The sequence below is a fragment of the Rhinolophus sinicus genome, chromosome 16 (genome assembly GCF_057876585.1).
Source record: "Rhinolophus sinicus isolate RSI-liver-muscle chromosome 16, RSI-T2T, whole genome shotgun sequence".
NCBI lineage: Eukaryota > Metazoa > Chordata > Mammalia > Chiroptera > Rhinolophidae > Rhinolophus > Rhinolophus sinicus.
This window is the reverse complement of record NC_142516.1, coordinates 18692418-18835500: the sequence shown is the minus strand read 5'-3', so window position 1 is coordinate 18835500 and position 143083 is coordinate 18692418. Positions and strand designations below refer to the sequence as shown.

At 41.9% G+C, this 143083-nt stretch overlaps 6 protein-coding genes across 12 annotated transcripts; 3 read left to right on the top strand and 3 right to left on the bottom strand.

Moving 5' to 3' along the window:
* Window positions 1-14093: 14093 nt before the first annotated feature.
* On the top strand, window positions 14094-22571 carry SLC31A2 (solute carrier family 31 member 2). Its single transcript, XM_019754643.3, has 4 exons — window positions 14094-14230; window positions 18224-18290; window positions 20672-20861; window positions 21778-22571. Exons 1-4 carry the CDS (start codon window positions 14225-14227, stop codon window positions 21944-21946), a joined length of 432 nt encoding a protein of 143 aa, XP_019610202.1. The 5' UTR covers window positions 14094-14224; the 3' UTR covers window positions 21947-22571.
* A 2527-nt stretch (window positions 22572-25098) lies between these two features.
* On the bottom strand, window positions 25099-76890 carry FKBP15 (FKBP prolyl isomerase family member 15). Of its 2 annotated transcripts, XM_088792724.1 has the most exons (28): window positions 76693-76890; window positions 68950-69065; window positions 63964-64048; window positions 63447-63516; window positions 60036-60110; window positions 59601-59699; window positions 57378-57527; window positions 56164-56232; window positions 54315-54461; window positions 51294-51436; window positions 50746-50803; window positions 49271-49378; window positions 46678-46780; window positions 46096-46202; window positions 44421-44526; window positions 42898-43007; window positions 42487-42594; window positions 41938-42032; window positions 40748-40850; window positions 36960-37131; window positions 35186-35322; window positions 32930-33085; window positions 31950-32102; window positions 30841-30966; window positions 30148-30255; window positions 29203-29873; window positions 28277-28373; window positions 25099-25736 (listed from the first exon to the last, which is right to left on the bottom strand). In XM_088792724.1, exons 1-28 carry the CDS (start codon window positions 76743-76745, stop codon window positions 25659-25661), a joined length of 3603 nt encoding a protein of 1200 aa, XP_088648850.1. In that variant the 5' UTR covers window positions 76746-76890; the 3' UTR covers window positions 25099-25658. The 2 variants fall into 2 exon arrangements, with proteins under 2 accessions (XP_088648850.1, XP_088648849.1); XM_088792723.1 differs by lacking the exon at window positions 25099-25736 and having other exon boundaries at window positions 27935-28373.
* A 157-nt stretch (window positions 76891-77047) lies between these two features.
* Window positions 77048-105935, top strand: SLC31A1 (solute carrier family 31 member 1). Of its 3 annotated transcripts, none has more exons than XM_019754635.3 (5): window positions 77048-77187; window positions 101635-101797; window positions 102284-102356; window positions 103355-103523; window positions 104771-105187. In XM_019754635.3, the coding sequence occupies exons 2-5, from the start codon at window positions 101669-101671 to the stop codon at window positions 104970-104972; spliced, it is 573 nt and encodes a 190-aa protein (XP_019610194.3). In that variant the 5' UTR covers window positions 77048-77187; window positions 101635-101668; the 3' UTR covers window positions 104973-105187. The 3 variants fall into 3 exon arrangements, with proteins under 3 accessions (XP_019610194.3, XP_074186953.2, XP_088648851.1); XM_074330852.2 differs by having other exon boundaries at window positions 77097-77779; window positions 104771-105935; XM_088792725.1 differs by lacking the exon at window positions 77048-77187 and adding an exon at window positions 81371-81452 and having other exon boundaries at window positions 104771-105935.
* A 3497-nt stretch (window positions 105936-109432) lies between these two features.
* Window positions 109433-116700, bottom strand: CDC26 (cell division cycle 26). Of its 2 annotated transcripts, none has more exons than XM_019754639.3 (4): window positions 116560-116700; window positions 114781-114890; window positions 114178-114271; window positions 109433-109856 (listed from the first exon to the last, which is right to left on the bottom strand). In XM_019754639.3, the coding sequence occupies exons 2-4, from the start codon at window positions 114831-114833 to the stop codon at window positions 109680-109682; spliced, it is 324 nt and encodes a 107-aa protein (XP_019610198.1). In that variant the 5' UTR covers window positions 114834-114890; window positions 116560-116700; the 3' UTR covers window positions 109433-109679. The 2 variants fall into 2 exon arrangements, with proteins under 2 accessions (XP_019610198.1, XP_019610199.1); XM_019754640.3 differs by having other exon boundaries at window positions 114178-114299; window positions 116560-116579.
* Window positions 116701-116729: 29 nt separating this feature from the next.
* PRPF4 (pre-mRNA splicing tri-snRNP complex factor PRPF4) lies at window positions 116730-130690 on the top strand. Of its 2 annotated transcripts, none has more exons than XM_019754637.3 (14): window positions 116730-116920; window positions 117645-117822; window positions 119529-119715; window positions 121026-121113; window positions 121517-121596; window positions 121775-121868; window positions 122355-122449; window positions 123611-123669; window positions 124039-124162; window positions 125531-125620; window positions 128036-128158; window positions 128268-128375; window positions 128466-128584; window positions 129104-130690. In XM_019754637.3, exons 1-14 carry the CDS (start codon window positions 116894-116896, stop codon window positions 129295-129297), a joined length of 1566 nt encoding a protein of 521 aa, XP_019610196.1. In that variant the 5' UTR covers window positions 116730-116893; the 3' UTR covers window positions 129298-130690. The 2 variants fall into 2 exon arrangements, with proteins under 2 accessions (XP_019610196.1, XP_074186952.1); XM_074330851.2 differs by having other exon boundaries at window positions 116755-116920; window positions 117642-117822.
* Window positions 130691-132824: 2134 nt separating this feature from the next.
* RNF183 (ring finger protein 183) lies at window positions 132825-141233 on the bottom strand. Of its 2 annotated transcripts, none has more exons than XM_019754572.3 (2): window positions 139149-141233; window positions 132825-134528 (listed from the first exon to the last, which is right to left on the bottom strand). In XM_019754572.3, exon 2 carries the CDS (start codon window positions 134503-134505, stop codon window positions 133930-133932), a length of 576 nt encoding a protein of 191 aa, XP_019610131.1. In that variant the 5' UTR covers window positions 134506-134528; window positions 139149-141233; the 3' UTR covers window positions 132825-133929. The 2 variants fall into 2 exon arrangements, with proteins under 2 accessions (XP_019610131.1, XP_019610130.1); XM_019754571.3 differs by lacking the exon at window positions 139149-141233 and adding an exon at window positions 135432-135632.
* Window positions 141234-143083: the final 1850 nt, after the last annotated feature.

Below are 143083 nucleotides of genomic sequence, written 5' to 3'. Positions count from 1 at the left end.
GACTGGAGGGCATTCGGTTCCAGCTGGCCCCTTTACCCACCATCTGGCTCAGCTGAACCGCTGCAATGCCCCGGCTGCCCGCCCGCGGGGGGTATGAGAGACCACCTACGGCGCTCCAGGAAGTCTGTGCCTGGGCCAAGTTGCAGCTCTTTGTAATGGGTCTTCTGAGGGTGGAGTAAGGTGAGGCAAGGACAGGTAATAAGTTATCTTGTTCCTGTGTCTGAGACTTTTCTCAAGAGCTGATCAAAATGAATACCAGCTCCACCCAGTGGCCAATCCCCATTAAAACAGCATCACTTCTCTGTGGAGCTGCAATTGTCTAGGATGGTAGCCAGCAATCACACGTGACTTTTTTTTTTAATATATAGGACTTTATTGGGGAACAGTGTGTACTTCCAGGACTTTTTTTCCAAGTCAAGTTGTTGTCCTTTCAATCTTAGTTGTGGAGGGTGCCGTTCAGCTTCAAGTTGTCCTTTCAGTCTTAGTTGTGGAAGGCGCAGCTCAGCTCCAGGTCCAGTTGCCGTTGCTAGTTGCAGGGGGCACAGCCCACCATCCCTTGCGGGAGTCGAGGAGTTGAACTGGCAACATTGTGGTTGAGAGCCCACTGGCTCAAATGGGAACCGAACCGGCAGCCTTCAGAGTTAGGAGCACGGAGCTCCAACTGCCTGAGCCACCAGGCCAGCCCACACGTAACTATTAATCACCTGAAATGTAGCTAGGCAGGAATCAAACCCAGGCAGAGAATGAGGCCCAGGGAGCGATGCAGCATTCTCTTCTGCACACTGAGCACCTTGATGCTGACAGAAGAATTGACCTGGAATCCGCAAGCCGGGGCTGCAGTTCCAGCTCTTCCCTCCCTCTCTAGGTGTCCTCAGAGAAAGCACTAGCTTACTGGCATCAGCTTTCTCTTCTATCAAATGGAAAGTAGTTCACAAGATGATCTTAAGACCCTATCAGGTCAAAATATCCCATCATCTCTGTTGTTTCCCCTGCCCACTCCTGACCAAGAGAATAGGGAAGACTGTAAGGAGTGCCTGATTGCTTGCTTTTTACAAGTTCCCACCATTTCCCAGAGGCTCAGGGGTCCTTGAGGAGACAACAGAGACCCTCAGTCAGCATCTCAGCATAATTCCCTCTTCCCAGGATGCTGTCACAACAGCCTTGCGTGGAAGACTACACGGGTAGTAATGTTTCACCCCATTTTACAGGCGAGAAAACAGTTTCAGAGAGGATATATGCTTCAGCCAGAGTCAGACACGGATTCGCAGGATGTTATTGCTGGAAAAGATGTGGAAGTTTAAAGGAAGATCATCCCACTGTCATTTTACTGATAGGGAAACTGAGACCCAAGGCCATGTGACTAGGCAGAAGCCATGGCAGTGACAACAGTGGAACCATTAGGTTCCAAGACTCTTAGTCCTGTGTTCTTCCCTTTAAACTGTGCCTCAGTTTCCTCATCTGTAAAGTAAGGATAACGATAGTGCCCAACTCATAAGGGGGTTGTGAGCATTTATAGCTACTCAATAAGGAGCTATTCTCTAACGCTGCCTGCACTCACCTTTTATGTCTCTTTAAGATTTATCCATGACCTCTTTGGCTAGAACCATCCCAAATGGACTTTTCATAAAATATTCACCCTCTTGTCATCTGCAGTAGCAGCCTGAGAATGACTTGGGTGATAAAGATCAGTGAGGGCCAATGAGTTGAGGATACATTGTGTGGAGGGTGGGGAGGGGGCTGTGATTTGGAGAATGATGCTCCTGCAGGTGTAAAGAACCAGAGAGCCTGACGGTCCCCCATTGCAGAGATGAACACAGTGAAGAAGGACAGCAGGCCCAGCTGGCAAGTCACAAAGGGTTATTGTCCCTTGTATCGGACCTTGCCCAAAGTCCTCTGAAAGAAGGGCAGCTGAGTCCTCATGGCAAGAAGTGCCAGAGATCAGAGCACAAAACAAGCCCTGTATGTGTTCCCGCTTCTCTCCCGTGGTGCTATCTCACGTTGCACGGCACCTTACAGTTGGTCAAGGTGAAACTCAAGCAGATTTTATCTTAGTTTATCCTTACAGCATCCCTGTGCAGGAGGCAGAGAATGTTTGTCTTCTTTTCACAAGGCTTACATCTCCATCTGCAAGCTAGAAATTGAGATGCAGAGATGGTTGTGCACCTTTATGTAAGGTCACACAGCTAGGACACAGCTCAGCGAAGACTTAACTATGGTCTTCGAGACCCTGTTTAGTTCTGGCCAAGTCTTTACTCCAAAGGACTACACTGACCAAGTGATTTGAGAGTCTTGTACTGTTTTGCTCAAACCAGAAGGCCTCAGATGTGCTTTATACAGTTCTGTGTGAGGGTCATACTCTTTCTTTGTTCTCCCTTTTTCTGTGCCTACTCTGAGTCCTGAATCACTGCCTAGTGTGCTGGGATGGACCCCTCAACATACTCAAAGCGTTTGTGCTCCAGGAAATCCCCAGGCCCTACGATGATGACGTGCCATGTGAAGTGGTCACATTTCTGAAAAAAAAAAAAAATTTTTTTCTAACACTTACAAAGGACCTCTGGGTATCAAAGAAAATAGTCTGACACAGCAGTTCCACTACCCAAGAAAAATGAAAGTATATGTCCACAGAATCCTTTGTACATGAGAGTTCATTGTAGCTGGACATACCCAAATATATATCGACAGGAAACAATATATCCACACAATAGAACATTACTCAGAAATAAAAAGGAAAAATAAACTACAGACATGAACAAATCTCAGAGACATAAGATTTACCAAAAAGAGCCAGACACAAGAGTATATACTGTATGATTCTACTTAGACGATGTTCTAAAACAGGCGAAATAAACTATAGTGATAGAAAAACAGAACAACTGTTGTTGTAGAGGACGAGAAGGGTGATGGGGAAAATTGACTAGGAAGGGGTGATGGAAAAATGTATGTCTTGTTTGGGGTGATGGTTTTACAAGTATATACATTTGTCAAAACTCACCAAAGTGTACCTTATACTTCATTAAATGAGCAAATTAATAATAACTTATTAAATTAAACCTCCTATTTCGAAGTCAAAATTGAGGGAAGGGTAAAAGTCATTTTGGGAAAATGTATTTTCCCCATAACTTCACTCACACATTTTTTTCTGCATATATGGTTCCATAGGTAAATGATTTTCTATATCTCTCATATATCTATACATTATGCGGTCACTTTGGGAGGAATTTTCAGAAATGATCTTTGGCTTTTTGCTATTCCCTCCAACCAGCTTTGATTGAGTATCTACCATATGCCTGGAAATGTCTAGAAGTAGTGGATTGGAAATACAGAAGTAAAAAGGCATAGGCCTGTGCTGGAGGAGCCCACAATGGAAGGAAGTCAAGAACGGCTAAAGCAAGAATGAGAATAAAGTACCAAAAATTGTTCAAAAAAGTATCCATAAGACAGTGCAGTGTCCTAACTGTGGGTCAGGGAAACTGAACTCTGAAATGGGATTGACAGACTGAGAAGGGGAGGGCTTTCAATTGCAGGGAACCACTTCTTCCACTCAACCAATATATAATCCTCACTTATTGAGCACCTTGATATGCCCCCTAAGGAAGGCCATTTTGTTTACCCCTAAGGGGGGCCTCTGGAATCAGACTGTTTGGGGTCTGTCCTTTACCAGCTGCGTGCCCTGAGCAAACTACTTGGCCTCTCTTAAAAGATGAGGGTCATCATGGCAGCAGTTATTGTGCTGATTAGAAAAGATAATCCATGTGAAGGTGTTAGCATAGAATCAGGTGCAGAGTAAATGTGCGAAAATTGTTAGACACCATTATTGCTATTGCCATCCTTAATATATGCCAGAATTTGGGGCAACAGCACAGGCCTCCTGAGTCTCAGTCCTGGGGTGGGAGGGAGAGGGGTGTAGGTTGCAGGGGGGAACATCCATTACTATTTATCCCTCTGAAAGAGAAATACATGTGTTCATGTCTTTAAATTCTCTCCAACTCCAATCGTTTTCTGAGAACAGCTATCTCTCAGTGACTGCAGAAACAGGCCTGGTTCTTGTGCTCAATCCATTTTACAGAAGCATCTCTAGGTTGCTTTCTGGAATGTGACAACCCCATCTCGCTCTCTGCAAACCACTCAGAGGCCTGCAGAGACAATCTGTAGAGGACCCCTCCTCTATAGGGAAGAAGGACTTTCAAGAGCTTGTCTGAGAGTAGGAACCCAGACAGGCTGGCTCTGGGTCTAGGAAGACATGTTGTAATCAACCCTGGCTCCCCTTAGAAGCAGAGCCCGAAGCAGTTTTGCCAAGTAAGGGACTAAGGGCTGTGGACTGCCTGTTAATCCTGCAGCATTCATGTCCCAGACTTACCTCCTGGGGGCTTTCTCATGGCCGACAGTGAGCATCCACCGATCCCTCCTTTCCCTCTTCATCTGAAGTGCCATACTCACATAGACCTGTATGTACACACACACACACACACACACCATTCCAACATTTATTCCCAACACGCTCACACAAATTCAGACTTACCACTCACTCTGACTCCCAAGTATACAATCATAAACCCAACAAACACATGTGCTTAGTCACGCACACACTCATTCATACATACTCTGACATGTGCACACACTCACCGTACATATATCCACATTGTCATACACATGCAGGAGGCCCCTCATCCATGATGCTTGGCTGTGATCTCTCCCTGCCAACCACTTGCAATTTCTCAGAAAGGGATAACCGGGCAGGTTTGGGAGAAATGCCTTCTCCTCTGGGTACTCAGAGCAAAACGTCTCCCTGACCTCTAAACCTCCATGTGGTTTCTTGTCCTAGAATATCTGGGACCCAAACAGTTCAGGGTGTCAAATGAAGCATCAACTACTTCTCATCTGATTCTCTGGCTTTGCCCGAGTCACGATTGCGATGTGACATCCGTGGGCTAACTTCAACTATTCACTGCCAAATTGACACACATCCTTCATTCGGTTCAACTAAGTATTCTTTAATACTACTCACTTAAAAGACAAAACCTTATACATGGGGAATATCAACCACAAGTAAAAAAATAGAAACAGCACTGATTGTCCAGCCCCCACCCCACCCCAAGCCCTGATGAGTAGGGACAGAGTGGAGGTCTGTGCACCCTACCTCATCGGATGGAGGCTGCTCATGACATAAATGGGCTCCTCCTGAGCCACTAACTTGTTACCGGGGTCACGTTTTCCAAACAGCTGAAGGGATCGGACTGTGTCTCAAAGCTATTATCCGGAAGGGTGCATGTAATACTAACCACTGCTGCCTGGACTGTGGCCAGAGCTCAGACTCTTTATAAGGCCCCACACCCCTGCCCCCAACCAGAAAAACAACTTTTACATCAGAACAGAACAAGCTTCCGTCTCTCCCAAGGCACTTGTGTCAGAGCCAGGTGGTTTGCGTTTCATTGGCTCCCTTCCCCCTCAGACCCCAGCAGAGGAAAGAGTTTTACTGACAATTGGCTCAGCTATTGGTTGACCTTATAACATTGCCTGTCCGTAGTCCATCTGGTTCAAATGAGTACTTTATCGTACTTCTAGAGATAAGGTAAACAAATCAGAACATTTTCTTTTTCCCCACTTGGATTCTTCCTCCAGTATCACGTTATCATTTGATTTATAATATATTAGAAGCCAAAACATACATAGTAGATAAACAAGTGGATTTTAACAAGTTGCCTGTTTGGCTTGTTTTAAGGTTACCAGGGGAGAAAATCAGGTGATTTCTTACCAACAGGAGAGAAACCTGCAGCAGAGGAAAATTTCCATACACAAGCTGAAACCTGCTTTGCCTAGTCTTCCCTAAGATTAAGAAATAATGTACAGTCAGGGTCAGGCTGAGATTTTTAGGGACACATTCAGGATGCTGAAGGGGTGGGGTGGGGGTCAGTTCACACATCCTTTCCCTAAAAACTGGCAGTGCAGCATCAAGAGTCTTTATAAGCACTCACTTTTAAAAGACATTTGTGTTTGTACACTCATATTCAAAGCATCACTATTCATAATAGACAAAAGGTGGAAACAACCCAAGTATCCATCAACAGATGAATAAGTAAAATGAGGTATTTACATACAATGGAACATTATTCAACCTTAAAAAGGAAGGAAATTCTGATGTGTTACAACATGGATAGAACTTTAGAACATTATGCTCTGTGGAATAAGCCATTCACCAAAGCAAATGTTGTGATTCCATTTATATGATATACCTAGAGTTATCAAATTCATAGAAACAGAAAGTAGAATGGTGGCTGCCAGCTGAGGGAAGAGGGGAATGGAGAGTTGTTTAATAGATTGAGTTTCAGTTTTGCAAGTTGAAAAATTCTAGAGATTGGTTGCACAACAACATGAATGTAGTTAATACTTAAAAATGGTTAAGATGGCAAGTTTTATGTCATGTGTATTTTACCACAATTTTTTTAAAAAGCATTTGTGAATCTGCTGTCATCAGCTGAACTCTATTTTTCAGAAGTTTTTACTCTAAAATGTGGAACAGTCGGAGGGGCTGGCCTTCAGAGCTCAATGCAGTTTTGATGGGAACTCTTTAAAGCCCCCCAGTCTTCCTGCAGGAGGCACGTGTGCAGGGCCTGGCTGCTGGAGTGGACAACCTCACGACAGGTGTGCAAGAAGCTTGTCAAGAAGCTTGTCAAGACTTAAGTGCCCATGAAGTCAGGCAGGGAGCCTGTCCTAAGAGGTCTTAGAAGTGTCACCCTCCTCCACCTTGGCTTCCAGAATGAATGGGTCTACACAGAACTTTCTTCCCAGTGAGTCTCAAACAGACTATTCTTTTCTTTCTCAGCTGTCTGTAGTTCTATTGCTTGCTTTGGTTTGGCTAAAGGCCCTTCTAGACAAGAAAGTTGTACATGTTGGTGACCCCTATGACAGGCTGAATAATGGCCCTTCAAAATACCCAGGTCTGGGCCGGCCTAGTGGCTCAGGTGGTTGGAGCTCCATGCTCCTAACTCCAAAGGCTGCTGGTTCGATTCCTACATGGGCCAGTGGGCTCTCAACCACAAGGTTGCCAGTTCAATTCCTCGAGTCCCACAAGGGACGGTGGGCCGCGTCCCCTGCAACTAAGATTGAACACGGCACCTTGAGCTGAGCTGCCTCCCAGATGGCTCAGTTGGTTGGAGCACGGGCTCTCAGCCACAAGGTTGCCGGTTCGACTCCTGCAAGGGATGGTGGGCTGCGCCCCCTGCAACTAGCAACGGCAACCTGTCCTGGAACTGAGCTGCGCCCTCCACAACTAAGACTGAAAAAGACAACAACTTGAAGCTGAATGGCACCCTCCACAACTAAGATTGAAAGGACAACAACTTGACTTGGAAAAAAGTCCTGGAAGTACACACTGCTCCCCAATAAAGAACTGTTCCTCTTCCCCAATAAAATCTTTAAAAAAAAGAAACATCCAGGTCCTAGTTCCGGGAACCTGTGAATATTAATTTAAATGGTCCAGGAGACTTTTGCACATGTGATTAAGTTAAGGGTTTCGAGATAGGGAGCATATTCTGGATTATTTTAGTAGGCCCTAAATGTCATCACACATGTCTTTCAAAGAGAGAGGCAGGCAGAGACTCGACACAGAAGAGAGAAGGCCTTGTGAGATTGGAAGAGAGATTTGAAGATGCTACACTGAGGGCTTTGGTGATAAAGGAAGGTGCCTGAAAGCCAAGGAATGCAGCTGCAGAGGCTGGAAAGGGCAAGGAAGGGACTCTCCTCTAGAGATGCTAGGGGAAGGAGTAACACTTTGCTTTCATCCCAGTAAAACTGATTTCAGACTTCTAACTGTAAGAGAATAAATATGCCAGAACTGTAAGAGAATAAATATGTGTTGTTTTAACGCCACCACATTTGTAGTAATTTGTTATAGCAGTCGTAGGAAAATAATATACCCCCATGGCAGTCTGGCTGGCCCATGCTGGCCTTCATTCCAGCAGGCTCCAGAGGGGGATGGATGCAGGGTCTAGCGGCACTTAAGAGCACGCTGCATTCCTTTGGGCTCTCTACTGGAACATGGGGGGCAGACCTGGGGGAGGCAGCAGGGAGAAAGGGCAGTAGCATAGGTCCCTGACAACTAGGAAACAGGCTACAGGAACCCAAGGAGCTGCCTGCTGGGTGCTCAACAACCCAGGGTGAGAAGGGTCATGTTCAGGAGCAAAGAAAAGCCTTAGGGTCCTGGTGGTGGCAGAGCCAGTGCGGAGAGGTCTCAGGCGGGGAGGACCTTGGGCCTTGACCATCTTTCTTAGGAAGAACAGAGCCCAGAACCCAAACTCCCGGCCTCCGAAAGGGACAACGGCCCAGCGTTGGAGATAACATACAACTGCCTACATGTGACTCCTCCTAGCACATTTCCTGGGGTTGCCCTGAGGTCCCACACTGGGACAGGCCCCAACAGGGCCTAGGAACCCCATACCACAACTCTGACGTGGCTGCCACTGGTGAGCAACCCCTGAGTGCTCAGGCTAACCTCACTATCCTCAGGGGCCTTTCTAACTTCATTGCTCTTCTTCCCTGATCATTGGGACTCTTCCCCTCACTTCATTTTTTATCTTTTATTGACTGCCTCTCTGTGAGCTGCCTCACACAAGCCTTTGTGTGAGACCAGGACGTATAAATAAATAAACAAATGGCTAATTGAAAAACAACCACCAACAACACCTTCGGAAAAAGAAAATGTTAAGGACACACTCCACCCCTGGACTCACCTCACCTCCACCGATGAGCCCGACGGATGAAGAAGAAATCAGCTGGATTATAAGTGTTCTTGTTCTCTATCAATGCTTGACAGACTACCTCCAAACGAGCAGTCATTTTATTTCGCTCAAGATCTTGTGGGACAAGAATTTGGGAAGGACTTGGCTGGACAGTTCTTGCTTAGAGTCTCTCATTCGACTTCACTGAGATGTCCACTGAGGCTGCAGACAACTGAAGGCTCCATTGGACTGGACCTCAAGGATGGCTTGCCTCACCTGGCTAGCAGCTGATGCTGGCTGAGAGATCACTTGGGCTGCCAACTGGAACACTTACCCAGAGTCTCTCCATATGGCTTGGGCTTCCTCACAAAATGGTGGCCCCAGAGAATTCAGATTTTTTTATACTTGGCAGCTCGGAGTCCTGAAAGTGAGAGACCTAGGGAACAAAGTGGAGCCTTCATTGCCTTAAAAAAAAACAAAAACAAAAACAAAACAAAACAAAAAATGAAAAAAACAAACAAAAAAAACTTTATTGGGATACAATTCACTTACCACAAAATTCACCCTTTTAAACTATACAATTTTAGTATAGTCACAGACTTGTGCAACCATCACCACTATTTACTGTCTATCCTGGGGGGTATGTTCCAAGACCTCCAGTGGATGCCTGAAACCACAGATAGTACCAAACCCTATATATGTTTTTCTGATACATACTTGCCTTTGCACTTAAAGGAAGCACCTTACGGCTTCTCTTTGCTATATGTGAATTGCCAGCATCACTGCTCTTGTGCTTTGGGGCCATTATGGCTACTACGTGACTAATGGGTAGGGAGCATATACAGCATGGAGATGCTGGACAAAGGGATAAGTCATGTCCCAAGTGGGAAGGAGCAGGACAGAGCGAGATTACATCATGCTACACAGAACAGCATTCAATTTAGAATTGCTAATTTCTGGAACTTTCCACTTAATATTTTCAGACCACTGAAACCACAGATAAGGGGCGACTACTGTAATTTCAGAACACTTTCGTCACTCAAAAATAAATCTCATACCCATTCCTCCTTTCCTCCAGCCCCTGGCAACTAATGATCTATTTCCTATCTCCATAGTTTTGCGTATTCTGAACATTTCATATACCTGCAATCAAATAAAATGTGGCCTTTTGTGACTGGCTTCTTTCATTTAGCATAGCATTTTCAAGTTTCAAACATGTAGCATGTATCAGTACTTCATTCCTTTTTATTGCTAAATAATATTCCAATGTATGAATGGTGCTTGATTTTTTTAAAAACTGCGATAAAAAACACATGACATAAAATTTACCACCTGAACCATTTTTAAGTGCACGTTCAGAACTGTTAAGTACATCTACATTGTTGTGTAACCAATCTCCAGAACTCTTTCCATCTTGCAAAACTATATTTTATGACCCTCCTAGTCCCTAGTTGCAGGAATCCAGGGAGGTAACTAGAGCCTTTGCAAACAGAGGGAAAGTGGTATGGGGAATTGTCAAAGGGGACCCAGCTAGACCTTTACACAAGAGGACTCAGGTGGATCTAAACTCCCTAGGTGATCAGGGAAAGGTATTCACAGCCCAGAAAGTGAAAAGGAAGAGGGCTGAAGGGTAGGGTGCCCTCCTGGATATTGTCACCCACCTGCCTGTCCTCTGTTTAGGTTTTCCCAAGATCTCACAACTCAAGACCAGGGCTTCCTGAAGGAGCCCTCACATTTTTCTTTTTAATCTCCCTCTAAGTGGATTGTATGTTTATTTGTGTGATTGGTGGTCTCTTGCCCAGGGTCTGTGAGTGCAGGAGGCAGGGCCATGCTTGGGTTTGCTATCTTTGTCCCTCGCTGCAAGACCTCTTGGTGTCTCAGCTGCTCCTTCTCCACCCGAGGGCAAGGAGCCTCTGTCCAGTTTGCTTAGTGCCATCTGCTGCCACTGCCCCCACCCCCATCTGGGCCCCTTGCTCCAGGCCCCTCAGTTCTCACTTCCTCTTCCAGGCCATGGTATTTGGTTGAGGGGAGTGGGAGGGCAGCCCAGCTTTCCCTTATGCTTCCCCATAAATTATTTTCTCACTTCTCTCCCAAAACCCCTAAAACTTGCCACAATTCTCATGGAAAACAAAACCCACCCCATCTCAGAGATTGCTTCTGTTTCCGCCACTTCCTTCCTCTGAAGCAATGAAGCACAGAGCGTTTGACCGCTTGGCTTCATCCATACATTCAACAAATGGTTCTTCAAAGTCTGCTTTGTGGCATGAACTATTCTGGGGACTGGGCGTGCCTTTCTGAACAAAAACACAGAAATCCCCGTTGTCCTCGAGCTTCCATGTGAGTGGAAAGGAATAATGAATAACCAGATTAAATAGAGTGCTACAAGGTGATACATTCTATGGAAAACCAATAAAGCAGAGTAGGCAGAACAAGGGATACAAAGGGGGCTGAAGTTTTAAACAGAGTGGTCAGGGGAGACCTCACCAAGACAGTGACATTCAGAAAAGAAAAGGGGGAAATGCAGGGAGAAAAACATACATTAAAAACCCTTTGGTGGCTCTTCTTTGTCCCAAAATAAATTCCTGACTTTGAGCATGGCCTTTGGGTTGTTCGTTGCCTGGCTCCTGCTTTTTCCAGCCTCACCAGCACAAAGTCCAACACACACACACACACACACACACACACACACACACTCTGTCTCCACACTCTGACCAATCTGGAATGTGCACACTCTCCCTGTGCCACACACACAGCAGGTACACAATGTCACTCATAGCATTAATGTAAAATAATCGAGGTTTATGGAAGAACATGGGTAGTCAAGCTGAATGGAGCCACATGGGAAACATGCAGAAGTCCTAGCCATAAAGTCTTCAACTCCAACCTCAAGCTCAAGAATAATTGCAGATCATCCGTATGTGAAAGGACAGTTAGAGGTCATCCATTCCACCCCTCACTGTGGCCCAGTGAGGTATAGTGGCGTCTTGGAGTCACACAGCCTTATCTGTACATCAATTCCACGTGATCTGCAGGAATAATAGTTTGTGCATGTGATCTCTTCATGAGACCTCAAGTTCCTCTATTGAGCCTCAGAAGGAGAAATGACTGTTTGGATTTCCTCTCCACCAAATGACCATAAATGAACTGAGCACCCAAGTTAATGGGCCCCTTACCCATCTCTGTGACACCCAAAGCAACACCATCTTTCCGCCTGCAGATTCTGTCTGGGGGCTCTAGGTGTGTGCTGGAAGGACAAGGGCTGACTCTCTGTTGTTCCTGGACAGAAAGGAAGTCCACGGGCTGTCAAAATACAAAATTCAGAAAGAATCTCTTGCCATGGACCAAGGTTGGCCGGCCGTGGTGAGATCTTATGAGCTGGGATTCTGTGGTAGGTGTCCAGGTCACTCTGCCTGGGAGCTGGAGGAGGGCAATCTCTGGTAGATCAGAAAGAACAGGGAGGGCACTTTAGAACTTTAGGCCTAAGTGTTAAAACCATAACACACATCAGGAAATGAGAACTAAGTGTGAAGATCATCAGATGGGTCAATGCCAACAGAAACAGTCAAATGAATACAGCTGTGTTGCAAATCCTTTGACCAGAGATGATGGGGGTAGGTCGGGGTAGGTGGGGGACGCCGGGGAGCCTGCTTGTGTGAAGTTCATGTCTTCTTATTTCTATTTCCAAGTGAGGCCCAGAGAGTGAAAAAGTGTACCCAAATCACCAAACCTTTCCCAAGCTCTTGGGGCCAAGATGCTTCAAGAAACCCATAATCCTTCTTCCCATTGCTTCTTCCACAGCCTAGCATATTCCAGACAGTAGCGGCCTCCCTCCCAGACCTCCTCACAGTGCCCAGACCCCCTGTTCTTTCCCTGGAACTTCTCCAGTCCCTGACTTCCTTCTAACTCCCTGTCATGCGGGAGACCCTGCTCGCTGCGCCATTTGTCGTGCGGGGCGGCCTGCGGGGTCTCTGGTCCCGCTCCCCACATAAGAACGAAGGATACGGTGAGGCCAACAAGGAACACCCACGGAGCCATAGGTAGGGGAGCCATACCACCACGGTCTCACTGGAGGCTGGGCCCACCGGACGCCGACCTGCCGTCCGCTTTTCCGCCGACCGACCGACCGACGACTCTCTCTCTCTCTCTCTCTCTCTCTCTCTCTCTCTCTCTCTCTCTCTCTCTCTCTCTCTCTCTCTCTCTTCTCCTCTTCCGCTCTCTTCGGCTCTGCTCGGCTCCTCTGCAATCCTCGGCAGTCCTCTGTAGCCGCAGCAGTTATACCAGCGGCCAATTGGCTAACCGGCCACAGCCGTCGGCCAATCAGCCAGAGCCGACGGCCATTCACCACCCGAGAGCCAGTACCCCTTCACGTGAGGCCGAGAGCCTGTAAACTACTCTCTGGGGCTCTGTCCCCACACTCCTACTGTCCTTCAGATTGAGATTCTTAGAAGCTGTGTGACCCTGAGCAAGTGGCTTGACATTTTGCAGTCACTTTCCTCTCCTAGAACGAAAATATTTGCTGCTAATGATGACAGCGGCTACCATTTACTGAGCAAGCTCCCCCTGCCAGTTTCTGTGCTGAGAATTGAACACCTGTCTTCGTGTAAGCCTTACAAGACCCCATGACATAGATCCTGTTATTTTCATTTTACTGACCAGGAAACTGAAGCTCAGAAATGTGAAGCCATTTGCCTGAGGTCCCATAGCCAATACTTGCTGGCTTAGGATTTGAACTGAAGTCACCCTCCAGGCTCAAGGTCCACTAGTACTATCTCTGGTAAGGTTTCTCCGAAGGGGACTGGCAAAGGATTACTAAATATATTTAACAATTAAATACTATTACGAGTTCCTCATCTGGCAGAAAACAACCCCCTTTCTTTCCTCCCCCAAAAAGAGTGGATGGATGAAATGGACAGACAATACACAAAAATAGAAATACCAACAAAAAAAAAGTTTACCACCTTAGTAATCCAAAGAAATACAAATTGAAATAACAACTGTGCATTGCTTTTTGCTAATCAGAATGGAAAAGATTTTTTAAAAATAGTTATATTAAAAGCCTGGGGCATAATTTCTTTAATTTACTCTTAATTTGTAGCTATTATCGCCACAAGATGGACTTATGATTTTCAACTCAACATGGGTTAAGGTTGCATGGTTCATTACAAGGAGCAATAAACATTTTATGATAATTGTGAAGGCAAGTGCAAAACAGTAAGGGGCCAAACGGAATGTGGGAGGTAGTCGCACCTTGCTTGTCGCTCTAGCCCCGCGGCGCCGCTCTGCTGGGGACCTGGGGCTCCGTGGTGGGTGCGGGCCCGTGGGTTGGCCCCTGGCCGCGAGGAGTGGGGTGTGCCGTGGGGACCACAACTCCCAGGCGCCCGCGCGCCCGCCTCGCCCCGACCACGTGACCGCGCGGCCCGAGTCGTGATCCCGGCGGCTGTGGGACGGACTCGGAGCCCGGAGTCCCGAGCGAGCGGACCTGGGCCCGGCGCCCACCTGGGGCGCTCGCCATGGAGGTGAGTTAGGGCGCCGCCGAGAGCCACGGACGCAGGGTTGGCGGCTGGGGCGGGGCCCCTCGAGCAGCAGCTCTGGCTCCCCTCCCCGCGATGCCCTCGGGCTGATGAGAAGGTGCATTGGCAGCCTTGTCAACAGTGGAAACAGGCTTGCGGGGACGCGAGAGGCAGACCTGCGCCGGCTTTGGCTTTTTCCTTTTATTTGCCCCTCCTGCTGGGTGTCAGTCCGGCTTAACGAGCAGGTGTTGGGCGCGGTGGGTGAAGACAGGACCATCCGGGGGTCCTCTGCCCAGGGCACAGTGACTTGGGGAGATTCCGGGAAGGCGAAGGCTCGGTGCATTCAAGCCCGCGGCCGGCTGCTCACACACCGGGCACACCCCCCCGGGCGTGTTCCCTGTCTTGGCAAGTTCGCGGTGTGATTCTTTTTAAGGAAAAAAAAAAAAAAAGACCCAGCTACTTTCCCTACATTTGAGTCAGAAATCGCGTTTCAGATCAACTAAGAGTTCACCTGGGCTGAAGAGAATGAGCTTGCTAGACTCTTTTCTTTGGTCTTTGAATTAATCACCTTTTCTTCATCCCTTGAAGAGTGTCGTAGACTTGAAGATACAGGAAGGCAATACAGTTTATTTTGTCAAACGCCCTCCCCCACCTCCTGCCGCTCCTGTAAAAGGGGAAGTAAATGGGAAAGGCTTGTGAAAGGTTCCCCAGCCAGTCCCCAGCAGAATAGGGGCCTTAACCTTCCCCCCAAACTCTTTGGTTTATCAATGACGGAGCTTTTCTCCAAGTGTAAGTAACCCCAAAGGAGAAAAAAAGAAAACAAGTACCATGATCGCTCTCTTCATCACAACCCCTCCCTGCTGGGTGTGGGGCCCTGAATACCACACAGATAAAAGTTCAACTCAGCTGCTAGAGGCTGAGATTCATCCTAAATGGGAGACAAGATTAGAGCCCTGCCCCTTGGGTATCTGAGCACAGGGCCGTCTAATGAAACACTGCAGCCCCAAGTCAGTGTGTTTATTTGAATCTCTTTCTCCAGAGAAAAGGCAGGAGTAGGTGAGGCATTGCCCCTCCTGGGCTCCTCACTCCTCGCCAGACCCTCTGAGGTGGAACCAGACCCTCTGGGTGGGCACTTCCAGCTTGGAACATACTGGACTGTCGATCTTCCCCCGGCTGCCTCCTGCTCCTCGTGCTTCAGAGGACACCCTAGCCAGCGGCCTCCCTGGCTGGGTTAGGTGTCTCCGAGGGGTCTTCCCCAGCACCACCCATGAGGCTCCCCTGTGCATCCCTCTGGCTGACTCCATAAACCCTGTGTAATGACCTGTTCACTTCCCTCTCCCCTAATAGACCATTAGCTCCAGGAGGGCCAAGGACTTGTCTCACTCATCTCTGTGTCACTAGCATCTGCCCCCAGCACAACAAAAGTCTATGTTGGTTGGTTGAACTAATTTGACTGTTTTGTAGGTGTTCGGGTCTATAGCAAAAGCTGTTTGGGGCAGCTGAGATAGCTGGCCCAGGCCCAAGGCTGACAGAAGGAACCCAGCTAGGGAACCTCTCTGATTAATTAGCTATCGGGCACATTCCAGCCATGCCAACTGCTTGATCAGGTGAACTCAGACAAGGGGGAATGGTGCCCCAGCTCCCTCCACCCGCACTGCAGAGCCAGTGCCAGGGGTTTCTGCTGACCCCACTGCAGAGATAATGTTAAGGCTTCTGCTGAAGTTGAATGAGTGCAACTCCAGTATAAACGGAGTTTTGCAGGAATATTTGTACCTGTTTTTGTGTATCTTCTGTGCACATTTTGCCATGTCAACAATATTCCTTTTGAAATCTAAATAAAGGATATCACGGCATAGTAGGACTCAAAATGATTTTTAATTTCTTTTTGGTACTGTTCCAGCTTTTTACACTGAACAAGTACCACTTTCATATGACAGGGATAAAAAGCTAGTTTTATTTTAAAATTCTTCCACCTGATTTTTAAGAGACTGCCTAGGTTTCCATTTTTTTTCTTATGAGGTCTTGAACAAATCCCTTCCCCTCTTGGGACTCATTTTCCCCATCTAGAAATGAGAGGAGGGTAGAGAACGGCTGCAGTTGGACCAGATCAGTAGTATTTTTCACACTGCGTTTCAACAGAACTCGGCCCTTTATGTCCTTTACACCCAGAGTCCTGTGTTTTATATAGTGGGATTATAAGGAAGATTTTATTTGCCAGTGTTCCCTGGGGAAAAAGCTCTCTGAGAAAATAAATAAAATCGTTCTTAAAAGTTCTCATCACAAAAAAAAAATTTGTAACTGCGTGGGGTAATGGGTGTTAACTGGACTTACTGTGGTGATTACTTTGTGATACATACATACATTGAATCATTATGTATACCTGAAACTAATGTAATGTAGTATGTCAACCATGTCTCAATGTAAAAAACTCTGAGGATACTTGTAGCACTGACGTTTGCGGATTCTAAGACATTGGCCATTGTCTTAGAAGGCAAAGGCTTCCCAGCTGACCCCAAGTCAGCCAGGGTCTCTCTAGCTGGGTGAGCACTGACGGTGTTTGCTGAGCTGCTTCTGCTGGCTGAGGTCTTACCTGGTGAGGAGAGGAGGACCGCTCCTGCCCTGAGAGGGTGAGCTAACGGATTGATCCATCTGGCTTTAATTTTGCCAAACAGCCATTACGCCTGGTGTGGCCATGTAGAATCGCCGTCCAGGTCCCATCCTACCACAGGCAGCACACCCAGCTTGGCATCCAACTAGACCTGGGTTTGAATCCCAGCTCTGCCAACTTCACAGCTTTGCAGACTTCAGCAAATTACTTAACTTTTCTGAGCCTAGTTTCCCCATTTTTCTTCCTCTGAGATGGGCCTAATTGTCCCTGTCACACAGAAGACTTGTGAAATGAGATGATGTATGAAAAACCCTTGGTGCCATGTCGAACACAGGCACTCTATGAGAAGAGCGTTCAGACAAGCACTGCATGTTTATGGCATCTACATTCATTCTTTCTATGGGGCTGTGAGCTCATTGAGGGCAGAGACAGTAACCGTTGTCCATAATGCTGGGCACAGAACTGGTGAACAAGTGAACAGATGTGGAGTGCCCATTAAAGACAGCTGCTCTGGGCCGGCCCGGTAGCTCAGGTGGTTGGAGCTCCGTGCTCCTAACTCTGAAAGCTGCCAGTTCGATTCCCACATGGGCCAGTGGGCTCTCAACCACAAGGTTGCCAGTTCAATTCCTCGACTCCCGCATGGCACCTTGAGCTGAGCTGCCGCTGAGCTCCCAGATGGCTCAGTTGGTTGGAGCATGTCCTCTCAACCACAAGGTTGCCGGTTCGACTCCTGAAAGGGATGGTGGGCTGTGCCCCCTGCAACTAGCAACAGCAACTGAACCTGGAGCTGAGCTGCGCCCTCCACAACTAAGACTGAAAACAACAACTTGAAGCTGAATAGAACCCTCCACAACTGAGATTGAAATGACAGCAACTTGACTTGGAGAAAAGTCCTGGAAGTACACACTGTTCCCCAATAAAGTCCTATTCCCCTTCCCCAATTAAAAAAAAAAAAAAAGACAGCTGCTCCTGGGCCCCTCCAAGATACACACCACTGGAGCAGAGAGGCTGGGGGTCCCGGGCATAAGAAAAGGCAGTTGTTCCTTAGTGTAGTGCTTCCCCATCGGGTTTGGAGGGCATGGAGGGGACATCTCAGCATGACCTGAGAGTGCTGTGACTTGGTTGGCCCAATGAGGATGGGCACTCCAACACCTCGCTTCCACCTGGGACAGCTTAATTACAGCTCTGCTTCTGACCCACTGTGGGATATTGGGCAAGTCCCTGCCCTGTCTGGCTTCAGCTGGCCTTGATGACCACTAGCGGCCCTTCCAGCCCTTAAGTCCAGTGACCCCATTTTTCTGAGTCTTTAGAGGAGGCTGCGGGAGAGCATTAGGGACCACAGCTTCCACTGCCCTAAGCTCCCCTGTGATGCAGATTCCCTTCTCTTTCAGATGCATTTCTTCTTCTCAGATAAGGTGGTGCTTCTGTTTGATTTCTGGAGTGTCCACAGTCCTGCAGGTAAGAATTGGGAAGCTTTGTAGCTCCAGGCATTGGAGAACCTAGGTTCTTTTTATTGGTGTGCTTTGTGGGCATTTAAGTGAGCCCGACTCCTCTTGCGTAAACATTGAATAGGAACGCTGCATTTATGGTTCCATTTGCAACCACTGCCCTTCTGATTGTAAAGGCTTCCACTAGCTCATGGATCCTCACAAAGGCCCAGCGAGAGGCCGGGATGCAGCTTTCCCTCTATTACAGGGAAAGTAACTGAAGCCCACAGAGGGGAAGAGACTTGTCCAGGGTCACACAGCAAGTAAAGAGTAAGGGTCAGAGCCGAAACTAGATTAAGGCCTCCTAGCACCTCCCTCATCCATGGTTCACTGTCCAGCATCAGCTCAGAAGTCCAGAGCAGCTGCTGCAGCCTTGGACCTGAAATGAGACACCAATTTGAAAGAGAAGGGTATTCCTTTGACTTGAAAAAGGCAGTTTGGCACTAATTCATGATGGTGTTATGTTTCAACTTAAATAACTGCATCTTAAAAATAGACTGGGAACGACCCAGATGCCCATCATGGCAGGTGCTGATCAAATAAATTATGGTCGTCCCTACAGTAGGTTCCCATTCCAGTAATTATTGCAGAGTAAACCTAGTGGCTTAAAACAGCAGCAGCCATTTTATTGTTCTTCCTCACGGTTCTCAGTTGACTGGACTCAGCTCAGCAATCCTCAAAGTCTTACCTGCAAGTATAGTGAGTGGCCGGAACTGGAGTTATCCTGAAGACTTCCTCTCACGTCTACTGATTGGTGCTAGATGTTAGCTAGGACCTCAGCAGGGGGTGTTGGCTGGACACCTACCTGTGGTGTCTCCTATGGCCTGGGCTTCCTTGTGGCAGGATGGCTGGGTTCCAAGAGCAAGTGAGTGTTCCGGGAGAACAAAGGGGAAGTGCGTGGGAGTTTTAAGACCGCCATGGAAGTCACATAGCATCACTTCCCCTTTATTGACTGAGGCAGTCACTAAAGTCTTTTCAGGTTTAAGGGGAGGGAACATGGACCCACCACTTGATGGCAGGAGTGCTGACATTGTAGGAAGAGCATACAGGGTGGGATATAGTGAGGTGGCCATCTTTGGAAAATAAAAACTAGCACAGATGCTGTGAAGCCACAGAAATAAGGCAGATCTGTGTGAACTAAGGGGAACCCATTATGAACCCATGTACAGCTGGATGATGACATCAGATGCAGAAGGGTATGCATAGATAGGATGCTGTCATTCGGACACATAAAGGCTGAGCTATACATTGAGCACACCAAGAAGGCTATAAAGGGAATTGCTACCAGAGGCCGCTCTGGGGAGGGAACTGGGGTTTAGGAGACTGGGCTGGGAAGAAGATTTACTGTGTTTCCCCAAAAATAAGACCAGGTGTCATTTTAATTTTTGCTCCAAAAGACGCACTGAGGCGTATTTTCAGGGGATGTCTTATTTTTTCATGTACAACAATCTACATTTATTCAAATACAGTCATATCATCTTCAGGAACATCGTCATAATGTACCAAATGCGTCTGTCTGGCTGACAATCTTAACTGGGGCTTATTTTCGGGGTAGGTCTTATTTTCGGGGAAACACGGTACTTTTCACTGTATACCTTTGTGCACTGTTTGCATTTGTACCAAATGCATGCAATTACCTGTAATTTTATATTTTAAAAACCTGTCTCTTTTGAGATGATTTCTGCCTGGGAGCCCAATAAAATACTATAGTTGGGCCATTTAGTGTCCATCCACTCATAAAACAGAAGTAGCAATTAGCAGTTACTTTTACACAACAGCTCTAGTAAGCACTTAATATTTTCTGTAAAATAACTTACTGGTTTTTTCATTATAAAAGTAATACACAGTAGAAACTTTGGAAAATTAGGTGAGAAGAAAATAAAAACGTCCTGTATCTGAATTTGCTGAGATAATTATGATTCCTTTGCTGTATCTCCTTCCTTCCAGACTTTTCTGTGTACATACACGTAAACAGGACCTGGTGATACATGTTCTTCCCTTAACAATAAGTCATGACTGATTTGTGCCACCTGCAGGGGGAGCAGCTGGGGGCCATCGTATATGGCTTCTGGCTTTTCAAGGCAGTTACTCTTTGTGATCTCAAAGCCACACTCCAGTAGGCCAACCCTACCAAGAAAATGCTAGGAGGGGAAAGAGACAGTGAGAAAGTTCTAAGCCCCATGAAGATGGGGAAGAAGTAGCGAGAGAGAGAGAGAGCGAGAGATGGAGTGGATTCAGAGGGAGTGGGTGGAGATGCTCTTCTGCCACCTGTGCCAGGTCCCAGGGGAGTTGCTGGAAGGGGAGCGGTGCTTGCCTGGCCAAAGTCTCTGCAACTCAGTCTTCCTTTGACAGGCATGGCTCTTTCGGTGTTGGTGGTTCTCCTCCTGGCTGTGTTGTATGAAATCATCAAGTTTGGTAAAGCCAAGCTGCTCCACCAGGCTCTGGTGAGCATGCCCATTCCCACCAGGGAGCAGCTCATTGAGGAGACAGACCAGGATTCTTCAAGCTCAGAGTCACCCCCAGTCAGCAGCACCTGCCTCAGGTAACAGGCACCGGATGGGGGGAATGGGCAGAATACTCACATGCACCCGGAGAGGTCGGCTGGGCGGAAAGGGCATTAACCCCACTTCACAGAAAGGAACTCGAGGCCCAGGGAAGGACCAGGACTTACCAAAGTGAAGTGAACTAGAGCTCAGGTCTCCTGATGCCCAAGCCAGAGCACTTGGGAGGCTCAGATCTTCAGAATTCTGCTGCAGGCCTCAGGCCAGCAACACGGAGGTGCAGCCGGGCCTCCCCTAAGTCTCAGCAGACTTCCTTAGGTGACAAAGGCTTCCAAATCCAGGATGGGATCTGCAGCTGTCCTTACACAAATGCTAAGAATCGCTGTCAGCAATGTATCCAACTCGGTCGGGGAACAGCCTCTTTTTTTCCTTCCCATTTGGGGCCCCAATTCTGCCCTCTCTCCAACTCCCGCTGTGTGTAAAACGAGCCTGCCTGCTCCTTACACGGGTGTCTCAAATATTCACAACCATCCTGCAAGGGAGGTATTCATGTTTCTGTTTTACAGATGAGACATTTAAGTTCAGAGAAGACATTTGTGCTAAGACATAGTGAGAGAACTAGAAACTGATCTGTCACCAAAGCCCATGTTCTTCCCATTGTAATATTGCCTTTCTGATTTTTTATCCCTTATCAGACACAGATTACATGTCTCATTTTCCCTTTTTGCCTACATACCAGGAAGCTCAGAGCTAAATGTGGTGGTTATTCTAGGTTCCTTGTACAAGTTCCTCTCTCTTATCAGTGGTTTCTGATACATCTCTTTAAAAAGAAATCGCTCCTGGGTTAAGCATACAAATGATAAATAAGCTGGTTCTGAAACTCATCTGCTCTTCCTACTTCCTGACGCCAATGCCTAGCTCATTACCAGCATTAACTTGCCTCTCCTTTGTATCTAGGTGGTTTTTGTGTCACTTTGGCCAGTCTCTAATCCATGTCGCTCAGGTGGTCCTCGGCTACTTCGTGATGCTGGCTGTAATGTCGTATAACACCTGGATTTTCCTCGGTGTGGTCCTGGGCTCAGCTGTGGGCTACTACCTAGCCTACCCACTTCTCAGCATGGATTAGCCGGAGAGGGCTGTGTAGGCACTGAGGGCTGCAGAAAGCTGGGAACCCTTCCACACATTGTACTTCCAGCCCCAAGTCTTTTCTCTTCTGATGGCTGTTCCCCGCCTCCCTCCCAGCTCCTGGGAGCTTTCAGCTGAAGCCAGCACTTGATCCCTGGAGTTCAGAGGCCATTGCAGCTACCTCTCCTCAGAGAGACAGCCCAGGCCTAATCTTGTACCTTGGAAGGCTGCTGTGACCAGCAGGAGAATGGAGAGAACAGCACCTGGGAGGATTGTTGAGCCCATGACTTAATTGTGTGACTCAAAACATAAGAATTTCCAAAGATCTTCAGGATAGGGAGATGGGTTCTGGGTGAAGGGCACAGAACCTGGATACCCTTTGCTCTCCTGATTTGTGCCTTATTTAGAGGAGCATCTTCTATAGGACTTCCTGACCTCTCCTGTCTTTTGGGGGACACAGACCAAGCTGGCTTCTTTTTCTCACTTTTGCTGCCTTGGGAACATGTGAAGATTGTCCCTTCTATGGATCATGCTGACAAACTAAGATTTTTCATTTTTCCCCACTGAACTCCCGCTTGGCAATTTTGCACAATACAAAATTTTTAATGAAATGACTTCATTTTATTCATGACGGATGGCAGCATCTTCTGGGACCTGTTTCCCTTTCTTGGGGGGCAGGGGTAAGTGACAGGTTAAAGGCGAGAAGGACTGTTATCAAGGCTCTTCTGGATGGAGGGAGCCCCTCCCATCAGACCGCACTGACTGCAGGAGGAAGATCTGGGTGTCTGGGAGCTCGTCCTGGCCTTAACACCCCCTTTTATCCAGATCCTTCTTTTATGCAGAACAGAGAACTGCACTGAATGACATTCAATACGTAATGTTCTCTATTTATTACTTACTGCTCACCCATAACAAACATGATTCATTCACTAAAGTACTGAGTAAGCCACAGGGGGGTATTGATTGAAGATGCAATTAAGCCATTGTATAACAAACCAAATAAACCAATACACCAAAGCATTACATTTGTAGAGTTAGTTTCCCCGAAAATAAGACCTAGCCGGACAATCAGCTCTAATGCGTCTTTTGGAGCAAAAATTAATGTAAGACCCGGTCTTATGTAAGACGGGGTCTTATGTTATAGTAAAATAAGACCAGGTCTTATATTAATTTTTGCTCCAAAAAGACGCATTAGAACTTAATGTCCGGCTAGGTCTTATTTTCAGGGAAACACGGTAGATGTGACTCTCCAGATATTTGAACCTCTTCCCTTTACAGAAAAGGAAACGAGACCCAGGGAGAAAAAAGCACTGCTGTGTAATGTAATATCTATGCTCAAGTACCTCATGGACTAGATGAAAGATGGTCTTAAGCTCTGGAATTAAAGAAGAAATACATTTTAATAAATATATATTTTTAAACAGTGTGTGGCTATTCTCCTGTTTCTCCTCATTCAAGTAGCAAGCACACATAACCCTTATAACACCTGCAGGAGCTGAATGGGGCGAATGGAGCTGGTAGTGTAATGCTGGCTGTAGAGCTGTCTGAAGACTGAGTCTGTCCATCTGCTATGAAGAGGACAACTCTGTGGTCAGGGAAATCCGGCCCTGAAACACTGTGCCCACAGGCAGGCACTCTACAATACCAGCCTAATCAAAAGTCATTCTTTTGTTCATGTAACAAATATTGATTGGGTGCCATGAGAAAAATAACTGTCACACGGACTATAAATACTTGTGTTGGCACAATTATTAACACCTTCTCTCCCTGAGGGCAGAAGCAAAAATCTATGAAAACCACGTTTTAATTTACAATGAGGACCTGTACAGTAAGTGTAACAGTATGTGACAACACCTTCAGGATTGATCAGTACACTCTCCCCTTATGCAGGGAATTGGAAAGCTGCTGAATGTCACAAGAGGTGTAAGATTTCAAACATCCAGTGTACTCTTACTGATGGAGCCTCAAGCATCCATTTATATGCCCTGACCAGCTAAGGCTGCCTCCCCTGGGGCACCACTGAGATGAGCTTCTCTGGGGATGTCCTACCACCTCTTCAGTTTGATAGTCTCTTTACATATGTAATACATTTAAGGCTTTATATATGTAATACAGAGAGGGCTTAAAAAAAAAAAAATCTGTGCTCTAGAAACTGATGACATGGTTAGACTCAGCAGGCATTTCAGCATTTTTCGGAGCCATGTCACAAAAGGCTGGTATTTTCTCTACTTAATTTTTTAAAAATGTAATAAACATCTATATAGTGCTTATTATTTGCCAGGCAGTGTTCTAAGCACTGTACAATTTTAACTTACTTAATCCTCACAAGGCAGAAACTATTGCTGTCCTTGTCTTAGAGATGAAGACGCTGAGGTGCAGAGAAGTGAAGTCACCCTAACAGGTGCAAGAGCCAGGCAGCCCGGCTGCCTGTCTAAATGGGGGTAACTGTCTTCCGCAAGGGCTGCTGGAGATGAGACAGTCTGTGCAAAGTGCGTGACAACAGTGCCTACTTGTTAAACAACAAGTCTAGCCACTGGTAGCTGTGACCGCCTCCCAGGGCCACATAGAGGAGACAGGCTCAAAGGAGGACGTCAGGCCACATCAAGTGGAATTCAGGTTCCTGTCTTATCAACATTTTAAATCAGGAACAATTTTTATTAAAATTATTCTACTTTTTGAAGGCTGGTTACATGGTCTTTGGAAGATCTTGGAAGGTGTAAAATGACCACAGATATTTTCTCACTATTGTTATCTTCACTAGTCCTGGCCCTGAGTTCAGGCAGTTGCTCTCAAAGTGAAGAATCGCTTAGGTACCATGACAGATGAGAATGGAATGTAGCGACCCTCCCCACCTTCTCTGCATGGCTTCCTAGGGTGTAGGACCAAGACTGCAGGAGCAAGTGGACAACAGGCCTGGTCCTCAGACAAACACAATGCCCTAAGCCTTAATGCCGCTGGGATGAGCTGGAATAGCAGAGTGGGGACTTCCTTTGAATGCCGAAAGTTCCAGGGTTAGGTACCACAGGGAATATGTCACAATGATTTTATGCATGTTAACTGAGCCAGGGCTGTTACAACTCCTACCCGTAGACTCCCAGAGAGGAGCTCACACAGCGCTTAGAACCAAATTCAATGTCTCCCCAAAAGCTTGAGTCGTTTCATTACAGGTGTTTATTTTAGTTTTGTTAATTTCAAAGATTTAAGGCAGAGAAAAGATACATGTGTCAGGACTCAGGCAAGGCTGTTAACTGGGGTTCAGTCGGTGTAATCCACCCTCGGTTCTACCAGGGAGACCTCACCCCTGGTGACAGGTCCTGTTGCTGGGGCACAGGTGAGCATTGGGAAGCAGGTGGAGAAGGGATCCCCACATCAGTGTGAGAGTTAGTGAAGAGAATAAAAGGCATCAAAGAGGGCAGGACTTTTGTAGGTGACTGGCTAGCGGGGAACCTACCAGCCCTTCCTCCAAATGGGCTTCCGAGGCAGGGACAGGATCAGCTGTTGACAACCCCAGTGTTCTGAAGACAGGCCCACACTCCTCTTCACCCGGCCGGGTGGGGCTCAGAAGCGGGCTAGCTCAGACGGCTGAACTACTGTCCTAGAAATGCTCACCTTCGCCTCACCCTGTGGCTCACCTAGACCCAGGGCTGCCTGTGCAAAATCATGCTTAGGGAGAGGGGTCAGTAGAGACACCTTTGCATCAGTTTCCTGGGTCTTCATCCCAGCCAGTCAATGTCATCGTCATCGTCATCATCTCCAAAAAGGGGTGTTGGGGGCGGGCGTCCCTTCATGCTCTGACAAAACAGGAAAGAGTAGTCAGTCCTCAATTGTTCCCGCTCCAGATGGACTTCCCACCTGTGCAAGGTGAGTCAGGTAATGTGTGTTCTGGCTCCGGGCTGGAAAGGTGGTGGGTGGTTAGGGTTTCACTGCAAGGACTAACCCTGAGGCTGGTTAACCTAGGCGTCCAGATAAAGCTGAGACAAGAAGGCAGAGAAGAGAGGCAATCCTTCAACAGAGACAAGAAGACCAACTTTGTTTGGCTGATTTTGTCATTTATTTGTGAAACACACATATTGATTTGACAGGTTTCCTCTCATGCGGTAACATACATATTTCATGTGGGAAAAGAAGGGTTGAAGGGGAGAGCTGGGAGTAAGAGAAAGAAACAGAAGTAGAGCAGCCCTACGGGGAGAGAGGATGCAGGAGGATGAAGGGAGGTAGGGAAGAATACAGGCACGTTTGAAAACACATTGTTACTGCCTAAGGTGTCCTGTCTGGCTCTGAACACGGCCCCGTCTAAGAGAGGCAAATTTAGAGGTTTGGCCACATTCCCACATGAGAACCCCAAGAGATGAAGAAACACAGGGCCACAGCCTCCCAGACCCCTGGTCTCATGGGCCCCTCCTTCAACTTCCTCTGACCAGGGGGTAAGGGAGATTGACAGGCCACGGAAGACTGATGGGCCTCCTTTTCATGGCTGGAGCTCCTGGCCTTTTTCTTCTGGATTGGCAGGGAACAGGTCCCATGGGGGCAGCAGGGACTGACGCTAGAGACAGGCACACATTGAGTCTTCTCTGTCAAGGTACTTTCTGCCCTGGAGAGCTACCCTGGCCCAGGATCGGACTTCACAGGGCCGGCCAAAGGGAAGGCAGGGTGATGTGGTCAGAGGTCCCTGGGCTAACCCTACTCCCACGACCGACGAACAGGCTTTATACCTCTCCCTGGGTATCGATCAAGTGATTTCAAAGTGAGGCTCACTGCTTCTGTTTTGTTCTGGCTAAATTCTGGCTCTTTTACCAGTTATACCGTGTTTCCCCCAAAATAAGACCAGGTCTTATACCGTATTCCCCCGAAAATAAGACCGGATTTTATATTAATTTTTGTTCCAAAAGACGCATTAGGGCGCATTTTCAGGGGGTGTCTTATTTTTCATGTATAACAATCTATATTTATCCAAATATAGTCATGTCATCTTCTTTTGAAACATCGTCATAACATATTAAGTGGGTCCGTCCGGCTGACGATCTTAACTGGGGCTTATTTTCGGGGTGGGTCTTATTTTTGGGGAAACGTGGTATAACCTTGGACCAACTATATAAACTTGTACTTGTTACTTAATCTTCCTGCGCTTCAGTCCTCTTTTCAATAAAATGGGATAAAAGTGCCTACCCTACTGGGTTAGCAGAGGATTAAATGAGAATGCCTACGAAGTAGTTTTCAGAATACCCAAGAAATACAAGTTAACTGGATTGTATTAGTACTGATACCAATAATATACTGTTTATAGTATAGTTGGAAAAACAAAAAAATTGCAACTCTATTTAGGGCAGTCATTTGGAAACCTCAATTGGGGATTTTTGTTGTTTTTTTTTAAGTGCAGAATTTATATTCAGAATTCTCAAATGAAAAGTTAATTCTTGGGAAGAAGGGTTAATGAGAGGAACTAATACACTTCCCCCAGAGGAATGCTGGCAAGGGGAAGGGTTCTTGTACACAGGAGCCGGGGGAGAGAATTTACACCCATTCACCTCATATTTCTGTCCCTGGCATAGACTGAGTCTGAAGCTGATCTGTTCTCCACCAACATTCCACTCTAGTGAAATTCCCATCACAGCAGTCAAATGTCCCAGTGACAGCCAAGAATGCTTTAATTTAGCACAGTGGGGACAGCAGATGCAAGAATCAAGGCTCTGATCCAGGCTCTAACTCGCCCTCCTGGCCCTCACTCTGGGGCTTTGTAAAACGAGGCTATCCCATCAGTACTTAACCCATTTTCGGCACAGGGGTGAGGTGAGGACAAAACAAGGCAGCGAGTTGGAAAGCAGGCTGAGGGGGGCAGAAAATGCTCAACCCCTAAAGCTCTTAGTAGGAGCTTGAGGGTTTAGTCCTAGCTCTGCCATTAACTCACTCTGTGGCGTTAGGTAAATCATCCTTCTGAGCCTGAGTTGGTCTATGAATAAGGATGCCAGATAAGACAATCTTCCAAGTCCTTTTCAATTCTAAAATATAAATAATATCCCAGCCGATTTGAGGGAACCTGAGGCTTTAGCATTCTAATGTAGGACTCACCAGCCCACCTTTCTTCACTTCAAGTAAAAATCATTTCTGCGTGGACAGAGACTGTAGTCCTTTTCTAAGAATAAAGTGGTACCTGACCATCCCCACTACGCTTACAGAGCTGCTCCCCCCCAGCCCCAAGCCTGCTCCCACAGGGCCTTGCACACAGAGCCCAGGGTGTGGGCCACCAACAGACTCCATTTCTCTTCTCAGATCCAGCGGGGAGGGGCCCCCAGGTAGTGGCACGAGGACGTGGCAGTGCCTGAGATCTCCTTACCACCTCATCTTCATCCTCTTCGTCAGACTGCACTTTGGGCCTCGGAACTTTCAGAGTAGCCCCTTTAAACAGTTCATTCTCTTCATCCCCAAAGAAACTGAAAGAAAAATCAAGACAGAAAATGTTGTTCCTGCTCCAAACTACAGTGTCACAGGCTCCGGGGTGAGAATTCAGCTGGTGTGGGAACACCCTGGAATCCCTCCCATATCCACATTGGCCTCCTAACACTCCTGACTCCCTCCATAACCTAGAGCAAGAGAGATCTTTTAAAACTAATAAATCAGACCAAGTCACTCTTCTGCTTAAATCCCTTTAATAGTTTCTCACTGTACTTCCAAGTCCAAACTTCTAACAGTGACACAAAAGCTCGCATGACTTGGCCCCTACCTAGTTTCCCAACATCAGTGTAATACCCCCCTACTTCTAATTATTGTGCCTTCTTTTAGTTCCGTAATTGTATCATGTCCCCTCCAACCACAGGGCCTTTGCATGTGCTGCCTTCTGCAACCTCTTCCTCCCACTCTTGGCGTAAACGTCCCCTTTCCATCCTTCAGGTCTCAGTTTAAATGTTACCTTCTAGAATCCTTCCCTAATCACTCTATCTAAAGTAGAATAACTCTCCCTTTATTCTCTGTTATACACCGTTTCTTTTCTTTTTCTTTTTTAGTGCTTATCATAATTTTATAACACTTTAATAACATTCCCACTAGACTGTAAGCTCCTTACCTCAAGAACCAAATCTGCCTTGCCTATCACACTATCAGTGCCCACCACCGAGCCATTTATGTACTAGGTATCACTGAAGGAAGGAAGGAATGAGTCAGTCACTCAGTCAGTCTCTGAGGGATGAGTTGCCTGCCTTGGAAAAACCAGAGAACCTCCACATGCAGCCACCTGGTCCTGAAATTCTGCTCAAGGGGGCATACCTGGAACGCTGAGAACAGTGCGTGGGTCCAAGCACTGCTTCTGCAACTGTAGAGCCCGCCTCTGTGCTTGACAGCTCCTTGGAGGGAGCAGTGGAGGTAGTGACATCTTCGTCTTTCTTGAGCTCTGGAGGCTGAGGCTCTCCTCCTGGACTTTCAGACCCAAAAGCCAGTGGGTTCCCTTTCTCAGGGTCTGAAGTCAGGGACAGTCTAGTGGAGCTTTCTTGCTCCCCAACACAGGCATTTTCCAATGGGCTAGCAGCAAGCGTCTCCTCACACTCAGAGTCCACAGGTACAGGGCCCGGAGGCTTTGGGGGAACTGAAGTTGGGGGCTCCAGACCTCTTTGGGAGGGGATACAAGCCAGTTCGGGTGGGAGGGAATCACCTTCTATTTCTGACAGCGCCTCTGCTTCTGCGGGCTCCCCTTCCCTTGTCTGTATGTCATACTGGGGGGTGGGGAGGGCCTGAGGAGGCAATGGGTCAGCTTCCTGGACTACCTGCTCCAATGACATCGTAGGGGCCTCCTGCCTCTGCCTACTCAGAGGTGCTTCAGATGGTCCAGACCTAGCTGAGACTGACTGTTCCTGGGAAGGTCTCCGAGGTTGCTCTTCTTCCTCCTCTTCTTCACTGCTGCTCTCTCGCTCGTGTTGGTTTAATAGCTGAAGAGTCACCATCTGTTCAAAAGTCAAGGAGGAGGCGATGATCACTGAGAGGAAAACAGCAGGCACTCCGAGTTCCTCAGTCCTTATTAACCCCACTGTCATCTAATTTAAAGGACTTTGCTTCTTCCTCTCATAGGAGGCTGCCCGTATCTGTCCAGATAAAAGTCATGCCAGGTAGCCACACTACTGATGAACGGTACTGAATAATATTTTACTCATGACTCCTTAGAAGGTACTTAAGCAACAATATACACATTTCAACGAGACCACCAACCGCCGGCTGTACCTTGATGGTGTTCATAGTGGTCCCCAGAATGGTCCTGCCACTGTAAGAGGCATCCAGCTCAAACTCTCCTCGCAAGGACTGGAACACCTGGTTCATGATCTTCTTGACCTGCGTGAAGATGTAAGGAGAGTAAAACAGTATCCGAATGTATGCTGCTGAAATCAAGTGATTAAGGGATGCATGGCAATTCCAGGGAAGGGCGTGGAAGGCTAAAATGAAGCCCTCTTAGAAGTCTACAGCGAGACACAGCTGGTCATGAACTCACACTGAAGGCAGCTTCTCGCTATAGAGAGGACAATGTGAAATAATGAGCTGCACTTGACGGAAGGGCTAGCAAGGAGGGGTAAATTGGTATGTGTACCCAGGACTGCTGAAAGACTGTTTATTGCTGTCCCCCCTCCCACCATGACCACCAGTAGAGCTGCCCTGGGCTACCAGGCTGGCCGATGCTGAGCACACTCCCCTCTCCTCTCCTGGGATTTGGAGGCACTTCCCCTACCTGCCCAAACCTCAGGATAGGGCCTTCTGGGTTTGCCACCAAAGTGACCGGTTCCACAAAGGGTTAATTTTTACTTAAGGCAGACAGGTGGTGCATCGGTCAAGTCAGGAAAAAAGCTATCAATTCAACAAATTGGTCACACCCTTTTTGAATGCCTGATATGACATGGTTTGCTTTTTCAGTTACCAGCTCACCTTCTCTGATGGGTCAGTGGCAGCAGCTTCCACCCCAGACATCTGGGACTTGTTTTTCTCCAAGTCCTTGATGTGCTGTTCATTTTGCTCTGTCAGGGCTGTGACTTGAGCCTGGAGGGCCAAACACTGCAAAACCAACAGACTATGGCTGGGGGCTTGGGAACCTGGTCTATGACGTAAAAGTCAGGAGACCCAGTAGCAGGAGAACCATCCTAACCATCAAGGGGTAACCTCGTGTAGGTCTGCTGGTGTCCACACCCTCCGCCCCCGCCCCAGGCCTGTTGATTCAAAGCATCTATTTCCTCATCATTCAATCTCAACTCACAACTTCGCCTCCTCTTTCCCAGCAAGGTCATTTGCCTTGTTCCTAATCAGGTCAAGAATATAATGAGAAAATGGGGGTATAACTCTAGCCACAGACATGAACATTGGACACAATGTTGACAAACGCAAGCTATTCACCTCCACGAATGCCTTCACCATCTTTGAGTCACAGATTTTCAACTGGATCCTTTAAGGAGAGAAACCGACCTCCAGCTATGGGGACTCTCATACCATGACTCTAAGCCATGTCCTATCTCTCATTTTCTTGTCAGCTGATCCCACCACAGCCACGCTCTGTCCCATCTCAGTGCCTTTTCCCAGGGTATTCTGTTGCCTCTTCTTACCTAGCTACTTCTCCTTCTTGGCTCTGCTCCCCTAGGCACTTCCTCTTCTGGGCCTCACAGCACTTAATGCTCATCTTTGTTTCTCTCGGTCTCCCTTTCTTGACTGTGAGATTCTTAAGCGCAGAATTCTTTGCAAGCCCTTCCCCTAACAGTGTCTGGAACACAACTGGCACTCAATAAACACTTGCTTAATAAATGAAGGCTCAAATAATAATGGAAAACATGTTCCAAGAACACTAGTGCTGCTTTTTCCTCCCCCTAGGTCACTCGCCTGTCACCCCAAGTAAGTATGTGAAAGATTACTGTGGAGAGTTGAACAAGTGTGGTTGTTTTCAAGCTATTAACAACTTGTCGGTGCAAAAGAACCTGCAAGACTCAAACAACCTGCTTGCCTCAAGCTAACTGGGCTCCCTAAGCTCTCTGACCCAGGAGAACGCCCACCTTTTCCTGCAGCTGGAGCAGCTTCTGCTGGCTGGCATCTCGCTGTGCACACACCTCCTGATATTGTTGCAGGTGTTCATCCTTAGCAGAGGCCAACAGATGTTCACATTTTGCTTCCCACTGGGTCTGTAGCTCAGCCTGTACTAGAGACAGCTGCCAAGAAAAAGCAATCACCGTATCCTGGAGAGGGGAGTCCAGTAGCATCTAGCGTAGTCCATCTTTTATAAGGCGAAAAGAATAAGCTAACAGCCCGGCTTCACAGGGAAACAACTGTTTGAAAGACCTTGATTACTATGAAAGTAAATTTACTTTTTTAAGGTAGGTAGGAGCTGTTATTGGTTGTCAGGACTCTAAAACGTACTCCAACCACAGAGAGGTATGACTGACTAGACAGGTTCCTAGAGGGCAGGGCCGTAATGTAACCACACTTTTCAGAGTCCAGGCCCTGAACTTTATAGGTTCAGAAGAAGCTTATTTTTGTCAAAATTCTGAGGTGATCAAATTAGGCACCAATTCACTCTAAATAGATAAACAAATATGAACTTATGAACTTACAAGGAGAATGATTCCTGTCAAATGGACTACAGAACCAGCTGTGTCCTGCCACTATCCCTGGTTTCCTGTCTAATTACTTAAGTAAATCCCTTCTTTTCAAGGGTGATAATATGTCTGAAAGATAGTGTCTGGTGGTCAAGGACTTTGGCCTTATTATGTTGGGAATTTTTTAATAAAGACTTTTTTTTCAAATTTTACTTATATAGTTAAATTTTTACTAAGCTTTAAAAAAGGAAAGAAGATTTGTCATTTGACTCCTGGCTTTTCTGCATATATTTGGATTGCATTCTTCCATCTTTCTCCAAAGTGAGAGCATCAATTATGAGAAATGTTATCATAAGGGATAAGGAAGAAACTAGAAGATTTTCTGAGTCCTTCATGCCTTCGCCTTTCTTTTATTTCCAAAGTGTTCAATTTCCCATTACCTGCTCTGCAGCTGCTTGGTCTGTGGACACCCGAGCCTTTTTCAAAAGCTGTCGAAGTTTGTCTAATTCCTCCTGGTGTGACTTGCGAATTTCATCTATCTCCTCCTCAGCCTGGCAGCGCTCTTGAGCTGACTTCTTTTTCCTTTCTGTGAGGTTCTTAGGAACAAGAGAATCACCATCAGCTCTAGCTATTTGAGAATAAATGAAGAGGATGGTGGAGGTACTAAGTGACCCCACCGGATCCTTACTTTATTTCTGTAAACAATGCCATTTTTAAAATTTAATTTTCCCTATGTTTCACATTCTTGGCTACAGGGTGGGAAAAACTGTGATAAGATGGAAAACAAGAAGAGCTTTATCTACCACCCTATTAAGAGATGAGGAACATCTTAACAGTGGTGAGGGTACAGGGAAGTGGACACTTTCACACCCTGCTGGTAGGAAAATAAATGGGTATATTCTCTTTAGATGGCAACTGGCAGTCTGCGAAAAGACTTTCAAAATATGCATACTTGGAAATTCCACAAATTATAATTTATCTTAAGGATGCAATAAATCATGTTCATAAAGACTGTGTGTTACAAGGACGGTCATTATAGTGGTATCTATAACAATTAAAAACTGAAAACAGTCAAAAAATCAAAATGAATTGGGTTTAAAACAACAACAAAAAAACGATAAAAATCACAGAAAAAACTGAAAACACAAATAAGTATTAAATATATGAAAGTTTTACTACTAACAAAAATACAGATTAAAATAGCCAAGACATGGAAACAACCGAAATGCCCATTGGTAGACGACTGGATTAAGAAACTGTGGTACATTTATACAATGGAGTATTACACAGCCATAAAGAAAGAAATCTTACCATTTGCAACAATATGGATGGACCTAGAGAACATTATGTTAAGTGAAATAAGTCAGACAGAGAAAGACAAATACCATATGATCTCACTTATATGCGGAATCTAAAGAATAGAATAAGTGAATGAACTAATCAGAAACAGTTTCAGAAACATAGAGGAAAAACTGAGGGTTGCTAGATGGGGGTGGGGGATAAAGGGAAGGTGAGGGGATTAGAAAACAGTCAGTAACCACACGATTGCCACAGGGTTACGAAAGTTAATTTGGGGAATGTAATCAATAATGTTGTAAAGATTTTGTAGGGTATCCGATGGACACTTGTCTCATTAGGGAGACCACCTCAGGGATGATGTAGATGCCTGATCACTGCACTGTACACCTGAAGCTGAAGCTGAATAATAATGAATGTCAACTATAATTTTATATATACATATATATATATATACTTACAAGAAGCGGAGTACAGCTTTAGGAATAGAGACAGTGGAAATGTAATGGCTCTGTGTGATGTCAGAGGGATAGTGGATGGGGGAGGGGGGTTGACACACACAGTGTGAGGGATATAAATGATAAACGTCTAAGTATTACTTTGTTTTGTGCACCTGAAACTAATTAAAAAATAAGTAACTAAAAAAAATATAGATTAAAACAAGATAGCATATTTCACCTATCAGACTACAAAGACTAGAAAAACTGATATATGCAGAGTTAAAAAAAGCATGGAGAAATGGGCGTGCTCAAATAGTGCTAGAAGTATAAGCACACTCTTCTTTTGGATAATCTGGCAATCTTTATTTAAAAAATTTACATGTGTAGCATTTCCTCTAATCCAGACAATCCATTTTATGGGAATGCTCAAACAAATTCACAAAAATAGCTGCATAGTACAAGGATGTCCAAAGCAACAATGCTTGAAATAGTGAAAAAACAGAACATAAAACCCATCAATGGGCGATAGTTAAATTATGGTACAGTCTCATAGTGAACTACTAACGTAGTAGTTAAAAAGAATAAAAAAGTACTCATTGTTATTAGTATAATGTCCACGATATTTTTAAAAAGCATTAAACGTGATCCCATTATTGTTACAAAATGATATCAATGTAGCTATGTGTATGTGTGAGTGAGTGTGCAGGTATGTTTTATACACACAGAAAACAATCTGGAAGGATAACCATACATTGTTTACAGGTGGTTACCTCTAATGCATGAGATTAGAGAAAAGAAAAAGATAAATTTTATTTTTTATTTTATACTTTTCTGCCGTATTTGTATTTGTTACAATAAGCACATACTAGTGCATTCTTTAAAAGGACAATTAAAATGTTTATTAAACAGCGAATCCTGGCCACTTGGGTTCGACAGAGAAACTTCAGTTATAAAACTTACCTTTTCCAGAGACTCCTTCTCAGCTCGAAGGTCAGTCAGCTCTTCCTCCAGGGCTGTCACCTTGAGTTCCAGTTGCCTCCGGCTTTGCTTTTCACTTTTGAATTTGGACTGTGCTTGCTCAGAGGTCTCTTGGAGCTCTGGGATTTAACAGCAGAAGAGACTTGGCTGCAGAACCAGAGCTGCAGTGGACTATTCGGCATCCCAGAAGCTTCTTTAAAGTGACTTCCCAATTCTAACACAGAAGCATCTTCCTCTCCCTTCATTCAGCAGCACCAGCAATTGGTTCAAGCCATAAACTGACCCGCACCTTGCAACCCAGATTTAGCTCTGTATGTGTATGTCACTTTCCACACACACAGAATGGAAAAGTAAAGTTCCAGGCAGTCACAGCCCACCTGCAAAATGTATCACTCCCACAATTCCATTTCAGTCACCATCTCAACACAGTGGACAGATCTTTGTTTGGTATTGGTCCAGCCTTTTCTCATTGCCTGGGTAAGATGTTCTTAATTTTCTTGGTAGCTGAGACATTGTACCAAGACCTTGCTTTCAAAACAACCCTTCTCAAATAAAGCTATTTGGTGTGTTTTTTAAAAATATAATGCATCAAAATTTATTCTGTTTGGAAAACTTTTGAGACCCCATGGCACTCTTGAGGTAATTGTCATAGGGTACCATAAAAGCAGAAAAGAGGGTATCTTTATGACATTCAAATCTAAGAATGTCTCTCATGTGTGCCCAGATTATGCTCTAACAGAAAGGGGATTTATCTTCAAGGTATCACTTTACTAACTGACATTAGTGATTTTCAGCTATCAGACAAGTAAACGTTGTTTCTTCCCTACTCTGCTGTTGCTCCAGCTACATCCCACACACTGGTCCCCTCTGTGCCTTCCACATTTGTTTCTATACACTGAAGTGGATGAGTCAACATGCTGGTCCTCCCGAATCTTCTATTCAAGTCACCACGTCTTGAGTACCACCTTTGTGCCAGGCACTCAGCTGACACTAATTTGGAGGAAAGGATTTTACAAAGATGAGCAAGACACCATCCTTGTCCTCCAGGGGCTCGCATTCTAGAGGGGAAAACAGGTATATAAATAGTGCTGATCAAAAGCAACATGTGATAATGGTCATAATAATGTACTCAGAGATAAAGGATTTTAAAGAGGTCAAATGTTCTAGAAAAAAACAGGAAAGCTTCTGGAAGAAGCAGATTTTGGAAAGAATTGGAGGCAAACATTGGTGATGGTGGGCATACCACGTCCAGAGAACAGCATGGGTAAAAAGCAAGACAAAACCCATAGGACAGGCTGAAGAGCAGCAGCAGCAGGCTGGCTGGCGTGTCCAAAGCCAGGATGAGCACCATGGGATATAAGCCAGCCTGCAGGGGCCTTGAGTGCTGGCTGGAGCTGGAATCCATCCTCTATGAAAGAGGCAACCAGTACAGGAAGCACCTCTTCCACAGACCTCCTCTGTGTCATTAGTTAGAGGAACACATTAACTCTTCCAGGCCTCTGAGGCCAAGTGTTAAGTACCAAAGATACTGAAGGCAACACTTGCCCAAACAAAGTGGAATGGTGACCACTGATTAGCTAAATGAATAGTCAGTTCTTTTGTTGTCCTTCATGTCAGACAATCACGTGGATTTATACTGGTCCACCTTAATTTTTGGCTCAGTCCTTCATGAACTTCATGAGCATAATGCCAAATGTACTGGGAGGAAGGACATAGTTTATGGTCAAAGTCCCAGCCCTTTCCACCAAGGACAAACCTGAGAGCTCTGCCTGCAGTTTGGTGAGCTGGCCCCTGAGGACATCTGTCTCCTTTACACTTTCTGTCAGCTGTACCTGCAGTTCTGTTTCTTTCTTCTGGTGAGCAGTCATTTTCAGCTGTAGATGAGAGATCTGGGCAGTGGCTGCTGCTAACTCTTCCGTCACCTTGGCCTGAATGGTAACAAAGTATGACGTCACTTTAAACAAGGGTGTACTCTGCCTCTAAGTGATGAGCCAATCTCACATACTCTATGCTGACTGAACTGGTAGGAAATGAGCTAAACCCACCTTCAACCTACATTAAACCAAAATCAAGCCTTCAAAATGTGCCAAGTCTGTGACTCAGAAATTCCCTTGCAGAAATTTGTCCTTAGGAAATACGCAAGATTACAAAAATTTTGCTACAACGATGTCTAGTGCAGCATTGTTTATAGTTGCAAAAGAATGAAAAAAATAAAATGCTAAAAAATGGGCTTGATTAAGCAAATTATACTACCTATCCTGTATGCAACTATTAAGAATGGTGTTATGAAAGGGTACTTAGTGGCATGGGATACAGTCACAACCTGTTGTTAAATGTTACCAATCTGATACATGAGAAATGGTATTCCTGCCATTTTCTAACTTTTCTAAGATAAACGTATTTTTTTAAATAAAAAAAGATATTTTAAAATTTAAACTGAGTGTCTTCAATGGCAATCAATTTCTAAGTTTACAATTTTTCTCCAGTAGTACTGTACTACTAGTAGTACTATAACGTAAATATCAGTCCCAGGAGAGTTACTGCTTCCGGGGTTCTTGGAAGAAAAGAGCTAATAAGGAAGGAGACACTGCAACATTTCTGACTTCTCAATGTATTTTGAATGGCACTCAGTACTAGCCAAACAGGAGCAAAATATTTTCAAGTATTTTGATGAAACCAAAATGACTACCCTGGAAAACCCTCTAATGATGTTCTGTGTGTTAAGGGTGATGATGAACATGATTAAAAGGAGGTCAATAAAAAGGAATGGTAAACAAACGACAAAAATACCATATTAATTTCACCTGAACTGATGTGCGCCTATAAAAATTAGGAGCAATCAGGATAAGAAAGGCAGTAAGTGGTTGCTGTGCTGGTGACTAGACTTGATGTTTGGACAGCAGCACATTTATGGGTTGGACCACCTCTCCTGCACTAGCATACTGCTACTGCCATTACTTCTCTTACACTGCTATACTTTACATGCGTTTTTCCAGCTGTCTACTTTCTTATTATCACTCGTCCTCCTTATGTCTGTGGCTCAAGAGTTCACTAACATTAGAAAGAGGACCGCTTGCACAAACCCTGCAGCAGCTAAGACGACGGGAGGGGAGGCAGTGGGAAGGATGGTCACTCTCTCACCAAAGGACAAGCAGAGTGGACGCTCACTAAAAAGCTCTTTTTATCTCAGGACCTTATACAGAAAGGCCTACTGGAAGCACAAAAAGTAATACTCTCACCCAAACACACACACACCTGCACAGAGAAATAGTGAGGGGGTGAATACTGCATTAACAATGGTTATCTTTGAGTGGGAAGGCTATGGGTGAGTTCTATTTTATGCTGGCTTATCAGTATTTTCAAAATTTTCTAGAATGAACAGATGCAACTTTTGTTATCAGAGAAAAGTATGTGTGAATACACATATGTATGTATATATATATATATGTGTATGTAATTAAAGTTTTATTTTTTATTTTTAAGTAAGGGTTTGCAATATCAAGTGAGAAAAGAAAACATCAAAAACCTATATAGTGGATGGGATGGCTCCCTGGGTCCCACCCTGGATCAAATTCTGCTGTTGACCTGGAGAGCTGGGAAAAGAAAGCAATGACAGGAAGAATCAAGATTTCAGAAAGACAAATGAAAAAAACATTCAAGTTATAGAAGGAGGAAATTGGTACAAAGAGAAATGGCAATTTGGCAAAGGAAAAAAACATAGCTGACTGGAAATGAGACCCTGGGCAAGTCTTTTACTCTCCCTGGGCCTCAGTTTGCTCTTGTAAAATAAGAAGGTTAACCAGAGGACCTCTCATAGTTCTTTCAGTGTTAACCATTATTCCATGGTTTTAGTTGGCTATATTAATATTGTCCTAGAGAAAAATAATTAATTTCGTTTACCAAATATTCACTGTGCATGTAACTGTTAACTTTCAGAGCTATCTGAAGGGACTGTCTCCAGGGATGAAAGGACCTTGATTATCTCCCTTTAAGAAGGGAGATATCATACGGAAGACTGTTAAGTAAGAAAGAAGTGGAACAAAAGAAAAACAGGGGAGAGTCAAACTTTGAAAAGTTTCACTGAAATAAAGGTGACCAAGTGAAGCATATGGTATTTGGTACCTGACACATCAAGAACAGTCGACAGCTGGCCCAGGAGATGCCTTCAAACAGATCTGTGTAAGGTATAGTGCCTAGAAACTAGTAGGTATTTGACAGATATTAGCTGCTATTACTAGTTTTGTTATTATAAATAGAGTATCTACCAGGATGGATGCACTGTGCCAGACATTTTTGGGGTTTATCAATATGAAACATTTGAGTGGATTAATAAGCTAATTCAGGTGTTGGCAAACTATGACCTCTAGGCCAAACTGATCTGCTATCTGGTTTTGTAAATAAAGTCTGGGAACCACTGATCTAGAACAAACTACAGCAATCATTTTACACCTGAATTGTGAGACCAAACAATTTATCTGGCTGCCCCTGTGAGGCCTAAGGACTAAAAAAAAGAAAGAGTAAAGGAAAGAGAGAAAATAAACATTGAGGAAGGAGAAATAGTAAAAAGTGACTCCAGCACTGTTTAATGACATCAATGTCACAGGTTACTGAACTTGATCCGTGCAGGCATTAGGAGTTGGCCTCAACAAACAAGGGAGGGTGAAAAGCAGCAATGGGAAAGAATCAGGGTCAGGACTGGACAGGGCTGTGCAGGGCAAGGCACTGCTTATGTAAGGATAAGGGGTCAAAGACATGACTCCACGATACTATGGCTAAGAGAACACAAAGAAGTGACAGCATGAGACACAAGTAAGGAATCCTATCAGAATGTGAGAAAGTGAGTGAAGGCCACAAGTGATAAAGTGCATTCCATTCAAATGTTCATGTTTTTAAAAAACATTCAAATATAAAATCTAAACTACTTCTTAAACCTCTGAGAAAATAGGAGAAGAAAGGGTTGAGGTCTCCCAGCTGAGGAGTGGTAGCCCAAACAAAAAAGGAATCCATTCTGGATAAACAGTGTCACTGAAGCAAGGACAGGAAGATGGGCTTCAGAATCAGTCGATCCCAACACAAGACCCACTCGAGTCTTCCTTGTAGCTACTCCAGGAACAGTTTGAAATCCCTAATTCTGACCTAACTAATGTCAAACAGCTGTGCTTTAAAATGCTCTGGAGCAAACTAAACACAGAAGAGGAAGCAAACAAAACAATCTTAAATTTCACTAAAAACATTTGTTACATGGCATAATAGGCATTTTCTGTTGATTTTGTCAACAGAATAAATTTAATTTCTAATAAGCTGTGTAATTCTTACCTTAAATTACTAAAACCAGTGATTATTTTTGAGTCAACTTATTGCAAGGCATATTACAAAACAGCAATCTGGATGATGGACATACTGAAATCTGTTGGAAGATTTCTAGTTCTCTTCCCAATAATGGCAAAAATTCTGCTGAAAAGCAGACTGGGAAGTACATACACAGGACCAGTCCTTAGCTCTTACACCTCCTGACTTGGGCTTTTCTCTCCCCAGTTACTTTACCTTCTCTTGCTCAGCATGCAATACTCTTGCCTGTGTGTTTTCCGTGGCTGTTTGAAGTGAGCTGTTCCTCTTCTCCATCATCAGGTTACTTTGCTCAACATACCTATGAAATAAACAGGGAAAAAGACAACATTTGTCAAGCACCAAATGTATACCAGTGCAACCCAATGCACATTCAATCCTCACAACATTGCTCTATACCTCCATGAAAAACAATCCGAAAGTACTTTGTTTCCCTTAGATCTGCAATAATCAAGATTGGAGGCAGGAAGCTGGACTAGAGTGATTGCTCTTAATTTGCATGATGAAAAGGACATGACTGCTAAGGGGAAGGGTCTGTAGGGAGGGGGAATGAAAGGGGAAAGAGGCTGGAGTAAGATGGCTGCAAGGAGGGAAGAAAAGAAAGCCACTTCCTGCGCCCTTCCACGTGAGAGACAAGAGACACTAGAGAAGAGAAATGTGGGAGAATTATTTTTTAAGTAAAATACTACTATGCTGTGACATGTACCCCTGAACATGCCCCCCAAATCTTCAGAGGGACTAGAAAAATTACAAAATGCTTGAGTTCATTATGGAAATCAGTGAAGTTCTGACTGATTAAATAGTCAGCCTACAAAGAAGAGAGAAGAGCTGATACCACTTTTCTAAGTATTAACACTACTTTCTGAGATGAGGAAACTAGGGCCAGCAGGAATAAACAAAGTGCCCAAGCTACCGTGTTTCTCCAAAAATAAGACCTAGCCGGACAATCAGCTCTAATGCATCTTTTGGAGCAAAAATTAATATAAGACCCAGTCTTATTTTACTGTAACATAAGACTGGGTCTTTAATATAACAACATAACATAACATAACAGCATAACATAACATAACACCAGGTCTTATATTAATTTTTGCTCCAAAAGACGCATTAGAGCTGATTGTCCAGTTAGGTCTTATTTTCGGGGAAATACAGTAGGTAACAACTGAGTAGCCAGGATTCAAACACAGGTCTACCTTACATCACAGCCTACTGAGCTCTTTGTACTAAAATGCCTCTCAGAAAACAAGTAATAATTCACATGACAGGCAGGAAACAGAAATAGCAAAAACACAGATAAACTGTGCCAAACAAACATGTTTATTTAACTTGGGCATTTACAAATTAAACCCTTTTGTCCAACCAAGCCAGTGCCCCGTACCTGTCATTACCTCTGATTTCGTTCAATTAGTTCACTAATCTTGTCATTCTGCTCTTCTATCCGACTGCTCTTTTCAAGGATCTCTTGCTTCAATCTTTCATTTTCCTAAATTCAAAAATCTATGATATATAACTTAAGTTTTCAAGAGAAAAGTGCTAGATAAAAGGGAATCAACCTGAACTGTCACATATACATTGCTACTTATTTTGAGACAAAAAACTAAAACTTATGTCTATATAGATATAACACTTAAAACAACATTGTCAAATTATACCTGATGAATACAAATCACTATGCCCAATAGATTCACCACATAAATGGCTATAAAATGAAGTGAAATTCTGAAATGTGGTCAAAAAAAACTGTTTTCTCCTGCTATGTGGTGATAAATCACTTGGACCAAATGAAGCTATAATGGATTTTCCAGATTTTCCCAACTCAGTATAGCATTTATCACATGCTCTCGATTTCTGAAGTGAAAGTTTTAAAGGGTAAGTACATCTAGAGAAACTAGAGTAAGACCCCCAGGCGGAGCGTTCTGTTTCCAGTCACTCTTCACCTGAATAATTCGCTGGATGTTGCTCATAATCATGCTTGTTTCCATAGTAACCGACATGCTAGGAATGAGCCCGGAATTGCTGGCACTATGCTTCTGTAACTCTTCAACCTGCAAAAGGGATGCCAGGGAGACTTGGTGAGAAACTTTTAAATGGAGAACTATAATGTACCCAAGATAGGACCACTTTTTTTGAGGGGGTTAATGAGTTTTTGAGACAATCTCTAATGTAAGCTAGAATTTTCTTCTGCTAACTGGATCCCAAAATAAAAACTATCCTTTTAGGGAAATAACTACTAACTACAATAAATACAGGAAACCAAGTGAGAGTTTACCTGTAGCTCTGGTTGCTCCCTGTTTGTATCCCCTGCTTGTACCCCATTTTCAACATAGCTCCCACCCCGACTCGGTCACCTTAGTCATGAGATGATCCATTTTATCAGCCACCTTGCTGACGGCCATTCGAATTTCCGTGTTATGTTGTCGGGCTTCACTCATGAGAAATGAAGCCATGTCACCTGATCCTAAACAGAAATAATCCAAAAAGAAATTTAGGAAACTGGCGCAGAGGATACTGTATGAGAAAAACCAACAGCTCTTTCAGCAGAGGAAAGAAAGAAATTCACATTTCCAAGTACTAGCAAATACTGTGCATGATTCACACTGTTAGGAGAAGGTGTAGAGCAGACAGAGGCAAAGGGCTTCAGAGCTAACAGGAACCAAGCCACACTCCTGCAAACTGCACCGGGGGTACAGTCTGGTCCCAGGACACACGAATGCCCACTTGGGTCTGCCACAGCACTCGCAGCTCAGATTGCTTCTCCAGTCGTCTAACTGCATGCCAGGCATTGTATCAGGTACCAGAGACAGCAATAAATAAAATATGGTTCCTGCCTTTGGTGAGCTCAGTCTGATGAGGGGAGACTCACATGTAAATAGATGATTACAACAGAGTGTTTTAAGTGCAAAGAATGGACCATGTACAAGGTACAAAAGGAGCAGAGAGAAAAGCAAGATTAACTCTTTGGTGACACATATACCCAATTATGTCCCTGGGAGGAGAGGAGGGAGGGATGGTAGCAATCAGGGGAGGCTACACAGAGGAGATGACCGACTTGATGGTTTCCTAGATGGAGAAGGGGCAGGACATCCAGACAAAGGTTCCATCCAGGAAACGCTTACCACCCAGGACCATAAATTATGTTGGAGGATATACCTGCTTCTTCCTACCACTGTCCTAAGACCAAAGGTGATGACCATGCAAAAGACAAGCTGCAGAATAAGGTAGGACGCCATCCCAGCTACCTGCATTTTATTTTGTTTTGTTTTCTACATAAGATAACCACCTGTACATGCATACAAGAGATCTGAAAAGTTACCCAAGTAACTGTTAATAACAGTTTCCTATAGTCAGGAGGTTTTAATGATGAAGGACAGTACTTTTCACTTTACACCCTTTTGTGTTGACTTTTTAATAAAAGTATATTATTTTCATAATTTAAAAATTTTAACAAAGTAGCTTTGAGATATTGAACATCCACAGTCATCATGCTTTATCCCAATTTCCTCCAATGTTTTCGCATTTTCTATAAACTCTACAGAATCACTCTGACAGAGGAATTAAAAAAGGCTGGCAGGAAAAAAAAATGCAAGAAACAAAATCCACAAAGTGGGATGAGGGTTTTGGGGGAGTCAATGGACATATTCTAAAACTGGATTGTGGTGACGGTTGCACAACTCTGTAAAACTTATTTAAAAAAATTAAATTATATACTTAAAATGAGTGAATTGTAAGGTGTGTAAATGATACCTCAACAAAGCTGTTTAAAGAAATAACAAAAGGGCAGAGATCTATTGGAGTAAACATGAAAAAGGGGTGGGAGGAAGAAGAGCACAGCAAGAGCAAAAGACGAGAAACTGAGGGGATCACTCCCTACCTTGAAAATGGGGAGAGTGTGAGAGCGGTGCTGGGTACAAGGGCCGAACAGGCTGCAGCTGGGTTGATGCCTGGGGATAAGCGTAGGCTGGCATACCTGCATAGGGCTGAGAAAATGCCAAGTTATAGCCGGTTTATAAAACATTCATGTCTCTCTTTTCTGCTTGTCTTTGGTGGAATAAATTGGATAAGCTGAGAGAAGGCTCAAACTTACTGAAGCTGGAGATGGATGAAATCAGGGTTTGGTATTAGGTAAGAACTGCAGCAGGAGTGTTAGCTATGCAGCCCAGTGGTACCCGGTCACTTAAGTCCTACCCAGAAAGTGAGGGAAGGGTATCTCAGATTATTCCCCAGTCCTTTGGTGATATGATTTAATTAAATAGGAATTCATTCCCCAGCCATCGGTCTTATTGATGGCCTCAGAAATGTTAAAACTAAGAAAACAGTTTCCACTGAGGTAAAAGGAGCAGTGTTCACTGAGATGTCAAACTAAATCCACCAGTCTCCAAAGGGTGCCTCTTCCCTGCTAGATTTAAATGCTTATCCATGTAACCAAGAGCTCTCATTTTCCTCTGAGCCTCAGTCACCTCAACTATAAAACAAAAATAATAATACTATTTCTTAAGGTTGTTGTGCGGACTAAGTGAAGTGATACATAGGTAAAGTTCCTAAAAGCTGGTAAGTTAAGTGCCTGGCAGATTAAATGCTCAATAAACAGCAGCTATCATTTTAATGATGATGGTTATTCTTCCTTGAATTAAGGAAATCCAGCTCATTTTCAGGAACAGATGTAAGTACCCAATCATTATATTTTTTTTAAAAAATCTTCATCAATAGGATAGTAATTCTCCACCAGGGAGTGGAGAGAGGACAAGTAGGACATTTTAAAATTCTGATACACCCCGTCCTAATGAGACACAGCCCACCCACCATCACTCCCACTCCTCCATTAAGAATCACCAAAGAATTGAGGCCCATTGTCATTGGGAGTATATCTTATCCATCAAATATATTGGGGCAGAAGAAAGAGTCCACTATGCTGGCAAACAGTTAGCAAAGCCAGAGAGGCTGCTGCCACTGCCTTTTGTAAAACCTGAAAAAACCTACTTTAAGGGATCGCTTTTATTTTTTTTTTTTAAGGAGGGCACAGCTCACAGCAGCCCATGTGGGGATTGAACCGGCAACCTTGGTGTTATTAGCACCGTGCTCTAACCATCTGAGCTAACCAGCCACCCCTAAGGGATCACTCGGTACAAAAACAGCTGTATTTTCTACGCAGCCTCCACTCTCTACCTATGACCATTGTGCTAAGTATAGTGCAGAATCTTAGCCTATCAGCTACATGACAGAAAAGAACACAGAAGACATCAATATATCCCCGTCAACTAGACAGGTATGAAAAAAAAGGAAACAAACCTGGATTGTGCCTTGACTAGGTGCCAGGCCTTGTACCAGGTGCTTTGCTTGTTCTTGCATTTTAATCTTTACAACAACCCATACGGTAGGTAATCCTTTGACTGGTTTAGAGATGAAAAAGTGGTGGTTTAGGAAGGAGAAAAATTATCATCTCTGATTGTGGGGAGCTGTTACTGTACAAATTGTGCAGGAAGAAAAGAGACTGACTAGAACCATAATAAATTATAGCTATAACTGACACAGTTTTAAAATGTTGTTACCTGAAAGGACTGGCCATTTCCAGATACAGCTGAGTGGGACTCAAGAGATGCAACTTGCATGGAGGCAGCAGGGGGTGCTTGGAGCCCAGAAACAGACGGCTGAGGTGCTAAAATAAAGCAAGAAGTTTTCACCATTACATACCTTGGCTTCTAGGTACCAATCTGGACGAGTACCTTACAGACTGTGGCTTTAGACTTGATCCCTCTCCTCACCTAATCTCCTAAAATCAACTCTACTGACGTCTCAGCAGGGGGACCGTGGAAGGAAAGTGAGTGTTCTTAGGTGCTTATGGCTCAGACTGACAATCCCATCAGCTGACAGGAAGCACAGAATTACAGAGAGGGAGATATCACATTAGCTGAGTGTAGACTTCCAAAACTGACAATGCCACACATCGGAGGACACAGCAAACTCATCTACAAGCCTGAAAATGCCCTATCCAGGGACAAACTGGTAAGTTCTACTACACTCAGTCCAGTTCTCAGTACTGAAACGATGCAGCCTAACAATATAAGGAACAATGATGGTAACTTTGGTGCTGACTCAATTCAAGGCCACAGAGCCTCAGAGAGCTTCCTTACCTTGTGAGGTCATCTGTGGTAGCACCGGATGGGCTGGCTGAAAAGAGGGCTGCATTGATGGAGTCGCCATGGGATGCCCGGCTCCCTGAAGAGCACTCAATTCCTGAAACAGGCACAGGCGTTTTGCTTACTATGTATGGGTCCTTAATTGAAGACTAAGGCTGACTGTCCACCCTAAACCTGCTTACAACACAGGATTTCTAGGCAAAGAAGAGGAAGGAACAGCAAGCAGGAAGGCAAAGAGTTTAGGGTACAGGCTGTGAGGACAAAGCATTCTATTATGTAATACAGTAAGATTCCTTCTCCCTCCCTATAAATCCTATCAAATAATTAAATATAATTTCCTCACACATTCTACGTTGTTGATGTTCTGTTCTCTGAAGCTGCTAAAGTGGCTGCTCTCTAGAATGTATCATTTACCAAACCAGCAGTTACCTTAAGAGTGACCTAGTCTGTTCCCACAGAAGAGGGGTCTCTTGCAAGGAAACCCAGGGAATAATCCAGCCTCTTCTTTTATGCCAAATAATCTCCACAGACCTCAAGGTACTCAATGAAAATCAGACGAGTAGCATTCTCTGTACCTCATTATCATTATTTTGGGATAATACAGTTTTACAGTGTTTTCCTCCCCCATTCTTTCTTTTCATAAAAATCAAAGCAATGTTGGTCCCTCCTGTAACTCTAAACAAAGTTATCTTACTAACATCTTCCTTATGTATGGAAGGAAAAGAAAAACCTGAGGCACAACATACAGTCACTGTGATCTGCTATGCATTACGGTTCAAGGGTTAAAATCTCTTTAACATTCTTTCACTTTGGAACTTCCTCTTGTCCCTGATATTCTCAGAAATGTATTATGCATTTCTGGAAAAGCATCCGTTTTACATCGCTACAGCTCTAAATTAACCTAAAAGTATAACAATAGAGTGAAAGAAATTACAGAGCACTGGGTTGCCTTTCAAGAGAAAAATGCTTTGCTTTACTTATTTACATTATTTATATTATTGATATTAACATAAATGTTTTGATATGACATCAATTTTTAAAAAATCAGGTTACAAAGCAATATATAAAAAGAACGGCCTTTTGTTAAATACGTTTCTTCTTTCTTTATCATAAAGAATAAGTAGCACCTACAATTTTTAATAAGATTATCCAAATTTCATTTCCAGAGAACAGGTAAATATCTTATAACAACAGGCCACAGAAATCCTATCCTCCTTTAAATTTTAAATCTACTTAGAGCTTTTCCAAAAAGAAATAACACAAAATAATTGTGAAAAATAAAGCTTATTCCAGAAAGATTTTCTTAGGAGTATGACCTTTGCTTTGTTTTACATCAAAGTGAAAGAGTCCTAAAAATCAATCTCTATTAAGCATTTCAATTCAATTGAGAAAGGATGGTTTAATTCAATAAGGAACTAATCAATAGAAAAGAATTAAGTTAGAAATAAGTTATTTCATTATCACACATCAAATTCCAGATGGATAAAAATTTTAGATCTAAATATAAAATAAATATTTCTTAACAACACATGTGATGTTTGTATTTGAAAGTGGGAAAGCTTTCTAAGCATAAAGTCAAAAGCAAAAAAAAGAAAAAATTGATTCAACTGCAATGAAATTCTTAGACCTTCAAAAAAAAAAATCACACTACATACAATGCCAAGTAACACAATAGTGTGATCTTTACTAACAGGTAACATCAGTGGGAAGACCAACATTTCCCAAGAGGACCTAAACATTCAATCCATAGGAGCTGAGCATCTTTATGGGTTGGGCATCATGCTGCCTAAAGAACGATTTTTACTGACAATAGAGTTTGTTCCAGTAGAAGACTAAATTACCTACTTAAAACTGCCCAGTTCTTGTGGTAGATATGAAATTGCTTCCATGTCTTAGAGGAAGTGCTAATCACAGTAGAAATACATGTACTGGGCCGGCCCAGGGGCTCAGGCAGTTAGAGCTCCTTGCTCCTAACTCCGAAGGCTGCCGGTTCAATTCCCACATGGGCCAGTGGGCTCTCAACCACAAGGTTGCCGGTTCAACTCCTCGAGTCCCACAACAGATGGTGGGCTCCACCCCCTGCAACTAAGATTGAACACGGCACCTTGAGCTGAGCTGCCACTGAGCTCCCGGATGGCTCAGTTGGTTGGAGCGCATCCTCTCAACCACAAGGTTGCCAGTTCGATTCCTCAACTCCCACAAGGAATGGTGGGCTGTGCCCCCGGCAACTAGAAACGGCAAATGGACCTGGAGCTGAGCTGCGCCCTCCACAACTAAAACTGAAAGGACAACAACTTGAAGCTGAATGGCACCCTCCATAACTAAGATTGAAAGGACAACAACTTGACTTGGAAAAAAGGCCTGGAAGTACACACTGTTCCCCAATAAAGTCCTGTTCCCCTTCCCCAATAAAAGCTTTAAAAGAAAAAAAAAAATACATGTACTAATACCAACCTGTATTGTTTTGAATATAAGCTCTCTAAATAATGATTCTGGGTTAGAGACAGAAAAAGCAATAATTCAAACCAAAGGAACAGAAGACAGCAACATCTGCATTATTCATTCTAATACAGCCAAGGGAACATACTTCGATTTCCGAATCATTGGAATCCAGCTGTGGTGGAAGGATGGGCAGCATGGGCTGGCCCATTTTAGCCATCCGAGAGATCAACTTGGCCTTGACTATATCTGGATTCTAAAATAAGGAGAAAGTCATAAAAATCACTGTAATCAAGGTTCATTAATTTCAGTCAGCTCTGTCTTTAGCTCTTGTATCACACCCAACAAGTACCTGTGCCATATCTATTTCAAACCATTTCTTCTAGAAAGTGAGTTTTGTTGACTAGAAGCATACATGGGTCATATATACTAATAGTAGTAAAAATAATTCCCAATATGTTTGGAATGGACAAAGTGGTTTCATACGTATTACTTCATTTCACTCAAGTCTCCCACCAGGCATAATTATTCTCATTTTACTGATGAAAAACTAAGGTACAGATTAAGCGAGGAAGGTATTTTAGACGATAATGCCTCTCAATAGGCTGGGACCAATTCAGTAGACATTCAGAAGAGATTTGGGGAGAGAAGGAAACAGGAGCTCTTTGTTCTACACTGTGGTTCACTGAACTCTGAGTTGGCACTGACTCCACGCTACACCCCAGTGTAGTCACACTGACTACACACTAGCTCCTGTGCTAGAAGCCTCTGGATCCATTATCTGGTTCAAAGTACACTTTCAGAGTGGAGAGTGCATACCTCTGAGGGGCACAAGGTGATCCACTGAGTACAAAAAGAAATGATCATAACTTCTATATTTCAATTCTTTTTAACCTTCAGTAACAAGACATTAAGCCTGGTTACAGTGGTTGCCAGTACTTTATGTATATAATTTGTAAATAGACATAGACTGGGAATGTGTGCTCATTTTTTTCTTAACTGATGGAGGCATATAATCCAAAAAAGTTGCATCAATCAAGAGAGGACTAATTAATTATATAATCACATCCACAAAATGGAATAGTGTGATCTAGAGACAAAATAAGACAGAAAACTTTCTATATACTAACATGGAAAGACATTGTTATATGTTGTAATATGTAAAAAGCAAGGTAGGTAATATATACAGTATGCTATTTTTTGTGAAAGAAGGGGCAGAAATAAAATATACATTCCTATATGCTTGCATCTACATAAAGAAACAATGAAAGAATATATAAGAAACTAATAAAAGCAGTTACAATGGGGGTAAGATGGAATGGGGTAGATGGAGACAGGGGTGGGAGACAGTCTTCTCAGTGTATATACCTTGTTATATTGTTTTGATAACTATACCATATGAATGTAATTACCTATTCAAAACAAAAAATAAAATTTAAATGTAAAAACAAAAGAAAAATGATTAATTTTATGCAATGTGAATTTTGCCTCAATCAGAAAAAAAGAACTGTAAAAAAAGAAAAGAGAAAGGCTGGAGACCAGTAGTCTACTAGAAGTTACTGAAGCTTAGAAACAGGCGACAAAAGTAAACTGGGGGTGAGGGAGACACACTCGTATACTTACTGTATTTATCGCAAGCTGTTCACTGAGGGAGTTAGATTTGGCACGAAGAGCCGGCTCCCTGAAAACAAGTAGACATATCCAGAGATGAAAATAAAATCCCTAATCACGAGTCCAGGTTATACTGGATAAACAAAATGTTTTTGAAAATGTTTGCCAATTTAATAGCTGTAAAACAGAATTTTAACTCTTTAGTTTGCATAATCTCTGAAAGCTAGTGAAGATTAATCATTTTCTATCTAAATGCTTATTATCTACATTTCTTTCCTTGGGTAAATATTTTGTGATTATGCCTTTGCCCAAATTTATTCCAGAGTTTGGCAGGTATTCTTAAATATCTGTGTTAGTGCTTTTACAGACTATGAATATTAATACTTTGTCAGAAAAATCTTTCATATTTCCCCATTTCCTTCATCCTATTTTTTCCCGGTTATTTACTTTTTTTTTCTTTTTTCTTTTTTTTTAGTTTTCAACTATACCTCTATTTCTGAACCCCTCTTACAAATAATTTTCATGGACAATAAAAGCCTGATACAACTTCAGTATCTTACCCTGATTTGAAAGGCACAGACGTGGGTGGTGACACAACAGGATCAGCAGGGAGGCTGTCAGCACCAGGTATGGGAGAAGGGGCCACAGAATCCCGGGAACTAACACTGTGCCCGTCAGAGCCAAAATCTCTGGCAAACTTCACCTAAGGAAAGAGCTCACAGGTGGAATATAGGCCACCAAAAAAGGCACCCTTCCCCTTCCATCCTCCTTGCATTTTACTTATTCTTCATTACACAAATCACTACCTGGTCACTGTAAGCAAATCAGAAAATATAGATAAGAAAAAAAAGGTAAGAATCACCTGCAATCCAACTACAGCAATAACATCTAAGGATTTTGGATGTAGCATTTCACATTTATATTATCTATATGTGTGTATGTATGTATTTTTTACAAAAATGGGGCCATATTGTTTTGTAATCTGCTTTGCTCACTCTCTGATGTATTTACATATATCCACATAAATGGAAATTATTGACCGATAACATCATTTTCTAACTACTGCAGCATGTCTAATTTCAAGGGTCATGCCCTTAACTGTTATTACCTCCAAAAAAAAAAAAAAAAAAAAAAAATCTCTAAAAGATTTTGGGAACCGAAGTCATAAATATCTATGCTATTACAAAATATATTTCACCAATCCCTAGCTGTTGGACACTTAGTCTATTTCTAATTTTTCCTACCACAAACAATATTATGAATAGCTTTCTATCTGTATCTTTGCACATCATCTTAAATATTTCCAAAGTATAAATTCCCTGAAGTTAAACTGTTGGATAAGACGTATGCTCATTTTTAAGACTTCTGATACATAACATTCAGTTTCACACCAGCAAGGGTGAACTACTTTATACACTACAAGTAATGTAAAATCTTTCTCAACACTCTTGTCACACTGGCCATAATCATTCTGTATCTGCCCTGTCAATTTAATAAGCATATCAATTTGTAATTGATTATTGGTAAAAAAAAAAAAAAAAAAAAAAAAAAACTTTTTTCTTACTTTTACAAAAATGCCAGTCTTGACGGATATAAATTGGTTTGTTATCTATTACCAGCCATGATTTCTTCAAACTCGAAGGAAAACTGAGAGAACGTAACAGCTGTAAAAAAGGCAGCTGGAAGCATGTCAGTGAAAAAGGGCTGAAATGACCCAGTAGACAAAGGTGTCCAGTTAGGAAAGAGTCACTGAGAAGAAAAGCATATCCTTTCTCTGTTGTAGCAGGAATAACAGCCACAGTAAAGATGACCATAATATTTGTTATTTGTGTTGTATTTTATAGTTTATGGTCACAAACACCATCACATTTGGACCTAAAAATCATTGTAAAGCAAACAGGGTCTTTTTTTTTTCTGAAGGGGAGGAGGGTAGCATTAATTAATCACAATTTATTACACTTTTATCATAGATATCACCCATATTCATGATAAAAATTATAAATGGTGGGCGGCCAGTTGGCTCAGTGGTTAGAGTGCAGCGCTCATAACACCAAGGTCACCGGTTCAATTCCCACATGGGCCAGTGAGCTGCGCCCTCCTCCACAACTAGACTGAAAACAACAACTTGACCTGGATGGAGCTGAGCTGCACCCTCCACAACTAGATTGAAAAAAAATGACTTGACATGGAGCTCATGGGTCCTGGAAAAACACACTATTCCCCAATATTTCCCAATTAAAAAAAAAAAAGTTGTAAATGGTACAAAAGGGTAGATTGTAAAAAAGAAAAAGTTGAACTCCATTTCCATTCTCCAGAGAAAATCACTTTGAATCAATCCTTTTAGTGCTTCCAGAAATTACCTATGAATATATGGGCACATGTACATAATATATACATAGACATATATGTACATATGTAGGACTGTGTAAATATATTTGTGTACATATCTATGTGTGTGTACACACAACACATGAGACCATACTATACACACTGTTTTGCAACTTCCTTCTTTCACTTAATACTAGATTTTGGGTGTTTTTTTTTTAATAGGGGAAGGGGTACAGGATTTATTGGGGAACAGTGTGTACTTCCAGGACTTTTTTCCAAGTCAAGTTGTTGTCCTTTCGATCTTAGTTGTGGAGGGTTCTATTCAGCTTCAAGTTGTTGTCCTTTCAGTCTTAGTTGTGAAGGGCGCAGCTCAGCTCCAGGTCCAGTTGCCGTTGCTAGTTACAGGGGGTGCAGTCCAGCATCCCTTGTGGGAGTCGAACCGGCAACCTTGTGGTTGAGAGGATGTGCTCCAACCAACTGAGCCATCCGGGAGCTCAGCGGCAGCTCAGCTCAAGGTGCCGTGTTCAATCTTAGTTGCAGGGGGCGCTGCCCACCATCCCTTGCGGGAATCGAGGAATTGAACTGGCAACCTTGTGGTGGAGAGCCCACTGGCCCATGTGGGAATCGAACTGCCAGCCTTCGGTGTTAGGAGCATGGAGCTCTAACCACCTGAGCCACCGGGCCGGCCCATTGGGTATTCTTTAAGAGCTATATAAAAGTCTACTCTATGAAAAAAAATCATAACGAGTCTCTTAATAATGGATACTTTGTTGTTTCCAGTTTTTTACTGTTACAATGTGGCAGAGGGAGGAAACTATGCGTCTATATATATATATATATATATATATATATACACACACACACACACACACACACACACATATATGTATATATATATCAACATATAGATATCTTTACATACTTATGTGAATATGCTGATAGGATAAATTTGTAGCCATGGAATTATTATGTCAAAAGGTAAGCACATTGGGTAGGAATCACTATTTTAAGAACAAAATTTAAAAGTTAGTGTAGAGAAGTGATTTGCTCAGTCACAACCTTACCTAAACTCTGAATAGACAGCCAGGAAGGACATAAACCTTCATCTTTAGATTCCAAAGCTGTTGCTCTTTCCAACTATATCATATCTACTTTAAAAATAAATCTTTAGAACCTGGTTTTCAAACACACTTATTCATTGCACTTAACTAGCAAAGAGGACTCATCAAACACAACAGCACAATTTTACTCACCCGCCTAATCTCCACCTCAAATACCAGGATTGAGTCCGGTGACTGAGTCCATCCTATTACCCCTTCAGAGCCAGCAGCACAGGCTGGAGGGATGATAAGCAACCGCTTCCCTCCTTTTCTCATGCCCAGCATTCCATCTTCCCAGCCCTTTAGGAATCAGAGAAAGCGAAAAGCTCATCAGACAGCAATCTCCTCATAAGAAAAAATGAAGTACCGGATCATCAGGTTTCACTCACCTACACTTGCAGATCTGGACCTCTGGAGCGAGCTCAAATTCAACTACCATCTCCCCCCCCGCCCCCCCCCCCCCGCCATACTGGTTATAAGAGTATCTAGAATACTGCTTCTAAACTCATTTGTAAAAGCCAGCCTATCCACAGATGGATGAAATATATTTATCTTAGATGATGAGAGAAATTGGGAGGAATAGAAGAATGTCCTTAAAAGAGAAATAAAAGCTACCATTTATTAAACACGCTCTGGCAAGTGCCTTACTCGCATTATGTTTTTATCGTCCAAAATAACTTCATAAGGTTAGTGGCATTATCCCCATTTTACAAATGAGAAGACGGAGGCTTAGGGAAGTTAAGTAACTAGCTCAAGATCAGACAGGAATCATTAAGCTAAGATTCAACACCAGATCGGTCTAGTTTCAAGGGTCATGCCTTAACTTCTATGAGCTATAGGAAAAAGTCTCCAAAGGATTCTGGGAAAAGTAATCAAACAAAGCTACGGAGAAAACCTTTTTGCCACATGGATGAATGAGTACTTTACAATGCATCAGTATGCCCTGACAACAATACCCCACATATGTAAAATACACTTTATGTTATAACACACTTGCACAGTTGGTAAAGAAAATATTCACAACATGAACCTAGGTCCTCAGATTCCAATCCCAGTATCCCTCCTGCTATGTCATAGGTGTGCCTCCCCACAATGATTGGGAAGTACTGATTAAGTATCTGTATTATATAAGACCTGGTAAGATTCAACCCATATGACACACTTCAAGAAGAAAGTTTCACTGCTTTCCCTATCAGGTTATACAAGAAGGATTTAAAAATATCTTCAGAGTCACAGGATGAAAAAGGGTAGGAAATACAGGGAAGAAATGTACCCATTTCCAATACGGTAGTCCCCATCTTACCTATGGGGGATATGTTCCCAGACCCCCAGCAGATGCCTGAAACCACAGATAGTACCAAACCGTGTATATACTATGTTTTTTCCTATACATACATAACTATGATAAAGTTTAACTTATAAATTGGGCACAGTAAGAGATTAACAATACTAACTAATAAAATAGAACAATTATAGCAATATACTACATATAATAAAGGTTACGTGAATGGATTTGGGGAAATTATTAAGTAAAATAAAGGTCACTTGAACACAAACACTGCAATACTGTGACAGTCGCTCTGATAACCAAGATGGCTACTCAGTGGCTACAGGGCGGGTAGTGTTTAGAGTGTGGATATGCTGGATGAAGGGATGATTCACGTCCAGGGCAGGACAGACGGAGATTTCATCACACTTCTCAGAACGGCAAGCAACTTAAAACTTATGAATGTTTACTTCTGGAATTTTCCATTTAATATTTTCAGACCGCAGTTAATCAATACCATGGATAGTGAAACAGAGGATGGGGGAGAAGAGACTACTGTCTCATAGGTAAAAATCTCCCAAATGCAGATAACATAACATATTTTCCCCTCTTACTTTTTAACCAGACCTTTCCAGACTCTCAGAAGATATCTAGGTTAGAAATTTCACAAAATTCAATCTAAATTAACCCCACTGTAATTGATGAAACCATGTAAGAACACAGTGAAGCCTTTACCTTGATGACTTTTCCTGAGCCTAATTTCAGGCGAAGCAGCTTATCTTTGTTAGCAGTGGAATCCAAAACCTGCAATTTGGTCAAAGTAAATGATAAATGAAGTCAACCAATTTCAAAAATAATAATTATTATGATATGCAACTCGATACACACAATCAGCTCTAATGAGTCTTTTGGAGCAAAAATTAATATAAGATCCACTATATTATATTATATTATATTATATTATATTATATTATATTATATTATATTATATTATATTATATTATAATTATACCCGGTATTATATTATATGATATGATGTATTATATAAGACCTGGTCTTATGTTATATTAAAATAAGACCAGGTGTTATATTAATTTTTTCTCCAAAAGACGCATTAGAGCTGATGGTCCGGCTAGGTCTTATTTTCAGGTAAACACGGTACCAACACAGTATTTCTAGAACAGGGAATGTCAAATATACTGGGAAAATAGTTCTTAAGAGACTTTAAAAGACGGGACAACATCATGGCTAAAGGGTGTTATCACACTGAGTATCTCTGAGGCACTGATTTTCCAGGTTTAGAAAAAAAAGTTAACTTCTACCACCATGTATTTAAAAGCATTTTTCATCCATGAAGAATTTTCAAATAAATTATCTCATTTAATGCTGACACCAATCCTGCCACTAACCGCTGACCTCCATCCACCAGTGAGGGGCAAAAAAAAACGTAAAAGCTTAAATGACTTGACAAGGTGAAGTTAGGATAAAATTGGGATTTGAATCCACTTTTTTTGGCTCATAAAGTTTTTTCTGTCATACCATACTGCTTTTGTGGTCTTAATAATATTAAAACACAATAAACACCACCTATTTTACAGTAACTACTACAGGAAAAACAGAAACTATGAGGAAGGTCTAGAAAGAAGTTTGAAGACCTAATCCCACAAGAACACATTCAACTTTAAAACTGGTACAGGACAAGACATACAAGTGAACGATTACCAAAAAGAATACTTAGGAAATTGGTTTCCGTTTTCTCTAAGTAGGAGAGACAGAGTGGCACGGAGCAGATTTTATGCATCAGCCCCCACAGCAGTCCTCGTGACTAAAGCAAGGCCCGAAAGATTTCTATCTGCCAACAGGAGCAAGTCACAGTAACACTACCTTACATTTGAATAGCCCTCATGCTATTTAAATTACAAATGAATTTGCAAAGTACCCTTTCTTACCTGGCCCAGCGCATGATTTTGGAAGAGCCAGTTGGTATAGGCCACTTCCAAAGAATCTCCAACTTCTACAGCAGGGCCCTCTGCTACAATGAGGTCCTGTGAGAGCACTGCATCCAGGGAGGAAGTGCTGTTGCACTTGGCAATGCACACCTGCAAGCCGAAATCAAAGCAGCATAAACTTAGTTTAAGCTCAGTACGTACTCACTCCATTATTGCTAATGTTGTTTTCCGAACAGTGATGTCCACCAGTAAAACAGATCACATGTTTAGAAGTACACCATTCCAAAGTCACTCATCTTGCCAGGAATCAAAGTTTCTAAGAGTATAGCTTTGGAGTCAGACTGTCTGGGTACAGAACTGGGTTTAGTAACTGCCACTTATTAACTTGTGACCTCGGCCAAGTAACTTAACCTCTGTGAACCTTATTTCATAGAGGTTTTTTGTAAAACGGAGATAAAAGCTTTGCATATCTCCTAGGTAGTTATGAAGACTGAGCTAATACAAGTAGAGTACTTGGCACATGTGGGGAGCCATGGTTGCAGATAACTCTGAGCCTTATAGAATGGCTCGGTTTATGCTTAACCTAAGGCATTGTCTCTGCCTGCACCTGGAGGGTGCTTGCAATCTGCTAAGGAATGTGGTGGGAGCAGCCAGTTCCCGGACACAGAAGACTGATGGCTATTCAGGGTAATTGATAAGATAATTACTTTTGGGAGTTTCAGTGATTTTGTATCCTCTATGAAAAAGTTAAAATTTACATTTGTTAAGGTAATGCATGCTTTCTTTGTTAAGTTGCACGTACTCAAACTGCTTATATTGGTGAAGAAAAATAAACTCCGGGCTTCAGCATCACTGAAGACCGGCCGCATCAGCATTTGTATGAGTGTCTTTTATCCATTCCCACTCCCCCATTTAGGTACTGATCGACTTGTGGCGGCTGGCCCGTCACAGGCACAGTGCCTGGCAATTAATAGTAAGTACACAAGAAACGTTAGCTATCATCACCACACTGATTTACTGCTTGGCTGTTTGGGAACCTATGAAAGAAAGAGAGGGTCTAAACAAATTTCAAAAAGCATTTTTAAAGACAATAAACTAGAAAAAAAAAGCCCTTTACAAAACCATGTTGCATTCCCAGAATTCATCTCTCTACCACCTACAGATTTAGCCATATTATCTTAGCATAGATCTTAGACAAAGTCAGACACATCTTATGAATAATTATTCTATAGTCAGTGTTTTTTTTGCATTTTAGTCAATGTTTTAACACAGCATACATAGAAACTTGCTACTCATTTTCTTTAAAATGTTTCATTGTTGTAATCAAATAAATGCTAACTAAAACAATGAGATACCTTTTTTTTTTTACCAAGCAAATAAGACTAAAAGGAAAAAAGATAATAATTCTAAATGTCGGCAGAGGTATAGTGAGAACTGACAGGAATGTGAAGTGGTACAGTCTCTCTGAAAATCCATGTGCCAAAGTGTACACAGAACTTAAAAATATCCGAAGCCTTGCCCAATCTTTCACGTGTAGAAAGCTAGCTTAAGGAAATAATGGGGGGGGGGGGGAATCACAGACTTACATACAAAAATGTACAGTTATCGTTTATTTCAGAGACTGAAAACAATCTAAATGCCTAAAAGCAAGGAAAGGACTAAATAAATTAAGGAACATTCAATTTATGCAGCTTTCAAAAATGTTTCCAAATAATTTTTCATGAGGAGGGGAAAGATGCATCATATATTGTTAAATAAAACAAGCAAAATATGGAACACTTAAGGACTATATCTACTTACATATATTATGTGTAGAAAGAAAAGAAACATGCTAATAGTGGTTTCCTTGGGTAACAGGACTATGAGTGATTTTTTAAAAAATGTTTTTCTAAATTTTCTACAGTGATCATGAGCCAAACATTTTTTAATTCCTTTAGAAAACACTACTTTTAAAAGACAGTTTTATTCATTCCTTAATTTATGAAGTGGAAATGTGTTAAAGAACTAAGTTTATATTTAACCTTTTTTCTCTTAAAGTCTCATTTTCAAGCAATTTCAATAACATTCCTCTTATTTCCCTGAAATACAATAAGCGCAAGTAACATTTAGTGTGTTTTTTAATGCTTGCCACTAACAAAATAGAGCAGGTTATGGGTTTTCCATAAATCAAGGGCAATCCAAACTAGTGTTTGGCAATTCACAGGAAGAATAAGATGGTATTACCTGTTTATTGAACTCCACGGCAGCCTTTTCCGACTCAAACATGATGGACCAGTTTTGTCTCTGGTCATCATAAAAGGTGCTATAGTTATTGGGCCGAACCTAGGGAAAGGAGAAATGTTGGAATAACTCAACCACAGGCGGCACAGAAGATAAATTTGACTGCCTGAACTAATATAGAAGGGCCTTCACTCAGATGGACCCAAAGAGAGATGTCAGGGAACTTTCTTCTTCTCTCCCACCCTCCACCAATCATCCCTTAGTCCATATACACAGAAGGCAGCCTAGAGACCTTTCCAAGAGTCTCTGTTAAGATACCCACTCTGACGTCCAGGACTGAAGCAGTAGATCTGATTCCCGCCGGGTATGCACAGACTAATCTCTCCTACAAACCTACCCCAAAGAAACTACTGATTCTAGTATGGGAAGAAGTCTTACCATTAGCTCAAAATTCGGATGAATCCTGGCAACAGTAACCGACTGCTGTTGACTGATATAAAGAAGAATCTTATACTGTACTCAAGCAAAGATGGGCACAAAAAAAAGAGAGAACAGAAGTTAAAAGGCAACACAAAAATCAGCTGTAAGATGTCAGAGGTTGTGCTTCACACAGGCATTAAAACTCAAAACTCAGTTCATCCCTTCAAGCTTAGATTTTAAATTATATCTTCTCACTATCCACTTTAATTTCTTTTCAGTTTGGCCTTACTCTGTAACTATAATTAGCAGTGTCTATTCTATTGGTGTTTTCATTTGCATGAGGGGTGACTAAGGGAGATACAAATGGCCAACAAGTACATGAAAAGATGTCAACATCACTAGTCGTTTAGGGAAATGCAAATTAAAAGCATGATAGGTACCACTTCACACCTACTATAAAATAACTATAAAAAATGGAAAAATATGAAGTCTTGGCAAGGTAGAGGAGAAATTGGAACCCTCATATATTGCTTATGGGAATGTAAAATGGTATTGTCGCAGTTCCTCAAAAAGCTAAAGACAGAATTATCATATGACACAGCAATTTCCCTCCTACTATATACCCAGAGAAATTGAAAGCAGGGACTAAAACATGTACTTGTACACCATGTTCATTGCACCATTACTTATAACAGCCAAAAGGTGGAAATAACCAAGTGACCATCAACTGATGAATAAACAAAATGTGTTACATACACACAATGGAATATTCTTCAGCCATAAAAAGGAATGAAGTTCTGACACATTCTACAACATGGATGAATCTTGAAAACATTATGCTAAGTGATATAAATCAGACACAAAAAGACAAATATTGTATGATTCCACTTTTGCGAAATATCTAGAATACACAAGTTCATAGACACAGGAAATAGATTAGGGGTTACGAGAAGGGAAAGAAGGATGGGGAGTTATTGCATAATGGTCACAGATTTTGTCTGGGGTAATGGAAAACTGGAAATGAACAGTGGTGATGGTTGCTCAATATTGTGAATGTACTTAATGCCACTGAATTTTAAAATGGCAAATTTTATGTTACATATATATTTACTATACACATATATCAACCACACATAAACACACACATATAACCACCGGTAAACAAATTATTAAAATTCAACCCCAGAGGAGAGGGAGAGACGGCGGCTCATACACAGCCTGGTACCAGGAAGATCTTTCCATATCCCATGTTAGGCAGAGAGCGAGGAGGGGCCGATCACCTCAATGCATCCAATTACAGACTGAGCGGGTCAGGAAAGCACCAGGTTTATTAAGAGTCACTCCACTTCTGGACTGTCCCTATTTTAAGCATTATCTTCGTAAGCTTTTGATTGAGAGCCTGGAAGGTCTCTGACTTCTCAGTTCTGAAAGTTCTGCTCATCAGAGATTCTGAGCTGAGCTCTTTAGCCTCCTCCCCATGAAGTTCAAAATCTAGCCCATGTATTGAAAGGAAGGTAGCTGTTTATTGCTTATTATGGATCCCCGCACTATAGCAGGACTATTTCCAATGTACCACAAGATTGCAGAAGCTTCCCCTCTGCCTTTCTGGCATAGCCCCTGGACTTCTGCACCATCCCAAAACTCGGCACTGTCCCATGGGGAAAAACCAATCTTGTGTTTGGAGCTCCTCCAGGTCGTGCCAATGTCTCTTGCCCTGTCTCTCTGCTTGGGCCATACCCGAGGCTTAGTCTACTCTTAGTCAACAGCACAAGTCTCAAGGAAAGGAAACACTGTTCATTGGTTCTTCCCTCTCTGAAATTTTAGTTCATCAAAGTCCTCACCTTTTCCACAGCTGTCCAATGAATTTCAAAATACAATTTTTGCAATGTATCTCCTTTTTTTTTTTTTTACAATTGTTACAGTGGGAATGTTACCTGCCACAAACTACTACATCCCATCTGGTAGTAAAGGGTGGTAAAATTCCAATACCAGATTTTTACGATCCAATGGCAACCCCCAATGATAGATCTAGATAATAATCCTACATGGCTGCTAGCATAACAAAATGAGAGCCAACCAGACTTTATTTACCTTGAGATGTACAATGAAACAGATTTAAGGGACATTTACTACCAGGTACAATAAATGACCCTTATTAGATCCTGATTAAAACAAATTAAAAAAAAGAAAGAAAGAAGAAACAATCAGGGAAATGTGAATACTAGATGGTAGTGAATGACATCAAAGACTTGTTGTGGGTTTTTTTAAGGTGTGATACGGCATAATGGTTATGTTTTAAAAAGATCCTCATGTTGGGGCGGCCGGATGGCTCAGTTGGGTAAAGTGCACGCTCTCAACAACAAGGTTGCCTGTTCAATTCCTGCATGGGATGGTGGGCTGCGCCCCCTTCAACTAAGACTGAAAACGGTGATTGGACTTGGAGATGAGCTGTGTCCTCCACAACTAGATTGAAGGACAATGACTTAGAGCTGATGGGCCCTGGAGAAACACACTGTTCCCCAATATTCCACAATAAAAAAAATGGGGGGAAAAAATCCTCATCTTTCAGAGATACATCCTAAGATATTTATCAATAAAATTGCATGCTGGAGATTTATTCAAAATAATCTGACCAGGGGAAGAAAGAAGACAGGCTGGGGTGAAGGTGAAACAAAATTATTAACTCTTAGAGTGTAGTAATAGGTATCTAGGGGTTCCATTATTTTTACATGTGTTTCCAAATTTCCATAATTAAGTTTCTGTTTGTGTGTTTTTGGTACAAATGAGTGTTGTCTATTATATTAGTTACCCTTACGGTCATCTTATCTATGTCTGAGAGTCTCTGAGAAACATGGCTTTCATGCTCTCTGGACCACTAAGATTCTATAATTTCTTATGCTTATTTCACCAATATTCAAAACCTTCTGGAACAGAACATGAAACTGGATACAACCCACACAAGAAAATCAGTCTCGTAGCTTCTAGCCACATCTTTTTTTTCACCTAAACCAATACTTTACTGTGTGATCAGCTGTCCACCTCATTATCAAATTTTCAAAGGATAAACACTGGTCATTAACGCAGACACAAAGACATACTGCTCTAAGTAGTACCCCAAGTGTTCATTACATAACAAAGGGATGTCCTTAGTAAATGGTTTACTCTAAAACTCTACAAATTCTTAAGCTAGGTCCACATCACAAAGGTCAAACTTAAAGATATTGACTGGTTGGATTTGTTTTAATGCACAAGAGTAAGCAAAATGTGACTACAAATGTTACTATATACCTAATATTAAAATTTACATTCAATACAAACAATTATTCTAATCCTCTGATACATGAGACCTTGGGTAAGCCCAGATCAAATCCATCTCATCAGTATGATTTGAGACACTTGAATATATGAGAAACATAGGGGCAATCTCACCTCTTTGGCTATGTGATTCCCCAGGACTGCAGCACCAAATTTGCCCTGCTTTACATATTGACCATTTGTGCTACAGAAGCAAAGAAGAAAAAAAAAGGAATTAATACTTCTTTATACTAAGCAGAGCCAGTTTTTTTTTCTGCCATGTAGAAGTAGGGAATCAATGCATTCAGCCTCTAGAAAGGAATGGAGGTGAGCAGTTTATAAAGTAAAGCTCTCACACAACTACTTTATCCTTTAAAAATCTACTACTCATATCTCGGTGGAGTAGAGTTCTTTGATCGCTTCGAAAGGCAGCTGCTGAGGGTATAAGCACATCCGAGAGACAGAAGATAATGGATCTTCAAAGTTTTATGAGTAGAATTCTCCAAGCGAAAGTTAAAAAGCATTACTGATACTTTCTCTATGGAAAGGCCGAGTAGCCATTCTGCAAAGAACAGAGGCTTACTGAGAAAAGACAGGCGCTTAACCTACCCCGCCCCCCAACTTCAGGAAGCATTCCTTCTTGGCTACTTACTATCGATATGCGTGGACTGCTGTTGCAACCAGTACTATGGAAGTGCCTGTTGTGGTGGGTGCTGGTTTTGGTGTTGCCTGGTTTCCTGAAGATGCAAACAAAGTTGTCATTCATTTCTTTTCTTTTCTTTTTTTTTTAACATTTATTTTATTAGTTTCAGGTGCACAAAACAATGTAACTGTTACATTTATCATTTATATCCCTCACACAGTGACCCCTCTCCCCCCATCCACAACCCCTCTGACATCACACACAGCCATTACATTTCCACTGTCTCTATTCATAATGCTGTACTCCGCTGCTTGTCATTCATTTCTTGCTTGAAACTGATTTTTAAACATTAAAGCAGCTTCAAAATTCTCCTTTCTACTTTACAGTTAGTAGTTAGTATCACAATGTTTTCATGACCATTATCCTCATTTGATCCATGAAACAGCCCTATAACCTCATCTGGGGATGAGGAACGTGAGGCTCTAAGCACCCAAGTGCCTTCCAGGATGACAGCAGCACGCCTAGGACTCGAACCGAGGACTCTGATCCACTCCAAACAAGTCTGTGAGCCGGACAAGAAACATTATCTAGAAAGTGAGGTCATATTCCATCTACTTCCTTTTCTCCCTCCAATATTTTCACAGCTATAAGAAGTAAAAATAAAGTTATTTCCCCTTCCCTTACTTCTGGAGTAGAAAATGTATGCTATTCAGATCACACCCATTACATAACTCACACAGTGGTACAGAGTAACACCAATGTTTGAAAATAATACATTTAGAGGAAATCGCATATTGATACTCATCACATGCATGGGTTGTTGGAAGGCTAGTGAGAACATTAGAGTGGGCACAGCAACCAAGAACTGATTTTCAAAAGCATCCTTGCTTATTTTTTTACTTTGTATTGGTAAAAACAAGACAACAGACCCCAAATAAAGTCGCTTATACTAAGTTCCACCCTCACCAAATGAGACTGAATTAGTTTCGGCTCTCCCGGAAATGGAATCTTAAACCAGGAATTGCCTGACCAGCACTATTTAGGTCATCTGCCTAAGAGACCCTTGCCACCCCCTAAAGGAAGGTGACCTTGCAATAACCAACCTGCTTTCTTGCCTAACCTAACTTTTATATTCCTGCTCCCTTCTGCCCATAAAAGTCTTTCATCTTGTACAGTTCCTTGGAGCTCCTTTCTATCTGCTAGATGGGAGGCTGCCTGATTTGTGAACTGTTGAATAAAGCCAATAAGATCTTTTAAAATTTACTCAGTTAATTTTATTTTTTAACAGTATTGACATTTGTTTCCTGACTGTAGAGTCCATGTCACTTAGTAAATATAAAGAAAATACATCTTACATCTCTAATTCTTGCCTGACTCCTGTCACATAAAGAAAATAAAAATGACCTGTAATCTCACCACCACAAAATTAACAGTAATAATTTGATGTACTTATTCCTACTTTTTTCTACACATATATATACTTTACAGGTTTATCTTTTTAATGATAATGATTTGACAACCTCCTTTTCTCATATAGTATAGGCATTTCCTTATACTCTTCAAAATAGTCTCCAAAACAAAGAACCAATCGTCCTAAAAATGTTTTTAGGGGCTTCATAAAATACATTATGACTACCAAAATGTATCCAATTTCCTATTGCTTGATATTTCTTGGGGCTGTCTCCATTTTTTTCTCTATTATAAATAATGTTGTTGTGAACATCCTTAAGACACCCATTTTTGTGTGTACCTCTAGTTACTATTAGAATAAATTTCTACAAATGGTACTGTGGGGTAAAAGCGTGTAAAACATTTTAACGTTTTGTTCCATCCTGCCCACATGCCCTTGAGAATGCCATGCCAGTTTACACTCTCACCCGTATTTGAGTCAGCCACCTTTGCCTCTCTGCCAAGAAGAGGGAATTATCTTCTTAAGTCTTTACCAATGGGAGGGGCGCAGTAGGGAAAGGGCAATGCCATCTCACTGTTGCTTTCATTTGCATTTATTGATTACAGGGAAGCAGAAATTTAACATTTTCTATAGATTTATATTCCCCATTTGTTTTATTTTGATGAGTTGTCCGTTTGTGTTGTGTGCTTGTTTTCCTAGTCTGGTGTTCATGTTTTTCTTATTATTTAGTATAGTTTTTAATTCAATCAGCATTTTCCAGCTGTATGTAATACAACAGTAAACTTTTTCTCCCAGTAAGCAGAGCATGACAGGAAAAAAGGAACTAAGGCCAGAGTTATCAGGACATGTCTGAATCACTGAGAAAAATGACTGTCTCCCCATCTTCCTTCGGGTTAGTTTAACTTCTTCCAATACACTCTTATCTCCTACCTAATGCCCTGGAAATGGAGGTTGTTCCTGGATTTGCTAGATATATAAGTGAGAGAGAGCTTCACAATCATGTGACCTCATTGGCTTAGCATTATTTCCTCTCTGAAATCAGCATTGTACAGATTCTCGAGTTCCCCACTCACAAGGGCTTTAACAGAATGTAGTTTCAAATCCTTTTTTGTTTTTTTTGAGAAAAGTTTTCTTGCTTTTAGTGTGTTCTCCACCCCGCCCCGTTGTTGTTTTTTTCCCTTCTTCAGGGATAAAGTATATACACACACATATACATATATTCCATATGTTGGATATTCTTTGCTATCTTCAATATTTGTCACTTTCTTTTGAAATGTTATCTTCATTTTTTTATTTCAAAACTTTCCACCCATTCACCTATTTCTCTTGAGGCATAATCTGTTGTTTGTTCATTCTGTTCCTTCTAATTTAGTCTTCATTTCTGAAATAATTTTTCTTACATCTCTAATTCTTGCCTGAGTCCGGTCACTCACTTCTGAGATTTTCTAGTTCACATTTATGTTCTCCTCTCGTCTTACGTTACCTTCTTATTGTTAGTAAGTGGTTGTAGTTTTGATCTCTTCAGTAAGAAACACTCTTATGGAAGAGAGCTCACTGTTTGTAGGGATACTATTCCGTTCCTTGCTCTCTTTGCTCTTATAATAACTTTGCATGGAATTTGACTCTGATGCTTCACTATTGCTCATTTTTATGTGAAATTTGCTTTTCTGAACTTTCAGGGGCTTCAGGGTGGCTTTCCTAATGTCACAGAGCTCCCTCTTCTGTTCTTTCCACAGAGAGTTAAAAAATAGGGCGGCTTCCTCCTGAGACTTCCTGACTCTACTGCTAGCCCTATTTTTACCTGGATCTTCTCTCCTTCACTTCTAATATCTCTATCCTCCTCCATTTTAATTCCGCTCCCAGCAGGTTCTTCTCAGGGTGGGGACCTGCCCTGGAAGGTCACCAGAGTCGGTGAGTTTCACAAGTTCCTATAAGCGAGCATGCTCCAGTTCTTTTAGTCCCCATCACTAACCAACTAGAGTGGGCAAAAAAACATTTCCAGTTTGTGCACGGTCTGCCATATTTCCCATGAACACCTACTGGCTATTTTGGGGTTCTCCCATTCTCAGATTCAGAGAGTCTCCAACCGCGTTCCTGTTTTCTACCATGCAAACCTTGTGGCTGTTAGTGGTTTGCCCATACCTGCTTATATATGGGGGTTCACAAGGATATCTCTTCAATTGGTTTCGATGTAAATATTATCCATAGGTTTGCCCTTTAAATCTAGTTGTTCTGTTTTTATACTGAAATCTGAAGAGATTCAAGAACTATGCTGCAGACATCTTCTCCACAAAGACTTCTTATATAAATATCCCTTGAACAAAAGGGTCTCCTGTATTGCTACTTTATCTTTTATTTGTAAATACCTACATAAGACTGTATAGGTAATTTTTAAGTTGAAATGCCTCTATAATTCCCCTTTGAAAGTATAATTAACTCATAGTTGTATTCTGATTTAAAAAAAAATCAAGTAACTTCATTGGGTGGGGACTGAGGTTGTATATTTTTATCCACATCCATTAACTCAACCACTTTAAATTGAATGAGAAGCACACTGCTGATGAAGAGACGTGCCAGAGGAAGTGTACGGCATAGCCTGCTAGAAATCTGGCCAGGTTAAGGCTTGGAGAACGGGACCAGCAATCCACAGCAAAGATGCCAAAAGTGACAGGTAAGATTTAGAGCAGGGGTCAGCAAGCATTTTCTGTAAAGGGCCAAACTAAATTATTTTAGACTTTATGGGCCATATGGTACCTGTTGTAACTATTCGACTCTAAATACCCTAACAATGTCCTCACTGCTAGCATTGTGCCTGGCATGTAAAAGGCACTCTATACTTTCATCTTCATGCAACAAATACTTAATGTCCCTCACCACCTGTTCAGGTCTGCAGCTCAGGACTGTTTCTATCAGTCCTTCACTCCTCTTCTGGTTCTTACACAAAGAAAGCAAAGTGCAGGGGAAGGAAGAAAACCTTTGTAGTGAATCAAGTCGAAGTTCAAATTTCAACTCTGTCACTCACTGCTGTATGACCTTGATCGAGTCTCTAAATCTCTCTGAGCCTCTAAAATGGTGGTAGTCTCACCTGTAAAGCACCTGAGACCAGACACATAGCAGGCATTAAAAAAATATCAGTCCCCCTTCTCTCCTTTTATTCAACAAAAGTCCATTCCATTTTCTTGTGTCCATCATGATGAAAGGTACAGAGGATATTGGACCAAGCATCGTTATCTACTTGGGAAAAATTCACTGTCACCATACATCTAACCCATTCAAGTAAAAAGCAGCTCTTCCTTCTCACCAAAACACTAGTGTACTTACTTAGAGTGCCCTGGGCAGAGTTTTTTTGAGTGGTATCCACATGGGGCAGAACAGCTTAACTGCAACCTTCTTCCATCAGTTTCCAACAAAGGGCACACCATCTAGCTGCCAGAAGTCGTATCTCAGAGCGTAGAGAGGCGAGTACCACTGGTGGTAAGCTTCGCCAGACTGATTAAGGATGAACAACCTGGCATGTCACTTTGAGAAGGCTGTTTATCCCTTCAACTAACTTAGTAGGAGCCAGTCCTAACCTCTTAACTTACCTGTTGCTGCTGTTCCCTGGCCTTTCTTAGGCTGTTTGGGGGCTGTGTACTGGAAGAATTCATTTCCATGGCCAGCAGCTGCTTGATCCAGTCCAAAAAGAGAGGCCAATCTGGCACTGTCAGTAGAAAATGAAAATGACATTGCATTTGATATATCTCAAACTTGGAAACATTATAAATGCTGCTCACCTCCAACCTTGAACAAATACCTCCTTGACCATATATCCCACCATTCAATACTGGAAGCGGTAGGTAAGTGTCTTTGAAATCAAGATTGTATTTCTGATCTGACAGCATCAGCTGACCTTACCTGTACACTGGACTTAGCCAGGCATTTCTTTTTCCTAGACCTCAGTTTATGCATCTGTAAAATGAGGTGGTTGGTCCATATGGTCTCTTCAAACTATAAATCCTTGCCTTGAGCAAGTCATAGTTTCCTACTTTTTACTAGCTTATTAAATCAAAATAAAACTGTACTACTAACGTCATCAAACATGCTCCCATCTATCATTTCATCTAACAGGCAGAACCCCTCTTTCACCATCCCTTGCAAAGAATCTTATGCCCCAACCACTCCACAGAAACTGCTCTTGCTAAGGTCACCAACAACCTTTTTGTTACTACACACAGTTTATCAGTACTTATCTTTTTTGGCCTATATGCCGCCTTTTTACACTGCCAACTGATTTGTTCTTCTTCAAACAAACTCTTTCCTTGACTTTTGTGGGGATACCTGAGGGAGTAGGAAGAGGAACTGGCCCAAATAAGACATTGATAAATGCTAAATGGATCCATTTCTTGTCGGCTTCCCATCTCCCTGGCTCCTCATTTAACTTCTTGGACTGTTCTTCTTTCGCCCAACCTTTAAAAGCCCGTGCCTCCAAGGTTTTATACTCTCTCCCTCTTGGCAACCTAATTAATTTACCTTGGTGTCAAGTGCTATCCAAATGCTGATGCTCAAATCTATATCCCCAGCCCAGAATTTGCTCTTGAGCTCCAGATAACACAGATATCCCAAGGCAACACAAATGCAACATGTCCAAACTAGATCTTCCAATCCCCACCACCCCAGTAAAAGCTGTTTCTACTCTTGTGCTCCCTCTCTTGGTGAATGACATTTTGTGTCCGGGTCCCCAAGACTGCCCCCAGGTTCAGTGATTTGTTAGAAGGACTCACAGACTCTGCATAGAATTGTCTCGTGGCTCTAAGATCTATCACAACGAAAGGATCCACAGTAACATTAGCAATGGGAAAAGGCACATTGGGGCAAAGTCCAGAGGAAATCAGGAGGAAGCTTCCAAGAGTCCACTTCCGGTGGAGTGACACAGGACACATTTAATTCCTCCAGTAATGAGGTGTTACAACATGTGTGAAGTGTGGTCTAGCAGGGAAGCTCATTAGAGACTCAGTGCCCAAGGTTTTTTATTGGGGGCTGGTAAACGGAAACCCGACAGCATGTACCAAAATTCTAGATTCCCAGAAGGAAGGCAAGGGTCATAAATCATATTGTTTGTATAAACAGTTTATACAAGTGAGCCACTCTTATCATTTACAGAAAGCTTATCAGTGCGGGAAACTGTTTACCAATGACGTTGCCAGATGTCAGCCAAGTGCCAATCTTGTAAGCAGGACTCCCTAAGGATAACGGTCTCAGGTCTACTAGTGTGTTAACTCCTTTCTGCAAATATCCACAACCAAACTGAAATCTGGGCATCATCCTTGACTTCTCCCCGCTGGTGTTCATAACCAAGCCGCAAGTCCATTTGATTTTACTTGCTTAACATTTCTCAAACTCATTTACTTCTCCCCATGCTCACTGCCCCTTCCCTAGTTCAGGCCACCATCACATCTACCTAGCTAGAACTGACTCATCTCCCTGCCTTGGCCTTGCCTGCTTTTTATCCATTGTTCCCAGTGTACCCACAGCAATCTAAAAACCAAATTTGACCAAGTCTCTTTTCTCTTTAAAACCCTTAAGGACACCTCAATATTAGCAAGATAAAAATCCAAACTCCACAAGACAGCTTTATAAGGCCTGTTAAGACCTGACCTCTCATTTCCCCAGCTTCCTGACTGGCCATTTCTCATCTCCAACTGTGTCCTACAGCCACACTGAGGAACTTTTAGTTTCTTAAATAAAGCAAGATCTTTCTAATCTCCAGCCTTTGGACATGCTGTTCCTTCTGCATGAAACATTCTTCCTGCTCCTCCTCTCCCCTGGAAGACGCCCCTAATCTCAAAGTCTAGGTTAGATGCTCTTTCTTCCTCGGGGCTCCCATAGAACTCCATACTTCATTTATTCAAGAAATGTGTGTCAGACACTGTGCTAAGTGCTGGGTATACACTGGTCAGCAAAACTGGGTTCTCTTTTCAAGGAGCTTATATACTCTTAATGAGAAAATTCTATATTATGTAATATATAACTACAAACTGTAATGAGATATATAACAGGTAGCTGTTGTATGGAATTATACTCAACAGAGATTAATAAAAGTTATTCAGTCATTTACCATATAACATGGTAACTGATTATTTATTATAATCACCACTTGACTTTATATTCTGCCTAGGGTCTGGTATGTACATAATAGGCTGGCTCAATAAATGAACTTAAAGTCTAATCTAGCTCTGAGCGTCTCTTCTTCAAAGGCAGCCTTAGTTAGGTGATTACTGAAACCTCCCAACAACTTCTTTTGGTCTTTTTTCCAATAATTTTATGTATAATATATACTAGCATTTTGCAAAATAAATTTAATATGATCTGAAACTATTACCTTGTTTTTTCAGTTTCCTGTAAATGGGACCAGCAATGCCTATTTAAAAGGACTAAGAGGTTTAAATGAGTGCAGTGCTAGCCTAAATAAGACATTAACAAATGCTAATAGGGGCGGCCAGTTAGTTCGGTTGGTTAGAGCGTGGTGCTCTTAACAACAAGGTTGCCGGTTCGATCCCCACATGGGCCACTGTGAGCTGCACCCTCCACAACTTGATTGAAACAACTACTTGACTTGGAGCTGACGGGTCCTGGAAAAACACACTTAAAATAAATAAAAAGTTTAAAAAAGAAAAATGCTAATAAAATTTAGAAGAGACTAAGATTTCTCCTTTTAGCCAGGGCAATCTGGGCCAATTCCCTAAAAGAATAAGATTCTGAGAGAGTTGGGCAATGCCTTTAACATAGTGAAAAATTTATAAAGTGTAGATCCTAGTTAAGATATAATAGCTTGTGCACAGATAGTTCATAAGAATGCTCTCATTAGCTTCAGTAAACTATGGATATTGGTTTCGCAATTTTAATTTTGCAGGTATGTTTTTTTCTCAAGGGAAAAACAAGTGTCATGGGTAAACTATTTCCACAGATGCTCTAATGGCCACCCAATTAATGATTGCAAAATCAATCCAAAATCCACGTCAACTCAATTCTCTTTTGGATTAATTCTATTTTCTATTAATATTTTAAAATGAACTCTATACATAAGCTTCTTATAAATTATTATATTTTTCCACTTCTAAAGTGTTTTCAAATGTACACATCTCCCTATGTTAGCAAGTATGGGCTTGCTAACTCTGAACTTGAGTCTCTATGTTTATAATTCATGGGAAAAGTCATTACAACGTTAATTACATTTTAAAAATAAATGTTAGCCAATGCACTAAGTTGCCAAAGTCCTTAATCTAACTTTAATTTTATACTCCTTTTCTTTTCTCATTAAAAACAGTAGCACATATTAGTGGTTACCAGAGGGTAAGGGGGGTTGGGGGTGGGGGGTGGGAGATGAAGGTAAGGGGGATCAAATATATGGTGATGGAAGGAGAACTGACTCTGGGTGATGGACACACAATGGGATTTATAGATGATGTAATACAGAATTGTACACCTGAAATCTATGTAATTTTACTAACAATTGTCACCCCAATAAATTTAATTAAAAAAAACCAAAACAGTAGCACATGTATTTATGTCAAAATATTTAATAAATGGGAGTTTTTGTTGTTAAAGTACTTGTTTTATGAGCTGTGACATCAAACATTTACTTCTACAATAATGAAAATGGCACATGGGTAGCCTGGTGGCTATCTACTCGCCTGATTTCAAATCCAGGCTCTTTTACTTTTCAGCTGTGTGACCCTGGGCAACTCACCTCTCTGAGCCTTAATTTCCCATTTGTGAAACGAGTATAATAGTAACTACTACTTCACAGAGTAGTGGGGGAGAAGTAAATACGATAATGTATACATATTAGTTAGTACAGTGCCTGGCACTAAGTATACCATATGTTTTATATACATGTGCAAATCCTATTACCTTAAAATGTTGATTCAACTCAGATAACCCTGTAAGGGAAAAAGCATGCTTAATCGATACACAAACTGACCTGCAACTATAAACTGTATTAACATGAATACACAACTATAGAAAAAGGGAAACGTCTCCAAGATCATCTAGGGCAAACCTCACTATTTAATAGACTGAGGTATGGAGAGCCAAGGATGAGAATTGACTTGTCCAAAGTCACACTCCTAACTAGGGGCAGAATCAACATTAGAATCTAGGCTTATCCGTGTCTTTTATGGAATTTAAAAATGCTTTCTGGGGGCAGACAGATGGCTCAGTTGGTTAGAGCATGATCTCTTAACAACAAGGTTGCCGGTTCAACTCCCACGTGGAATGGTGGGCTGTGCCCCCTGCAACTAAAGACTGAAAACGGCGACTGGACTTGGAGCTGAGCTGTGCCCTCCACAACTAGATTGAAGGATAATGACTTGACTTGGAACAGATGTGTGTCCTTGACTTGGAGCTTGACTTGGAGCAGTGTGTCCTGGAAAAAGACACTGTTCCCCAATATTCCCCAATATCCCCCAATTAAAAAAAAATGCTTTCTGATGATCATTTCCAGATTTATCTTTTTTTTCAATTGGGGGATATAGGGGAACAGTGTGTTTTTCCACAATGTCAAGTCGTTGTTTTTCAATCTAGTTGTGGAGGGCGCAGCTCAGCTCCAAGTCAAGTCATTGTTTTTCAATCTAACTGTGGAGGGTGCAGCTCACTGGCCCATGTGGGATGCGAACCGGCGACCTTGGTGTTGTGAGCACCACACTCTAACCACTAAGCAAACTAGTCACCCGAGATTGATCTTTTCCTATTTCTATACTGGTGATTTATCTTTACTATGCTAATCAGATTCACCTTCATATACCTTTTATATAATCTAAAACACAAGTATATAATATTATAACTGGCCCCTTAAAAATGTTTTGTGATTATTAACACTAGATTGGTTTTATGCTGCTACTTAATTGCAGACTTCCTAGGGGCAGGAACTGTGCATTATTTTTATCTGTATTAGCTGAAGCCAAGTGCCATATATTTAGCAGGCATTCACAAATTTCTTCATTTCAAAGTCACAATGGCAGGGAAAGGTCTGAGACACACGTATGTACATACATACATACATGTAGTATACATAAATGCAAACCTCCTGATTACAGTGGTACCTCGGTTTTCGAATGTCTCTGTTGACGAACCTTTTGGTTTATGAATGCCGTAAATCCGGCAGTAAACGCTTCGGTTTTCGAACACAACTCAGAAATTGAACATGTCCGCTGAGTGCAGGATCCTGAGGCCTAGCTGTCAGCTATTTTTGAACGTTTCAGAACTCGTGGATTACATTCGAACACCAAAGTACCACTGTACTTACTATTTCTATGTTAACTATGGACTTTAGGAGGCCTGGAAACTTGCAACACAGATTATCAACCATCTAGACAGCCATCCCAAGCACTTTCTAATAGGCTTGAATATCCTAAAGGGAATTAACTAATTCATATATTTCAGTCAAGACACTTAAAAATTAATAAGCAAGTATATTTACAGTAAATCAGTTATAAAAGAGGAAGTGAAAAGCAGCTGCAGTGCTTACTGTAATATGTTCTACTTCCTTAGAGAAACCAAAGAAGGAATAGTTCAATCAGAGAATGTTGGTGAAACTTTCTATAGTCTCAAGCTATAGAAAACTAAATTTGATTTGGTTTTCCTGGTTATTACTGGAAATAAAAATAAGTTATCTTTGTTTACTAAGCCTTTTATAATTCAATTAGCTGTTGTCTGCGTTTAAGAGCACAGTCACATGCCCAGAACTAAAGCCTGTTAGGTCCTTGATGAGCCTGCTCAGGAAAGCAGCATCGCTGAGCCACCAAGAACTCATCTCAGGCCAGAAACCTGGAAAAGAGCACATGACTGTCATTATTTACCCTGTAATTTTCAGTCAGCAGTGGATTGTTTGTTGCACGAAAGTTGGGATCCCTAACAGTCATTTATAGACTTCCCCAAACACTTTCGCCTAGTGAAGAATGTGCATTTAAAGTATATCTGATAAACTTTCACAAGGCACAGCCATATACAAATGTTTTATATGAAAAAAGATTAATTCAAAGGGCTTATCACACAGTCAAAAGCAGCAAGCTAGACTCTGGAAATTTTAGTGAATGCTCTGGGTGAGATAGAGAGAAAAAAAGAACCAAAGCACAGCTTAACTCTAAAATAACCGAGCAACTGAAAGAACCCAACATAGAACTAAATAAACATAGGCTATCTAAAGTGGGGGTGGTGTGGAACAGGGTGATGAGAGTGAAAAGAGGACTTAAGTATAGGTAACATAGAGCTAGTCACAGTATAAGTCAAAAGATCCTATTTAAGATCAAAAGAGGGCCAGTGTCATTTTATGGTCATTCATGTATTGAACTCTCCACCAGGACTGGAAGCAACTCGAGGGCAGGCACAGCAACTTAATCATCTTTGCGAACTCTTAGCATTTAGTAGAATGAGGAATATATGTTGGTGTATTCATCACTTTAGTACATTCTTAAGTTTGTTAAACAGATGTTCAAAGAAAGGCTCTGCAAGGATCAAAACTTGGCAGCTCACAAGTTTGGAGGGAGTCACGTTGTCTGACACAAGGGAAATGGCTAAACTGATCACTGGAAGAGATAAAGCCCTGCCTCTTGAAGACTTGTACCCCAGGCTCGTATATACAATGACTGGGGGGGTAGGGGATAGCGACAGCAATCTTAGATTGGTTTTAACCTTTAGAGTGCAACTTCACAGCTATTATGTATTTAATAGACACTTCCTGAGCACTCATTATGCACCGGGTACTGTGCTGAGCGCTGGGCAGAGATGAACAACATAAGAGGGCCATGTCCTGTCAGGGCTCATAATCTAGTAGGTTCGGTAGGCAAGGATAGAGGTAAACACGCCTAGCTGTGGGAATAAAGAAGAGAAAGCAATTTTTTTTTCTGCCTGGGGATGTGGGAGAAGAGAAAGCACGATAAAGGCGACATCCGAGCAGGGCCTTGAAGGACGCTGGAGCTAGCCAATTATTAAGTGTCACCACCTTATCCACGGAGAAGCGAAAGTCTCATATTGGCCCCAGGTGGCTCCTATAAAAACTCTGAGGCAGGTATTCCCATGAGCAATCACCCTCACTTCACAGGAGAAATTATGACCCAGAAAGCAAAACTGTCACCCAGGGTCAGGGGAGATGCCAGGTACAGAATACAGGTGGACTAACTCAACACAGTTTTGAGCTCCGCCGGAATTCTAAGACTTGTTGAGCACCTTCGGAATGTGACAAGGGTCTGGACCCGGAAGTTGGGAAGAGGTCTGCTAAGAGAGCGACCCCTCCAACCATTTGCCGGGCTTTCTCAGCCAAGCCCTCTGTCCCACGCTTCTCAGTCACTCACCCGCCGCTAGGCGAGAGGAAGTCGGTGTCATCTTCATCGCCCGCACCGAACATCGCGCTGGCTTTCGCCGGGCTGCCGGGAGGAAATCCGAGCGCTTCCTGCGCGTGTAGCCGCCGACGTCGTAAAATGCCGCAGCGGCGCGCTGCTTTCCGGCAGAACGAACTCTCGCACGGTTCCTAGGCCGAGAGGAGACGCTAGGCTCTGGAGGAGGTGGAGCAAAGGCGAAGGGGAGGACCTCGGGGGGGCACGCGCGCCGCGTGACGTACGTCTGCCCCGGCTCGCAGAGGCGGTGAAATCCGCGGGAGCTCCGAAGTCCTGCGCAGGGATTGGCCAACAAGGCAGGGGGGCGGGCAGGGGCGGGAATCGGCGGCCTCGGTGGCGGTCTTGGACACGTCGAGCCGGACAGAAGTGGAGGGGGCTTCTGAAGAGTCGTGAGGGGGTGACGAGTTAATTTTCTGAAAGGGAGGCGCCGGTTGCGGCACTCGATCTGGGAAGGTAAGGCCTCCGTCGCCCCTCTCTCAACCTTGGCATGTTCACAGTCCTTTCCCCTCCGGGACAAGGACCCTTCACGCCACTCTTCTCAGCTTGGCGAAAGGCTACAGGGCCCAGGATTGGCAATCTGAAGACTTGAGCTTTCGGCCCGGCCCCTACCGTGACATAGCTGGCGTGACCTTGAGGCAAGATGTTCGATGCCTCAGTTTCTCTGTCTATAAAACGGGTCCGACGCCCCTACTGCTTGTCCCCTGTGGCCGACCTTGCTACTTATTCAACGACCTATTTATCCAGTGCTTCTGTGTGCCGGCTCGTCGAGAAGCTGTTAGACCTCAGATGTCATTGAGTTCAACCCAAGTCTCTTCATAATGCCAGAATTTACAGATAAGGAAAATAAGGAACTAAGCACTTGAATGAGTCCGAGGTCACACAGAGTAAAGGGCACGCTGGGGCTGGATCCTTGGTCTCGTGCTTCAGGACTTAGTGAGCTGATGGGTGAACGAGAACCTTATCAGCTAATGAGCATGTATGCCCTTATGCTAGACTGGCATATACGTCTTGAGAGAAGTCCTGTCTCTAGAGTCCAGCTGTGCAGGTGAGGTGCAGGAGAGCTGGGGTATTCTGGGGGTGGGTGATGGAAAGGGGGAAACTGTAGAAGCTGAAAAGCCCTAGCCCCACCCTTGGCCTGGGTGTCCTTAGTCTTCCTTCTTTCCTTCCTCTTCCTAAATCAACATCAATTGTTGCTGACTTCTCCGCCTCTAGTTTCTACCCTTTCTGTATCTTACGTACGTATTCCTTTGGTTAACCTGGTATAATTCTTGGAACAATCTTCAGGTAGGCCTGGCTTAGCCAAGGTGTGGATCCCACTGTAGCATCCATTTCCATAGATCTCACGGAGTTCTTTCACTGCAGGCTTTTCTTAATCAGGTTAGGACAACAGGTGTCCCTTACCTGAATGTTTTAATCTGTTAGCATGACATTGAAATGAAGTAATTGGTATCTCCCTCCCACAGAACTTCGAATCTCTTGGCGCCTTCCTTGTGAGGCCTTTTATTATTGTTTGTGTACTTCTACGAAATTGTAAGCTCCTCCAGGACAGGGACCATTTTATTCATCTTGGTGTCTCCTGTGTGACAGAGCAGTATGCCTTCTTGCCCATAAAGGGTTCTTATTAATTCTTTGTTAGATTGAGTAATGGAATTCATCCTTATTCCTTTATTCCTTAATTTACTCTCTTAGGATATTCTTCCTGTGTGATCCAGAGAGCACAGCCATTGGCCTTTTATTGGTAGCTTCCAGAAAGATGAAAATTTTGTACTAGCTGTGAACCGTCTGGGTCGCTTAGTCTCTTGTTAATTGAAGATGATTTGAGTATTTTAAAGGTCTAGGGGAGGGGAAAGAGGAAAATAAGATAGCTAGAAATATATGTAACTGTAGTTTTGTTGGTAAACTATTCTTCTGTTGAACTGAGGAATCAGGCTGTTGTCTGCTTCCTGTGTTTATTTTGCAGATTAAGATAGTTAAAGCAGTGAAGGCTGACACTGTTAAAGCAATGAAGCAGTAGAACAGGAACCCTTTTCGGTTCCTCTGTTTAGAATATGAATGTGGCTCCTTCTCAGGAAATAAAAGAATGAGAGTGTTTATCTTGTATTGTTGAGTAGAGGTGTTTTTATCTGGGGTGTTTAAATAACCTTTTTAGACAGGCAGGAATCCTAAAATCTGAATCAGCCTTTTCTGGTGGTTGGAGCACCACAAATATTCCTGCCTAGATTACCTTGGTGGGAACAGAGTTCGGGTTCTGACGGGCAGTATAAGGAAGTGGAAGATAGTGGTGAGGCTTCCTCAACTGCAGAACTGGGGAACCAAAAAAGCCACTGTCTTCCTGAATTAGACTATTGAACTATAGGAATCAGGAAACCTGAATTCCTGTTGCAAGCCCTTCTAACTTTGAGCTTGGGGCAGGCTCCCTAAACCCTTTGTGAAAGGAGTGGATTAGGCCCAGACATCTATTAAGTGGGAACACGGAGGTAAGGCACAACCCTTGATCTCAAGTTTAAATTAAGCATTTTTGTTTGTTTTGCTTAAGTACACAGCTTTTAGATGTATTTATAAAATGTATTGCCCTCAGGAGATTAACCAGGAAGCAGCAGTTTTAATAATTCCTTTCAAAATCAGCAATTTTGCTACAGAAATGACAATTTTTACGTACATACAGATACACCCACACTAATCTATACTGGTGAGGGCAATTAAAAAATAAAAATAAAATAAAATAAATCACTTTAAAGTGAAAAAAATTAAAGTTATAACCCAGTTAGATCACAGGTACAGCGATAGGGAGATGAATTAAAAATAGATTGGAGGGGGTGGTCAGTATACTGTTCTTTCTATTCAGTCACTGAAAACAGAAGAATGTTAGAACACAATTCAAGAAGTATTATCTGAAAACCCATGTAAGGCACCGTGCTATGTGTTGCCTAGGACAGGAAAATGAGTTAGTCACCGTTCTCCATGTCCTCAAAGTGCTTAATAGTTGAGTAGTGGGGATAATTGAAGTATACAAATAACCATAATAGAAGACGTAGTAAAGTAAGTCCCATAAGTAGAAAATAATTATTGTGGGATTTCAAAGGAAGAAGTGATGTAGTTTGGAGGAGGGTGTGGGGTTAAATAATGGGCTTTGAAGTTGAGTGGGATTCCAGGTGGACGTGAGAAAGTGACACTTCCCTGGTTGAAGGGTGGCTTTGGTGCTTTGGTGAAAGCACAAAGGCAGGACAGAAGACACAAATTTCTTACAAAATAAGAGTTGCCCTCTTCTCTGATGCAATTAGGGCTAGTAGTCTGTTAACTGAAAAAGTAAGTTAGTTAAAGCACGGAATCATAGAAATTAGTTACAAACTTTAAACGTTTTATTTAAACATGAAACATAAACATCTTTCTGCCATTCTTTTAACCTAAGTCTTTTCTTGGAGTGTGGGGCTCAGGGATCTCCAAATCACAGCGTGAGGGCCAAATCTTATCCTAACCTGCTGCCTGTTTCTGTAAATAAAGTTTTATCGGAACACAGCCACATACATTGATTTACATATTATCTATGGCTACTTTCGCATACCAGGTAGAGTTGAGAGTTGTGTGTATCATCTTTCCCTAGTCCTTCCAAAGCTTTCAAGTTGGTTTTCATAGAAATGACTACTAGAGAATCTATGCAGTATATTAGTTAAATTCTTAAGCTCTGGAGCCAAATTATTTTGCTACTTATTAGTTGTATAGGCCTTGGGCAAGTTGCTCAGTTTCCGGCTTTGTAAAATAGAGACAATAATAGTATCTGGTTGCTAGTGTTCTTGTGAAGATTATATGAGTTAATTCATGTAAAACACTTAGAACAAACAGTGCCTGCAGGTAGTAAGTACTCAATACTAACTGCTGCTGTTATTTTTTTCTTCTCATTTATACCTCATTGCTTCACATAATACTTTATTAAATTATATATATATATATATATACAATAATAAGCACAACTGGCATGAGTTGGTTTGTGAACAAACACAACTGACACCCTTTATTAGCACACAACTTCACTGAGAGGGAGAGCAGAAGTCTTGCTCCCTTGACATTGGAGAATAGCCTCTCTAGTGTGTTATTGGTTAAGTTGGTTAAGAGACTTCTGTGGGATAGGTTGCTAAGAGTATAAGACAACAGTATGTATAGGAAAGTAGAAGATTAAAATTGAAAAGGAGACCAGAGCCGTATTTGTCAAATACCTTGAAGGGCAAGGTGACAGGTTTGTACATAGCCCAGTAGGAAATGAAACTTTTTATTCAAAATGACATAGTGATGTAAGAAAAATTCAACTGGCTTAGGAGTGTATGAAATAAAAAGTAAAAGTTTCCTTAACCCCACTCCATATGAGGAGCCACTTCATTTTTCTAATAGTCCTTAGACGGTGGAGTTCTGAGGATTTAATGAGAGAAAGCATGGTAACCACTACTTGGGACACTAGTATTAATCTGTTAAAAACCTCAATCCAGTTTTTCTTTGGATTATAATCTCAATTTTGAATTGAGGAAAATAAAGGTTCTAGACTGAATGTGAACAAAATTAAATGACTGTCCTGAAGGTGATGATTTATACCATCCCCTTAAGAGTCTCTGATTCTTAAGGTGTTCCTCTCCTTGTTCTAGTTTGCCTGAGCTGCTGATTTCTCTGTGTGCCTTCCTCACCAGAAGTGCTACAAAAGAGAAAAAGATGACAATTATCATTGGAAAAAAGCAAGTGTTTACAGGGACAAAATCACCTCAACTAGTGAAAGATGTCAGATAATTCAGTGACCAGGTTGCACCCAAATAACTATGCCATTTAAAGTTGGCAAGCCAGGCATTGGGGAAAAGGGAGGAAGGAGAGAGGGCAGGTAGGTTGCTGATGCCTCCACTCCCACATGTAGCTTTTAGCATAGTAACCCCATTTAAAAAATCAGAAGTTTTCTGTAGTTTGTGATTGAGTATGAGAAGTCATCAAGAGTCTGATACTATTATATGTTAAAATGAGCAGCTTATGCCAAAAGAAATCTTATAGTAGGGACTAGGAAGGAAATGCTTTTGAAGTTCCACTGCTTTGAGTTAATATTTCATAATTTAGGTACCATCCCCCAAGCAGGGGAGGGGCCCATCCTTAGGAATGCAAAGCCCTGCAGAGAAGGAAAGGGTTGAGAAGGGTCCACCCTACCTCTTTTCCTTTATACAAAGACTTCTGTATATAACCTGTTTTTGTAGGCTGAGACAATGAGATAGAAACCTTCATTGCAAAGTAAGTGTGAGGAATGATTTGGGGGGAACTGATCGAGAGCAAAACTCTAGCAACAAGTGAAATATTAGAGGACCTTTTTATTCAGCTTGAGTCTTTCCCTAAATAAGTAGTAGAGTTATTACAGAACTATGCTGAGTGTTTATACAATTTTGAACTTATTTAGAGCACCTAGAACATTGTCATTCAATGTACGAAATGAAAGGCAAAGGAATGCTGCTGACTATGTTCCCCAAGCCCCCATTCCTTTCCTACCTTTTCTGACGGCTTTTTATCAGCTCCCACATCCCTGTGCATAGTCTATATCTTAGTACATCTTATGGATTTTAATTATTTGTATGTATCCCTCCTCCAGACTGGGCTTCTTGAGGCTAGGGGTTCATCATAGTTCTTTCACTCAATAGGTACACAATAGATTTGAATGAATGAATGAATGAATGAGTGAGTGAAGATACTGAGTTCTTTGGGGTCATACAGATAATAAGCTCCAAGAGCCAAATCTAGAACTCAAATCTTCTGATTGCTAGCCCAGTACTTTTCCACCATACCATGAAGCTTCTATCTGAGGTATTGAACAACTCTTCTCATTTTCATTTAGATTCTCTATGTATTTTCTTTACATCATCCTTTCTTAATTAAAGGGAGGGAGAAGTAAAAAAGGAACAGTTATAATCATTTCTAGTTTCTGCCTCCCACCATATTAATTCCCAGTATTCTTCACAGGCCAACCAACAACATTGTGATCTAGACGATTAAAGTCTTCTATAATATAACTAAAGAAAAGTTTAAGCAAAGGTACTTTTGCCTGCCTTTAATTATAACAAGGCAGTTAAAGCAATGCTTTCCCAATACAGTTGACCCTTGAACAGCACGGGTTTGAACTACGCGAGTCTACTTACAGGTGGATTTTTTTCAATAAATATACAGTCAGCCCTCCATATCCCTGTGTTTTGCGTCCGCAGTTGCAACCAACTTCAGGTGGGAAACAGTATTTTCATGGATGCAGAGGGCTGACTGTATGCATTGTTCTATGCCATTTTCTATGAAGGACTTGAGCATCCTTGGATTTTGGTATCCACTGGGGTTCCTGGAACCAATCCCCCGCAGATACCAAGGAACAACTGTAGTTAAGTTTTTGGGGAGTCAAAAGTTATGCGCAGATTTTCTGCTGCGAGGGGTTGGTGCACCTAACCCCCCCTGTTGTTCGAGAGTCAGCTATATATATGTATCTGACCAGGTAGTGTTCTTTCAGTCAAACTCTAAGAGGCTGTATATTTTAAGTGACGTGAAAGGGATCCCTATGTGTGACTTGGATCTCCTTTCAGAGATTAATTTCGTCATGTAATGAGTAAGTAAGCTATTATTGATAATATTTCATACTTACTATACCTTAGAATTAGAAAGTATTTGACATTTTATTTGATCCTCGCAACCTGTGAGATTGGCAGAGTAGGTATTTTTATATCCATTTTGCAATAAATAGACTAGTATTTGTAGGATTTAGGTGATTTGCTTAACATCACATGACTCATAACGGTGAACTTGTGTCTGTAGCGTGGAGCTTCTGATGCCTAGTCCAGTGCTTTCTACACTCTTATCACACTCTCTGTAAAACACTCTTTATATAAATCATACTAAAGCACTCATGGTTAACACATTGGAAAAGGGTCAAGACTACAAAAGGATCCAGTAAAAGGATTGTGAAAGGGTACATCTCGTGATTGCTTTATTCCAGTATGTGACTTAACCAGCAGCAAAAGGAATCAGAGAAATGGAGTGTAATAGCTGGGAGATCCACTCCCTACTGGACTTAGGCCCTTTTGTCATTGCATAACGAAAAGTCCCTTTTCGTTTTGTTTGTTTGACATATCAAATTTCAGTTGTCCTATTCAGACCAGGCAGGTAAAAGCTTTTCTAAAGCCTTTGTGAAAAATGTAGTCGTACACTTGATCTTCTTTGCACAGAAAGGTGAGAGTGACAAGAGAAACAGGAGCTGCTGTGTTATTTGCCACTAAACCAGGATTTGTAAAGCTCAGAAACCCCTCCTGCTTCGCTGCTTCCCCACAAACCACCTGGACAAATGGGAGGGCTGGGCAAAGTGGTTATTAGCCTAGTGTTACAGAAGCCTTACATGAGAAGCAAATGTTATGGGTTCAGTTGACTAAAGAGTGTATTAGTATCATTATTCAATAACATGGGCCTCAGTTTCCCCATCTCTGTAAAGTAGTTGGTGTTAAAAGTTTAATTTTTTAAAATAGGAAATACATTTACGTAGTTCAGAAGTCACAAGGTGCACAGGATATTAGTGAAAAATGTTCCTTCTGCTCCTAAACCACCTCTGACCAGTTCCCCTCCTGGGGATCATAGTGTTACCACTTTCCTGTGTCCGTCCCCATCCCCAGAGGTAGTACAGGTGTTAATAAACAACATGTGTATACTTTTTTCCCTTTAAAATTTTTTTACAAATGGTAGCATAGAGTGCACCTGCTTTTCCACCTCATAATATACCTTGGAGATCATGTCAGTTATAGAAAGAGCTTCTTCTGTCTTGTTTATGGCGGCAAAGTATTCTATTTTATGGACATATAATTTATTTCATCAGTGCTCTATCAATGCACATTTAAGTTGTCTTTTCAATATTTTACAACAAATAACTGTTCACATAACGTTTCAGATATGTGTCAGTATGTCTATAGGATAGATATTTAGCAGTGGAATTGCTGGCTCAGAGGGTTTGTGTGTCGGACTGATAATTAAAGACTTCTAGTTCTCATATTCTATGAGATTTTAATTGTAAATGAACAGTGAAGAAGATGAGAAGGTATTATTTTCTTGAAAACATCTTAATTTTCATCTCGTTATTCAGAGACTACATCTTAAATAAATGCCAAGTATAGGCAACCTCACCCAAATGATGTTGAATCGCAAACTTGACAAAAGTCACCTCCATCATGATCCTATAGATTTGTCTAGTGTTGTTCAGTGTGATATTACTCAGAACCTAATTTGTAAGGTGAATGTTATAAACTTAGGACAAAAAAGGACTGTCTCCCAACGACTTTTACCAGTACTTACCATATAAAGGATTTGGAAGATGAGCTGGTCGTTACAGTCCATGTAGGAAATGAAAATGGAATGATAAAGAGAGCCTCACTCATATCTGTTTATGTGTGGTGTTTACTGGCTTCCCCGGGGTTTTGATGACTGGTATGCATGATAATTTTGTGAAATGGGTGATACCATAACAATCACTTGTCTTTTTGAGGAGCTGGGGACCATAAGCAGATGAGAATTAATATCAGCCCCTCATACTTTTTTGACCATACCTCCTAAGCTTCCTTCCCTCCCTTTCTCACCTCCATCATTCTCTCTCTAAGTGCATTAAGCCATTTGTGTAATTTGCTCTGTAAATAGCAGGTTTCAGCCAGAGCCTCCACCTTTTCATCAGCAAATTCCCTGCAGCCCCTGGAATACAGGGCACTTAATAAATACTTGTTGAATTGAGTTTGGGTAGATGTCCGAGTGCTCTAGCCTCTACTTGGCTGCTCTCTCAGGTGACAGGCATATCCTTCCTTTTCCCTGTACAGCATGGCACACCTTCCAACCCACCCCTATGCCCACCTAATGTGATTCAGGAAGGGGCAAAAGGCCAAGTAAATTATCTTGAAAAGGAGTATGTGTCTGTGTATGTTTAAGTAAATATTCACACACATATCTTTCTGGCTCCCATTGCCACTCTTTGTGCTGCAGTTAAAAATTTGGAACTTTATTTATTTAGCTACACAATAGTGGTAGCTATGGAGTTAGACATCCTCAGTAGGAATAACCTAGGAAGATGCAATTAAAAACAAACATGTCCCTTTTAGTTCCCACAAATCTCATTTTATGTATGAAGTCATAAAGATCATAGTGAATATTAGATTAATAGAAACTCCAGCTTATAACCGAATGTTGTACATTCAGAAGAGACAATTTGATTAGTGTTGGCTTCTTTGATTTTAGAATAAAGAAACTTGTCTATGTACCATGCTTTAAGCATGCATAGACTCTCTGTGGAATAGCGCTAATAAACTCTGGGATAGGAGAAAAGCAGGCCCACTTGTGGGCTATAACTCCTACAGTTATAGAAGACAGGATTATAGGGTTTAACATGTCGCTCACCTAGTTAAGTCCCACGTTTCCAGATGCAGGCATTCTTCAATGCCAGATTCCCAGGGAAAATTACTGCTGAGTGGCTCAAACTAGATGCTTCACTAAGCTTCTTTCTACCTGTTATTTAGACAACTTGTAAAAGGCCCATGCACTTTCTAGAAAATGACCATGAAAAGAGTTTCCTTTACTATTGTTTCAGAAATACCACAAGGTGCACAGTGCCATGTTACGGCTTAGAATTAAGGGGGTAGAATTACTACAACCCCTTATCTACTGTTAAGAAACTAAAATGTAGGAAAGATAAAATGGGCAAAAACAATATAATATGTCATATTTCCATTTCAAGATGGCATTTTGAGTACATCTCTTTAACAAAATCCTAAGGAAATGACTATAAATATAAAAAAAGAGTGATATTATGATTTATAATAAAAATATATATTTGGTCTTTATCCCATTTCTGGCACAGCTCCTAAAACTCTTGGGATTTCCTTAGTGAAGAGAGCAATGACTTGGAAAGCCCCCAGGGTCTCCTGCTAAGGATGGGGGCTGGTTGCCAGTGAAGCCTCCCAAGTGACTAGAGGGTTGAAATGTCCAGCCCCACCCTAACCTCTGAGGGGGGTGGGGCGAGGCTGGAAATTGAGTTCAGTCACCAGTGATTTAATCAATCAGGCCTATGTAATGAAGCCTCCCTAAAAAGGCTAAAGGATGGGATGAGGGAGCTTCCCGATTGAAGAACCAGAATGCTTCCACGTGCCACTGTGCTGGGCCACAAGCTTCAGGAAGACAGAAGCCCCTTTGTTTGGGACCTTGCCCTATGTATCTTTTTATCTGACTGTTGATGTGTATGCTTTAATGTATCCTTTGTAATAGGTCGGTCATCAAGTGAGTAAATGGGTTTCCAGGGTCCTGTGAGCTGCTCTAGCAAATGAATAGAACCCAACGAGAGGGGGTCATGGAGACCTCTGACCTATAGTCAGTGTTTCAGAAGCAAGGGTAACAACCTGGGTTTATGAGTGGCATCCAAAGTGGAGAGCAGCCCTGTGGGACTGAGTCCTCAACCCGTGCAATCTGGTGGAATCTGATGCTGTCTCCGGGTAGATAGTGTCAGAATTGCATTGAACTGTAGGACACCCAGCTGGTGTCGGAGAATTGCTTGGTGGTGGGGAAACACCCTGCCCCCACAAAAAGTGTCTTTCACAAGTAGGAAAGAGGGAGAGAAAAGCCTGAAAGTTTGAGACATTTCAAAGAAAATAGATGCAGATCAGAATCAAATTGAAGCCAATTGCTGACCACCTGATATAACATAGGTGAAGGACATACCTGCCTGTGAAGGGAAGTGGACAGGATTCACTAGCACACCCTGAAAAGTCACAAATTGAGAACAGCAGAAGTTAAAAAGAAAGCTTAGTTATGGAGTAATGGGTGAAGGAGAAATCAAAGGGCTTGGGGAATTGTACCTGTGCCAAGTTTAGAAAGAACAGTAGATTAAAAGGAACAATTAATGAATGTTGTAACCCTGTGCTAAGTGTTTAGATGCATGCTGTCACGAAGTAGGTGCTGTTGTCGTCCCGATTTTAGAGAAAACTAACTTGCCCTCTTAACCACTACGCTCGCCTAAGTGAACTCCTAATAATCCTTAAAACAATCCTAAGAGGTTGGCTACTTTTATTATCCTGATTTTAGAGCTGAGGCACAGAGATATTAAATAATTTGCCCAAGGGCCCACAACCAGTAGGGACAGTTTTACCAGTTAGAGAATGAGCATAGCTCCCTGTGTACTTGGAGAGTCGCCATAAAAAAGAATGGGGAAATATCTTTTCTGCCCACAGCTTCCTGGTGTGTTTTTTTGTTTGTTTTGGTGACTTACTCAGTATCTCAAACTGAACTCCCAATCTCAGAAAGGTAGGAGTTGATAGTTAGGGACAGTCCCTAGAGTGCTAAACTGAGAGCAAATCTTAATTTCATTAATCACGTTGGGAACTAACATCCAGCAATTTCTTCATACAAAACAGTGTGTTTTAAGGTTTGTCTTTCTGGTAATTCAATTCCTGTATTTTGTAACTAATCTAGAAAAATAAAACTAAGAAGACACGTAATTTCCCCTTCATCCGGAACTCAGAGATTTTATTCACACACTAAGTGAAAAAAACCTCTCTCAATACCAAAGATGAGCCGTTGGTAATTCAGTGTTTGTCCAGAAGGTTCTTTGATTAATACGTGGTGGTATGTGTAAACTTTAAGTGAGACTATGCTGGCTCTGTGCCCTTTTGGAATATCAAAATATTTTATTTTAGATCCTGGGTGAATCTTGACTTTTTCTTTCTTTTTTTTTTAAGCTCTCCTTATTAAACATCCAGTTCTTAAATTCTTTGTACTACATATCTATGTTGTACGTTGTTTTCATTCAGAACTGGGGGTCTCAAATTTTAGAGTGCATAAGAATTGCCTACATAATTTGATAAATGTCTAGATTCTGAGACCCCATTCTCTGAGAGGAGATTCAGTAGTCTGGAGTGGGGTCCATAATTTTCACTTTTAGCCAAACATCTCAGATGATTCTGATTCAGGTGGTCCTTGGGCCACACTTTGAGAAACCCTTGAGCTGGGAGCAAAGTAATTAACACGTATTGTTTATAATCTGTTATTAATGTGCCAGTCGCTTTCACATGTATTTTTATATTTCATATTCAAAAGACTGTGAGATTTTGTTATTCTAGTTTTGTGGGTATATATTATCCCCCAAAAGTTTTAGCAACTTGTTCTGAATTCCAAAGATGGCATAGCCGTATGCCAGTCTGACTCCAGGAACCAGGAGGGCGCTTGCTCTGGCTGTTTCTGTGTTGGCAAGGTATCTCTCAGTAGAGATAACTGTTTTAAAGTTGGTAATTTGAAAATTGTTAGAAAGTGATATGAACAGAATGCTCTGAAATGTACTTGATAAGTGTTAAAGCCACTGAAATGTTAGAATGTTGAAAGCATATCAATTAAAATGTGTTTATAAAAGACAAATATGTGGATTTTGTTTCTTATTGAAACCATATTATACACACCTAAACTTTTCTAATTGAAATAGACCTCAAAGATGAATTATTCTAGCTCTTCACTAAGGAAACTGACCATAAAGATTCAATTACCTAATGTATTGGAAAAACCAGGCTAGAACCAAAATTTCCTGATTTCTAGTCTTATGTTCTTTCAAACTGTAATAATGATAAAGGTTAAGATAGACTCCAAACCCACATGTTGCCTGAGAATTATCCAAAAGACTGTTGAATCAGTGATTGGAAATGATGACCCTCTGTGACAACATTCAGAATTTGGAAGTTCACACAGAGGCATAATAATCCCAGGTGATGTAGCATTTTAAACGAATAGAATAAACGGTGACATTTTTATGTTATTCTTAAAAAGTTCTCTTTCTAACACTGAGAATATGTAGCAGAAATGTATTTGGGGCTTTTGTGAATTTTAACAAAATGCTGAAACATGGCCTGGAGCTCAGGCTATATGGAAGTCCATTCTCACCTTACTCAGAGCCATCTAGAGGTGAAACAGCCCCAAATATTGCAGGTAACAGTTTTAGCACAAATTGTATGCCTTAACGTGGTACAAAGCATTGCAAAACACAACTACTCTGGAGGTAGGTACCAAGTAGATTTAGCTCCTCCTGGACAACTTAATAGGCAAGGACTTCATACATAGACTTGACAGGGCACTTGGATAACTTGCCATTGGTTTACCCCAAATGTAGGGAATATCCGCCTGTGCCTCCCAGGTGAAACAGGTCTACATTTCTTTCTACACTTCTCTCAAATCTGCAACTCTGTTTCCTTATCTCAGTATTTTGGGGTTGTCCCCAGAAAGCAAAATAACTAACTTTGTGTTAAGAGACAGGGACGCAAGGATGGTTGGATGAAAAGTACCGTGATACAAGTAATCGGAAGAGCACAGGACTTCGAGTCAGAACTCGGGTTCTAAGCGCAGTGCTGCTAGACCGAGCGCCACGCTACCTGAGCTAGTCGTTTACCCTTCTGTACTTTGATTCTCCATCTATAAAATGAAGAGCCATTCTTGTGTAATCCACACCTGTCCTTCAAGGACGTTCTTAGGTTTGGAAACATATTACATTGTTGTAGCTCAGCAGAAAAACCTGAGAACATGCCACAAAAGTAAATGAAGTTACTATTGGACCCATGCATAGAATCAATCAACAAGTTATTTATTGAATACCCACCAAAAGGTATATCAGACTGCACATAGCCTTTTTTCCTCAATATTTCTTCCCATTCATTACTTGATTTGAATCATTTAACAACCCTGAAGGAGAACAGGACACATATTATCTCCATGTTTCCCTGAGTTTCAGATGAGAGACACTGAAACTCAGATCAAAAGTGATTCTTAATTAGTTGGGGGTGATTTTGACTCCCACAGGACGTTTTGCAATGTCTGGAGACATTTTTGGTGCTCACAGCTGGGATGGTGCTAAAGGCTTGGGATACTGGTAAACATTTTACAGTGCACAGGCTAGCTCGTACAGCAAAGAGTTATACAGCCTCAAATGTCAACAATGCTAAGATTTAAGAAATTCTGACATAGGTGTTTTACCCAAAAGAATACAAAGGGATGGAGTTGGATGGACCAGATCTTGGATTCAGTCTAATGTACCTAAAACAGGACATTAAAAAATGCGGTCACATAAATTCTGGATTTATTGCTAATGTTTTGAGGAAGTATGAATGAAAAGTGGGATTTGTTCATGCCACTGTTGAAGGTTTCCATGAATAGTACAGATTGTATAATACAATAAAAATCTATTAAGCATTTGTGTGTCTTTCAGTCCGCTCTCCGTGTCCCACAGGGAGCATATTCTTTCATCATATTTTTTTTATTTATTGAGCAACTACCAAATTTGAGTCATTTACCCAAGTTCTGTTGAAATCTGGGCACAGCCCTTTTAGCAGCCTCCATACAAAGTACCTACTGCCAATCTAAAGACCTATGGAATTGTATAGGAAATGTCACCAGGACACTCGGCTAGAAATTAGCAAAGCTAGGACTTTGTGCCATCTGACTCCAAACTCATGCTCTTAACAATATTCTGTAAGCTTACATGTAACTCACCTACAAAGGGTGGCATGTGACTTTAGAAGCTCTTATAATCCAGGATAGTTCTTGTAGAATATTCTTTAGTTTTGCCCTTCAAGCCATTTTGTAACCCAGAAGTTAGAACTTTCTCCTAATCCTAAAGTTTTAACAGATGTGTTTCTGGATTCTGGCAAGTTAAAGGATTATAGCCCATGGTTCCGTAAGGATGTTTTTTTCCTTCTTTCAATGGCTCACAGAGAACTTGAGCAGGAAATATTAGGGAAAAACAAAGGCCAGTTACGCTACACAGCAGCTAAAGTACTGTATTAAAATATAAGCTGACCATATCACTTCCCTTATTACCCATAAACAACTTCCAGTTGCCTTTGGAATAAGATTTAGTTTCCTTAAGTAGATCTTTAAAACCTTCTTAATTGATATCCCTTCTGCCTCTCGCTTCAACTTCATTGGCCTCTTTTCCTCTCAATGTGTTTTGTTCATACTGACCTTAAATGGCCTTGATTCTTTTCTTGCCTCAGGGTTGCTGTTCCCTGCCCTTCTACCCAACTCCAATAATGTATCAGCCTGTCTAAATGTTACCTCCTCAGAGAGGGCCTTTCTCTTTCTCTACCTGCCCCCTCCATCTAAGTTAGTGCTTTTACTGTTATCCTCTATCACAGCACCCTGTTTACTTCCTTCATACCACTAGCACAGTTTGTAATTATATAGACCTACATATATTTATTTGTTTACATATTTAATGAGGGTTTCCTCTAGATTAAGATCCACAAAGGCAAGAATCCTGTTTGTTTGTAACTGGCTCCTTGTAAGTAGATACTGAAATCTTCATGGATTTTATAATAATTAAATACTTTTTGAATGAATAAATATTGAGTGTTCTTCCAGATGCATGAAGGAGGTAGAAATTTGTTACTTGCTGTGTTTATATGGCACTTTCTATCATATTTTAAGAATTGTTAAGTCAAAATTGCTGTAAGAAAAGATTACTAAGGAAATAGATTTCTTCTGTCAAGAATTCATGCAAAAGGTAGCATTTTAACTAAACCTTAAAGAATGAGCTAGACTATACATTCAAAAGAGCAAATGGCCATGTTTTAACTTTATCCTAATTCTGACATATTTAAGTGCATGTAGATGTTGAATAAATAATGGCAGGATTTGCACATATACAGAAAATGGTAGAGGAGACGGGGAAGGAATGACAAGCCAAAGAGGCATACAAGTGTCAAAATGCTAAATTTATTCAGGAAAAGTAAAATTAGTTTCAGTGGAATATTTGAATGTGAAGAGGCTTAGATTGAGATAAGGTTGGAAAGTAAAGTCTGTACAGACATACATGCAAGATAGCGAGCATAAAATAAGTGTTATCAGTATCAGAAGTTACATATGAATTTGATTAGGTTTCTCTTTGCAGACCGAAATTAGTTTCTGGGAGTACAACCCAAAGTGCAATTTACAGCTTGAGAAATACATGAGGATGGCATCTGGTTCAGCTTGGAGTACTGGTTCTATTATCAACATCATCACCATCAAGTAGCAAGATTCCTGTACTTGGCTTGGCTGGAAAGAGTGTTTTCCTTATTTTCCTGGAAGGGAACAACACACTAGCCTGACAACGCCTGAGGGGTGTTTGAACAGTTATTATAGAATTTGTATTTTACTGAGGAGCTCCATGCAATGACTTCTAAAGTCCTTCCGAGGCTTAGTAAGGTTTTTGTGACGCACAACTTGAGACAGGGCCCTCCGGTTTCCATGTCACGTGGTCTGCATGTAGATGAAGAAAAGGCTCTGTTCAGGTCAATTGTAGGAGCCAAACTTTTTTCCTTAGCTGGGTCAAGAAGTATCCAAGAGGAGCTTATTAAATATCTGCAGTTGATGAAGATGAGAAGGAATTTTGGAGAAATAGCTCCATTCAACTGTTTCTTCAAGTTTCTCTCCTATCAGCATGGGTGACAGAAATAGGCACAGATTGAAAAGATTATAAAAATATTTTAGGGTATTTTGTGAGACCTAGACCTTTAGGGTATTTTGGGAGTTACTAGGAAAGGCAAAATGTGCTATGAATGTTCAGAGATGTTAGAACTAGACTTTGGACGATGAGGATTTGTTGCATTAGAGATTATAAGGCTGGGCATTCCAGACTGAAGAAACAATGTGAACCAAAATACCAGACAGGAAAGTGTGGGATATGCCCTAGGAACAGTAGAAACTTTGGCAGTTGGGCTTCTTTGGCTGGAACAAAGTACATGTGGTCCGAAAGGTAGGGTTGGGGGCCTTTATTTTAAAGATCTGTGTGCTCTCAGAACAAGGAGGTTAACAGACAGTGGAGAGGTCAGTAGGCAGTGGAATTTTTTGAGCAGATACGTAGAACCATGCCTTCGGTAGATTCATTTGTCATTGATGTATCATATAGGATGAACAGAGGGCAGGGGTACTGATAGGAAAACCCGTGTTTCTAACAGAGCTGCTGATAGTGAAAACCAGAGGCAGGCTGGGTGAATTTACTTGGGATTAGGAAAAGTGAGCAACATTGTAACATTTATGGATACAAAATTGTGACATTGGGTTAATAGTAAGGAAAGTTTAATATAGAGTAAACCCAGAGAGGAGAAAGAGGATACTTAGGTTCTAGCCAAGGTACCTCCACAGCTTTCTAGTCTAACATTGATCAGGTTGCTTAAACTCTCTGTGCCTTGGTTCCTCTGAATCAAGAAGAGATACTATGAGGATAGAATAAGATAATAGTAGGATTTACAGCAAGGAAATGCCATTGTTTCATCCCATGTCATTTGTTCAGGTTCCATGCAATGATTCATTTGGTAGATGTACAGAGTAACAATATTTTTAAGTTAATCTTGTCTTACAGTTTGCTCTGTTTTCTCTACTGTCCTTTTATGTGGCACTTGTCAAGGTTTAGTGCCCTAGAGACTTACTTTATATAAAGGATCTGGATCTGGCATCTCAGACCGCTTAAAGGTCAATCACAGCTAGTGTGTTCTCTTCCTTCTACTTTTAGAAACAAGTGTGAGTTTTGTTTACAGTCTCCTCACATATGTCACAAAACATATTTTACAAAAGTATTTATAAAGGCAAATTAGCACAGAAAATGTAAAGGTTAGATTTTCCCAAGAACTTTGTGGTTTCATACTGTAGGCTTCTGTGAAATGAATATGTAGAACTAGATGAATTTGTGATGCCTTCCAACTCTTAAAAAATTCAGTTTGTCTATGTTGCTTCTATACCAGCTACATTTTCTGCTTGTTGCCATAGAAGTATTGAGTAATTTCTAAACATATCTATCAAATATATTGTATAGCATTTCAGACTTACTAAGACTTGCCCCGTGTGTCAATAACAGATTAAGGAATTAATTTGTTTGTTTTTATGTCTAAATTGCCAAAGGAGAAATGCAGGGAAAAGTAATTTGTTTCAGCAGACACTTACTCTACTCTATTACTATGTGCAGGGTATTAGAAAATGCAGGCCATTCATAGATAAATAAGACAGGGTCCTCAAAGAATTTACAATCCAGTACTAAGGAAGAGGGTAGAGAAATATTCTGTTCTCCTGGAAACTAAACTGAAAAAAATGTAGAATTAAGTTTTAGCTCTGGGTAGGACTTTATTAATCATATAATTCAGTATTTTACAGTTAGGGAAAATAAAGCTCTAACATATAAAATGGCTTGCCCAGTATAGTATTTATCACCTGCATCTCTTTCACGTTTAAACGAGTTCTCTGTCCTTTATATTTTATTACTCATATGGTAATAGCATGGTCTATTCATGTTTGCCCAGAAGGCAGAGGTGATCTAGAAGTTGGACAGTGAGCATTTAAAAAATTAAGTTTGTCTTTAGTATGTTTCCTCTTGAAAATGATAGCCCTCCATCGCTGTATAATTCTCTTTGTAATCAGTTCCTCCAGGATCTGTCTTGCCCCAACAGGTTCCTCATCTTCTTTGCTTAGCCTGAGCAGCTTAGGAAGGTGGAGTGGAGATGTGGAAAGATGAAATTGATGATAGAAGGGGGGTGACCTTGAACCAGTATCTGGAAACAGTGTTGATCAGAATCAAATCACAGGTTTGCTTTCTGTCTTTTCCGTAGTTAGAATGATTCTCACAGCAGCTCCTGTGTTGTCCTTTTTACTAAAATAGATATTTCTTAGTCAAGACGGTTTGAGTAAAAGAGCTACTCCCACTAATTCATAGCTGCTCTTTTATTCTTCTAAAAACTTGTCAGTCCATGCAGCATTTCTTGTTTGCCCAGAGCACTGGCCACTCATAAATGAAGGCTTTCTGAATTTTAAGTGTAACTGTTTGAAGTAGTTTTCCCCTTTATGTCTCTGGCAGTTGGTTACTTTTGATGCAGCACATTAGTCTGATGTATGAGTAATGCAGCCACAGAAACTCAGCTATTACTTGGGTATGCAGACTCTGCATAGTTTGGTTTCTTTCCATGAAAAGTACTTTCAGGAAATCCTGTGCAGATTGTCTGAAATAGTAGAGCTCACTTTGGTATATGGTGAAGAAAGAGAAAATAACACAGAAATATGCAAATAATCACTAAATTAATTTCCTGCCCGTTCTATTCATCTCTTTCTCATCTTAGCCCAACCATTGCCATTGAAGAAAAAGCAAGTGAGAATTTGTCATAGATGATCCCGTGGAGTTATTTTTATTATCAGCAAAGGCAAAAAATTAGAAGGAAAAACAGTAGCCTTTGTTTTATTGAAAATTTTTTAAAAAAATAAAATCTAAGCTTTTTTTTTTTTTTTTTATGGTAGATTTTTGGCAATTATTCTCCTGAGTTCTGACTATCTTTACAAACCTACAATTGTAATAAGTGCCCTAACTCCCATTACCTGCCAGACTTAATACGGGGGGAATTCTGTGTATGAAATTTTTAGATCTCTTACATTTTATTCCTTATTGACCGGACCTATTTTTTCTCTACTTCCACTGCATCATTTTACTTAACTGATTTTAGTACGTTGACATGGCAGAACTTCGGCAATACTGTTTTTGCCAGTTCTGGGTGAGAGCCCATGTAAACCTATGAGGTACTCAAGCCTAACACTCTGTGAGTGAACTGGTAAAATTAACGATCCTTATCATCACTGCGCCTCAAGGACATAGGCCAAGGAAAGGCAGCTGAAATATCCAAAGGGTGGTCTGGTTCCATTCGTACAGTTTCTACCAGTCACATTTTTACCATTCAACTTGGTATCAAAATGTGAAGCCAGGACCTAAGGGATGAGTGGAACAACATAGCCTTTAAGGGGAAGAATCTTTCCCCTCTTTATTCATCAGATTGTATTTCCTGCCCCCATTTACTAGGAACTGCTACATTTTGGTTTTTTTCCAAACAACTCCGGTATATTGGCCTGGAATGCCAAGTTATGGGGTGACACCTAAGCCCTAATTATTGTTCCACTATATCAAGGTCTCCCCTTTATTCCTACCTCTCCTTTACCTCCTCCCTCCCCAAAAGGACAACAGAAGTGTGGAATTCATAAAGCTATCCAGAGAATTGTAGAGTGCACCTAGAAGGAGGGGCACTTGAAACAGCCAGAGCCATTTCTCAGAATATCTACTGACCCCGCACAGGTCATTGAAAGCCAGGATTAGTCCAGTTAAACTGGTTGCGTGATCATGTGAACGTAGTCCATTAGCATGAATCTCTGTTTATGGTAGTAATTTACTCTTTGACCTTGAATTTCCCGTATTTGTGCTTAAAGCTTATGTCACCAATCATAAATAGTGACTGCAGAAAGCAGAAGCCCAACTAGATAGACTTTTCTTTGTTTACTGTTTTTAAAAATCTAAAAAGGAACATGACCCTAATCGTTTTAAGAATGAAAACTTTCTTCCTTATCTTCGTTATCTTGGAAGTCAGGAAAGACTGCAGGAGGTCTCCAGGAGAATTGTGTGAAGCTCCAGATTACATCTGTCTGAGCTGGAGAAGAGGGACCCTGTGGCAGATGTATGGCCACTTCTGTGTAATCTTTTTGTGAGATCTAATCTCCATAGTCTCTATGGATTATTGTTTCTTACCATCATTATGCAATACCAGGAAAATAAAAAGGAATTTGAAGTTTAAACCAAACCTGGTCAGTGCTAAGACTCAGAATAGGCATCAGAATTTAGCCTCACTAATTTCCTAACTCCTGTCCATAAATTCATGTTTATTTTGCTAGAGATGCTAGATTTTGCAAAGAATCTGGCCCTCTAGTTAAGCTTTACAATGTGTCTATGTTGGGGGGAGGGGTGGACAGGAATAGAGGAAACTTCTTTTTTGATGATTTTCAGAAGTAGACTGAGAATTAGACCCTTGAATACAAGGAAGTGTTGAAACCCATTTGTATAAATACTGAACCATGCTTATTAAATGGGGGTAAGCAGAAAGAAATGCAAAGCTATATGACATTCAATGTCAAATGTGCCATTTCATTTCCCATATCTAATAGCATTCAAGGCGATAGAAACAAGGTGGCATATAGGCAACTTGTTCAAGTATCCAACTGAAGATAAGATAAATAATAGTGTAACAAGCCCTCCTAAGAAATAAACTTAACTATTTTGTAGAAACTCGTGCTTGATTTTTTCCTATAGTCAATTCCTAGACCATCTCTCTTGTATTTCCTTAAAGATCCAAGAAGTTTTCTATGGTAGAAGCTATTACGAACTATCCACATGAGTGTCGATAACCACTTGTGGTCTCAGGAGACAGGATAGGCAGAAAGAGGCTTGCCAGTGGTCTCGGCAGGAGAGAAGCTAACAGAAAGCTAATATTTTGAGTAATGTCTTCTCCCACAAAGTTTATTCATTGGATTTTCCCTATCTAAGATCTTTTATTGCCTCATATTCCACATAATGATAATAGTTAACCATGTGTCAGCCACTTTGCTAGGTGCTTATGTCTGTTCTCTCATTTCCGCCTCTCAGCAGCCCTTTAAGTCTACTGGCCAGACACCAGCTCCAGAGAGGCTAATTTTCCCAAGTCATCCATTCCAAGTTCTTTGACAGATGTTTTCCAGATACACAGTTGAACTCGTCACTCCATTATGTAGTACAAAGGTGATCTCCGATGTGGGTCCCTCTTGGATTCTGTTAGAGAAAACTATTTGCCTGAATGGACAAAAATGTAAATGGAAGTATAGTATTCCTAATCTTTCTACCTCATTGTAAACTCAACTTGGTAAATAAAATGTTATAGGTAGATTTTTTCATAAATTGAAAGCTAGGAACCCTAAGATTTTTTTGTTTTCAGCTCTACTCTTGAATTCTATATTCAGATTTTTTTGTTAGTATTCTTCTTTAAATATTTTGCAAGTTTTAAACAAGAACAGGCGAGTTAGCCAGGAATTAACATATGCACTTAGATTGCCCTAAAACCAGAAATCCAGTGAATCAGTAAGTAAACAAACTTTGCTCCGGTTCCACTCATCATTACTAACCCTTCCACAAGCGCCATTCATTGTAATTACTTTACAAATCAAAAAACTTGATTTCATAAAAGTACAGTACAGCTGCTTCGTGGACCTTGAACCCAGTTCTTAGAAAGAGACAGTGGGGTGGAGCTAAATTAGAGAAAACAGTTCTTGAAAAGCAAGTCGTTGAAGTTGGCTGTGGAGTTTAGAGAAACTTGAATAAACCAAAGGCAAAACAGCACAGCTCATCATTAAACCATTTCAGATTATAAATTGAGACAAAAAATGGTATTGCTGTATTGCTATTCTTTGGGTTAGTCTTACTTTAGTACCATTTTTATTCTGGAAGAAGCTGAGTTTAGAACTTCTTAGATTAGAGCTATCAAAGGAAACAGACTAATACTAAACAACTGCCAGTTTAACTCCTGTAAGTAAAATTTCTCTTGAGGAGAATGGGTTAGGTATGTTTGATTCCTTTAGAAGATGAGTTATCCAAATAAATATGGCACATCACTGAAAAACCAAGTAGCTAGAGAAAAGAATAAGCATATAATTGCTTTTATTGATTATGCTTTAATAATAAATTCCTGCGTTTTTCCTTTTTGGTATCATTTGAGTTTGGCATATTCCCATGGGATTTTTCCTAGAACAACACTTTTAGTGAGCTTAAGAACTTGTCAGGATTGGCTTGAGTTTGTGCTTACAATATGTGTTTGTAGGTTAATTTCCACCAGAATTGTACCTTCCAATTCATATACTATTGAGCAAGCCTTGCTTAGTATTCCATTACAAGAATACATTGTCCACTGATAATGAAACAGATTCTGTTCTTGCTCTACTTTCTAGTGTATGTGAATATGAAATGTATCCTACAATGATGACACTTCAAAACAGGTGCATATTTTGAAAGGAGTTCTTGAGGTTTGGACATGGATTACTGGGTCACTGGTATGTCTGAAGAGATTTGATTACATATCTTCATGGTACAGGTTTTGCTCTAATTGGTAATGAGGTACATGAACAATTAGGAACTTATGGATCTTCAATAAATATGGCTGAGAAGAATATGTAAAAGGTCAAGGAAATCAAGGGTACTGATCTTAAGTAGTTTGTAATGTTACGTTCTTGCTTTCTGAACTCTCATTTACTTGTCATCTTATTCCCCAAAATGAAAATTATGACTGTTCAGTTTTCCCTTCTACCTTTTTAGCCTTAAAGCTCCTTTAGGAAAGACTCTCTGCATGGTTCATCTCTGTGTCTCCCTCAGTTTCTTACCCCAGAACGCACTCCGCAAATATACACCAAATCAATGGCTAGGATTCATGTTGATAATATGGAATGGAATTATCCTCCATGGTTTTCTTATGCTCTAAACATTTTCCAGACTCTTACTAGAAGAAAAATTTTGTGACTTCTTTCTCAGTCTCATATGAGGATGTTATTAGTCTTCCTGGCCGGCAGTAGTCATTTCATTCTTATTTCACTTCATTTGCTTGGTTCAAAATCATAATTTATGATCAGTCAGATAGCAGTGATCTCTCCATCCTACCATGACTCTGTCTGAAAACGGCTACCCCCATACCATTTGTCCCTTCGTTGAAACTGTGTGCTGTGTTGATTACTTTTGTGTATGTTGTTCTTCACCTTCTAATATAAAAACTCTGCGGACAAAGATTTTGTTATATATCGAGTTGTACCACAAATCTAATCCCTTTATGGCAATGGCATTACTAGTACCAGATTGTCAAGCTCTATAATATAACTAAATATAGTGTATCGCATGAAAGTTATTTAAGATCAAAGTTGAATATTTGTGCTTTTAATTAGATATACATAACTCCCTGAATCTATATAAATTTCCTATCTAAAGTATGCCTTTTCTCTACCTCTAAGTAATGCTGTCATGTTACCCTGTTTATTTCTTTTACAGCACTAATCACACCATGAAATTGATTCCTTTTACTTACTTGTCTCTATATCAGATACCTTGTGTGCCTTATTCACTGTTAAATTCCCAGCACATAGTAGGAGCTTTATAAATGTTTATTGATTGAATGACTGAGAGGCACACTCAGGCTCATGAATACCTACTTGGAATTTCTAATGCATTCTTTCTTCCACAAACTGGAGTTGAGGGACACAGAAAGAGAATCCATTAACGCTCCCCCTCAGCACCCTCTTCAACTTCCCACTCCCTACCCCCACCCACACCCACACCCCAGCTACCGGAGTTTTTGCTCCTTCATTTATGTACCAGATGGACTTTTGGAGTAAAGCAGTGATGTGATAGTAAAGATACAAGGTTGAAATGCCTTGTCCAGACTTAATTTAATATAGAATAATCAATTTATACCTTGTTTTCAGTTTCCTGAGCTCTACTGCCCTGCTAGGATTGAAATTGTGTCTAAATTCTGAGTACACTACTTGCCTAGGGCAGTAGCAGACCTTTCCTTCAAATTCAAATTAGCTGAAGGCTGGTTGTCCTATATCTGAAAATGTATTCTTAATATCCTTATGGAACACAGGTCACCCAATTAGGTAAATTATCTAACGTGCTTGCTTTTTATATTATGACATTTATGATTAGAAAGCCCAAGAGCAGTTCAGTTTCATTAATGGCATCAATTTGTCCATCATTACAAACATTGTCTGTTTCCTGCAATCCAAAGAAGTTACTGTTCTTCTCCTTACCTCATATTTAAATTTGAACATATATTGAACATAACTATTCAAGGAACAGTTCTGCAAAGTAAGTGTTAGGTTTCTGAAACTTCAGATGTACATCCCTTCTGCCACAATCTCCAAAGCTCATCCCTATGAACACAGTTACTTCTCTTTTATCTGCAGGTTATGAAAAGTAATTCTAAGTAAAGCTGCTAGGATGAAGTCCCACAAAGATGAAATATTTATCAAGAGTCAAGATTTTATACCCTTGTTATATATACTCCTTTTTCCTAGAATCGTCTGCTGACTCTCCACCTTTCTTGGAAAAATGAGCCATTCCCACCATGGGGGGATGAGCAATGTGGACCACAACAATACCGTGCCACCTTCTCACCACCACCCGACGACCTCAGCCTCCTACTCCCATGGCGGGGGAGCTGGCGACATGATGATGATGGTGAGTGCCATGGGAGAGGCAGCCCAGGCCCTTTCCCACCCACTTGGGTAGTAGAAATCATTCCATTTTAGGACCAGAAGGTTGTTATTTAAAAGTCAGTTTACCAATGAGGAAAACTAAGACTAAGGCAAGTGATTTGCCCAAGATCATGTGGCAGGTTAATTACAAAGCCACACCAGAACCAAGATTTCCAGGGTCCATACTACTGTATTCCTTACATTCAAAATTGACCCTTTTCTGAGTTAAGTTGTGGTCTTGATGCTTTATGTAGAAAAGAGAAAAACACGAAGGTTGATGGTGGGGACAAAGTACTTGTGGAGAGTGCCTGTGGTGATAATGCTAAAATGAGGGGGGCAGCTTCCTGCTCCAGTGAATGTGTGATGTTACCCAGATCTGCTTCTTTTAAGTATTCTAAGCTTCTTTACCTGAAATTCTCATTTAGAATCTTCCGTCATCTCTAACTGACTTGTTTTGGTTTTCTGACAGCACATGACCTTCTACTTTGGCTTTAAGAATGTGGAACTATTGTTTTCTGGCCTGGTGATCAATACAGCTGGAGGTGAGTAAGCATCAGGTAGTGTCTGAAGGTGACAGTCACATGAGAGACAGTGACAAGAATCTGGAGACCCAGCACCTGCTTTTGTCGTAATTACTGAATCATTCTGGTTACGATACATAACCATCTGCTTCCTGTTCCCTACATAGGAAGGAAGGATACACGATGCTTAATTCTGAGTTTCTGAAAAATAATTTGGATAACAGATAGGAGTCTTTTGTAATCCATTTCCTTTCATCCTTTTCCAGAGTGCTTCCCTCTTTGATAAGCTATTGGTCAGGATATAAAGACTATAGTCAAGTTAAAATAACAGAAGAAGCATTATATGTATACATACCACAAAATACCCTAGGTTAAAAGCTATTGATCTAGTACAGTGCTGCCATTTTTTACAGATAAATGAAGCTTCAAATAGTAAAACGATTAGCCCTAAATCACACAGAATGACTATGTCAGCGCTAGGACAGTGACCCAGACCTTCTCTACCTGCCTAGTCCAGTGCTGTTTTTGGTGTACAACTGTGCTCTACGTCGCTCCTGATTCTTGGCATGGCCCATCTTAGTGTCAGCCCTAGATTTTGGGTAACCAATCAACCATTTCTTTGTGTCTGTGATGTTGAGTTGCTGTGCCTTAAGTTCAGATTGCAGAAGCTCAATAGTCATTTGGAACTGCTTTGGGTGCTGTTATATCTTTGGATCCACAAAATCAATTTGTTCTGGGAAGAGAGGGAGCACTTACTTCAGGTAGTGTATTAAGTCAGACGTTTGAATACATTCATAGCATTACCAATGCTTCCCAGTATGAAAGGCTTAGAATTGAAGTACCTGTTCAAGAAATAGAGTCAGTACTTAAAAGTAAGGTGTTTTATTCCCCTTTTGCATAATGGACTAAGAAATTGAGGGTAGCACCTTTTCTATGTTGTCTTTCTAGCTTGGACAGCACACCAGCTAATATTTTTGCACATGTTTAACCGTACCACCATCTTTTCCTTCCCTACTTAGAAATGGCTGGAGCTTTTGTGGGCGTGTTTTTACTAGCAATGTTCTATGAAGGACTCAAGATAGCCCGAGAGAGCCTGCTGCGCAAGTCACAAGTCAGCATTCGCTACAATTCTATGCCTGTCCCAGGGCCAAATGGAACCATTCTTATGGAGACACACAAAACTGTTGGGTAAGAAGATTGAACAGATCCAGATGGAAGTTCTGAAGACCTGGGTTAGCTACCCTGTTTCCCCGAAAATAAGACTGGGTCTTATATTAATTTTTGCTCCAGAAGACGCATTAGGGCTTATGTTCAGGGGATGTCATCCTGAAAAATCATGCTAGGACTTATTTTCTGATGAGGTCTTATTTTCGGGGAAACATAGTAAGCAGCAAAGTAATTATTTTATTTGCAACAGCCCCCTTCTTGAGTTAGTGATTCTTTGTGACCTTGATCAAAACTGTCTTTGGAGGCTTGGGGTTGTGGGTCATGAGCTGAACAAGGGAGGAATGCTAGGAACCCTTTTGCAAACATGAATGTTCTTAATTGTAAGTATTTGTCACTTTGGAAAAAGATAAGGAATCTATATTGTAAAATATTAGCCAAAATAATAATAAGTTAAGCAAAGAAATTCAGGTAAGGTAATAGAAGAATGGCAGAATCCAATTTTATAAAAAGTAGTACCTACCCAGCACTAGTCTCAGTTTGTTTACAATATAAGATTGTACAAATGTCTATATTCCATCTAAGAAAGTGTTTGGATAACAACTGGTTTTTCCCACAGCTTGACAAATGCTTTTTGAGATTCGGTTTTAATAGAAACATAGGTCTTAAAACTAAATTGGAGTTCTAGCAATCCTATAGACCAATATCCTGCTCTCATTATTTGTTCCCATTGTACTGATGAGCTTCTTGAGGCCCAAACAGATTGTGACTTATCTAAGGTGACAGAACTAGTAAGTGACCGAGGGGATAAATACCAGGTCTCCTGATCCCAACTAAGTACTTTCTGCTAGACCACCCAACCCTCAATTCTATTTCCATTTTTTTTAGAATGTGAATTTTGCAAAAGTAGAAGGCCTGAAAATGTTCAGGCAAATAAGTATGGGAGGGTTTAGGTTTCCCTTTCAGGATTCAAGATGGAGGTAAGTCAGGGTATTAGTCCTCCTTTCTCTCCCCAGCTCCCGAAGAGGGTTCCGCCTGCCGACGTAACCATTAACTAGCCATTGCTTATAAACCTGGCAGCCCTATCATGTTTCATTTCCAGGGACCAGGAAACAATACACATACACACAAGTACCTGTGAGTTGCCAGGGTGGCTATGAGGGAGTCCGGTTCAGGCTGGGCTCAGGACAACTGTTCCCTCTTTCTCCCGATCTGCGAAGGAGCCTGAGCATTCCTAGGGGTCGCTGACTGTTTCCCTATTTACTCTCCAGGCAGCAGATGCTGAGCTTTCCTCACCTCCTGCAAACAGTGCTGCATATCATCCAGGTGGTCATCAGCTACTTCCTCATGCTCATCTTCATGACCTACAACGGGTACCTCTGCATTGCGGTAGCAGCAGGCGCCGGCACAGGGTACTTTCTCTTCAGCTGGAAAAAGGCAGTGGTTGTGGACATCACAGAGCATTGCCATTAACGTCAGGCTCCATGGTGTGGCCTTATCGAGTGCAGTGGGAAGCAGTTCAAGACTGGAAGACATGAGTCTGGCTCCTTATCTCCTTAAACATGCGCACGCGCACACACACATGCACACACACACACACACGCACACACACACACCTGCTCATATCTTCCCTTGCTCCTAATCTCCTTACACACACACACACACACACGCACACACATACACCTGCTCATATCTTCCCTTGCTCCTAATCTCCTTACACACACACACACACACACACACACACACAAATACACACAAATACACACTACACCACCCCACCCCACCCCACCCCTGCTCAATAGAGGTTTAGCTTGGTCTCTGAGCTAAAGTGGTAACCTCCCTGACTCTTTTTACCTGAGCTGAGCTTCCCATTTCTCTTGATGTGAAGCCACCCATGAGATGTCCTCTCCTCCACCATCATCTTAGATCCAAGTTGTATGTTCTGGTCTAATCCAGGTAGCTTTCTATTCAATGATGATCACCTGCTTCCTTTCTTAATCTTCTGTTTTTACTTTTTAACAGACAATCTGTGAATTTGGTGGGTTTTTTCCTGGGTCAGGGATGGAAAGGGATTAACTTCAGCCAGGATATATGGCAGCTGAGGGAAATTCTTGCCCAACTAAACCCGGAGCCCAAACTTAACGTTAAAAAATAAGTTCCAGTCTTTGGACTCAGTGAGTGGGAAATACATTGTGCCTTTCCCTAGGTGTGATGTGTTGCATCGAAATCTTTGTACTGGGCAGAGGGGGTGGTTTGAGATTAAATCCAGGCCTAGAGCTTGCAGAAGTATGCATTCTTGGGTGGCTGACTCATCAACTGTGTTCCAACTTAACATTTTGATTAGAATGAACTTGTTAAGCAAAAAAAAAAAAAAAGATGACAATCAGTTTGAGAAAATAGAAATAGGTATTTTAAAATAAAATCATTGACATTTTACTTTGACTTGATACCTTGGTTTGTCACAGCTGAAGGAAGCGGAAGAGTTTGAACCATTATCTCCCATTATTCTTTCCATGTGTCTGCCTCTGAATTCATGGTTTTCAAACTTTAGCTGCATAAAAATTACCTCGAGGGCTTGTTAAAAACACTAGTTGCTGGGCCTCAAACCAGAGCCAAAAATTGGCATTTCTAACAAGTTCCCGGATGAAACTCCTGCTGCTGGTCAGAGTACCACACTTTGAGAATCTCTGCTTCAAACTAAGGATGTATCACCTGGTGGGGTGAACATGGGAATTCGAATACTCATTGGTAGGTGGTATATCTGGGCTTCACTCGTGTACCATATGCTGCCGGTCAACACTTAATCATTCCACAAACATTTATGCAGCCCCAGCTGTGAGTGTGCCCCCACCCACATACACACACGAAGGGCTATAGCCAAAGTAACTTTTATCAGCATCTGTGAAATCACCAGTCCTTATTTTTAAAGAGCTGTAGTTTCTTGGAAGTAGCTTAAAGGTTGAGAAAGACTTTGATCTACAATGTAAATCAACCAGTCAGAGGACAGAATGGCAAAAGTCTAGCCCTGTCATTGGAGAAGCTTAGGGTATCGTCTGCTGCTGCCCAGGTTTTCCTCAGCCCCCAACATCCATGCCCTTGCTAGGCAGATGCTCATCCTCTGCTTGACCATCTTTGGTACTCTTGGTGGCTTAATTAGATCACAAGTGGCCCAAAGCTTTTGTCAATAAAGAATCACATTGGATTTTTATCTGTTCAGTTGTTAATCTACACTGCAGTTCTGTTCCCAGTCCAAACTACCTCTGTAAAGTGACTGTTCTCTGCTGGCCTGTTAAATCCTGCCCTCCTTGGTGCTAGACTCCAGTGTGCCTCAGGGCAGAAGAGATATAACACAGCTATCCTGTTGGCCTCTGTTGTGGTTTTTAAGTTTGTACTTTTCTCTGTGGGTACAGTTAAATATTGGAGAGTGAGGAATGTGTACTTTCATGGCTTTGAACCAAGAGAGAGTTATGAGTCTACTGGACTGGGTTAAAATCTAAGAACCAACATTTAGTTCTGTGCTTTGCTCTCATTTTCACCCCTTGTAGTGCTGATACTTAGCATAAGCAGAGTAAATGACAGGTACTGACTCTGACAGGTACTGACAGAGTCCAACATTAAGTTGAAAATAGCCTGTTGCTGTCTCAGAAGCCAAGGAATAATAAAACCATGAGAAATAAAATAGTGTTTAGTAGTGACCCTGGTGCTGTCTAGAAATCTTGGCATGAGCTGCTGTAAAATAGCCCTTTCAGGAACAGGATCTTATCATGAGGAAAAATCAAGGCCAGTTAAGAAAAGTGCTATGAAGTTGAAACTCCCAGAAACATCAGTTTGGGATATGTCTTCAGGTATTCAAGATAGAGCCTCCTGAAAAACCTGAATTCCAGCAATTCTTAGACTAGGTTGCCAAAGGAAGAATCTAGTGAAGGAGAAAAAATAAATTAGAGCTTAAATTCCTTCTTGAGCTCTTGGATTGTGATAATATAATGATTCCATTGACTTTCATTTCTGCATTTGGAATTTACTGCCTGACTTTGTTCCTTTTGGACCCAAATTTCTCTTTTCCTCCTTCCCTATTCAAATCTCTTAAAAGCCCGTATCCCCATTTCTTTGGCCCCTTACTCTGTTATTTTCCCTTTTTTCTGTCTTTTACCATATATCTAAAAGATACTTTTATCCCGTATGTCTAGTTTATTAAGTCTCCCTAGCCCTCCTGACGCAGTGGACATTACTATGCAGTGGATATAGATACCAACTAGAGTTATAAAATTTAGTAGAGACGTTACACACATTTCGAGGAGCAGTTGTCCCACTGGAACTTCTGTAAGGCTGGGTAGAGGGCTACCATCTGCAGTTACAGAATATTATGTGCTCTCCCCAGTGTATGTTGGAGGAACAGTGAGCCCCCTATTGCCCACAAATGGAATCCTGTATCCACCAGAGAATTAGAGATGGTTTCCTCACTACTTCTGCAATAGGGTTCTCTAGAGTTCCTTTTCAAGCTGTGAGGCACTGGTCTTGAGTTCTAGCCACAAAGCGTGCTCTAGGAGGAGCTGAAAGGGGCAGGGGGTACACTTTCATGTCATTTAATTTTGATCCTGCCCTCTCCAGCTGCTTCTTTCAGAAAATACTGTACATCTAAAGATACAAAGTCTACATTTGATATAATGCCTTAATCACTGGGTCTACAATTAATGTTGACTTTTAGATTGTAAGCTCCCAGAGAGCAGTATTGCTGTAGTAGGAATGTTCTAACAGTATCATGTACAAAAGAACAAAATAAATATTTTGATTTTGTGATTCTATGCACGTCTTTCTACCCAGAGTGATATCAGAATAAATGGTCTCTTTATTGTCCACAGATTTGGCCATTACCACTCAGTTTCAACTAATAAACCCACAGCCAGCCTGGTTCTGAGTCCATGATCTTAACCACTTGCTATATGATCAAATAAGTGGAGTAGAAAATTTACTCCTTAAGAGCAGAACTCTAGACACGGGATCGGTTAGGAAAGCCTTCATGAGGTCTGCTTTAGTTACTCTCCCCTCTCCCTCATCCGCCTCACCAGCGGATCACCCAGCCTTTTGACAGAAGTTAAGGCAGTCTTGTTTCTCCCTTTTTTTCTTTGCCCTTCCATATTGGCCTTTCCAGGCTTCAAGATAACATTCCCTATCCGGAGCCTGATTCTTGCAGTGTTTCTAAGACTAAGATAACAGAATTGAAGGTCCTAGGTAAATCTGGAATAAAGGTTTTTTAAGAATGATTGAAGGAAGAAGAGAAACTATATGTCCTCTTCTACCCGTCTTTCCCACATTCTTATTACCCAGACTTAAACTGCCCTAGAAAGGCAGGGTAAAATCCCTGCAGAGGGTTCTCTTTAGAAAAGATGATTCCGAGGTTCTACAATTGGTGGTTCCCTGTAATTGAATTAAATCGTGGAAACAACAGGACACGATTCTAAACTACCCTCTGTGTTGCCTCTGATTGGCTCCTACTGGGAAAAATTCTTTCGCAAGTTGGGAAAGGAAAGTAAGTTGGAATAATACTGTTAGGTGCATTGCTACTATGTTTCCCTCCACTGTCCTCCCAAAATTATACCCAAACTAGTCACAAAGCCATTCTGTAAACAGATTCTGGTGGCCCACAACTTGATCAAGTTTACACAAAAGTCACTCAAATCTAATCTCCACAAGGGCAGGGATGTTTGTTTTGTTCATTGATGTTACTAAGTGCCTTCGATGGTACTGACACACAGGCATTCAATAAATACTTGCTGAATAAATGAGTCAAATGAAAGTCAGTGACAAGGATCAACTCGAAGAGTTCTGTGCTCAGGGTCTTTTAATAAATGGGGAAAATGTCACCTCTTATAGCAATTACCTTTGAAGTCTGGTGGTTAACAGTACTATGATACTTCATTAAGGATGCCTCACGCTTTTCCAAAAATATATTTATTTTTAAAAACAAATCAGACACGTTTTAGAATCACATTTTCCAGAGACAAACCAGAGTTTGCATTTCAGCTTAGAATGAAAGTTAGCATCAGTAATCTCATGCAGAAGTGTTTCTCCAGGTGGTAAAACATTCTGTTTGATTACTGCACTCAATTCCCTAAATCTTGTTTGTACTTCTGCCATCATTTTATTCCATTCCAGGGCTCTGGCACGAAAGAGAATCCACCTCTAAAATTCAAAACTGCCAAATTGAGAAGAACGATTATTGGGCTTGGCTTGGGGTTTATAACCAATTCGCTCGTTAATCATCTGTTCGCGGCTCTTGGGGTCACTGCTGAGCGCAAGGGCACCTTCTCCATCACTGCCTCCTACGACATCTACATCTTCCTTTTGCTTCTTACGGGTCTGAAAGTACAAACATTTTGGGATTAAGGCAACATTCTTTGCATTAGCAAATAATTATTTGGCATTACCATGTACTTAGCAAAGTGTAAAGGATTAGGCTCAAGGGTTAGGCTCTATAGAACAATAAACTGAAATCCTAGGTTTCGATGGTTAGGAATACAAGGGGGATTGTCAGTAGTCCCCCCTTATCCGCAGTATGGCTTTCTGAGGTTTCAGTTACCCGTGGTCAACCGAGGTCCAAAAACAGTAAATGGAAAATTCTAGGAATAAATAATTCACAAGTTTTAAATCGCATGCTGTTCTGAGTAGTGTGATGAAATCTGGTTCCATCCCACCTGGAACATGACTCATCTGTCCAGCGGCTTGACGCTGTAGACACAATTCACAAGTTTCAAATCGCATGCTGTTCTGAGTAGTGTGATGAAATCTGGCTCCATCCCACCCAGAACATGACTCATCTGTCCAGCGGCTCGACACAGGAGACACTCCCGGCCCACTGAGCAGCCGTCTGTTATCAGATTGACTGCTGCAGTATCGCGGTGCATGTGTTCAAGTCACCCTTATAATAGCGTAATGCTATGTCACAATGCCCATGTCACTCACCTCCCTTCACCTCACGTAGGCATTGTATCATCTCACGTCATCACAAGAAGGGTGAGTACAGTACAATAAGATTATTTTAAGAAAGAGACCATATCGATATAACTTTTATTGTTATAAATCTCTTACTGTGCTTAATTTGTAAATTAAACTATCGTAGGTATATGTGTATAGGAAAAAACATCCTATATATAACTTCACCACTATCCGTGGTTTCAGGCATCCAGTAGGAGTCCTGGAATATATCCCACTCAGCTAAGGGGGGGCTACCGTATAATGATAAAAGATATAACCCCTACCCTTCAGGATGTCACAGTCTACCAGGGAAACAGGTAAATAGACAATTACAACATAGGGTGATCAGAGCTATGACAAAGGAAAGCACCCACTGCCAAAGAGACACAAAGAAGAGGTGAAGAGTTGGCGGAAGAGTGAAGGTTCAGAGCAGGAAGCTGCAATTAGAAAGATAAATAAGAGTTGGCAGAAAAGGGAAAGAAGGGTATCATTCAAGAGAACATACAGAAAAATAAAGTGACTGGTAAAACAATAATCACCAAAAATTAACAGCTTGACTGACTCCATGAGATTAAATGTAACACAGGAATAGAAGGTTTTGTGCTGTCTTATTAAAAGGACTGGAATTTCATTTTATTTTCAGATAAAAGGTTTGGCTCTTAAATCACAAGTGACGACAGAATTCACAAAATCTAAGTCTCAGTTTGATCATTTTCAAAAAGAGGTCCCATAACTACCACTACCTAACTGGAAAGCTGCTAGGTGATGGTAACTTTCTAGGAGAGCGTGAACATATGTTCACCTAGAGCTCCCTACTAGAAGAATGGCTCACTGCTCATCACTGGAATTGCTGCCATACCTCACCACTTACTGAACTGTGAGCATTTAAATGCCAATGTCAAAGTACTACCGTGTTTCCGTGTTACCGAAAATAAGACCAGGTCGTATATTAATTTTTGCTCCAAAAGACGCATTAGTGCTTATGTTCAGGGGATGTCATCCTGAAAAATCATGCTAGGGCTTATTTTCTGGTTAGGTCTTATTTTCGGGGCAACACGGTATAGTGAATCAAATACACACACACACACACACACACACACACACACACGGTGGAAAGTTCATCAACTTAATTGTCCAACCTTCGTGCGCGCGCGTGAGTGTGTGTGTGTGTGTGTGTGTGTGTGTGTGTGTCTAATGACTTACCTCTCCAGTTAATCTACATTACCAATAAGTAACATTAGAAGGTTCTCCCCAAATAACTTTGTGATCACAAGTTCTAAAAGACAAAGGATGCTATCCCTTTAAAAGCCATGAGAAACTCTTGAGAATATCCAAATGGAATGAAATCATTTAAAAGGCTTCCCATCATGAACAACTGCTGTTTCCGAATTGAGCCATCAAAATGTAATCAAACTAATTTCAATAACAGATGAAATGCCAGTTTTCAACTGGTTTCATTTTAGTTCAGGGCAATGTTATCCTTCCCTCCTCAGTAGCTCTAAAACAGGGCAACCCCACTGGGCAACTGCCTTTAGGAGAAAGACACTCAAAAGTGAGCTGACTCTACAGAGTCAAAGTTCAGTATGTGAGCACTTTATGAGACTCATTACAGCTGAAGTTTAAACCATACTTAAAGTTTATCCTTAATAAGACACTATCAATGTGAGCTTGTAAAAAGCAAAAAATTATGATGCTTCGAGAACACTAAAGTCTCCTGGGGTGAGGAAGAGGGAAAAGAAATACAAGTTATCTGTCTTAATAAGAAGCATATACAATACATGGCAGAGCCATCATGTTCATGGATGTGTACAAGATGTACTGTCCTCTGCCGTACAGTAAAAAATATCTACCACTGTAGGACAGCAAATTTTTGAGCACCTCCATTGGGCCTGGTATTGCAGGATATGGAGGCAAAAAGAATATACTAATTCCTGCCTTCAAGGAGCATATGGGGGGAGCAGAAAAACAGAAAATGACAACAGATGGTACTATGAGAGAGGTCAGCACAGGCAGAAGAGGTTGAACCTAACCAGCTGGGGGCAGGTAGTCAAGGAAAACTTCTAAAAGGAGCTGAGTCAAAAGATGAGTACCGTGTTTCCCCGAAAATAAGATCTTACATTAATTTTTGCTCCAAAAGACGCATTAGAGTTGATTGTCCGGATAGGTCTTATTTTCAGGGAAACACCGTATGTGCAAAAGTCAGACGTGATAGTTTTGCATGTTCAAGGAAATGTAAGAAAGCTAGTATGTCTGGGGTACAGAGGGCAAGGCAACAGGCAGCAGGAGATAAAACCTGAAAGGGGTCAGAACATACAAAATCTTGTGGGCCATAATAAGGAATTGAGATTTTATTCTCAGTGCAGCAAACCACTGAAACAGTTTAAGCAGGGGAAATGACATGATCTTAAAATTCTTAAAGTCATTCTAGATACCTGATGGAGAATGGATTGAAGAGATAAAAATGGAAGAAAGACCACTTAGGATGCTACTGAAATTGTACAGAGAGAAATGATGGTTAATTGGACTAGGGCTGTTACCAGTGGAGATGAAACAGTATGGTTAGGTTCTAGAAATAATCTGGGACCGGCCCAGTGGCTCAAGCGGTTGGAGCTCCATGCTCCTAACGCCGAAGGCTGCCGGTTCGATTCCCAAATGGGCCAGTGGGCTCTCAACCACAAGGTTGCCAGTTCGATTCCTTGAGTCCTGCAAAGGATGGTGGGCAGCGCCCCCTGCAACTAAGATTGAACATAGCACCTTGAGCTGAGCTGCTGCTGAGCTGCCGCTGAGCTCCCGGATGGCTCAGTCGGTTGGAGCCTCTCAACCACAAGGTTGCGGGTTCGACTCCCGCAAGGGATGGTGGGCTGCGCCCCCTGCAACTAAGATTGAAAGGACAACAACACTGACTGGGAAAAAGTCCTGGAAGTACACACTGCTCCCCAATTTAAAAAAAAAATTTTTTTTTTAAGGTAGAATCAAAAGGTTTACAGACAGATTATATATAAAAGGTGAGAGAAAGGGAGAACTCAAGAATGATTCCTAGGTGTTTCTGGCTTGAGTGACTGAATGGATACTACCATGGGGAACACTCAGGTGAAATTGGCTTGAGGAAGAAACCAAGAGATTTTGTTTTAACATGTTAAATGTCGGAGGCTGAATTATGACCCCCAAAGCTATCAGATCCTAATCCGAGAAACCTGTAAATGTTGTCTAATATGGGAAAAGGGTCCTTGCAGATGTGATTAAGGATCTTGAGATCCTGAATTATCTGAGTGGACCCTAAATGCCCTCACATGTGTCCTGATAAGAGGGCAGAGAGAGATTTCAGAGACATAAGAGAAGAAGGCAGTGTGATCATGGAGGCAGAGGTTTGAGATCCGGGGGCCACCAGAAGCTGGAAGAGTCAAGGAACAGATTTTCCTCTAGAGCCTCTGCAGGGGGCGTGGTCCTGCTGACACATTGATTTTGGTCCAATGATACTGATTTCCGATTTCTGGCCTACAGAACTGAAAGAATAAGTTTCTATTGTCTTAAACCACCAAGTGTGTGGTAATTTGTTACAGCAGCCACAGGAAACTAATACATTAAATTGGAAATGCCTGTAAAGAATCTAAATAGAGATTTCAAGTAAGCTGTTGGTATAAAAATCTGTAGTTCAAAAGAGTTATTGTTTTAAATATTCCGAAGGATTTGAAAGTTGTACTCCTACCTCTAGGTCCTTTCGAATGTTTTCAAACTCCTCAATGTCATCAAGCTTCAGCTCCAGGCGGGTTGGTTTTCGTCGCAGCATACTGAAATCAACACTAAGAGCCAGACCCAGTGAACTATTAGCTGTCAAAAATGGCAGAGAGGAGGAAAACCTGAAGGGGATAAATCTCAGCTACAAATATCAGATCAATTTGTAAGCACGCATGCTAAAATGAATGGCAAATAAAAGATTCATTTAGAGTCACACATAGACGTCTAAGTCTTTAGGTGTCTGAATATTATATTTTTATTACATAATGGAGATCCACAACTCTAATTCCAAAAAACTGTTTCTTCAAGAATTTTAAATATTTAAATAGCAAGCTGCCTATAAAAGAATTCTAGGCAACAATCACTTTAATCTCATGCTCCTGTCACATTCAAAGACATATTCTAGCTAAGAGAATAACATTAAAGTATCACATCTTAATGTAGTACTATTAGTGGGAGAGCATACAAGCCATTAAATTTGATTAACTCTACATGAGAATTGTAAGAGATTTGTGATCATTCCTGAATGCTAAAATCAATTTACTAAATCTTGTGAAAACTCCCTCTAACTCACCAATTCACAGGGTTATCTTCAGGGTCAAAATAGGTCCTACATGTATGGGGCATTCATTAAATAGATACTTCTTGCGCTCCAGCTGCAGCGTTAAAAGGCACAGTCACAGTCTGTGGGGAACACAAACATGTAAACAGAAAATTGCATACAGTGTACTAAGAACTCTGGTGCAAGAAATGCAACGGCATCACACAGGCCCAATCCACTCTGGGCTGAGTGTGGGGGGGAGACATGGAGGATTTCCTGGAGGAGATGATGTCTTGGTTGGCTTGGGAAGGGCAGGTAGGGAAAGGGGATTAAGGGCATACCAGGCAGAGAGAACAAGGATAAAAAGGGGCTCAAGAGTCCACACCAGTCTGAAAACCCAAGGTAATGCTTACGCTAACAAAAAACATTTTTTGGAGAAAAAAAATATAACTCCCGCACTGAGTTTAAAATCTGTTGATGACATCTGTATATTCTCCTCCAAATCCAGTAGTGTATATCCATAATAACTAGGCAGTAAATGTTTTATTGAATAAACCAGAGATCCAAATAAAGTGAAATGAACTTTCCTTGAGCACTGTGGTATGCTTTTCCATTCCCATTCTTTACACTTTTATTTTAACACAGAAACCCTGTGAGGCTGGCAAAATTACCCCGTTTTACAGGTGAAGCCAAAGCTGGTCGGTTCAGTTAATAAATGAGAATGATGTAAGTGAAAGCTCCTTTATTTATAGATATAAATTATTATTACATGTATCTAGGATGTAGCTAGGGACTGAAATATAAAAAGAAAATGTTTCCCTCTCCCTCCCATGAAGCTTGGGATACATATAGGTGGTATTATCAACCCAAAACACTAGCACATTACATTTCAAATTGCTTTGTACTAAATCAGATACTATTTTTATTCCAATGTAGATAAATGGTACTGGAAGCCAAAGTTCAGGGGAGGTGGAGATGTTTAAAAGAAAAACACTACTTTGCACTGTCTTATCTTTTCTGCAAACTGAAAAGCTCGTCACAAGGTAGCGGTATAGGGTAAAGGTACTTGCTCTGGAGGCAAAGGGCAGAGGTTCTAATAATAACCTGTTTATTTTAAACAATTAGCTTCATCTTTCACTAGATCTTAGTTTCCGTATTTGTACTGTTATTGTACGGATTGAAGTAAGTTCCTGGAATGTAATTTGGCATTCAGTAAATGCTCAATAAATAACAGCCATTATTATTATTTTAACTGTTCTTGTGGAGAGTGGCAGGAAACACCTCTGTCCAGCTCTGGGAATCACCAGTATTTTGAGCATCTCCACCCCTCGACATGAGGGCAAAAACCTTGTCTTGTTCGTCTCTGATGCCCCAGCACCCAGCGGACCACAGGGCCGTGGCAAAGTTGTTTGCGTGCATAACGTCTCACATCCATCATCTCCCTCTAAATCTGATACAAAGACCAGGCTGAAGACAACAAAATCAGGCCGTGGCTCCTCCGCCAGGTCCTTATTTTCCTTTGGCGCTAGAGGGCTCTCCGAGCTTAATCTCTAGCTGCTGCCCAAATTCACCCAGCTCAGAGGGAGCCCCTGGGAGAGAACCTCCCTGCAGCGGAGAAGGAAAACAGCTCTCCCGCCGCAGCTCCAAGGTAGCACTCACAGGTCTACCGCAGAGGTTTCCATAGCAACATCGTCCCAGCTCCAGGACGACGTGAAGCCTCTCGTAGGGCCGGGAGGGAGGGACAGCAGGCCCCCGGAAGCCCTCCATTCGCTCCGGAGTTCAGCACGGAGCCGCGCGACTCGGTGCACCTACCTCTTTCCGAGCCTGCTCAGCCCCTTCGCGGAACCTCAGTGCCCACCACGAATCTGTGCCAACTGGACTACACTTCCCAGACTGCTCTGAGCCTCTCTCCGCGCAGAACCTCGACCTTCGCGTGCGTTTCTCGGAGGCTAGACGAGTCACACCTCTCGACACGGCCACAGCCTTTCCTACTACGACTCCCAACATGCTCCACGCCTCCCCGGACGTTGAGGCCACTCGGCCCACTTCCGATGGGTGACACAGTTCCGCTTTGCTGGGCGCGCGTTGGATTGTCTGAAACGTAGAGTGCAGCTTTCGCTGGGACTTCGCGGCCCCGGAGCCCGGCATGTCTTCCTCACGCGCTACCTCCACGGTACAGATCTGAGCTCACGGGAGCGAGGAGCGGGTGGGGGTCGCTGCGGAATGGGATGGGATAAGGCGATGGGGGGGCCGAGGAGGAAGGCTGCGAGACTCGGTCTTAGAGAGCCGAGCAGCGTTTTCCTGATTGTGAAGCTCAGTTGCACCTCTCGTGCAGCCGCGAATGGTCAACACCTCTTCCGACTGGTCCAGAAACGGAGCTCAAGGACTAGTGTCCTGGCCAAGATTTATGTCTGTGTCAGACCTCTTAACTGTAATGAGGCCTCCAAACTACCTAACGGTATCTAGTGCATCTCGTCTGAAAACGTTTGAAATGTATAGACCAGTAACTTGGTAACCTGCTCCCCTTAACACCGCGTTGGTGTTTTCAGTTATCCTTTATCGTTCCCTTGTGATGAGCACTGACCCTGGAAGTTTCATAAAACCCAACAAGAAATTGCACTTCCAACCGGTTGAGTTGAATTAAATTCCAAAGCAAACCTTTGACAGAAAAATCACCAAGAGAAATTCAGGAATTGTATCAACCTCTTTCTGTCTGAGACACTGAACACCCCTACACCAACCCCCATCAGTGAAGACACATCTTAACTGGTGCCCGCCTTGTCCTTTCCTTTGGGGAGGAAATAGAACTGAAGCTCAAGATGAGCTTCACCCTTTGGGGAAACCTAGCAAGTTGCCAAGATTGAGCCTTAGGTTAATCCAGGTCTTTGATTTAGCAGGCAACGAAAACTAAGGCACCTGACGACTTAGTCGCCCCTCTTGTGAAGAAACCGCACATCTATTATGGAAGTTTGGAAGAGAAGGAGAGGGAGCGTCTGGCCAAAGGAGAGTCTGGGATTTTGGGAAAAGAAGGACTTAAAGCAGGAATTGAAGCAGGAAATATCAACATAACCTCTGGTAAGATGCAAATTGTGAATCCATCTTTATCTTTGGTGCTCAGATTTTCCGCAATGAATATCTTCCTAGATTTAAATATCAGCATTAATAATGTGTCAAAATTTTCAGTTTTTAAACTTACATCTGTATATGGCCATACTTTGCCTACCCTGCTTAGTATCGTCCAGAGAGCCTTTTGCTTAACACCTTTTAAAGAGTTTTTCCTTCCATGAATTGGTAGTGATTTTGCCAGGAGTTTTATTCAGTGTGTATAGCTGACCCTTGAACAACACAGGTTTGAACTGTGCCGGGTCCACTTATATGCAGTTTGTCTTTTTTAAATAAATACTGTAAACGTGTTTTCTCTTACGATTTTCTTAATAACATTTTCCTTCTCTATACTATTACGAAAATACAGTACGAGTACGTATAACATACAAAATATGTGTTAATCAACTGTTTATATTATCGGTAAGGCTTCCAGTCAACAGTAGGCTATTAGTAGTTAAGGTTTGTGGGAAGTCAAAAGTTCTGTGCGGATTTTCAACTGCACAGGGGGTTCCTCCCACAATCCAACCCCACCCGGCGACGTTCAGTAGTCAACTATATTTGGATTCAAATTGATTCCATTTATCTTCTGGAGATCTAGCACAGCTCTGGCATTGGTTTGAAACTACTATGGTTCATAATATTCTGTTTTTAGTTTCCCAATTATTTTTCTTCCATAATGAAACATTTTTTAAATTAAAAAAATATTAGTTATTTTTATTTTGAAAAATAATCAGTGTAGAAATGTGTGAAGTAGTAAAACCTTTCATCCTTATTACTTGGGTCTGTATCTTTCCAAGAATTTAATAAAGCTATAAAAATACATAATTTTTTTCCATAAAGGAAACCACGATATACAGATTGTTTTGTAACCTACATTTTTCATTCTGTACTATTAAGGATATCTTTCCAAGTCAGTGACTATTGTCCACTATATTTTTAAAATAAAATTATACATGTTTGTAATAAGAAATTCAAACAGTACGGAAGGGTATAAAATGAAAAGACTTCTCCGCAGAAAAGACTTCTGTCAAGTGTCTCATTGATCCTTCCACACATTTTTTTTTTCTATACACATGCACTTTAATGACTTTTTCTAACCTTTTATGCTTTTTTAAGCATAACTGCATCACCACTATACTTACCATTTTTCATACAAATGTTTGTATTTAGTGTGAGTTTTTTAACTAGCTGCTAGAGTATCCAAAAAGTCTTCTAGTCAAGGAATATCATTTACATGGTAATTATTTTCAATTTACTAGTTTCATTTCTAAGTGTCCCCATACTGGAACTGTTTTAGAGAATAGCTTTGGCAATTGTTAAAATGATGTTTCTGTTTCGTCTTTTGCATAGAAGGCCTAGTTAACTCATTTGCTAATGATGCCCCATACTCATTATTTTCTTATCTAAGCTATGTGTTTGTTTATATAGGAATATATAGGTTTAAGGTTGCCAGATGAAACAAGATGGCGTGAACCATTTTGCTGCCTTTTAAAGCTGTGTCATTTAGTTTTTTGTGTGTGGCGTGAGTTAATAAGCTGAGAAACTAAATGTATAATAGATTAGACAGTTAACTTTCACTAAGGGCATATACAGACTCCAATTGTAAGAAATTATTTCTTTTTTTTTTTTATTTGAAGATCTGGTGATTATGCTGATGTTGCCTGTTCTCTTTATAGGAGAAGTGTTTGAAATTGAAGAGCACATCAGTGAGCGACAGGCGGAAGTGTTAGCTGAGTTTGAGAGAAGGAAGCGAGCCCGGCAAATCAATGTTTCCACGGACGACTCAGAGGTCAAGGCTTGCCTTAGAGCCTTGGGAGAGCCCATCACACTTTTTGGAGAGGGTCCTGCTGAAAGAAGAGAAAGGTACCCTTTCTAAACATCTACTCTCTTTTTTGATCACAGAGTTCTAGTTCCAAATTTATGTTGTTATTTGTAGCAAAACCTTTTAATAGACTGTCTCAGCTGTTGTTAACGGAATATCTTTTAAGTTGTGTTTATATAGTTCAACCCTTAATCTGAGTCTCAGGCCAATTTTTACTCCACTACTAATTTTCCTTTATAAACTGCGAAGAGGGTGTTAACATGTTTCCTCTCCCCTTCCCAAAGTGGAATTTTGTAGTTGAACTTTGAAGATTTAGACAACTAATGCATTCCTTGTCAATGACACAAAACATAATGACAAGTGGTTTTTGGATATTACTGAAAAGGGGCATTGTCCTCAGATAATGCTCCGCTTGTGATTTTAACGTTGCAAAGCTCTTGGTGACAGGGTAGTCATATGCATTTATGAGGCTCTCCTCTTGTCTTTCTAGCCACTGTCCTACTCTCCCCATTATCATTTTTGTTTTCTTGGTTTGCATAGTCTGCGTGTTTAATCGCTTCAAAACCTGTAGCATTCTCTCATGTCCGTTAAATAGAACCAACAATGCTTGGTCTGTTTAAATTACAGGAAAAAAAAGTACCACTTCTCTTGTGCTCCATGCTTCAGCCACACTGAACTATTTGTGATTCCAAGCTCAACACACTTTTCTTACCTCCAGACCTTTACATAGTATGTTAAACCCTCTGCCTCAACAGTCCTCTCCCATTCTTGGCCTGTTGCCCCGACTAAATGATTACTCAGGTTCGGTAACACCTCTATGAAGCCTTCCCTGATCCTCCCTCCAAACCTAGGCTAGGGACTCCTTTTATGTTCCCCCTTAGTACCCTATACTTAACCACTGTCATAATACTTAGTATAATGTATTATGGTTCCCTGTTACTTTCTGTCCCCATCCCCCACCCCCCCAACCCCCGCTCTCTAGAACTCTGTTCCTTGAAATCAAAAACTGTTTTCTTAGTCATTGTTGTACATTTAGCACCTGAGTCAGTATGCAGCACCTGTGGCATTGAGTGAAGGTTGGCTGTCTCCACAGACCGAGGGATAGCAATGTTTTGGCTAGTTAGCGCAACATTGAATAGGGTAATTGTGTATAGTTCAATTTAGGGAAATCTTCAAATAAAAAAAGATTGAGTGAAAGAAATCACACTGGAAGTGTAGGCGTGACATCTTGACTCTTAAAGAAGGTTGCTTGCAGTATGAATGGTGAGACAGTAGGGGAAGCTTGTCTCCCTTCTCAGATGTACTTTTCAAAATCTCAACTCTGTTTAAATGTCGATCTTTTTTGTTACAGGTTAAGAAATATCCTCTCAGTGGTCGGTACTGATGCCTTAAAAAAGACCAAAAAAGATGATGAGAAATCTAAGAAGTCCAAAGAAGAGGTAAGATATGTCTTTGCCTTTGTAATATAAACATGAAGGAAATGAGGGAATAGTTCTCTCATACGATGTGGATGGGCGTGGAGGTCTGTTTTTGAAGACGCTACCATTTAGGAGTAGTTGGTGGCAATAGTTTGTGGCTTCTGTGTAGGTATAAATGGAGATTAGGGAATTTCCCATTCAGGAAAGAACCATCGCATTCCTGGCGTAACTTATAATAAGGAACCAGAAACCATCTAATAAGACCTCACAGAAAGAAACACAATAGAAAGCATATATGCCTGATTTCATCCTATTATTGTACTAATTCACCTTTTTTCTGGGCAGTTAGAATAGGGAATTGACAGCTATGTGTGGGGCACGAATGCTTCAGACTTAATATTTCTGCTCTTAATTTAACTTTCAGTATCATCAAACCTGGTACCATGAAGGACCAAATAGCCTGAAGGTTGCTAGACTGTGGATTGCTAATTTTTCACTGCCCAGGTAAGGAGAGCCTCTAGAAGGAGAAAGAATCATGTTTGTTCTTGCTTCCTCTCAAGGACTGAGGATCTGCTTTATAATGACTGTGTTTGTTAAATGAAATTGAATTGTAAAGTACTTGTGTGGACCCCTTGTCTACAACCCATTTGCTCATGATGGTAATGTTGTTCGTGTGTCACAGGGCAATGAAACGCTTGGAAGAGGCCCGTCTCCATAAAGAGATTCCTGAGACAACCAGGACCTCCCAGGTGCAAGAGCTGCACAAATCTCTCCGGGTAAGATGCTCTCAGCAATTGTCCACTCTCTCAAGGTTCTTAAATACTAGATTTGCTCCTTTGGCTCACTTCTAGGAGGGTAAAGGCAGTTACAATTTTTCCTCCCTGTTGCCCTTTGGGAGGAGCCGTCAGTTTAGGTGGCAGGAACCTACTGTACTTTGTACTCAGCAGAGGCCTGTGATTCTCTTTAATTCTTCCTTTTAATGTGTCAAAGTTGTGCCTTAGATCTCTCCAGTTTTCCTGTTTATATTTAGCTGGCACAGAAGCTAGTGATACTAAAACTGTAGAAGACAACCTGCTGGGGTTCCAAATCAGTCGTAACTCCATTCATTCATCCCTAGAAGTGTCTCCTAATAAGGGGTGGGGAAGCATAACAGAATTTTGGGTTTTATTAAAACTGTAAAGTTGCTTTTTTATAGCAGAAAAGCCAAGAAACTCTTGGATTAGCCCATTGATGATCACCGTTTGTCTTTTTTTTTTTTTAAGTCTTTGAATAATTTCTGCAGTCAGATTGGGGATGATCGGCCTATCTCCTACTGTCATTTTAGTCCCAATTCCAAAATGCTGGCCACAGCTTGTTGGTAAGTTACATCATACTGTGACTTTCTTTTCCTAAATGGGGAGCAAGTTCAGGAAAAACAATCAGCATTTGGCTTAGATGTCTTTCTCTATCGTCTTCCTCTGCTTCTCATGATCACACCAAACTAGAGGTGCTCCTGCTTTCCCCGTGCTGTTGTACAATGAGGTCTTGGTGAACAGTTCTGACTGTTTACAAGGGCCCGCAGGGATCCATGACATGTAGCCGTGTGTCATGTTCTTGACATGAGTATTTTGGAGCAGGTCACGTAGTGAGCTTATAAACTAGTATCCATGCCTCAGTATAGCTTTTCTTTTTCAGGTATGTGACCCAGGCAAAATACTTAATCTCAGTAAGCTTCAGTTTTCTGATCTATAAAGTAGGATGAGATGTTTGTAAAACGTTTTGCCTTGATAGTGCCTGGTGTGTGGTAAGGACTCAGTAAACATGAGTTACTGTTTTTAATCTTTATGTTTGACTTACCACCACATTTGCAGAAAACTCCTAGGATGTAATAACGGTTTGTTCTATTTAGTTACTTACTTATTTTTATGGGACATGGCCATCTTGTAAGAGGGGAAACTTCCTTACATTGTGTGCACAGGAACTACTTGACTAGGCCGAAGCTGAGACCACGGTTCAGGAGAAAGCCAAGGGCCTGCACACATCTCTCCACGCCTCAGTTTCCTTCATTGTGAAACAGAAATTATCAGTCCCAGTTTATGTCCTCACAGATGAAGGATCATTTGAGACGATAGATGTAAAAGTAATTGGTGGGAGATTTTCTGAAATAAAAAGTCTTTTTAAAAAATTGAAGTACTTTGTAAGCAGCAAACTGCTCTTCATATTTAAGGAGATGGTATCGGTAATAATATTATTATTGAAGAGTTGGATTTGTCCTGTCTTCCCTCACAAATTGATCCAAAAATCAAGAAGAACAGCAGCTTGGGCTGCATAGGTTGTAGTCCGGTGGAGCCCCTGGTTGCATGAGACCTGGATGCAGCTTTCTTCTCTAACACTTGAAATGCTAAGCCTTTTCTTTTTCGTTTTCTGTCTGCCTCTGTAAAGTTGATTTGGGGTGAGAAGAGATTGTCCTGTAATGTTACCAAGAACCTTTTCCTTCCCAGACCAACCTGGCTGACATGCTTTCCTTTGTATTGGACAGGAGTGGGCTTTGCAAGCTCTGGTCTATTCCTGATTGCAACCTCCTTCACACTCTTCGAGGTGAGTTACACTCTTGTTTAAATCTTCATCTTTTTCCCAGTGTAAACTGTGTCAGCAGTAAAACTCCAAAAAACTGCCTGTGCTCCGACCCAGTACACACAAGATTAATTCTTGACTTGGTTTGGATTTCTTGACCGCAAGGCTCAAAGATGACGACTTCATACACATACCACTTTTCTCTCATGTCCAGTCTCTAAACCAAAAAACAAAGGTTTTTGTGTTTTGTTTTTTAAAATATGATTAAAATGTTTAAATTAATATGTCCACATATTCCCTAATATCTCCTATAGTAGTCATTGTAATCTGTGTTTGCACATAAGTTATAAGGGGGCGGGAACTCTTTAACTTTCATCTCTCATACTCCTTCAGGACATAACACAAACGTAGGAGCAATTGTATTTCATCCAAAATCCACTGTCTCCTTGGACCAAAAAGATGTAAATCTGGCTTCTTGTGCTGCTGATGGTTCTGTGAAGCTTTGGAGCCTTGACAGGTGAACACTATTATTCTCTTTATACTGTAATCACTAAAGTAAATGGTTGATTAGTTGGCCTTGGGACCTGAAAATCTGGCATTTAACCCCAGAGATGCTCCAAGAGTCGAGGTAACTTGGTATGAAAATAGAATGGAGGATTTCTGTCTCACACTTTTTCTCACCAGAGGAGTTGTAACAGGTTTCTTCTTGTTTGTTAACTTCAGACCTTGAGTTTGCTTTTAACATAGTGGCCACTGTTTCCTGGCTCCAATTATTCTGGAAAGATCTGTTTTACCTCCTAGGCAATAGGTTGACTTTGGAGAAATGCATTTTGGTAGGTTGACTAAAGATAATGTTCTTGGCAGCATGTTGGTTCTTAGCAAACAGCCACAGGGGAGAGGAAAGTGAGGTTCTGTCTGGCAGTGTGGCCAAGGAAGTGAGGTCTCCTCCCTGTAGCATCGTCCCTTACCAAGACCATATTTTCCAATTACTACAGGTTTGTTTTTTTTAATGTGTTTATGATTATTGTTTTCCAAGAAATTTTTGCAAGTACGTTGTTGGTTAAAAGACATCTGAATTCAATTGCTTTGTTTTCTTTCTTTGGCAAAGCACATGAGGCTTTTATTCTAGGGTTTTGTAAAGAGCTAATTAGTGTCTCTGCTCTTGACTAGACAGGGTCTTACCTGTGAGCACAGCAAGTTTTAATTGGCTTTGGTAATACTTAGCAGTATTTGCTCCCCTAGGGCTTTGATTAGTTCCTTGTATGCACATTGACAAAGTTTCCTTTTTAATTGCCCTCTTTAGGGTTCATGTTTATTTTCTTCCGCTGGTGTTTCAGATCTTTCTGTGGTTGCTGGGTGGTAGAATTTAATGGCTCCAAAAGAAAGCTAAGCCTCTGTATGTTTAGTTCTTTTTTCCATGTGGATCTTTGAACAAGCAAAAGTTTGAGATAATTTTATCTGTAATCCATTTGCACCAAAACTGATTGCCTCATATCTCTGTCAAAGTATGTTTTCTTTCTGGAATTTCAGCACTACTTTGGTGCAGAGAGACTATTTTGCTTATTTTTTATTTTTCTCTGACTCTTAAATGTGGTACAGCATTAAGAGTTATTAACATAGTGAATTGAAGTACAAAGAGAGTGTTTATTGAAGTACATTGGGCAGTTTTGCTCTGTGGGCACATGAAGTAGTCCCAAATTTTTTAAATCCTTGGGAAGTGACTTAAATTTTTGTTAGCCCTAAAGTTTTAACAAATTACAAGTTTAGCTATAATTTGGCTTCTCAAGTGATACAGAATTGGTGCATCTGTATACAGTTCATAAGTTCAACGAATATTTACATGAGTATAAAATAGTTAACTCACATATATTTGATTCCTTTTCAGTGACGAACCAGTGGCAGATATTGAAGGCCATACAGTACGTGTGGCCCGTGTAATGTGGCATCCGTCAGGACGTTTCTTGGGTACCACCTGGTAAGCCTTCCTGTTCCTGTTCTATCCATATGGGTTTATGGCATTTTGTTAACCCTTCATGGCTAACTGCCAAGTAAACTTTTAGAACAGATCTTCAAGTAGGATTTTCTTGGACCGCAATGAATCAGAATCAGAAGAGAGTATATGATCTAGTTAGGGCCAAGTATATTTGTTTTCAAACTGCAGTTAATCTGAAATTTCTTTTTATTTTATTTTATTATTATTATTATTTTAATTTTAAGTGTCTTTTTCTAGGACCCATCAGGTCCAAGTCAAGTAGTTATTTCAATCTAGTTGTGGAGGGCGCAGCTCACTGTGGCCCATGTGGGGATCAAACCAGCAACTTGTTATTAAGAGCACCACTCTCTAACGAACTGAGCTAACCGGCCACCCTAGTTCATCTGAAATTTTAAAATCACTGATTACCAGAAAACTAGAATTTTCACACTGTTCTTTGTTGACCAGTACCAGAAGTGTTTGTTTTGTTTTGTTACATATTGTATTATAATCTCTCTGCTTACAAATTGGTCCCCCTTTCTGGTTCTATAAGCTTTATAAGCCCAGAATCTGTTAAAGAATTAATGAATTGAGGTCTCATTTACATGAAGAGGAATGGATTTGTTTTAAGTGTGCTAGTCAATCAGTCTTGACAAAGGCATATGCTTGTGTGACCCACATCCCTTTTGATGGAAAGAACGTTTCCATCATCCCACAGAGTTCCTTCATGCCCCTTCCCAATCAGCTTCCCCTCCCAAAGCAACCACTGAGCTGATCTCTGTCACGATAAATTCTGTCTGTTCCCACTATATGAACTCATTTGTGTCTGGCTTCTTTCACTCAGCCAACATTTTAAAGATTCATTCATGTTGATGCGTGTATCCATAATCCTTTTCATTGCCGAGCAGTATTCAATTGTATTACCGTGCCACCATTTATTTATCCACTTTCGGTTGTTTCCAAGTTTTGGCTAGTCAGAATAAAGCTGCCATAAACATTCTTACACAGGGCTTTTCTTGTGGACATGTTTTTCTTTCTTTTCTCTTGACTACGCATAAATACCTAGGAATGCTAGGTCGTAGGGTAGATATCTATTTAACTTTAAAATTTTCCAAGTGGTTTTCCAAAGTGGTCATATCATTTTACATTCCCAGAATTCTGGTTGCTTCACATCCTTGCCAACATTTGGTGTTGTCAGTCTTATCATTCTGCCCAGTCTAGCAAGTGTACAGTGAAATCTCATGGATTTCATTTTTTTTTTTTTTTTTCCAGATTTATCTCATTTATTTTAGCACCGACTCTTTCTTAGTAGAATCAAAACCAGCTGGTGAGCCCAGTGTTCTCACGCCGCCATTTTTCCGGAACCTCCCCATGGATTTCATTTTTTATAACCCTAATGACTGTTGGTGTTGAGGACTTTGTCATATGCTTATTGACCATTTGTATATCCTCCTTTGTGCAGTCTTCAGGTGCTTTCCCCAATTTTTTAATGTTTGTCCTTTTTTTAAATTAAATTTATTGGGGTGACCGGTTAATAAAATGACATAGGTTTCAAGTGTACAATTCTCTAATATATCATCTGTATGTTACATTGTCTGTTCACCACCCAAAGTCAAATCTCCTTCCGTCACCATATATTTGACCCCCTTTACCCTTTTAATGTTTGTCCTTTTTTGTGTCTTTATTTCCATGCACATAGACAATTCTACCATCATTTAGTGAAGATACTTTCTTTCCCCTGTCGAAATTGCTTTGACACCCTCTGAAAACCATTTGACTGTAATATATATGTGGGTCTATTTCTAGTCTCTGTTCCATTGATCTATTTCTCAATGATTGATTTGTGTAACCCCAACATCCAGTGTAGGGCCCAGTAAATACAGAAGGTGCCCAAAAAAAAAAAAGTGTACACATTTTAAGAAAGGAAAAACCATTAATATTGTGATACTCAATATGCACCGATAACAAAAGATGAATACAAGTCACGTTTGACTTCTGCAATTACAAGAGGTGCTCAAAGTGATTACCATCAGTATCCAGACACTTCTGATTATGGCGAGCTACTGCTTGAGCAACGCTGACCAGAAAGTGTCCACTTGTCTACATTTCTTTGGCACCCCCAGTATATAATCACTCGGTGAATGACGGCAACAGAATCTTGGCTGAGCCATTCTTAGGGAATTCTGTTCTTAAAATAGCCTCTGAAATAGGTTTATAGGAAGTGATAGTTTCCCAGTTAGTACCCAAGATATATGTTTAGTTATTAAGACATTGTTTATGCCAGAAAAGAATTTCTTGGTAATATGGTTACATGAATAGTTTGAGAAGCCTAACTGAAACTACAACTATTTATAATACCCTGCACATTGTAGAAACTGAATAAATTTCTTCTGGGTAATTGTTAGTTTGATTTTGTAGCTATGACCGCTCATGGCGCTTATGGGATTTGGAAGCTCAAGAGGAGATCCTGCATCAGGAAGGTCACAGCATGGGTGTGTATGACATTGCCTTCCATCAAGATGGCTCTCTGGCTGGCACTGGGTAAGCCTTCTTCCATACAGGCGGGGCAGCTCAGCGGTCTCGCCTCCCGGGTGCCTGCTTCCGCGCACAGCCGGAGTCAAAACTGCTCATTTGTGACTTACTTTATCAGGGGCCTGGATGCATTTGGTCGAGTTTGGGACCTGCGCACAGGACGTTGTATCATGTTCCTAGAAGGGCACCTGAAGGAAATCTATGGAGTAAATTTCTCTCCCAATGGGTAAGAGAAGCTCATTGGATGAGGGGTGGAGAGGGTTCTTGGTCGGGAGGTCCTCTTTGTTTCTAACTCAATACCACATCTGATCCACAGCTACCACATCGCCACTGGCAGTGGTGACAACACCTGCAAAGTGTGGGACCTTCGACAGCGGCGCTGTGTCTATACCATCCCCGCCCATCAGAACTTAGTGACTGGTGTCAAGTTTGAGCGTAAGCTTCCTCCAGTTTTAGGCCTAATCATGATACGGAATGTGGACCAGGCTTCGCACTTCCATGGCATGTGGGCCAGGCTTTAGCTTAACTTGGAAGTGGAACAAGAGAGAATTTGGACTCTGTTAAAGGAGCAGATTTTAATTTCCTTCCTTCTACTGTGCTTTCAGACAGAGCTATAGCACAGCTTGCTTCTCATTGCTAGGAAGTAAAGACTTCCTGAATGCTTTGTTTCATCTTTCTTCATAGAAATTCTAAGCACTGAATCCTTAGTGTTATTCTGAGTAGGTTATCTATTGGGGAAAGCCAAAAGACCTTAATAATGTGATTTGTTAATAATGTAAGCCTTCCTGTAGTTGTCCATTTTTCCTAGAGTCCTAGTAGGAATACAGATCAGAGCGTTGGGTTTTTCTGAATGTGGAAATACCTTCTTTTTGAAAATAGTATGTTCTAGCAGATTTATGTGCTTTTGTTTTCTGATACTCTTTTGAATACTTGAACTCCCCTTTTCTCTCGTAGCTATCCATGGGAATTTCTTGCTCACTGGTGCCTATGATAACACAGCCAAGATTTGGACCCACCCAGGCTGGTCCCCACTGAAGACTCTGGCTGGCCATGAAGGCAAAGTTATGGGCCTAGACATTTCTGCTGATGGACAGCTCATAGCCACTTGCTCATATGACAGGACCTTCAAGCTCTGGATGGCTGAATAGGCAGAACCATGGGAAAAGGACTCTAACCTCAAGTTCTCCCTTAAGAGCCATTTGCAAAAGAAAAATTGATGAGTTTTGTTCTATCATGTTTTTTTCTAGTTACCATGTATAGATCCTCAGTAGATTGGATTTCCTTGTCAGCCCCCACTCCAGCAGGCAGCCCACTCCCTGGGTGTTGGTGAACCCCTTTCATAGTTGCAATTTTAATTTCATCTTCAAGCCCTGCCAAGAACTGTGTAGACATTGTTTTTATTAATCTTTGGTTTAAATGCCCTGTTGCCTTCTTCACAGCACTCAGGATTGTGACTGACTCCATTTTTAATTCTTGAAACTTGGCTTTCCATTACTCGTACATGCTTCAGGACTACATGTGACCCGGAGAGCAAAGTGGCTGGACTGGAGTCTGGAAGCCCTCAAGTAAAGAAGCACGTCTCAGCATGCACTGGTTAAACAGTGGCTGACAGAGCAAGAACCCTTCCTCTACCTTGAGACTGGGAGGTGAAGCGGTAGACCCACAGCCAAGCTCAGGGTTACGCAGTAGAGAAGATTTTACCTCTTCCTGTTGGGTTCGCTTGGAATGCTGCCTGCATCAGCATCAGGAAGCTCAGAACTGAACATTTGCCGTGTCAGAAAATGTCTTCCATTTAGCTTTGAAGTTTGGCATCCTTCGTGTTACCACAAAGCTCGGCCGTTGTGTCAAAAGTCAGTGAAATTTCCAGAAAGCAAACATGATGTCTCTATTGTGTAACCTCCTTTCTGTCGTTTATTTAAAGGATATACCCCTCATGTCAAGGAAACTCGGGAAAAAATCCGTAATGGGTATTTCTAAAGACTTTTGTTTATTACACACTTGCTACAGTATAAAATCCTATTACAGAAACTCCTTCAAAGAATTATTTTGCTTAGTTAAGTATTTTCTCAATCCCAGGCTTTGATCCATAGAGGTCCCTTTTTTTTGGTTTGAGATATAACACATGATCTCACATATGACTTACTCCAATTTCTGTCTCCGTGATAAGCACTCTTAGTAATTTTTTAAAAAATAGAAAGCTATTGCATTGTGGGCCGGACTACCCGTGACTCTATAATATTTACTCATTGTTCACCCACCAGTTACCTTCCCTTTTTCCACCCGAAGTATACAACCATTGAACTCTGAAAATACACAGTAAATTCATACAGGAATACAGGAATTTAGAAGAATAAAGGATTGTGTATAGAGAATTCAAGAAGGGCTTATAGGATGACTTCTTAAATGTTCAAAACACTTGCACTTGCTAGTCCAGAAAGGCTGAGAGTTGCTTGTGTAGCTGTAAACTTCAAACTGTGTTGTATGACATATGGCTAAATACTCTGTTTACTCTGATTCCAATTATAGCCAAATTGTCGCATATCCTGTGTACCTGTTAAGCTCCTGAATTCTCAGCTCTACCCTCTGTTGGGCACTTCACTGTTGGTTAAGTATTAACGGGCTTTATTCCTTCCATAGTTAGCCACAAAAAGAAATGATTTTCATTACTACCTTTGCAGTATGTGTAAACTAATAATGAACGTTAGTGTATTAGCATGCAATTTGGATATAGTGTGTATAATGTGTTAAGGTTTTTAGTCTTTCAAGTTTAAATTTTATTCCGTTAACCTTGTCTTTTTTTGGTAGGGAAAGGGTGTTGTTCCAAGAATTGTAGAGGTAACAACCGGATGGAAACAATTTATCTAAGCCTTTGGCAAAACAAATACCTCATGGAATATGCATTTCTTCACTGAAAACATCTTTGTAAGAAAGCAGTTAGCTGAGGTGCATAAACCAAGTGTGGCATTTTACAATTATGGTGAGAGAAATGCAGCCTCCGCTTAATAACACTGACTCTGCCTAGACACTGGGCCAGGCACATTCAGACATTTTGTTTAATCCTCACAATTTTAGGAGTTAATTATTCCTTTTTTACAGACAGCTGAAATTTAGAGAAGTAACTTGCTCAGGGTTACCCAGTTAGTAAGTGTCTGATCCTGGCCTGTCTGTGTGTGACCTTATGAAGAGATTTCATAGGGCTTCACTGAGTATGTTGTCAGCACCGGCCAGACAAAAAGATCAGACCAGCCAGCATGGCCTGTTTTCTGTACGAAGCCTGATCTTGTCTATCGCTCCTCGTTTTATGTTGCCTGTTCTGTTCTTCCTTTTTCTTTGTTTTTTTGTTTTAAACTTTTATTTATTTTAAGTGTGTTTTTCCAGGACTCATCAGCTCCAAGTCAAATAGTTGTTTCACTCTAGTTGTGGAGGGCGCAGCTCACAGTGGCCCATGCGGGGATCAAACCAGCAACCCTGGTGTTACGAGCACTGCGCTCTAACCAACTGAGCTAACCAGCTGCCCTACGTTGCCTTTTTGATGAGTTACAGCAACTCTTACACTGACTCGATGCCAGAGGGAGTTAATTTCACCACTTCTACCTCATGAACTTAATTGAGCCTATAGTGTTCAACAGGAAACGATTTGCGTTTTCGGATAGGTGATACTTTGTGGAGTGGAAGGGTCTTCAGCATTGCAGCATGTCTGACCTCTGGAGAACTAAAAGCCAGAAGCACAACCCACTGCCTTCCCTGGAGTACCGAAGGTGCTCCCAGACTTTTCTAGGTGCCCACTGGGAGGATGGCACTGCCCCACGGTTAGAACTACTAAATGTAAGAAGACGCTAAAATGTTGCCCTGTCCCCCAAAAATTCAAACCTATATATCTTATTTGGATGGTGTATCGGCCACTTCACGAGTCTAATTTCTGTTTTTACTGAGAATCCACCACTTACCAGTGTGGTGATGTTGGGCAAGGAAGCTAAGCTTGGGGAGCCTCGGTTTCATCTGAGTAGTGATGAAGGTTTCTCAGTGCAGAAGCAAGTGCTCCTTTCCAAGCGTTCCCCCAGCTCCTCTTCCTGTTCCTCATGGCTCTGAGAACATGGTGAGCTCATTGCCTAACTTACCTTCCACAGAGTTAAGAGCAAGGATGTGTAAAGAAATGAAGTCAGTGGGGAGAGCTTGAGTCCCAGCTTGAGTGTAATTATTTGATGGTGCAAATGGAAAGATAGATGTTAGTCCCCTGGCAGGATATGTAGATGACTTTCCAATTTTCTAATGGAAAACTTTTTCTTCACGTCTTTGAGACAGTTTGGTTTTACTGAATGTGAAATACATGTCTTGGCTATTTTGGAATATCTTGTACATTTTAAGATCCCTAAGAATTTATAGAATTTCATTCCACTGAACTCAAAATGTTACTTAAGAGCAAATAAAACCAACTCTGTTTTCGGCTTCTGAAAGCTTATTCTACAAATCAAAAGAAACCGGAACTCAAAATGTTACCTGTTGATAATTGTGATGATGTTTTAATCACTTTGAGATTGTTTTAGAGCCCTGGGCCACCAGGCAATACCGTGTTTCCCTGAAAATAAGACCGAGCCAGACCATCAGCTCTAATGCGTCTTTTGGAGCAAAAATTAATATGACCTGGTCTTAATTTTACTATATTACAAGACCAGGTCTTACATTAATTTTTGCTCCAAAAGACGCACTAGAGCTGATGGTCTGGCTCGGTCTTATTTTCAGGGAAATACGATATTAAAACTGGAGAAGCAGAATCAGGGTTTTAGGCACAAGAGGTGGCAACTCGTCAAGCTGCAGCCCGAGCATCTAAATTTGACCAAAGTTTTCTTTGGTTTCTAGACTCATGTAAAAGGAGAACCCGGGTCCCCTGCTTGAGATGGGAGCTAAGGTTTTTACTCTATCCAGGGTCTCTGCCTTACCTCTCGGGGCCGAAATTTCAATGCTTGGTGGTGGGAAGTCAGCTCCACCCTGCACTGTCTTCTCATCAAGGCCTCTGCACCTACCAGGAGGAATAAGATCCTTTTCCTCCAAATCCCAGATTTCTTCTGATTCACTGACCTGTCTTTTCACCTTTAAACTCTCAGACGCTTAACACTCCATAAACTACATACCGACAAGAGGTTGTCTTGTGCTGAAAGAGCACGCCCTCCATGCTGGTAAGGGCTCTCTGCCACCCCTGGAGACTCCTACCTTTCCCCTAGTTCTGACATGGCACCAGCCAAATAAATGATTAAATGAGTAAGTGAAGGGAAGGATGAATGCAGACCGTTTTTACTAGGACTGGTAGCAACACATCCAAAGAAAAAACTGCAAGGGGAAGGAAGACGTGTACTCACAGAATTGAAGCTCACTCTCCAACGCTTTTAGCAACACAAAAAGACAACTCAAAAAAGGTGAACCAAGTTCAAAAGCAGCTCCAGGGAGAAATGCGGCTTGTCACCTGTTTGGGCTAGTCGCCTTCCTGGAGACGTGTCCAGTTCTTTGGCACAACTTGCTACAGAGCTCTGTAATCACAGATCTGCTTCTCTACCTTCCATGATCCTGTGGTTCACACCAGAGGTCTCCACATCTTTTCCCAGCACTTTCACTTTCAGAGCTTCTCATTATAGTAGGATCTGTTTCTCAGAAGCAAGCATGTGGCCTAACTGACCCATAGATTGTAAAAATGAACAATACTACAAAGGAAGACGACCCCACGAGGCTCTGCATGTCCCGTGCCCAGCAGCAGCTGAGAGTCTTTGTTCCTTGTCCAGAACAGATGCTCACCCCACACCCCAAAGGAACTGCTTGGTCCAAAAGATGGAAAAGATGAGCAACAGAGTGACGCTGAGGATGACAGCCATCAGGTAGGCAAACATCCGGAACTCAGGGTTACGGAAACAGTCCCTCAGAGAGTAGTGGCTAGAGATGGAAGCGGGCAGAGGCGTGCTGGTGGGGGCCGTGGCCTGGCGGGTGTCAGGCTGGCTCCCAGGCTCGGGGCCTACGTCCAGGGTGTAGACCCGGGGCTGGCGCAGGAAGTAGCGGCTCTTAGGTTGGTCCTTGAGACAGAGCTGATGGCCTTCCAGGATGACGTGGTGGGGCTCCAGGCGGAGCAGGGAGAGCATGGCTGTATCTGTGGGCAAGTCAGTGACAGGCTGCCCGGAGGCCAGCACAGTGGGCTGGCGACAGAGGGGGCACAGCAGCCGGCGCTGGGCTGGGGCCACCAGGCTGAGGTGGGCCAGGCATTCCACGCAGAAGGAGTGGCAGCAGTCCAGCACTTTGGGGGTGTGGAACGTGTTGTTGAAGGGGTTCCAGCAGACGGGGCACTCAGGCTCCCAGTCCTGCTGCTTCTCGGCCATCCTCAGACCAGATGCCAGCAGGCCTGGCAGAGATGGAAAAGAAGCAAAGGAACACTCGTGAAGCTGCGTTAAAAGGTATTATCACCCACATTTCACAGATGAAAAAAACTTAGGTTCAAAAAGATGAAGTGAGGGTGGCCAGATGGCTCAGTTGGATAGAGCACGAGCTCTCAACAACAAGGTTGCCGGTTCGATTCCCTCCATGGGATGGTGGGGCTGCGCCCCCTGCAACTAAAGATTGAAAACCGCGACTGGACTTGGAGCTGAGCTGCGCCCTCCACAACTAGATTGAAAGACAACGACTTGGAGCTGATGGACCCTGGAGAAACACACTGTTCCCCAACATTCCCCAATAAAAAATTAAAAGAAAGAAAAAGAAAAGAAGATGAAGTGATTTGTTCCAGATCACTCAGTCCTAAGCCATACTTGTCCGGTGCTCCTGCAGTATCCCCTCTCTTGGGGCGAAGGCCAGAGCCACCCCACTATTAATGAGCTGCCACTGGAGGAGACTGTACCCCAGCCTTGGAATGGATAAAGGTGCTCCTTATGTTCCATGCAATTGCCCTTGGCTTCTGACTCCAGGGAGAGGAAGGGGAGCCATAGTCAGTGGTTTGTGCCAGAGGGCAGTGATTTCCTTCCCTGACTAGTGCAGAGATGGTCTGTCCCCTCTCTGGGAACATGCCAGGCCCTCTTTCTCTTCTCCCTTTGGGCTACAGGGCCAACCCTCCAGAGCCCACTTGCCCAGTCTTCGTGCAGGGCACTGCATTGGCCTGAAGGGGGCCCCTTGACCGGGAAGCTTGGAGAGGCTCCCCTGCCCAGGTCCCCAGATCAGCCCTTCTAGAGCCTCCTCCCACTACTTGGCCTCCCCCACACCTCTCCTCCTACCTTCCTTTGTTGGAGGGAGGGGGAACCCTCAGGGCACCCACCTGGGCTTCCTGGGTGGGAACGTGGTCAGCAGACTACCCAGAAAGGCCTGAGGCTCCAGTCTTTCCCTCTCCTGAATCCACAAAGCGTTGGGAGACTGCCTGCTCACCAACTCTGGGGCCCATCTCCATGGCAGCGCAGGCAGCACCTGGAGCTGCCAGGTGGCCCAGGCTGCAGCCTCTAGAGCACACCTGCCTGCAATAAAGGCCAGAGAGCTGCCCAGGTGGTGGTGGGGTGGGGAGGTGGGGGAGCAGAGTTCCCCCAGGGCTTGGCATACACCCAAGGAAGCGAAGTATGTGGGCGGTCCCTGGGATCACTGGCTGCAAAGGTAGCAGTGGCAATTGCCTTTTTCTAGATGGTGGAGAGCGTTCGTGAGCCTTCTGGGCTTCCTCTCTCCTGGGCCCTCCTCCTTTTCCAAAATGGCGGAAACCTCCTTTGCGCACAAAGGGGCTGCCTGCCCTGCTCTTCAAATTCACTACCGCACTGCCTAAAATCTCAGCTATCAGATTCAGCAAGTCCTCTCCAGTCGGATCATTTCATGTGCCCAAGGAGCTGCAGGCAGAACACAGCCAGCCATTCCGGCAGGCACTCAGCGCTGAGATCTTAGAGTACAAGGCTTGGCCACCCCAACCACGCTTGGGGACTTAAAAGGGGAGTCAGGAAGGAGGGGGGCACCGGCCCTAATTCCCCATTTCAACCAGAAGCACTTAGCTTTTCTCATATTGATTATTTGAATAAATCGAAGAGTTGAACTGCTGAGAGAGAAAAAAGTTTAAAAACCACTTCTCTGTCCTAACAACACACTTTGCAGATGGAAGGCAAATAGTGACTCTCACCCACGGTAGTGACACTAGGACTGCCAGTTCACCACCATGTGCCATCATAAAGGCAGAACACGCAACCATGCAGTTACCTGCTGGATGCGTCTTATTAACTAGATGTGTTTGTATTTTCTCAGGAGATTCCTCAGGGCCACAGGTGTCTTGTGGTAGGAATCCAGGAACTGTGCAGGGGGCACTTGGGGACAGTGAGTCTCCCTTGTGCCGCTGGAATGACGTTATCTACCCTGACCAAGTTGATACCTGAAGCAAAACCTGCTTGCACTCTCTCACGTATGGCTTCCTGGTTTTCTTCTAGACCTGTTACCGCTCCAAATAGGGGAGAGGAAATGAAGACCCGCAGAAGGAGGATGGAACAGCTCTGACCCAAGATGGGATAATTTACAAAGGATCCTTGCCCATGAACACTTTATTCTGTGAACGATTCATCCATTCTACAAAGTTACCGGATTACTGAGTGCTCCTGTATGCCAGGTGCTGTGTGAGGCATTGGGTCAATGGACATGGTCTTTGACCTCATGGTCTTTAAAGTCTAGTGAGGGAAAGAGACATTTCATGACTAAAGGGCACTAAATAAATGTATAAGTTTAAGGACTGCTATAAAGGACAACAAGGAAAATGGGCTTGGGTGGGCGAGGGGAGGGCTGCCTCAGATGAGAGTACCAGGGAAGATTTTTCCAAAGAAGTGACATGAGCGCTGAGACTGAAGGATGAGAAAGTCTGGCAGTGCAGCACAGAGGAAGAATATTCTAAGTCAAGGGGACAACATGTACCGAAGCCATAAGGTGAGAAAAGTTCTGCCAAATTGAGGGATTGAAATGAGGCCAGGGTAACTGAGGTGTAACCAGTGGAGCTGGGGTGGGAAAGTGGCTCAGGATGAAGCCAGAGAGGGAGGAGGCCAGCCCTGCAAGCTGGGGAATGCATCTGGATTTATTCTAGACGGGGCGGGGAGGTGTGGTGGGGGGAGGGCGACCTGATCCTGTTTCCATGTCATTCCATGGCAGAGCAGAGGACAGACTGAAGAGACAGAGTGGAAAGAGAAGCCCAGCCGTGGGTCTCCAGCAGTGCTCCAAGCTGGTATGTGGGTGCTTGAGTAGGTCAGCTGATGGCAGGAAGATCAAAGGCATGAGGTAAATTATATCTTTGAGAGAGAATCAAAAGCGCTTCCCAAGAAACTGGACAGCATAGATTCTGGGACCTCGTTGTCAAGGCTCGTGACCCCAAATCCACTGCTTACTAGGCCCATGATTCCAGTTGAATTGCTTAAACTTTCTCATTTTCTTCTTCTGAAAAGGAAGCTAGAAATATATAGTACATCAGAGGGTAAAGGTCTCACATAGAGCCTGGCACCCAGGAACGACCATATATGAGGTGGTTGGCATTATCACTGCAAAAGGATTTGAGTGCGAGGAAGGGTGAAGGCCAACTTAGAGGCTATAAAACGTTTTCTACACTGAGCTTTGATGAGCCCCTCCTCCTCCTCCTCCTTCCCGGAATTCCAGAAGCAGACCTGTAGTGCTTCATCAAAAGCCTTAAAATATACGTTGCCTTGATTCGGCAGTTCCCCCACTGGGAATCTATCCCATGGAAATACTGGGGGGCTGTGCAAGGATTCCATTGCAGAGATACCCATCAGAGCACGGCTCTGATGGTGGAGAATTGAAAACTACCTAATTATCTAATAGACAGACATTGATTAAATAAATTCTGCTCCATCCATATGCAGAGACATTCTGCAACCTTTAAAATGATGTGATAAAACATCTATTCATATGGAAATCTGTTCATGATATGTCATTAAGTGAAAAGAACTATTAATAAAACCATATTAGAATATAATCCAATTTTCCCATATATGTGCCCAATGGAAAAAATGTCTAGAATAACAAACATCAAAATGTCAACAATGGTTACCTTTGGGGATAAGATTATAGGTGTTTGTGATTTTTTTTTTAATGATCTTATCTGAAAATTCTAACTTGACTACAGTACGCTTGTATTGCTCCTCTTAAGGACCTCCTCTTCCCCTCAAAGCCGACCTATATTTTCTTGAGGGAAGATCAAGGTTGCATCAACATCTTAGCCCTTATCTGCTGTGGTGCACTCAGGCATCCACTGTTGTTTCAGGATCAGCTGGTCAGAATCCAGCCTCTGCAGGAGATTCTGAAGGAGTATCCACCCACCACTCACCCCCAAGCAAAGACACCTCAGCTACAGCAAGTCCTAAACAGAACCCCAAAGGCATCGCCTCTGTCTATGACCAAGTCAGTTTGCCAGATATTGTCTGTAGCATCACCCCAACATTTTCAACCTTGAGAGAGAGCATTTTACAGCACTTCACCGTTTACAGAGAGCCCCAGTTCTTGCTAAGGGTCTAAGTGTGGTGACTCACACATAGATGGTAAATGCCTTTTACAGCTTTTTTTCCACTTGCATAAGGCCATTTGATTCTTCAAAACCACCCTGTGAAGGAGGGAGGCAGGGAGGAGAAAGTATGCAGGCTTTGGAACCTGATGTGTTTGCTGCGAGGTCTTGAACTAATAGCTTAACCTCTCTGAGCTTCATTTTCCTGTGTCAAATAGGCTAATAATCCCACTTTACAGGGTTGCTGTGAGGAAGGCATAATGTAAGAATGTGCCCAGTGAGGCACAGCAGGCTCTGAAGTAACCCCTAGTCACCGTGGTATTTTTATACCTGTATTATAGATGGGGCAGCCAAGGCTGGGAATGGTGAAATGACTTGCCCAAGGCCTCACAGCTGAAGAATGGCTGAGTTTGAATGATCCCAGGAGCCCTGTCTCCCAGGCCAGTGTTCCCCTGGGCTGTGCTGCTGCTCGGGACCCTGTGACCCAGCCCTCCATGACCCTCCCTGTCTGCTTACCTTCTCCGTCACAGCCTCCCTCCTCCTGCTTCTCCTTTCAGGAGTGCGGCTCTGCAGCATGTGCTCTGACTTCTGGACTGGTTTCCAGTCAGTTGTGGGCGGGTCTCATTTGCATGAGTTTTCAGGCCGCTCCCGGCCAGCTCTAGCTCAGGTTCTCCTCTTCCTTCTGATGACTTTGGACTGTCTGTGCTTACAGGGGACATTCTGGAAGTTTTGGTTTCATCCTCCTATGAGTCGCTCTTGCTTTTTCTCAAAAGGGGGTTGAAGCCCATTTACCTTGCAGGCCTCTGTTCTGTGTGGGGTTGGTCCCCCGCCATCCGGGATTGCACTTGCCCTCTACGCACTGACTGCCTTCACAGGAAGGTAGGGTATCTCTTGACACCATTTCTGCTATTCAGCCCAGGTAGACACTTCCCTACTCTGAGCCTCTACCACCAAAATGCAAAGCGCTCTTGCAAAATATTGTGAAAAAAGCAAATCCAACAGAGAAGCAGTCAGGGTGAGGAATTTAAGCATAGCATGAAGAGCTGGGGTTCTTAATCAAGTCAGACTTCCAGGTCAGAGTCAAGGTCTCGCTCAGAATCCAGTCTGGACTTGCTAGTGTTGTGTACCTAGTGTTCTGTACAGATAGGTTTCATATGATTTTACATCCAGCAGCTTATCACTGAAGTGAAGTTGTTTTAATCTGCTTGTGTGTGACAAAGAAAAAAATTGTTTTTGTTACAAGAATGAAATAAGTCATGCCAAGATGTCATCATTCTACATCTGCTGTTAATTAGCAGTCGGGGGCTTATCGATATGTGGGAGAAGCAATGGTAGCAAGGAAACACGTAGACGAGAAATACTGAGAGTTTGTGAGGACTATTTGAGAGTTTGGGTTTGGGTGAGGGGACTCTGCTCTAACCTTAAAAACTCTCCGAAGACCCTTGGGGCATTCACTCCCATCTTAGCAAGGCATTGCTGAAAGACTGCTGATAAAGACCATGGGGATCCAGGAAAGGGATCACCCTGCCCACCACCAACACTGGCGTCTCTGCTCCCTAGCAACGTGCTCCAGCAACAGGGAACTTTTGCTCTGGCAGCTGGAAATCAGCTCTTTGGTTGGTCACTGACTCTCCTACTTGTATATAAAGAATTACTTCCTATTAAATTTGGACTTTATTCCTTCACCTCCTCTGGCTTGGACCAATAGTGTGATTAAGCTGTCATTTGTTGGGAGTATGTTATTTCTTTATTCAGCTTAAGAGAGATCCTGTGTGCTATTGGCTTATGAAATTATAATTTCCACAGTGAATCTGTGCTAAATACATTGCTGCCAAAGACAGAAATCAGTCTGAGTATAACTTTTGCTGCCTCCCCCAAACAAAACGAAACAGTTAGCATGCCTATATAATGAGGCCTCCATCCATAAAAACTCCAAAGGATGGGGTTCAGAGAGCTTCTGGATTGATGAACACATGGCAGTGCTGGGAGAGTGCCCAGCATGGAGAGGGCATGAGGCTCCGCGCCCCTTCCCACACACCCACCCCATGCGTCTCTGCCATCTGGCTGTTCGTCTGTATCCTTTATAATAAGCTGGTAAACATAAGTACATGTTTCTCTGAGTTCTGTGAGGGACTCGAGCGAATTAATCAAGCCCAAAGAAGGGGTGGTGAGGACCTCTGATCTAAGCCAGTGGGTCGGAAGCACAGGTGACACCCTGGCCTTGCTCTTGGTGTCTGAAGCGTGTGTGGGGAAGAGGCAGTCTTGTGGCACTGAACCCATCACCTCTGGGTCTGATGCTCTCTCCAGGTAAGTAGTGTCAGAATTGAGTTAAATTGTAGGACGCCCAGCTAGTGTTGGAGAATTACTTAATGGTGTTGAAAACTACACACACCTTGGAATTGGTGTCAGAATCGGAACATGCTTATATCTTTTGCTAAGTAAGGACGTTCATCACAGTTTTATTTTAGCCACAAATGATTGAAAACAAAATGTGAAAGCCCAACTGTAGCACATCAATTAAGTGGCAAACTACAATCATTTAAAATGATGTATAGGAGAATTTTGATTGACTTGTGAAAATGTCACAATGTACTGTAAATGGGTGAATGCAGCCTACCAAATGGTATATGTAATATGAGGCAGATGTTGTAAAACAAGATTTACATATAAAGGCTGAAAAGCCATGAGACAAAGGTTACAACGGTTATCTCTGGATGGTGGGCTTACTGGTGTTGCCATTTTATTCTTATCTATATTTTCTAAATTTCCATTAACAAATATGTATTACTTTTATAGTAGGAAAATTCATTTGGAAAGTACGTAAATCTGAGTTTCTGCAACCAGGGAATCTAGAACTTGAAAAGAAAAGCAGGGTGCATAAGAAACCTCTCAGGGTATTGCAAGCATTGGTATAAAAATAAAATAAACCATGGCCCTTTCCAGGTCATTAATTGTGTAGTGAGCAAATGCATTATCATCACATCTCTGGGTGATGGAGGCTAGGGAGTACCTTGCAAACAGTGGAAAAATTTTCTGGGGGAGATACCCAGGAGAGATAGTGAGTCATCTAAGGAATCTGAGAGTTAAACTAATTTAGTTCATGCTTGGGGGCTGAGGTCAGCCAGCCAAAAAAGCACCTCATCTAAGCAGTACCTTGGAACCGGGTGAGTGAAGAGTCTTGAGACTTGGTGGAGCCCAGCCAAGGTCTGGAGTGGAGGGCAGGGTGGTTGAACCCATCTGGGGCGGAAGAGGCACAGAAGGCAGTGGAGGATGGAGAAAAGGCCATGAGGAGTCAGGTTTTGGTCGGGTGATGATCAATGTTTCAGCAAGTGCCCCCACCAAGGGTAAGGGGCACCTCCCCCTGTGGGGCACCACACTCATTACTCAGAACCTTGTTTTAGGCCTTTCCAGAGTGCAGGACCATCCCAGCAGCACTGGTGTCACCTGGACGGTATTAGGGATGCAGAACCGCAGGCCCACTCCAGACCTACTGAGTCAGAATTTTCATTATTACAAGATCCCTAGGAGATCGGGAAACACATTAAAATGTGAGGAGCACTCATAGTAATCAAAACGGCATGGCTCTGGCATAAAACAGACACATAGATCAATGGAACAGAATAGAGAGCCCAGAAATAAACCCATGCCTATATGGTCATTTAATCTATGATAAAGGAGGCACGAATATACAGTGGGATAAAGACAATTTATTCAATAAACGGTGCTGAGAAAGCTGGACAGATAAATGCAAAAAACAAAAACAAAAAACCCTAGACCACCTTCTTACACCATATACAAGAATAAACTCAAAGTGGATTAAAGACTTAAATGTAAGACCAAAACCATAAAACTCCTAGAAGAAAACACAGGCAGTAAACTCTCTGACATTGCTCTTAGTGATTTTTTTTTTTTTTTTTATATATCTCCTCAGGCAAGGGAAACAAAAAGAAGAAAATAAACAAATGGGATTACATCAAACTAAAAAGTTTTTGCACAACAAAGAAAACTATCAACAAAACAAAAAGAGAGGCTACTGAGTGGGAGAAGATATTCACCAAAGATACATCTGATAAGGGGTTAAAACCCAAAATTTATAAAGAACTCATACAACTCAACAACAAAAAAACAAACAATCCAATTAAGAAATGGGTAGAAGACCTGAATAAACATTTCTCCAAAGAGGACATACACATGGCCAATAGACATATGAAGAGATGCTCAATATCACTAATCATCTGAGAAATGCAAATTAAAACCGCAATGAGATATCAACTCACGCCTGTCAGAATGGCCGTTATTAATAAATCAACAATGAACAAATGTGGGCCAGAATGTGGAGAAAAGGGAACCCTCATGCACTGTTGGTGGGATTGCAAAGTGGTGCAGCCACTATTGAAAACATTATGGAGGTTCCTCAAAAAACTGAAAGGACAACTTGACTTGGAACAACT

Bases quoted from the DNA above. Each gene is read 5' to 3' on its own strand.
- SLC31A2 (XM_019754643.3), top strand. The intron at 18,291-20,671 runs GTAAGAATTGGG...TTCCTTTGACAG, and splicing joins GAGTGTCCACAGTCCTGCAG to GCATGGCTCTTTCGGTGTTG. The intron at 20,862-21,777 runs GTAACAGGCACC...CTTTGTATCTAG, and splicing joins GTCAGCAGCACCTGCCTCAG to GTGGTTTTTGTGTCACTTTG.
- FKBP15 (XM_088792723.1), bottom strand. From the start codon at position 76,745: ATGTTCGGTGCGGGCGATGAAGATGACACCGACTTCCTCTCGCCTAGC. The intron at 44,527-46,095 runs GTAACAACATTT...GCATTTTCTCAG, and splicing joins GAAATGGCCAGTCCTTTCAG to CCCTATGCAGGTATGCCAGC. The intron at 42,033-42,486 runs GTGAAGAGTGAC...TTTTGAATTTAG, and splicing joins ACATCCAGCGAATTATTCAG to GAAAATGAAAGATTGAAGCA.
- SLC31A1 (XM_074330852.2), top strand. From the start codon at position 101,669: ATGAGCCATTCCCACCATGGGGGGATGAGCAATGTGGACCACAACAAT. The intron at 101,798-102,283 runs GTGAGTGCCATG...GTTTTCTGACAG, and splicing joins CTGGCGACATGATGATGATG to CACATGACCTTCTACTTTGG. The intron at 102,357-103,354 runs GTGAGTAAGCAT...TTCCCTACTTAG, and splicing joins GGTGATCAATACAGCTGGAG to AAATGGCTGGAGCTTTTGTG.
- CDC26 (XM_019754639.3), bottom strand. From the start codon at position 114,833: ATGCCCCATACATGTAGGACCTATTTTGACCCTGAAGATAACCCTGTG. The intron at 114,272-114,780 runs GTGAGTTAGAGG...TCTGGCTCTTAG, and splicing joins GAAGATAACCCTGTGAATTG to TGTTGATTTCAGTATGCTGC. The intron at 109,857-114,177 runs GTAGGAGTACAA...TTGTACTTTCAG, and splicing joins ACATTCGAAAGGACCTAGAG to ACCCGTAAGAAGCAAAAGGA.
- PRPF4 (XM_074330851.2), top strand. From the start codon at position 116,894: ATGTCTTCCTCACGCGCTACCTCCACG. The intron at 124,163-125,530 runs GTGAACACTATT...ATTCCTTTTCAG, and splicing joins AAGCTTTGGAGCCTTGACAG to TGACGAACCAGTGGCAGATA. The intron at 128,159-128,267 runs GTAAGCCTTCTT...TTACTTTATCAG, and splicing joins GGCTCTCTGGCTGGCACTGG to GGGCCTGGATGCATTTGGTC.
- RNF183 (XM_019754572.3), bottom strand. From the start codon at position 134,505: ATGGCCGAGAAGCAGCAGGACTGGGAGCCTGAGTGCCCCGTCTGCTGG.